Source organism: Pinus tabuliformis, chromosome X (assembly GCF_031772625.1).
Source record: "Pinus tabuliformis cultivar Carrire ecotype Pingquan chromosome X, CPIR1, whole genome shotgun sequence".
Lineage (NCBI taxonomy): Eukaryota > Viridiplantae > Streptophyta > Pinopsida > Pinales > Pinaceae > Pinus > Pinus tabuliformis.
Window position 1 is genome coordinate 1,514,114,109 of NC_142308.1, and position 144,179 is coordinate 1,514,258,287.

At 35.6% G+C, this 144,179-nt stretch overlaps 1 protein-coding gene across 1 annotated transcript; it reads right to left on the bottom strand.

Annotated features, from left to right (window-relative positions):
* Window positions 1–9,803: 9,803 nt before the first annotated feature.
* LOC149145807 ((-)-camphene synthase, chloroplastic-like) lies at window positions 9,804–118,236 on the bottom strand. Its single transcript, XM_089452563.1, has 8 exons — window positions 118,156–118,236; window positions 118,016–118,074; window positions 117,653–117,733; window positions 117,344–117,472; window positions 117,086–117,224; window positions 116,724–116,972; window positions 116,402–116,611; window positions 9,804–9,980 (listed from the first exon to the last, which is right to left on the bottom strand). Exons 1-8 carry the CDS (start codon window positions 118,234–118,236, stop codon window positions 9,804–9,806), a joined length of 1,125 nt encoding a protein of 374 aa, XP_089308689.1.
* Between the last annotated feature and the right edge of the window lie 25,943 nt (window positions 118,237–144,179).

The window sequence follows — 144,179 nt, forward strand, 5'->3', positions numbered from 1 at the left end:
GTACCAATATTAATTAATAACAATAATATTAATAATGATTATTATTATTTATAATGATTATAATAATCTTTAATTAACAAGAATTAACATATACGACTTAATAATAATAATAATAATAATAATAATAATAATAATATTATTATTATTATTATTATTATTATAGTTTTCTTAAATATTATTTTTATTATTATATATTTATCAATGGCTTGGTAAGAAATGAAATTTTTATGGTATATCAACTACATTAATGTTTTTAATGTGGTTGTGTTATTTCATGGATATTAACATTCCTCCTTTGTTCCATCATATTTATATACCATGACTTTTTAATTATTTTCACTGTCGTGTTTTTTCTTGGTTGGTTAGTTATTTTACTTCATATTTTTTATTAATCATATATTTTACTCTATTAAATAGTAAATTTTTAATTGACATGTAAATAAATAAATAAATAAAATATATGTTTTTTTATATATTAATTTTAAATTTAAATTGATTAATTATTTAGAAAATATAGATTAATTACTAAAATGAAAAATGTATATATATATATATATATCTATATCTATATCTATCTATCTATATATATATATATATATATATATATATATATATATATATATATATGGAGGATCGTTGAAGATGATGATTCATGGATAACTCTCAATGGCTGACCACCATCATGATTCTAACCTCTTAATCAATATGGCACTTGAATTTATGAAAAGTATATAGTTTGTATAATTTGAATGGATTTTAATTTAAATTCTTTTATTGATATTAAGATTGTATTATTTATAATGAAATAATTGTTCATTATTCTCAGCGGTACATAGTCATTTAAGATAGGGAGTGCTAAAATGATTTGACTATGGTACAAGAATTTTGGTTCTTTCATGGTGAGCCAAAAATTTACCAGAAGTGAGTATGATCATTGCATTTACTTAAAAAAAATGGAAAATGAAATATTCATAATTTTGGTGCTATGTGTTGATGCTATGCTTGTAGCAAGGAGAAGCATAGTTGAAATTAATAGATTAAAGGCTCAGTTGGCTAGGCTGTTTGATATGAAATATCTAGGAACAGGAAGACAAATTCTGGGCATATAGATACATAGAGACACGAAAAATGGCAAGCTGTGGTTATCACAAGAGAAGTATATGGAGAAAATACTTCAAAGATTTAGTGTGAACAATGTCAAACCAATTAACATCCCTTTAGCTTCTCATTTTAATCTTTCTTTAGGTTTGAGTCCTAGTAAGGATGAAGAAAAGGATTATATGTCTCGTGTACCATATGCTAATGCAATAGGATGTTTGATGTATGTGATGGTATGTACAAGACCAGATGTTTCACATGAAGTTGATGTTGTTAGTAGATATATGGCAAATCCAGGAAAAGAGCATTGGGTAGCAGTGAAATGAGTGCTTCGGTATATTAGAGGCACAAGTAATTATTGTATCATTTTTAATGGTTCTAGTGATGAAGTGTGTGGTTATGCTGATTCTAATTTTGCAGGTGATTTAGACAAAAGAAGATCCACTTCTGGATATATCTTTACTCTTGCGAGAGGTCCTATTAGTTGGATGTCGAAGCTTCAAAGTATTGTTGCTTTATCCACAACAGAGGCAGAGTATATATCTCTTTCACATGCTTGCAAAGAGGCAATATGGGTAAAAGGTTTTCTTGGTGAGTTGGGAAGATTTCATAAAAGTGTAAAAAAAAATTGTGATAGTCAAAGTGCTATTCTTTTGGTTAAAAATCCAGCTTATCACAGTAAGACAAAACACATTCCTCTAAATTATCATTTTATCAGACATATTGTTGATGAAGGTGGAGTGGTTCTTGAAAAATTTCACACTCAAAAGAATTATGGAGACATGCTCATGAAACTAGTGGTGTTAGAGAAACTACGTTGGAGTTTGGCTTCTCTTCGATTGAAGAAAAGATGATAGAATAAAACAAGGAGGAAGGTATCAGGTAAATTATTGTCAAGGTGGAGATTGTGGAAATGTGTGACAACAAACCCCTAAATTCAAGATTTAGTCATCTAAATTCAGATCCTATCTATCTCGATTCAGTTGTGTATGTGTCAATTCAGTTGGAGTATCGATAGGAGAGCATTTACTATTCAGTTTTGTAAACGAGTGAATAGAGGCCATATATACCTGGGCGAATTGATTTTTTTTTTTCTGAGAGGTGTGTCAAGAGGGTTGTAAGTCTGCAAGACTGTTGTAATCTCCATTTTTTTAAACAAAAGGAAGAACCGATACCATTGCTTAGTGGACGTAGCCCAAATTTGGGTGAACCACGTGAAATCTCTGTGTTGATATTATGTGTTTGCGATCTTACAGTGAGTCTATGTATTTATCTATAATTTCTCTATAATTTCTGTTGTATATTGGTTTATTTTGTGGCTAAAAGATTTAACAAAATGTTCAAAGAGTAATTTATTTTGTGGCTGAAAGATTTAACAAAATGTTCAAAGAGTAATTAATTAATAAAACATGTATGTATACCTGAAGACACTGGATATCCATGTAGCCTGAGAGTTCAAAGTCTCCCAAGGCTGTTGAGTTCAGATCAATCAAAGCATTTTCTCTGCCACGTCCAATTCCTTTTTCATGTCAATAGTTGCTGACAAAATAACTTTCTTGTTATAATCGTGCGTTTTCAATGTATAAAGCATAGATTAAACATTATGATAAGGATATGGGGACACACCTGTAAACATGATCTAATGCTGATTTGTTCTCATTTTGGAAATGCCTATTGATCCCCAACCATTTTGGAAATGCTTTCTCGTCCGCCACTTAGTAGGTCAAGAATGTGATGATGGTATTAGTAAGTCATGGAATTGGGCCATAGTATTTTAACAAAGGCTATTTGCAACTTAAGAATATCCATAATGAAGTGGAAGTGAATTTCAATCAATAAAAATCATATTAAACACACACATATATAATTAATAAAAATAATGATGTTATTTTTTTCCAAAGGAAAAAGCGAAGACTTTTTATTAAGATTTATAAAAAGTTTACATTGTAAATGCTGAGCATCACTGATCCGTCAGAGGGATTACCGAAACCTGTTTTACAAAGAAAAACTGCTGATTTGTACCTCAGCTGTTTCATAGTAAGCTGCTGATTCTGTACTGATACCTCTGAAAAGAGGTGCCATTCATATACTGCAAAAACACGGGACTGTTTGCACAAAAATTATAACAGAAAATATATCCACAGCAAGCCGGGCCTCCTCAGCTGGCCTGACACCTGGTTTGGAAGTTTTTTAAGCAATTCTACCAAAAGCTGTTTTGTTTATGTGGAAAAACAGAATTTTGGAGCAATGTAATAGAACAAGAAAAAACGCTCGAGAGTCAGGGAGGCTGATGGTATGGCGGCTGTATCGATCTTCTAATTTGACCTTGTTCTTCTTCTACGATCACCCAGCTACCCAAATCCTGTTGAAGACCATCTTTAGAAAGCTGGTCTGCTGATTCATTTCTTTCCCTGAAAATGTGGCGAAGGGTGAAGCTATTAAAATATGATTTTAATCTCTGAACTTCTCCCAAGATTTGTTTTAGAAGTTGGTTCCTGCACGTACTTTGTCCATTTACCCATCTGATCACTATTTGGGAGTCTCCAAAAATTTGAATTGTGAGGGTACGCCTTTGAATGAGCCAACAGATGAGGAATTTCAAGGCCATAAGTTCAGCATAGTTGTTAGAGCCAGATCCAAGGCCCACCGATGCTTTTAGAACAGATAAAGGGGATTCATTGATGACTAAACCTGCTCCGGCTTTATTGTTCTGAGAAGCGCCGTCGAAGAAAGCACAGGGGATTCCTTCTGTGATCTGCATTTCTGGGATGATTCTTTGGGCATGGGCTTCCTTAGGCTCGGGGATGCTGGAGTAGATGGCAGTACTCTGGCTTGCGGTGATTGAAATAGGAGTTTCCTTATCCTGAAAGATACTTCTGTTCCTACTTATCCAAATACCCCAACTGATGATGAGGGGGAGATTGCGCAAGTTCCCATTGGGATGGGAGTCCCACCATTTTTGCCAAGCTTCTTGCACAGTATGTCCGTCCCATTCTAACTTTTTGTTCATGAGGTTCCCTACCTCACCCCAAATTTTAATGGCTTCTGAGCATTTTAAAAAGAGATGGTTTATTGTCTCAGCTTCTGATTTACACAGTGTGCACCTCCCAGGCCCGTACATGAATCTTGTCTGCAAGTAGTCCCAAGTTGGAATTCTGCTTTTAAGTATACACCAGAACAGGATTTTTGACTTTGGGGGGCTCTTAAGTTTCCATAGATGTTTTGACCACCACTCAGGATTCTCCCATCCTTTTCTTGACATAAGGAAACTATACCCATTCTTTGGAGCATATTCCCCAGTGTCTGCATGGGTCCAAATTAACTCATCATGTCTATCATTCAACCAGACATTTGTTCTGGAGAGATCTTGAGTAAAAGTACTCCATTCGATCCACCATCTTTGCTCCAGATCCAACTCTTCACCGTTCTTCCACGCTTGACCCCAGATGGATGAAAGTCCCGGATTTGCCACTTGGCTAAGATAGAGAAGCCCTTTATCCTCTAACTGCTGAATCAGTTCAGGGTTAAGGGCAAACCTTTCTGAACAGCCAACCCAAGGGTCCTTTCCTATCTTAACCTTTTCTCCATTCCCGATTTTCCAAGCTAGGCCTTGTTCAATTACTTTAAAAGACTCCAGAGTTGCTTTCCAAATTACCGACACATTCTTATGGCTCTTGACTGGGTTCCTGATCCAGACTTCCAAAGGAGTTGGATCTATATATTTCCTTTTAACTGTTCTGGTCCAGAGATTTTCCATCTTGATGAGGCGCCACCCTGATTTTGCCGACAAAGAAAGTCTGAAATCGGGTAAATTTTTTATCCCCCAACCGCCCCAGTCTTTTGGTCTCGCCACTTTCTCCCATGCAACCCAGGGGAGAACCGAGGATTCTTTGGATCCTGCCCACAAGAATCTGCTACAGATCCTTCGAATTTTCTCCAGCACACCTTTTGGGACCCAAGTTAAAGCTGCCCAATATACTGGAATGGCTAGTAACACTGATTTGATCAGGGTCAATCTCCCTGCTCTGGAAAGCCATTTGAAGCTCCAGTGTCTGATTCTGGCTTCAATTTTTGCAATTAGCCAAGACCAGTCCTCCTTCCTATAATTGTTTGGCTTCAACCAGAAACCCAGGTACTTGAATGGGGATGCCATATTGCACATTTCATATGGAAAATACAAGCTGAAATGTTCCTTTTCCTGTCTACTTAGCCCTTCCATGATGATTTGTGATTTCCTGGGGTTTATCTGCATTCCGGTAGCTTTCAAAAAGAGGTCAAAGATATTTTTAAGCTCCTTTAAATCATTTGTGGATCCACTAGTAAAAACCAGAATATCGTCTACAAAGAGAAGATGGGATATGAATAGGTTTACAGCTACCTCAATACCTTTTATCTTGCCTTCCCTTCTGCTTTTATGAATCAGCTGGCTTAGACCTTCAGCTACCAAAAGGAACAGCAGGGGGGATAAGGGGCAGCCTTGCCTCAGTCCTTTTTGTCCTTTGAAGAAAGGGGTAGCAGCTCCATTTATGAGTAATGCATAACTGACATCCGTGATGCATCCCATAACCCATCTGATGAAATCCACTTTGAATCCTAGGTGCGTTAGGAGCAAGCGAATATATGTCCAGTTTATCCGGTCATAGGCCTTAGATAAATCAATTTTTATTACAGCTCCCTTCTTGTTTTTCATCTTTACACTATGAAGGACCTCCTACGCCACTCCTATTGCTTCATGAATTTGTCTCCCATTCAGAAACCCAAATTGTTCAGGAGATATATGCCTTGATAGAATTGGTTTAATCCTGAGAGCTATCACTTTTGCAATAATTTTATAAATACTGTTACAGAGGGAGATGGGTCTAAAGTCCTCAAAAGATTCCGGTGCTTCCTTTTTTGGAATGAGAGCAATAAAAGTTGTATTAAAAGGACTGTAAATTTCTCCCTTTTGTCTTGATTCCTCCACAACATCTGATATTTCGTCTCCTATCTGCTCAAAGAAATGTAAGAAAAGCTCTACCGTCCAACCGTCCGGCCCGGGGCTTTTCTCTTTTGCCATGGATTTTATAACACTTTCCACTTCTTCCTTCGTTACCGGCTCCATTAGAGAATCTGCATCTTCCTCCTCCACATAGCTGTGGAAACATTGCGCTGTTTGAATGACTTCCGCTATGGTGATCTCTCCATTGTCTTTGAATAAAGATTGGAAGTGGTTTACCCCGAGAGATGATAGCGCTTCAAAAGTCTTAGCCTCCCTTCCATCTTCCGACTTTAATTGCCAAATGGTGTTTGCACTCTTCCTTCCTTTTGCATAATTATGGAAAAAACTGGTGTTATCATCCCCTGCTTTGAGCCAGATTGCCCTGCTCTTGAGCCTCCATTCTTCCTCTCTTGCCAGCAGAATTTGATTCTTGTGCTTTTCCAGAGCAACAATTTTCTCCTTTGATTCCTGGGTCGCATATCCATCTGCCTCTATGCATTCTAGAGATTGGAGTTCCTCTGATATCTTGGATAGGTCTTCGTTCTGCTTAAGTTTCCTATCCTTAGCCCACGAAATAGTTGCCTTTTTCAGTCTTTTAAGATTTTCCATAAGAAGAAAACCTTTATTCTCTTGAGATCCTCTGGCTGTATGTGTCCATGTTTCTTGGAACAGTTTAGTGTAGGAATCTTCTTGAAGCCAAGTGGCGTTGAATTTGAAAGGAGCTGGAGGTTTTGAGGGGCCTTTGGATAGCTCAAGATAAATCGGAAAATGATCCGAAGGGCCCCCTTCTTCTACCCATTGCCTGAATAAAGGAATTGCATCTGATAAAGCCTCATTAATTATGAAACGATCTAATCTCTTCGCCACTCTGGCAGCTCCTACTCTTCTGTTCCTCCATGTTGGTTTCAACTTGATGAGATTAGCTTCAATAAGATTATTTGAGGCTAAAAGATCCATAAAAAATTCTGATTGCGGATCCTCTCTTGCAGCAGGGCCCCAAGCTTCCGCTCTTCCTAGAGAGAAATTTAGATCTCCTCCCATCACCAGGAAGTTATTCTTCATAAACGAGGTTCCCATCAAATTGTTCCAGAATGGAATCCTTCCTTGGCACGGCCCATAAATATTGATGATTGTTAAAGGAGATTCGAATTCTGTGGACTGGCATTCTATCCCCAACACCTGCTTCATTCCCCACCGGTTCCAGATCCTAATTTTACTTTCTCTGATTCCCACAGCCAAGCCTCCAGAGTGGCCGTCGGAATCCATTGCTATAAAGGACCATCCTGGAAGGAGAGCATTAAGCATTGATTCAATGTCCTCCCCTTTCCCCAAAGTCTCCTGAAGAAGGAGAACGTCAGCTTTGGAGTTCAACACTAGCTCCCTAAGGGCCAGTTTTTTGGGTTTACTGGCTAAACCCCTACAATTCCAGGATGTAATGATCATTTAGAAAACAGCTGTGGGGCTTTGCACTGCTCTAAGTGCCCCAGTTATGGAGAGTTGTTTCCCGTCTGCCACATCGAAGATAGCCTGGACTTTGGCTTCAGAGAGCTTAGATTTCCTACCCCTTTTTTTCCTTGGCAGACTCTGAGATGAGGCTGGGTCAATGCCCCCTACGGCAATCGAGGAAACAGGCTTGCTTACTAGGGAGCGGAGATTGTAGGGGCATAGAGGTTGCTGATCCAGGGCAGAAGAGGTAAGAGCGCACCCATCACAATTCGAATCCAGGGAGGGAATGGCTGCCGATAAGTTTCCAATTGAGTTTTCCAGATTCCCTTCTTCCAACATAACAGTTTTAGCATTTTGATCAGAGGGAGGAGTTTTAGATGATGGATCATCAGATAAACATTTAACCATACATTTGTCTTTATTTTCAACAAAAGGAAGAGGAGAATCTGGATTTATACCCTTTTGATCCTCTGCAGGCCTTGGGTCTGCGGATGGTGGTGCATCTTCAGTGACCTTCATAGCTTCCTCTGGTTCCGGATCGATGAGAAAACTTTCCTTTGGTGGTGCCTGTGTTCCAGCTTCCTGACCTTGGCTCCCCTGTAGAATGTCTGTATCCATATGTTCATCCTCCTGAACTGCTGGGAACTCCTTGTTTGGCTGGAAATGAGGGCGTCTGTAGGTCCTTTCCGCCCACTCCTTAGGTCTCTGAAACCTTCTCCTGCGTCTTCCTAGAGGGCATTCCTTAGCCAAGTGCCCATACTCATGGCATCTATGACAGCGAAACGACAAATATTCATAGTCCAAGATTTGTTCAAAAACATAGTCCTTGTACTGAAGGTTGATTTTCTCTGCCAATCCTCCACTGGGCTTAAGGTTAACCAGGATCCGAGCCATTGCCCTGTTGTGGGTTTCCAGGAAAGACATATCAGCCTCCAAATAAGTTCCTAGCCGGTTCCCGATCGCCTTGAACACTGATTCGACCCATAGGAACGATGGCAGCCCTGGTGCTCTTACCCATACCGGGAAGACATCAGCCTTTTCATGGTCTGCATCAAACATGGGGCTCCAGTTTTTGAAAAGCACCGGGATGTTTTCAATCGACCAATATCTCTTCATAACCCAATCTGCTGCCTCTTTATTATCGAACCTGACTGAGAACCATCCTTTAGCCAAGGTCAGAACCCTAAAGTTTCTAATTGAATCCGAATGCCATTTCAGCTTCCCCCAGGCTTGAATGAACTCGGAAGAGAATTTCTTCCCTCTGGCTCTGCCTACCAGGGTACATTCAGCGACCTCCAAAACTTCTTCAATCTGGACATCCATCCCAAGCACCAGGTTCCCTTCTACCCCTTGGGATTTGATCAATCTCTGCTTTTTCCTCTGCCCTTCTGAGGCTTTGGTTCCCCTAGATGTATTCCTTAGGACTTTGTCTGTCTGCAATCCTTTATGAAGATCTGAACCAGCGATCCGAGGAGAAATTTCGGCCTCCGGTCTGATCTCCTTCTCAAAGGCAATCGGAGAATTTAGGGGTTCTGTCAGAGGGGGATTAAAAACCTGAGACCCATGAGCAGATCGCCTTTCATCCTCCCTTGACCCTTGGATTCCTTCGAAGCTCTGAGCCGGTCTCTCAGTCTCTTTAGGGCTGTTCCTGCTAGATGCTAGTGAAACTCTTGAGATAGGTGCTGAGATTCCGACATCTCCAGTCGGCCTTTGCCCTAGCTTTGAGCCTAGGGTTTCGAAATCTTCCAGACCGCCGGAAAGAAACGGCCCTGAGAACCCCGGCTTCCCTTTATTTTCGAAATGAGGAATGGATGAGCTTGTCTGTTGTAAACCCTTGGACGATCTTGGCAAAAGATGCTGCAACTTTCCATCATGGGGCTCTACTGCCGTCGCAAGCTTTTCTTTGGACTCGATTGGGAAGTTTTGAGTGGTTCTATCAGAGTCCGAAACAAACGGAGAAAAAGCTGGTTTTTCCACCGTTCCAAAGTAACGGACGATGTTCTCAGATGAAGGGTCCTTTCCCCAGACGGAGAGAATATCTTCCAGAGCTGGGTTCAGGTCAATACCCTCCTCCGGATTAACCATGGTTCCTGTGCTAATCACGGTTTGTTGTCGACTTGTCGAGTGCTGAGAAGTCACTGACGGTAACATACTATTCCTTTTTACCCCAGAGGGATTAAACTTCTCCTTTCACTGTAACAGAGGTCGCCAGGGGTCCTTCCTCGTGAGCCGTTCCACCTGCCGAGAACTACCTCCCTTACGCCTGAACGGGTTCAGTCTGCTACTGTCTACGCCCCGTCCGATCGATGGTGGACCCTAACCTCGGCCCTGCGGGCCTAGGTCTGGCCCCTGTTGCCGACGAAAACTCCTGCTGCGCTCCTCCTCCATCGTCCTCCTCTTCCTTGAACCTCCATCTCGCTATCTTATTGCAGTATGCACTAAGATCTTTTATCATGGCCTTTATTACTCATTTAAGTCAGCGCATCACAAATGGGAGAAAAAAATAATGATGTTATAATTTAGTTAATGATTTATTTTATTTTTATTTTAACTTTGTAGTTCGAAATGTATATTGAAATAAATGTTTTTTATGTTTATAGATGTTTTTTTAGCCATTTGAATTATATAAACAAATCATTTGATAAATCTTATATTATAAATATGCTATAAATAATGTAGCATTGTTATAATAAAAAATGATATAACCAAACAATTAAAAAAAATAAGAAAATGGTTTTTGAAATCTCTCTCTCTCTCTCTCTCTCTCTCTCTCTTTCTATATATATATATATGGAAATTATTCTAATTATAAGCAAAATGGGTGAATAAATTCAAAATAAGAAATAGTTATAGACTTTCTTTTCAATTTTGTTATGTTTATAGGCATGCCTATTTTGGGCTTCACTTTAATGTAATTATCAGCTAGTGTAACGATAAAAAAATAAATTCTCTGCAAATTCCTAGAGACACCAATATATAATAAGCATAAAAAATCTTACTTAATTATATATCCATGTTGGTAAAATTAAAAAAAACATAAAAAATAATTAACTTTTATTATTATTATTATTGCTAGATCCATATTGATAATGCGATTCTTTTTCAAAATAATCATATTATTGAGATTTGGTTGAACCAGCTAATGTGGTTCATCCTCAAGACAAAGGTGAGTAGACCACTTTCATCTCAATTCCTTACTAGTGTGGGATTCCTTACATAGGTGAAACTGTTAGCTCCATTAACCAAAGAATCCAAGAACATGCAACACACATTAGGCACAATCCATTAACCAAAGAATCAAAGAGCATGCAACAAACATTACACACAATCGTTCTAGTTCCTGAGCTTTATTTGGACATGCCATGAAATCTAAGCACCATGTCTACATTGAGGATTTCCAAGTAATCATAAGGGTGTTGAAAATAGCAACAAGAAATGCTAAATATAGAAATGCTAAAAATAGCATTGCTATAAATAGCATTTCGGGATACATTCCAATTTTAGTTAGTCCCTGAACTAAAATTGAGAATTAAAATTCGAATTTGATATTAGCATCTGTTTGAAAAATAATTAATTAAATCATCTTGAGTTAATTATTTGGACAAAATCAAACATGAAGTCTATGTGAAGACATGTAACAATTATCCCTTTGATTGAGGAAGTTATCCCTTAATTAAGGAGATCAGGATGAGTTGTACTTTGAGTTGTAATTAGTTAGCTCAGTTAACTGAGTTAAGTCTAGTTAGATTAGTTCCAACAGTTTGTGGAACTGATTATGAGTTCAGTTAGTTAATGCATGCATGCATGTAACTAGTGTACTGCAAATAACTGAATATTCCCTCATAAATAACTCATGAATGTTAGTGGAACTGATTATGAGTTCAGTTAGTTAATGCATGCATGCATGTAACTAGTGTACTTCAAATAACTGAATATTCTCTCATAAATAACTCATGCATGTTAGTTCAGTGAGAGACCCAGTTGAGATCAGAGGAAGGGACAATGTACTATCAGTTACAGGAATATTCCCACGAGGATATCTCTTGCATGCAGAAGGAATTCATTCCTCAAGGATTACACAGTTTATTCTGAGGACAATGTTGTGTGTGAGAGGAGAATTCACACAGGTGGCAGCCAGAGGACCCAGGAGAACTTGCACAAGGAAATAGGAGGCTTGGAGTACTGAAGGAAGGCATATGTTGTGTCTATTCAGTCTATGAGCAACGTTGATGGATTGTACTGAGAGTTGGATAGCATGTGAGCTAAAGCTTTGTGTAATCTGGAGATATTTCCACTTGTATGATAATAAAAATAGTGGGGTTTTTAGCTGAGGCTTTCCCCAAAGTATTCTTCTGTGTTCATGTGTGATTGATTTCTCATTCTCTGTTATATGTGTTCTATTTTATCTTGCTCAAAATTGATTAAGCTTCCGCAAGTTTGTTTGTAGAAGTAGATCAAGTATTTTGCTTTAGTATATTGCATTATCAGGTGATCTACAGTGGGAATTTCTACATGGTATCAGAGCAAAAGTGATCAAAGCAAAGAATAGTATACAAAGAAGTTCAAAGTTTGAAGTTTGAGGTTATTGATTATAGATATCGAACTCTTATCACATCTCAAATTTCACCAATGGTGTTGAATGGTTTGAGACTCGAGTATGCCCTTGATGGCAGCTCGAATTATACAGCCTGGAAGGATCGCATGGAAGTGGTATTAGAGGACAATGGTATGAAGGACTTCATTGATCAAGAAGTCTCCAAGCGAGCAGCTGCTAATGCCCAAGAATTGGCGGAATGGAAGAAATGTGTGGCTAGAGCGAGGAGGGTTCTTTTGGAGGGAGTTTGAGACCACATTGTCTCAAGTCTCCATGGGAAGGAGACACCATTTTCAATGTGGAAAACATTGAAGGATCTATATCAGAACAATAGCGATTAGTGGAAGCTGGCGCTGTAAGACAAGCTTCGGAAAATCAAGGGTGAAAAGGGCGACACAATCTCTACATATCTGAAAAAACTCACCACCTGCAAGGATGAGCTTGGAAGTGTAGGAATCACAACAACCGATGATGACATGGTGAGTCTTGCTCTCGTCGATCTTCCTAAGAGCTAGCATAGGTACCAAGACTCAGTAAATGGAAGAGAGAAACTACCAAATTGGGAATGACTATGGTCGGATCTGATGCAGGAGGAGATAAGGAGAAGCACCAGAGATGGTTCTTCATCAAAACATGATGATGAAGAAAATCTAGCCTTAGTGAGTAAGGTGAGGAAAGGGAAAGGGAAGGCTTCCCATTCCAAATCGAGTTCTTCCCATGGTGGGAAGAATATTGACAAATCGAAAGTGTGATGCTTTCATTGTCATGAGGTGGGGCATTATGATATGAATTGTCCTTAGAAGAAATCCAAGAAGGGATCCTCGAAAGGATCAGATGGTGAGGCACTGGCCTCACAATTCGAATTGGATTTCCCCCTCATTGCATGCATGGTTTCATCGATGGTGGGTTGTGTTTGGTACCTGGACAGTGGAGCCTCATTCCACATGACTGGTGACAAGAGTTTATTCATTACCTTGGAGGAGAAGGACCTCCAGATGGGCATAGAGATGGGCGATGATGGAAAGTACTGTGTCTCAGGTGAAGGCACGGTTGTGTTTCAGAGGGAGCATGGAGCTCCTCTCACCTTGACTAATGTAAAGTATGTGCCTGGTCTAAGGAAGAACCTGGTATCTATCACTATGTTGGAAGACAAAGGCTATGATGTAGTCTTTAGTAAAGTAAAGGCATTCCTGAGACACATCGGCACTAGACAGACCAAGAGGATTGGGATTCGAGTAAAGAATCTCTACAAGCTAGAGTTGATGACTCTGTTGCATTGACTTCCAAAGCAGAGTTGGTGAAAAACCAAGAAATTGGAGAGCTATGGCATAGAATATTGGGCCACTTACACCATGGGGCCTTGAAGATCATGCAACAGATTTCTACTAGACTTCCCAAGGGTAAACTGGAGCGAGTGGATACATGCAAAGGTTGTACCTTGGGTAAGTATGAAAAATATTCCTTTCAGGATCGAGACAGTCGAGCTAGATCAATCGTGGGGCGAGTTCATACAGATGTGTATGGACCATTCTCGACAGCCTCCATCGCTAAACAAAGGTATTGTGTTCTTTTCATTGATGATTTTTCTCGTAGATGTTGGATCTAGTTCATGTAGAATAAGGATCAAAGCTTCTCAAGGTTTTGTGAGTTGAAATCCTTAGTTGAGAAAGAATCAGGAAAGAAGATAAGGGCCTTGCAAAGTGACAATGGTGGAGAGTATGTCTCTCAACAATTTAAGGACTTATGTGCAACAGAAGGAATTAAACGGGAGTTGAGGACACCGCATAAGCCATAGCAGAATGCGGTGTCTAAAAGGAAGAAAAAAACAATTTTGGGAGTAGCTTGGGCGATGCTACATGACCAAGGCCTACCACTTCATTTGTGGGCCGAGGCATGCAATATAGCAGTATACTTGCAGAATAGAATCCCGCATCATATACTGGGGATGAAGATACCAGAGGAGGCTTTCTACGGGAAGAGATCAGATGTGAGTCACTTTAGGATCTTTGGCTCATCGGTATTTTTCCATGTGACCAAAGATGCCCGGAAGAAGCTAGAGCCAAGAATTGAGCTGGGAATACTTGTGGGGTACATTGATACACCCCACAACTATCGGGTGTTCTTGTCTACCAGTCAGAGGACAATAGTACACAGAGATCTAAAGTTCAATGAGCAGAAAGGCATGCGAGTTTCCCTTGAGAGGGAGCTTAAGTTGCATGCAAAGGAGGAAATTTTGGTTCCTAAGGAGGAGGAGCCTCAGAGTGATGTAGAGAAACCGCAAGTAGAGGATCCAGAAGTGGAGACATCCACTCATGTAGAGTCTTCCAGAGATGGGAAGAAACGCTCAAGGGAAGCTGACAGATTGTTGATGGATGTGAGAGAGAATGTGGGACAATCATGTTCTCAACGCAGACAGAGGAGGTCACCTGAGCAGTACACTGGTTACATGGCCCTGGTTGGGGAGTGTGTAGAGATCGAACCATCTTCCTTCGATGAAGCAGTGTAGCAGCCAGTCTGGGTTGATGCTATGGTGAGAAGTATGACTCCATAGTTCAGAACAGTGTTTGGGATGTTGTTCCAAGACAGGGGGACAAGTCAGTGGTGAGTTCCCGATGGCTTTACAAGGTAAAGCAAGCAACTGATGGTAGTTTTGAGAAACATAAGGCAAGGTTTGTTGCCCGAGGTTTCTCACAGGTTGAGGGGATCGACTATGATGAGACTTTTGCTCCTGTAGCAAGGTACTCATGTATCAGATCGATGTTGGCAATATCAACACAAATGGGTTGGAAGATCCATCAGATGGATGTGAAGACTGCATTCCTCAATGGAAAGATTGAGGAAGAGGTGTACATAGAGCACCCTGACTGATTTGAGGCCTTCGATCATGAGTCGCATGTCTACCAACTCAAGAGAGCTTTCTATGGGCTGAAGCAAGCACCTCGTGCTTGGTACACCAAGATCGACAGCTATTTCACGAGGTTGGGCTTCACAAAGAGTGAATTGGATGTGAACCTATACCACATCATGGTACATGGTAAGCCATTGATCATTGTTCTTTATGTTGATGATCTAATATTGACAGGTGATGATCCGTTGATCAAGTCATGCAAGGAGGACCTTGCAAGAGAGTTCAAGATGAAAGACATGGGTCTCATGCACTACTTTCTAGGCATGGAAGTGTGGCAGAAGGATGGGGAAGTGTTTGTGTCTCAAGGCAAGTATGCCAATGAGAAACTCAGGAGATTCCACATGGAGAAGTGCAAGCCCATGGAGAATCCTCTAGCAGGTAACTAGAGGAAGCAGGATGCTACTTCGAGTGAGGTACTAGCTACTACTATTTATCGGTAGCTTGTGGGTTCATTGATGTATTTAGTGAACACATGACTAGATTTGTGCTTTGCGGTGAACCAGCTGAGTCAAGCTATGGTTCAGCCTACCAAGCTATTTTGGAAGGTAGAGAAGCATGTGCTGAGATACCTCACAGGCACATCTCAGTATGGATTATGGTACATATGGACAGAGGGAGTGAAGCTTCAAGGCTTCACAAATGCAGACTGGGCAGGGAGTCCATCAGATTGAAAGAGCACTTCAAGAGGAATTTTCAACCTTTGTTCAGCTGTAGTTTCTTGGTAGAATAGGAAACACAGGTTAGTTGCACTTAGCTCAGCAAAGGCTGAATACATGGTTTCCAATCAGGCAGCATGTGAGGCCATTTGGATGTAGAAAATTCTAGTTGGATTGTTTGATCAGAGGATGGATCCAATTGTGATCTATTGCGATAATCAGAGTTGTATCAAACTCTATGAGAATCCAGTATATCATGATAGGTCCAAGCACATCGATATCTGGTATCATCATCTTCGAGACTGTGTGGTGAAGAGGATCATATTGTTGCAGTATGTTTCTATCGAGGATCAGGATGCAGACATTTTGACTAAGGCATTGTGAAAATGCAAATTCGAGTTCCACAGAGATAGGATCGGGGTGATAGATAATCCCTTTCTTATTGAGATGTAATGTTGAAAATAGCAACAAGAAATGCTAAATATAGAAATGCTAAAAATAGCATTTGTATAAATAGCATTTCAGGATACATTCCAATTTTAGTTAGTCCCTAAACTAAAATTGAGAATTAAAATTCGAATTTGATCTTAGCAGCTATTTGAAAAATAATTAATTAATTTATCCTGAATTAATTAGTTGGAGAAAATCAAACATGAAGTCTATGTAAAGACATGCAATAGTTATCCCTTTGATTGAGGAAGTTATCCCCTAATTAAGGAGATTAGGATGAGTTGTACTTTGAGTTGTAATTAGTTAGCTTAGTTAACTGAGTTAACTCCAGTTAGATTAGTTCCAACAGTTTGTGGAACAGATTGTGAGTTCAGTTAGTTAATGCATGCATGCATGTAACTAGTGTACTTTAGATAACTGAATATTCTCTCATAAATAACTCATGCATGTTAGTTCAGTCAGAGACCTAGTTCAGATCAGAGGAAGGGACAATGTACAATTAGTTGTAGGAATAGTCCCATGAGGATATCTCTTGCATGCAGAAGAAATTCATTCCTTGAGGATTGCGCAGTTTAGTATGAGGACAGTGTTGTGTGTGAGAGGAGAATTCACACAGGTGGCAGCCAAAGGACCCAGGAGAAACTGCACAAGGAAATAGGAGGCTTGGAGGACTGAAGGAAGGCACATGCTGTGTCTATTCAGTGTATGAGAAGATTGAGGGATTGTACTAAGAGCTGGATAGCTTGTGAGCTAAAGCTTTGTGTAATCCAGAGATATTTCCACTTGTATGATAATACAGATAACGAGGTTTTTAGCTGAGGCTTTCTCCAGGGTATTCTTCTATGTTCATGTGTGATTGATTTCTCATTCTCTGTTACATGTGTTCTATTTGATCTTGCTCAAAATCGATTAAGCTTCCGCAAGTTTGTTTGTAGAAGTAGATCAAGTATTTTGCTTTAGTATATTGCATTATCAGGTGATCTACAGTGGGAATTTCTACAAACGGTTTATCACTTCCAACATAGGAAGGTAAGAGAAACCATTGAGATTGAGAAGCATGTGATCAATCTCAACACGGATGATGGTTGGAAATTAAGCAAGAGCTCGATTCATGCTCTCTCCTCTTGATTGTTTTTCATTTCTATTTTCTATTTTTTCTATTTTGATTTCTATGTCACTTATGTACAGAGGATGAATAGTTGGTTTGAAATGTCGACCAAATCTCAATAATGTGATTAATCCGAAAGATATTATTATTATTCTTATTATTAAAAGAATTAATATCAAAGCTAAAGATACGTACATTAAAAAAACACATGAAAAATTATTCTTAATTATGGATATTTACCTCCACATTCTCATTGAGATTTTTTATATGTAAATAGTCTTTTTTGCAATACCATGGCTTATCAATACCACATGCCCAAAAAATCATAACTCACTTCATATGGCACTTGTTCAAATGACATTTTTTAATTAATCAATTTAAGTAAAAACCAAAAAGAATGGATAACTACTTTGAAAATAAATATTAACCTTAATATTACAAGATATTCTATGGAATTTAAATCCCTACCATCCATGTGATAATTATTGATTGCTAAATTAAATGTATGGAACCCTATTTCAAAATAGATGGTAGGTATTTAATCTCTATAGAATATTATAGAATATTCTTAATAATATGCTCAAAGCAAAGGCTAAGATTATTTCTAAAGCAAATATATTTTTTCTCCTCTTCAATAAATTCATTAATTAGAAAAAATGTTATCTCAACAAGAATGACGTGAAATGAGTTATATCTTTTTTGGGATTATTATTGATTAGACATGATATTGTAACATATCCTATTTATAAATTAAAAATTTCCATGAGAAAGTAAGTAAATCTCTATGATTAATAATCTTGTTACATATTTTTTTAAATGTATATATATTTAACCTGTATGTTATTTTTTTATTATTAATAATATTTTTCTTTTTTCAATTTAGTCAATTTTTATGTTTTTTAAATTAACTTAAAATATATAATAAAATAAGTGTTTTGATACGTATTATAAATTAATATATATGAAAATTTACCCACCATTTCATAAATTAAAAAATATAAATATTTACCAATCATTTAATTTATATCACTAAAATAATATTTAATAAATAAAAAATCACACAACGTATTACTAGACAGTTTTACTTTTATTATTTCCGTTTCCTATCATTTGGATGGGCCATTTCTTCCACGTTTCCGGGCTCCCAACTTTCATTTTCATGTGAAATATTACGAGTGTATGATGTATCACACATGTAATACCTTTTTCAAAACATTTTATTTTAGCAAGTCCATGGTTTTTATTTTCAATGATACATTTAACACTTAAAGCAGTAGATTGTCTCATCCTTTCATCTGTGGATTTATTTGAGTTTTATATTTACACCTTTTGTTATGATCTCAATGGTTTTATCTGTTTATGATTAGAATGGGTTTATTTTAATTTCAAATTTACTCATGAGATTGTGGTTATAAGTTTATGAGATTGCGGGTATTTGCGCCATTCCTTTATTTTTTGGTCGTAGATTCCTTTCGTTGTAGACACATTCCTATCTTTTCTGGCCACTTTTCCATTACTTATTCATAAGCAAATATCCCTTTAGTTGCCGTTCTTGCCTTATGAGCTAATCCCGCATTTCACTTGCACAGATCCGTTTCGTTGTCGCTACGTTATTAAGTTTCCAGGTGTTTGTCGTGTACTTATCAGCGTAAATGCCCTTACTTGGTGCTTATCTCATATTTACTATCATAAATACCTTTACTTGTGGGTATGCTTTTGCCTAATTTAGGTCATAATCCTTTATTTATCAGCATAGCTCCCTTTTCCTTGTCGTTTTTTACGCGCTAATACTTCAATCATCCCATTTCTTGTCGCTATGTTCTTGCCTATCGACGATCTACAATCCAAACGCAGATTTCTCCATGCTTAAAACAACAGGTTTAAATGAAAACTTCTCACTACGACAATAAACGACATTGGTGATGCATGTGGTGACCGTTTACTAGGAATGATTACTACCTATCAAATCATTTAACCACGTTTTTTTGGCCTTCAATTTTCAATGATTGTACTCTCCTAATTAAATGAGGTAGAAAAATGATGTAGAAGGAGCCAATTATATTTATGAAATTCTGGCCTTCATTTTTCAATGATTGTACTTACCTGATTAAATGAGGTAGAGAAATGATGTAGCAAGAACCAATTATATTTGTCAAAGTTATGAGACCCAAATAATGTGTAAAGATATAAATATTTATATCCGATCATGAGTATTAGGTTTGTTATTCTTGATTTTGATAGCTATCACTTTTTAGGAGTGAGCACTAATGCCATGACCTATAAGCCAACTTGGTGACAACCACAAGTACATTAACTTGGCATTGATTATCTAACAATAAATGATTGTACTCTCCTAATTAAATGAGGTAGAAAAATGATGTAGAAGGAGCCAATTATATTTATGAAATTTCGGCCTTCATTTTTCAATGATTGTACTTACCTCATTAAATGAGGTAGAGAAATGATGTAGCAAGAACCAATTATATTTATCAAAGTTGTGAGACCCAAATAATGTGTAAAGATATAAATATTTATATCTGATAATGAGTATTAGGTTTGTTATTCTTGATTTTGATAGCTATCACTTTTTAGGAGTGAGCACTAATGCCATGACCTATAAGCCAACCTAGTGACAACCACAAGTACATTAACTTGGGCATTGATTATATAACAATAAATGATTGTACTCTCCTAATTAAATGAGGTAGAAAAATGATGTAGAAGGAGCCAATTATATTTATGGAATTTTGGCCTTCACTTTTCAATGATGGTACTCACCTAATTAAATGAGGTAGAGAAATGATGTAGAAAGAACCAATTATATTTATAGAGTTGTGAGACCCAAATAATGTGTAAAGATATAAATATTTATATCTGATAATGAGTATTAGGTTTGTTATTCTTGATTTTGATAGCTATCACTTTTTAGGAGTGAGCACTAATGCCATGACCTATAAGCCAACCTAGTGACAACCACAAGTACATTAACTTGGGCATTGATTATCTAACAATAAATGATTGTACTCTCCTAATTAAATGAGGTAGAAAAATGATGTAGAAGGAGCCAATTATATTTATGGAATTTTGGCCTTCACTTTTCAATGATGGTACTCACCTAATTAAATGAGGTAGAGAAATGATGTAGAAAGACCCAAATAATTTGTAAATATATAAATATTTATATCTGATCATGTGCCTTAGGTTTTCTACACTTGATTTTGATTGCTATCACCTTTTAGGAGTGAGCACTAATGCCATGACCTATAACTGAACGTGGTGACAATCACAAGTACATTAACTTGGGCATTGATTATCTAACAAAAAAGTTGAGGTCATGCCAAACTATAGCAATTTAACTAAGATGGATGTGTTATCCAATCATAAAAACAAATGGGATTTTAAACCAAAGAAGAGTCTCAATTAGTATGTGCTATGATTGGTATGGAAAAAGCTTTCTGATTAATGGCACAATGACTTTTCATTAAGATTTTAGATTTATGATATTTCTTTTTTACTAATTTCATAAGATTTATAGAATGAAAGTAAAAATTATGATCTAGTAATGTTGGTAATGAATATAAAGATTTCACAATTATTTTTCAAAATAGAGCAAGATTATTACTTCTTGTTTAAAAATTTGAGGAATAATTTTAGAAAAATCTTTAGATAAATGGTAAAAATTTCTAATAAAAGAAGAAAATGAACTTAAAGAATAGAATAAATTTACCATAAATAAATGATTATGTTGATGATGATTAACGTAATATGAAACCTTTGGAAGGTATGAGATTACTTAAAAATCTTTAGCATTTTATTTCTACACTCAAGAAGCCTTAAGAGAAGTGTTTCAAAATCACCATAGTTTTTCTCATTTAAAAGGTCAAGAAGGCCAGTAGTTTGAAAAATATTTTGAAAATTAGATTGAATGTGAGTATAAGATGGATAATCTAAGAAAAGAGTTTTTCATCTACAACCCTCTTGGTGTCTCAAAGGTGACAAACTCTTTCATCCCATGTTGTTCTGGGAGGTAACAATTTCCTAGTTTCACTATGAAGATCATGGTATTTTTTTCTTATTTTACAAATATTTCTTTTCTTCTTAGCATTAGTCAAGAAGGAGAGAATATTTTGATTTTCAAGATTAGGATTGATCACCTCCTTATAACATCTTAGTTTGATTTTTCCCTATAACTCTTTATCACCCTGCATTTTTATTTAAATTATAAAGTACAAATATTTTTAATATTATTCTTATTCATCAAAATCATATCCTCCCTTATCCCGCAATGTTCAAGAAAAGACTGGACATCCTTGTTCCATATTTGTTTTGAGCTGAAGATGGGTGGTTTGGCTAGGATTATAAGCAATTTTATGAAATCGTTTGGCTTCCATTTTGTTTAATTTATTCTTCTATTCATAACCATACTTTCAATGGGTGAAGCCTTTCTTAAATAAAGAGGATACGATAGTGATTATTTCCTTTAATCTTGAGACTACAGGTTATAAATTTCTTTTAGATATGTTCTATATTACTCCATGACTCTTTGGATATATTGCAATTCCAAGCCTCACATCCATATAAAATAATAGACGGGATGAGAGCCTGAAAGAGGAGTTTCTTTTCATCCCATATCCAAAGATTTTTTGACTTGCAATTTCCTTCATATTCATATTAATATTTCCATCCTCCATTTTTCTTTTCTCAATTCTATAACTCTCATTAAGGTTGTGATGGATATCGAGTACAAAATAATTTTATGAAGGAACTTCCTCCAAGTAGTTGTTTTCATATATGAAAATATCATAAGTGATCTTTTCAAATTTAATTATCCTCACTGTATTTTTTTCAATATTAATTGTCATAGTTATTGTGAATGGGAAAATTCTTAGAGGATTTTTAGTCTCTTTCCAAGATTGTAATGGCTCTTGGCTAAGAGAATAATATTTTCAATATAAAGAAGAATAGTTATGACTATGTTGGTGAGCATGGGGCCAACACAACCTACTTCATGCATGGGGCCATGTCATGAAGTGTTGAATCGAGGGAATCACATATCCATGAACCTTACCTATGGTCTTACGATGCAATCTTCCATTTTGAGTCATTGTGTTAAAGTCCCTCCCCTTCATGCAGGCTTTATGCAAGTAGTAAAATGAAACAAGCCCCCCTTACTTACCAACCTTCCTTTCTATTACTTGAATAGTTGTATCTGACCAAACCAACAAATGGTTCCTACCTTGAATTATAGATTTTAATAGAACAAAAATAAAATATTTATGTAACTCTGGTCCCCAACACCTGAACATCTTATGTCCCAGCACGAATGAAGGCATGTTAAGGATTTCGTCATTAGTCTTTGTAAATTTCATTTCAATTCATATTCATCATGGCTCCCTCTAACCACTCATGTACGGTCACTTGGCTTTGCAATGCAAATTGCTCCTTAATGCTTCCCATCACTCGACCACCTTTAATCATATTCATTTCAATAATTTCATTTTGATTAGCATTTGTAAAATTTGTATGTGGTTTTTGTCATCAACAACTACTATTTTTTCTTCAATTTATCCATCATATTCTTAAGTAGCAATGCCATGTTCATCATCATAACCTAATAGATAATAACATCCTTGAGTTAGACTCAACATGTTTATAACAACTTTTGCATCTTTATCACTAGGTATTTCAAAAACTTGGCTACAAGCCTCCTCATTGGAAAGAGCATAATAATTCACTAACCAAATTCTATTGCACCTACATTCCACATTAATATTAGAGGGTGTCAAGGTCCTTTCAATAGATATGCTAGAAATTTCAACTATTTCAAACCTTTTTACCTCTCTCTATGGTTTCTTTGCCATCCAATTTATTCTCTCAAACCTTACATAATTATTAAAAGGCCCAAACACACTTCTAGGGGTTGGAACTTATGAGTAATGTCTAAGGAGTGCCAACACTATGTATGCCTATCATGTTTGCCTTTGTGGTTTGTAAAACTTTGTTGTTGTGATGGCCATAAAAAATTGACAAGTATATGTTTGTAAGATAGATTCCTCCATGTAAAAAGTGACAAAATGGTATAGCCAAATCATAAACAATTATTTAGTCATCCACGCATTAGGATGTGCAACCATGGATATCCATTGCTCACAATTCTTGACATGTTTCTTCATATTTTTATTTCCCTAAAACAAATATGGCTTAGACATTGATAAATCAATTGTAATTGCACAAAAAAAATAGTTATCCACGTTGATGTTAGGAAACACTTTGGCACATTTTCACTCATTCTCTTGCCATTTATCCACATTCCACAAATCCTTCCAACTTGGAGAGGAAACTCGTCAAAATTCTATATATATTTTGTAAATTGTATGAATGATCTTTGTATGCCTTGGTAGAGTGTAATAGAATTTGGCCTGAATTTTAGGGTGTAAATCCATAGCTTTGTATCCATTTAGGATTTCAATTATTCATAATGCCAGCTCTTGATATATTTTCTTAACTCCTGCACACCTTGATTTCCCCAAAATCCATCTTTGAATGAACTCAAAGTGGAACAACGTTAGCCTTAAGTTGTATCAACTCTAGGGCATGGCCAATTTCATGTATCTCCTTACACCAATCAACTATTTCCTCCTTTTGTTCAATTAACATTGTAATAACGCCTTTCTTCTTCTTCCTTGCATGAGGTATTTAGAAAATAATGTATTTATGCCGGTGAGTTCCATTTTTTCTCATTGCAACTCTTATTAAGCATCCATTGAAGTCAACATTCTCAATTTCCTTCGACGTATCCTCTTTATTTTGGCCTCTATTAACACTAATATTCTTGGTTAAACTTACACCTTGCACTATAATTCATACAGAAGCACCACCTTCAACATCTACATCATATGCTCTACAGCTCTTATATCATTATGCTCTTCAAAACCTACTGGATTTAACTCCTCATTTGAGGAAGAGTTTTTTAGATGATCAACCCTTGTCACTTGCATTCTTACCCTCACAAGAGCAACATTGTTTCCTTGTGCATGATAGAAAAACATTAAACAAACAAATATTGTAGAATAATAGAGGTTGATGTAGTGCATATAAACAAGGAAACAAAAAACTTTTAGGTAAACATAGGTGACAAGAAACAAAAAATTAAAAGGAGAGAGTTTATGTGGTGATCCCTAAGTAAAGATTCATGGCGAGAGAAATGTTTGCAGTGACCTATAGAGCAATATTGTAAACTAAGTTGAAGAAATGGTGCTTCCATTAATGATGGTTTAGATTTATAATTCTCCATTGGAATCCTTGATTGATGAGTCCCAAGAATAAAGAGACATTGTATGAAATTATGACAGTGATCTAGAGAGCAGTATTGTAAACTAAGATTCTGCAATGGTGCTTCCATGAATTGTAGATTAAATGTATAACATTCCATTGGAAAGTTGAGTGGTGAATGGTTATCGACATGGATTGCATATGCAGAATGATGATATATGTCTCCAGGATTTATTTGATTATGATGTAGGGGCTCTTAGTTTCTCCAGTGGTTCTAAAATGTTTAATGGCCTTGGTAAATTGATTTGATTAATGGTGATTCTGAACAGATTTGAATAAGTTATTGCTTTGCATTATAGATTTCAAACTTAGAGGTGGGTCATGGAAAGCATTGAATGATAAGAATTACCTATTCATGTATGATCAAATGCACAAGGGGAAAGAAGCATTGGGCTCTATATGGACTTGAGGTTATACATATTGGAACATCATTTACTGCAGACATTCTCCAACAATCAACCTCTCTGTCAGATGTGATAGGTAATCTGTACATCAAAATTGAACCTTGTTGGACTAAACATTTGATGGTTCTTAATGTCTAAGGATTTGAAGTGTCTTTATGTTAGATACTTTAAAGATGTGTTTGGACATGATGTTTTGTATGGTAGTGAAATAAGTGTCACTTTCTAGACAATTCTATGCCTAGTGATTTTATGGACTATTTTTAAGCTTGTGAGCATTCTTTGTTATCTAATTACCACTTTTATAATGTGTTATCAGTATGCTGTGTTTTGATTTCTTATAGCTTTAGAGGTCAGTGTCTATCTCCACTATTGGTCCCCATTCCACTAGTAGCTTCCCTCCCCTAGTTTATCACCTATTCCAGAATCACAAATTGATGAGGCATTGATTACAATTGAATAGAACCAATGAGAACTTGACAGTAATATCAATGGACTTGCAACGATAGAAAAACATAATTAGGTCACTATACGAGGACAATACATTAGGTATGCAATAATGCTTGCGAGAACTATCTCCATTATAGCAGGAATGACTAGGGATCATGACATAGAATACAAAAAAGATTCAAAGCATTGACCAATAAGAGGTGCTCCTTAAGAATAATGTATTACCCCACAAACAAGACCTCCTATTTAATTTCAAATGTATTACAACGAGCAACAGAGGAACTTCCAACATAAAATCATAGGAATCAAATACATGCATAACCCAGTAGGGACTTCTGCGTTTTGGCAGTGGAGTAATGAAAAATAATCCATATTGAAAAAAATGTTATATTTTGATGAATGACATATCACAAAAACTATGTAGGAATTAAAATAAATAATGCACAATCACCACATTATCAGACATAAATTCCCCTTGAAAAATTAGAGTAGTTGATCAAAAGCAAAAAACCCTCAATTTTTCAGTTTGCACCAAAAAAAAGAAGCACAAGAATTTGAGATGAGGACTAGACACAGGAAAATCATGGCTTCTATGCAATAACCGAGTTGCCTAAATAATGTTACCTTATTCAACCAAGAATACTGAAAACATAAAAGTACATTTTACCATTTCTGAAAGAGTCGAGTTAGAATGTACATGCAGATGAAGGTTTGTCATTAAAACACCATTTCTATTTGATAAAACACCACAATTGTAGATGAATTTCAATCCTCATCTTTGAAAATTGACCTAATGAAAACTTGCACTAATTAAATCATAGTACTTTATGCCATCCATGACACAACAGCAAAAGTTTTATATTCTGCCATTTTTGAGAGAGCCCAGCTAGGATGTATATGCATATGAAAATTTTGCACTGAGAAAGAAATTATTCCTATTTAAAAACATGCCATGTTTTTACTTGTAACCTAGCACTCAATCGTGATGTTCAGAACCTGAGTTAATGAAAACATCCTAATACACTATGCCCACCATTCGCAAAATCTTTTACATCTTGCTAATTCAAGGAGAGATTAGTTGGAATACATGTATATACAAATGAAATTTCACCAAGGTATAGAAGCAGTTACTCATATGTTTCATAATCCCAATTTGGCAAAGTCCCATTATTCTTTGTAGTAGTTCCAACTGAAAATAATCTCTAGCAACGTGAGACTACACTCACTATAATTTGCGCTACCTTGAACATACAGTTGGTTGAGATGCCTTGCATTTGGTGGTCACACAAAAATTTGAGCATTCAAGAGTCAAATATTTTGAAACAAGGGTTAACACATGTTCATCATTTAGATAATAAGATTCCATTGAATAATACCCTCTCTTATTAAGACAATTAAGTCTAGAAGACTATTAAATCAAAATCTAAACAATGTTTTGAACACGGTCTTACCTGGTTAGTGAAAGAGGGGTGTTGTTATCATGCCCATTGGGGTTCAACTCCCCCAAGTGACATGTTCACCTCTCGTGGACTAGCATACCTCCACAAGGGGCTACTTATTTTGTATGGGACCAGTTACAAGTCCTATGCAATTTTGGAAAAATAGATACCACCCTGTAATGGTAAATTTTATAGTCCTCAGGTACATCACATCACGTCTCACAACCTTAATCCAATAATCCTTGCACTTTCTTCTTCACCCTATAAAGCTTGATAACAAATTATATATACACTTGTTTGGAATAAGTGAATCCAATAGTAATTGGATCAAATACTCCACTTATTTTTTTGTGTTTTTGGATCTCAAATTTGTCTCTATATACTTTGCATGCCTTTTTCTTATAGACTAAATGAGAGATTGATTCTACAGATTCAATAAAATCCAGATGTAGCTTCCTAATAGTGTAGGTCCCAATCGATCTAATATACTGACTAATACTAATATAATTCAAAACCGTAAGAGTAGTCAAATAGTCAAATGAAACATAGACATGGTGTGTAAAGTGGTAAATTTAGTAATCAAACCCTATGTATATACCTACTCAAGCTAGATCAATTCTATCTATAAACCATGGATAGGGTGGTAAATTCATTCTATAAATGGTGTGTACAATAAATGTAATAGTATCACTTCCTTTCTATTTATTTCCACCTAAGTCTTTATACCTACTATTCATATTACTTAGTCCTAACCAATAGAAGAGAGTCTAAATAATTGCTCAAGAAAATGAAGGATTGAAAGGATGTGCCATACAAATTATGTAGACTTTTTTTGCCAATAAATGAAATAGAAAAATAAACATCCATCACACCAAAATAGAATCTGTATACTTATACTCGGAAAGCATATAAATTCAATAAAAATACAAATCTCAACATGGTTCATTGCTATAATCTACAAATGGGACCAATTCTTGCCAGCCTATGTGAGATGATGAATGTAATAATAAAATCTCAGAATCCCAATTGATTGAAAATGTGTCATGTATACATGGAATATGTGCATGTGTAGAAGTATCTTAGTGAACACACTTCATGAAATTGTGTAATTGGCCCAATACCTAGGCCCTTGAGAAGTATGGAATATTGCTTTCCAGGCTATATAAAATATCCATAGTCACACCACATAAATAACTACTATAATAGCTTTGATACAAGTTACCAATATTTTTCAACACAAATTTATTATGATGAATGAAAAGAGAGTCATACATAATTGCAAATAAATAAAATGGCAAACTCAACATCCAACACATCATAATAGAGTTTGTTAATGGAAATGTTGGGAAAGCACATAAATTTAGACAAAATTTAGCTTAAAACATTATTCATCACTATAATATACACATGGAACCAAATAGTCCCAACCTAGTTATCATCATTGAAGCCCAACCTAAAAGTTAATAAAGGACACTTATAATCTTGTGAGGATGTCATATATCTAACTAATATTTTTCAGTGCCAACACGAGATAATGGAAATTGGCTAGCGAATGATTCAACCCGCTTTTTGAGATCAACAATGCTATTTCGTAGCTGGAAATTGACTGACTTCATAAATTCTATAAAATCTTTTAATTTTTAATTTTTCACAGATCTCTTAGCCTTACTGGCTATCTGTACCCCCTCGTGGATAAAATAGGAAACCTTAATAAAGTCATCCATGGGAAGCCCATGGGTGGTTAATGTAGGAGTCCCTATGCGTATACCACCAGGAACCATAACACTTTTATCACCTTAAAATGTAAGGTATTAAATTAAGCTATATCATCCCATGGAGAAGGGAAAATCAATGAATCCCTTACATCTAAATATAAAAAGAAAAAAATCATGTAACCTGGTACAAAATTCTTGTTCAGTGTGATAGAAGCAACATCATAAACATCCTCTATGTGTGCACCATCAATGCCCTGTCCAAGCCCATTAATATATACCACATTACACTCAACCAACTAAATTCAATAGAAACCAATATACAAGTAGGTTGTGTACTCCAGCATATGAACAGAGGATCCTTACCAAGGGCCTCAAATCAATTAGAACTAGGTTATTTTCACTACCACCAGACACCAAATTGTAGCCCAAATCCATTAGGTTCTTTGCAAGGGCTAAATCCATTTTAACTTTGATAAGAAACAAAATCCATTCAAAAAATAATTCACATGCATGAATTTTATAGAAGCTTAGACATGTGAGAGTGTTACGCTTGTAATTGATAAGCCTTAAACTTTGTAGTTACATCATGTTTTAAACAAACAACCAACCCTCCTATGGTATGGTTATGTGGTCCTCCCTAGAAAGCCACAAATTATTTCATGTATCTTTTAGAAATGAAATGATACAAAAAATCGATATATCCAATATTATGATATTAGTGAGTAGGAGAACAATATGGATGATGGAGGAAAGGAAGGAGAACTCAGATTGACCTGTAACCCTGGAAAAACTACATTTTTTATGGTTGTCTCTAGGTTGACCCCCAATACTGGTTCCTTCCTGAAGAATATCATGCCTCCCCAAGGACCTCATAAAGACTAAAAATCACAACCCTCCAATCCAAAAATATTTCAGAATGAAAAATATCAGAAAGATAAAAATGAAATAAAAAAAAGTGAAACAATTGACAAACAATTGGAGGAACATAATGAGTTTCATCGAAGCTTTGATCTAGTAGCGATAAGAAATAGAAAGAACATAAAAAAACTAAAAACAAGAAACTGAATCAAAGAACATGTAAGAGAATCAAAAGGAAAATATACACCTCTTAACTCTAGAATCCCTCCTCCTATGATGGGAATGGCATATATGTTTTGGTTCTTCACTATTTCTTGAAGATTAATGGGATTTTTTTTCTTCTACAAGGGGGGAATGGCCCAAATTTATAGCATTAAGATAGATTCAAAAAAAGGTCCATCTAATATACTCATCTTTTTCATCGAAAGGGTGAAGTGCAGAGAAAATTAATAGAATCAACTCACCTTGTGTATTGTAGTTGTTACTACATCACAAAAATCAAATGTACTGACCATTATAGAAGAAACAATGAGACGATTTATGTGTGCCATGTCCATCGTTAAGTATGCCCCAACTGTATTGGAAATATTCCCAAACGACAAACATTTTAGTACTAAAAATCATAAAAAAATGCAACATTACATACTATAAGAAAATATTAATAAAATATGCTAGAATAAACATTGTTGGAAAGATAAATTTTTGAAAGGACTGCCATTATAAGATCTAGAAATACCGAGATTCAATACCTGCCTCATGCAAGGGTAATCAATATCGTGGGGATATGCACTAGCACCAGCAATAATAAGCTTGATCCTAAAAAGGGTGCCATTCTTCTCAAGAATCTCATAGTCAATGAATGCTATAACCCAAGAAAACACATCTGACCATTAACACTTTGAACACTTCCCCAAAAGATTGGTTCAATATTTGTCAATGATGGAACTATTTCCCTCCTAATTATTATTATACTTGAAATGCGAGCTCACCTGTGGTCTCATCTAAATAATATGGCATTGATTCAAAGTAAATTGATGTAGCACATATTCAGTTTCTTGCTCTTATGAATCCATGAGAGAGATGCCCTCCATGTGGTAAGTCCAACCCTAAACGTTGCAAAGAAAATTTTCACATGTTACATGCCCAAATAGGAATGATAATATTATCAAGGGAGGTTTGTAGTTCAGAACCATACACACCATAATGCGATGATGTGGTTGGAGGAGAGTTGTATAAACAACAAGATTAGTTGGGGATCGAGATAATGGTTGAAAATTAACACCCCATGTACTGTTGTCAAGATGGAATGCTTCTAGGGCCCTCTGCTAGCAAAGCCTCTCACTTTGGTCAACGGATTCATTTCTAGCATATTATATGCATGGCATAAATCCTAACCCAACACTGTGGTGAATAAATATAGAAAATTTTCCAAAAATTGTATCCATTATTGTGATAACAGATACTCATGTAACAACTACAGGTCTCTACACTACAACGCTGAACCCATAAACCATTACACACATGTCAAACATTCAAACTAAAAAGTACAGGTCCAAAAGCTAAGAGAAACTAAGTTTAACAAGAAAAAAATACCAAGGGGCAAGAAGAAACTACCCAAGTAGCTTAGACACAATCACAATCATGATGGTGCTATTCTTCACATTCCAAGTTATATCTTCAGACACTTACCTCTTTTAAGGGAGTCCTTCTGAATACTTATTTGCTAGACATGATCCAACATCTTCTATAACTGCCTAAAATGTAAAATTTTGAGAAGAAATAAGTTCCAAGCCATTGAATTGTGACTGCTTTTATTTTTCAATTATCACATTCATTTCAAGATCGATCTCACTCAGAGGAGGATGTACAAAGCTCTGCTTTCGCTTTCCCTATGCACGAAGTAATTTACAAACTAGATAAAGAAATCACAATAAATTTAGTACCCTCGATAACAAAGGCATGGTTTAACAGGAGCATTAATTGTATTATTGAGTTCTACTATTTTTGTTTGCTGGCATCCGAGGGGAATCTGGATCATGAAAAAACTCTTTATCAATCCGTTCACTAACCATTAACTAAACAAAACTATAAATAAAACTGAGGTATTTGACGTAGTTCATTAAATGAATATAAGAAGCTTATTTTTAGCAATTCAATTCACAAATGAATCTTATAAACACATCCAAGTTAAACTATATTAAACTATGATCTGTGCTTTCTTCACTTGGTCTTAAAATGGCAAGATTATCAAGGATGTCACATAGGCTATCTATACATGTAGCAATTTCAACCAAAAATAAATAAATCATAGCGTGAATTATAAACAACATGCACACCTGGGAAGTTGCAGGGTTGCACGAAATGATTTCCCATTGTCAATCTTTTTGTGATACAAAAAGGTTTATATGATGGGCATGGCCTCAAAGTTTCAAACCTCCTAATTTTCTACTTTTTTGTTGCCAGGGAACCCCCAAAAGTAGTTGTGAAGTTTTGGGCATCAAATTTTCAGTTGGGTTCAAATTATATTGACCCAACAAGCCCATCCCTACTGCTCCATTGCCCATTATGACCTGCAATGAATATGTTTGCACCTGAAACAAGAGCTATCCTCTGTGCCCACTTCAAAATGTGAAAAATAATCAAATATCGGGAGACATGTGAATCCAAAACTTGATGTATTATGGATAATTCTTTGGCAGAGGTAGACATGAAAGACACCAAAAGCAGTACTAGTTCGAATTTGCCTCTTGCACGTCTCTGACTTGGGTTCGAATCACAAATAGTATACAGAACAATAATGACACACATGCAGTAGCAGCTGACTTGGGTTCAAATCACAGATAATATATAGAACAAGAATATCACACATATTTGCAAAAAATATATATAACAGTAATATCACCTTGGCAAGCACCAATAAAGAAAGGCTATGGATAAGTTTTATCAACCTCCAGATTGCAACCCACCTTGGAACTTTAACCTTTTGAGTCATGTGTATGCCTTCATATAGGTATTTTATTTGATGATGTACATGAAAAGGAGGGATCTCCTTGTCTACAAAATTGTTATTCCTTCTTTCCTGTCCAAATGGTTCTAGAGGCAATCAGGGGCAATGATCTATGTTATTTGAGTGCTCTATCATCAAATAGTCCAACAAGAAAGCCTCGTGTCAAGTACCCTATCCTCAAGTAAGTGGAGAATAACACCCCATACCTCCTGAGCAAAAATAAAAATGAACACCAGCACGTGGTCTATTGTTTCCCCTTCACATTTGCATAGAGTACAAATTCCAAGACCCTACCTTGCCATATTTTGTAGAACCTCTCACGTCAAAACATTATTCATTAGGGCCAACCACATAAAAATCATTGATTTCATTAATGATTTAAATTTCCAAAACTTCCCCACCACCAAGCTACTACTGCTGCTTCATCATCAATGATAGTCTTGTACTTCAAACTAGCTGTCAATAGTCATATGGCAGGATCGTTGGACCATACAACTTTCTTGCATGAATAAGACATGGAGACAACTCTTCGCTCCTAAATTCAACCAATGTTGAGTTTAAAAAAAAAAAAACTTGATTTTGTGCTGAGCAACAATAAAATATATAGAATTTCCTTGTGATAGAGTTGCTAAGATGGAATTTTCATCTACAATCATTTACCTATCAGGATGAGAAAATGCAAATCAAATTTCTTTCTTATTACATATACTCCAACTGTGAGATAAAAAAAAAGACATCAAGTTTGTTTACCCCAACATGCCAATAAGTAACAAGCCCCAACTATATAATATAAGAAAGTAGTAGGTATCCGAAAGGCCTAAAGGGGATCTAATGGAAAGAAGTGACCATTGTCAGAAGCCTTCCAATCAATATATAAATATATAAATGTAGATTTATTATGATCTTAATTGGAAATATTCAATTAATTAATTACATCTCCCCAATCTAAATTGCTTATTAGCATAATTCACTACCTTCATACGTCTTGCATTTTTTAACAAACAACGTTGTAACATGTTGATTAATTTCCTTTTTGGTGCACAATCTCCACCTTTTAGGACAATATGGTGCAGTGGCCCAACCCCTACAGATCATTACGACAAACTAAGAATGACAGAGAAGATGAAAGATTGTACAAACCAACATATTTTTCAAACAAATAATCCAACATCAGTACCTTAACTTTTTCACGAAGATATCATATTGAGAATGTTTGAAAAATGATGGGAAATTCGGGCAACGACTATCTCTCTTTTGCGAGGGTGATGCGGAAAGAGTGATAAGATTTCACTCTTTTGATTTTTTTTTTGGTTAAATTAGAAAAACCAATATTAATAGAGATATTGGTATTTTTTACTATATTTTGTGAAGTGACTAAATGTAGCTTTAACTATTCACCTTAAGATGTTTTATACAATATAATTTCCTAAGTCTATTTAATATCTTCATTATCATAAAAACCAACCTATATCCATCTTAACTCCACATCTACCACTCTTAGAGGGTTCAAATCTATTTATCCCTATTTAGACCCGAAATTAAGATGGATCTAAGCTAATAGAATCTCCTCTTTAAATAGTCTACACTCACATGAATACCATGGTATTACCATGGGTTATCATAAACTTGGAGCTTAAAAACTACTATTAGGAATTTATAAAAATTAATAAAATTAATAATTGATTTCTATTTTTATTTTTTATTTTAACCAAGTTAAAATGTTTAAGTGACATTAAATTACAAGATCCATTTTTACTCTTGATCTATCAAGCCCCGAGAGGGATCAAATATTTTTTCACTCTAAGCTAGTTTTCATATCAACCATCTTTATTTTTATTAATACTAATATTAGGGTTAATAATGTTTTTTTGCATGGTATTAATAATAATTTGGCCATTGGTATTTCGCCCATAGGCTTCACCTAAATATAACACATTTTTTGAGTGTTCGTAAATATAAGGTGACTTATGGAGTATATATATATATATATATATATATATATATATATATATATATATATATATATATATATATACCATACCTCTCGTTTATTTATATTTTTATTTATTTACCATACCTCTTTTATAAATATGGTATTTGGCACATAGCATTCGCTTAAATAAAACCTCTTTTTGAGCCTTCTTAAATAGAAAGAGGGTTATGGACTAAATATAAAAAGAGGTTTTATTTATTTATGATATCTTTAGTTTATTTATATTTTTATTTATTTACCATACCTTTGAAGTAAGTATAAAAAGAGATTTTATTTATTTACCATACCTCCACTTAATTTATATTTTTATTTATTTACACCATTGGGTGTTCATATATATAAGTTGACTAATGGAGTAAATATAAAAAAAATGTTTTATTTATTTACCACAGTACTCGTTTATTTATATTTTTATTAATTTAACATGCCTCTTTTATAAATATGGTATTTGGCCCATATCATTCACTTAAATAAAACATCTTTTTTGAGCCTTCTTAGATAGAAAGAGGGTTATGGACTAAATATAAAAAGAGATTTTATTTATTTACCAAACCTCTAGTTTATTTATATTTTTATTTATTTACGATACCTTTGGAGTAAGTATAAAAAGTTTTGTTTACTTACCATACCTCCACTTTATTTATATTTTTATTTATTAACACCCTTGCGTGTCCGTAAATATAAGGTGACTTATGGAGTAAATATAAAAAAATATTTTATTTATTTACCATACCTCTCATTTATTTATATTTTTATTAATTTACCATACCTCTTTTATAAATATGGTATTTGGCCCATAGGATTCACTTAAATAAAACCTTTTTTTTGAGCCTTCTTAAATAGAAAGAGGCTTATGGACTAAATATAAAAAGAGGTTTTATTTATTTAGCATATGTCTAGTTTATTTATATTTTTATTTATTTACCATACATTTGGAGTAAGTATAAAAAGAGGTTTTATTTATTTACCATACCTCCACTTTATTTATAATTTTATTTATTTACAACCTTGCTATCAATGAAAACCAAATTTGAAAAAATGGAGCCGTTCACAGGAGGAATTAGGGCAACTCAGACCAAATAGAACCTCCCAAACCACCTCCCAAACTAGAAAATGGGTGACTGCAAACAAATTTAACATTGCAAAGCAAAAAACGGGTGATTGTAATGGAATATAACCTCCCAAACCAGGCGAATTGGGTCAAATGAGTATTTTCATAGTTTATCCGCCCCTTTTGTTTTGGGCTAAAATGAAAAAATAATTATTTTTTAAATAAAAGTTGGGCTAAATATATGAAATGGGTGTTTTATAAAAATTTCACCGCTCTAAAATGAAAAACCCCTTAAATTTCACCCTTGGGCTAAAATTCGCCCCTAAAATTTACCATGCATGGTATTAGGGGATTGATAAAGGCTTTTAAGGTAATTATAGCTCTTCGAGGGAATTATATTATTTTGTTTAGTTTTATGAATTAGAATTTTACTTCGAAACATCTTAGGATTAAATTTACATAGGTGCCCCAAATTCTCTTGCTTTTTATTTATATAGTACATTTTCTTACTTTTAATAAGAGATTTGTACATATCTATCTCGTCATACTTTAAATATTAATTAGGAGTATCCCTAATACCTTTTATAGAAAATTTACAACCCTTATCATACATTAAGGGTTGGTAGTTATATTATTCCTTCTATATGACATGTTGATAGAGAACATACTAATGATAGGGGAGATGGTTGTAGTAAGATTATGATAGTGGTTTTTGATGTGATCCTTATAAGTCAAGAGGTGTAAATCCATATTTGAATTCTTTAGGAAGATATCCATTTTACTTTTGTCGAAAAAAATCTCCTTTGATTCTCACATTTCTCTTGCATATGGATTTTGTGTGTGAAAAAGTTTATAATTAAGCTAAAATGATTGTGATCAAAGTTAGACTTATGGTCATTTAATAGGTCAAATTTTACAATTTGGTTGGAAACAAGGATATCAAATATTACCTAATCCATGGAATTTCTACTAATCCCATGAGTACAAGTAATGTGGTTATAATTTGGCCACTTGATTATGCCATTGCAAATTATGAGGTTTTGAGAACTATAGATCTTGGCTAAGTCAGTTCCAAATAATTATTAATTAGGTATTTAGAGTTTCTTTTGTATTTAATAACTAAAACAAGGTCCTCATCTAGTTGTTAGGGAATTTAATTGTGAGTTAAATTACTTAGCATTAAATTATCAATCTAGGTTTGTATACTTGTGAAGTACACTTGCACAATATATGTTAGGAAATCAACATTCACTTTTAATTCTAAAAGAAAATTTATAATAGCAAGAAATAAATGGTAAACCTATGAAAATGAATCAAAAGAATGCGATGAAGTTAAAATGAAATCTCAACCTGAAAAGAAATTGAATTTTAAAGACTGCAAGTGCAAGGAAAATCTATGAGATGAAATCTAGTCAAAGGACACACACGAATTGATTGAAGCAATGAGATGACTATCCTTGAAGGTAGTAAAAGAAAAGGAAATATTCTAATCCAGAAAAATCAAAGACAATTTATTCGAGGAAGGCAAAGAACTTTTAATCTAATGGAAGTATTTGAACTTAATCTAGGAAAGTATTGGAAAATTATCCTATGAAAGTAGGTAAATCTAATATATAAAATCATGTAAACTTAATCTATGAAAGAAATTGAAATTTAGTCTATGAAAGTATAGAAATATTTAATGTAGGAAGGTGAGTAAATGTAGTCTTTGAAAGCCTGTAAATTTAATATATGAAGGAATTCAAGACTGTAAAGCAATTCAAGAATTCAGTGTTTGTTCAAAGCTTAGATTTCATTGATAAATTAAAACCATGATTTTCCTATGAATGCTTGTGCAAGAAAACTATGTTATGAAGTATTATATGCAAATGAAATAAATGTGCTTGACATAAAAAAGAACATAAATAAAAAGAGAATAAAAACATCTAATCAGAGGACTTGAAATAAATATTACATAAAATGAGCCTAAAAGAAACTAATCTATACTGCAAAAAATGAAACATTAAAATACACCCCATACTCATCAGGTGGCTATCCTAGAGTGCATGAGAGGTGGAAATTTCAGGAAGCTATTTGATCAAACACCATATCTCATCATAACAAAATAACCATATCAAAGGATTGTATTAACATCAATAGTATTCATAACATCAAGTCTAAGCATAGTTTTAACATTCCCAAACTTAAAACACCTTTAAATAGATAAGGCACTCTTATTTATATAAAAACTAAGATAACTAATTAACAAATGTAGATCCATAAATCTCTCCTAGATCCACATAGCTCTTGTAGATTGACAAATATCTCATATGGTTACAACTATGTGTTAACATCTTGCAACTCATATGTCTTTATATCCTCTCAAACATCTCTCATAGCTTTGATAGGAGACACTTATGAAAAATTCGATGATTCTTCTCCATGAAATGTGCTTCATCAATGATCTCACATCTTCATGAAATCTTCAAGAGTTTGAAGAGGAAATTCGAATTTGAGACTTAGAGACTAAATATGATTGTGCTGAAATCTTCAAATATGCCTACACACATCACAAAACTTATACAACTTTCATATATAAGTTAATGCATGTTTATTTTATGATATTTAACCATAAATTTACTCAAAATACCAAAATAAATGTATTGGAAAATAATATGTCTAAACCTATATTTAACCATTAATATGGCCTAGTGCATATTTATGGAGTTGTGGAATATGGTAAATACTAAAGGAAAATGAAAGAAAAGAGGGTGAAATGGATGACATTTTGGAGGCCCAACATCCCCCCCCCCCACACCCCAACTGAAGATGTTGCATTTTCTCAAGCAACTTTGCATTGATTGTCATGGATTGAAGTCATATTATTTTCTGTAGCCTTGATGTGTGCAAGATCTATCAACAATTCATTTTTGTGACTTTGAGATACCTCCAATACTTGCAAAGTCTTCTTCAATTGTTTATTTTTCTCAATATCTTGATGTTGTAGAAAGTCTTCTTTTTTTGAAAGAGATCTAAATGGAAGCTCTTGTGGTTGGTTCTTGTGTGGAAACCATAAGTATTTCAAGTGTTGGTTCTTGTGTGGTAACACTTTTTTTATTCTTATTCTTATTGCAATAAAGAATACTTGAAAAATGTATTCAAAATGAAGACCTATATATATATATATATATATATATATATATATATATATATATATATATATATATATATATATATATATATATATATATATATAGACACACACACACACACATCAAGTGATCCTTGCTCATAATCTAAATCTTTTCAAAACATATCTATCTTTGAAAAAACCTAGCAACAACATTTAGTTAGGAGAAGTATGTTGGTCAATAATGCATGAGGTTATGAAATATGGGAATGAAAAATGGTAATGAATATCCCCTTCCTTCGAAGGTGTTTTTGTCTTTTGAAAATGGGGAAAACAATGTCACATGGGAAATTTTCGAAGTACATATCTTTTAGCAATCAAGGAATTAATGATTAAAGATTAGAAAACAACATACCTTCACCTACTTGAAAAGTCAATACATTATGCATATGTCAGATCTTGGTTGTGCCTGCATGGAATGTGAAGTGAAGGAATATGATCTGCTTCTTTGTTTTATGAATAGTGGATGAGGTCTGAAATTGGAATCTTTGTGACTTTTTATTGTTGAAGCTACTGTTGCTAAACTTAGAAAGTAAATGTGATTTATTGGAATATTGTTGTAAGCTGCTAATATCTTATAGTCTTCATTCATATTCACATCATGGCATAATTCTTTTCTATGTGAATATATTTTGTTGATGTCGAGCATAGAAATAAATTGTTGGATTATCATTCATTAACGAATGTCGTTAAACAACATGAGACTACTAACCATTAATTTCAATGAGAGTCAAATACCCAAGTACATATTACTAGGTACGAATAAATGAGTTGTAGTCAAGCCACCTATAAGATCCAATGAACAGGGGGAATTGATGTATTCCCACTATCATTTGGAAAGAGAACTTGCCATTAGGACATTCAAGACGCAAGGTACTAAAATGATCTATAATCTCAAACCCACATAACGTGTTGAAGTCAATGGGTGAAAAATTGTTATAACGGAGGCCTTAATGATTCCGCCATCATCTAACACAAGCATAAAGTAATACTATAGAGGACCATAAATGAAAGATTTTCACTTATCAAGTAGGATTTATTTGGCAAAAAGGAAGAGGAAAATGGGGTAACTCAACGATGTAAATTAGCTTAATGACTTTATTCATGGGTTATGGATGAAAACTAAGTGAGGTAGGAAGGTATCAATATTTGCAAATGGAAAATGGTTTTGAAGTCATGCTCTAATAATAGGAAAATGGGAATTTGGACTTCAACATGGATAGATTGTAAGATTAGAGAAAGGGAAAAATGAATGAGTAGAAATGGAATCATGTATTTGATTTGACATGGAATTGAATTATTCATGGCCTCATTGAGACATACTCTACATAAATAATTTGGTCTTTGAGAGCCACTTGTGCATAAGTTTATCTTCTTTGATTGAACTAATCTATAATAAAATGTAAGATTTTTGAGGGAGCGAGTGATGAATCTCTCTTCATCCAATATATATGCAAAATATTCACAAATAGTGCTAATAAAACAAATGCAAAGAAGAAAAGTTAAAATGAAATGCACTTTTACTTATCAACAAGAAATGCACTTTGGAATACCCGTGAGTGTTTTGTTGATAATCTCTTTGTTTGATATTTGATTTGGGTTATTAAAAAATTAGGTTACAAAAGATTCATATTAGAAACATGGTCTTAATGATTCGATGATTTTTCAAAATCCAATTACTACAAAATTAAAAAAAAAACCACTATTTTTTTATTGTCTCAAATGATAATGAAAATAAATCCGTGATGTAGAGATCATCGAGAAATTTCCAATTATGCGCGAATCACCTCAAACTGACATCATATGAGAAATTTATGCTCATCTGAGTTTTTTGGAAATAAGAAAAATTGTTGTGCAAGGGTGCCATCGGGTAGCACCAAGGTGTGCCATGTGGAAGCATCAAAATGTACCACATTGTAGTAGCAGGGTGTGCCTCATGGTAGTAAAAATGTTGACGTGGTGAAACTCTCATTGGACTGCTAACACGATGACTGGTGTGGATGCTAACATGGCAGTGATTGTGCAATGACATGGCAGATGAATTGCCAAGGTGACATGGCATGCTCAGGTTGCAAGGTTGACTGGATGTGATGTGAGGTCACACCATATGGACCAATGATGGGTTTCCACTTGGGCCAATCGAGGCTTCCAAATGTGAGCCTCATTTTGTCTAAAATTTACTAAGTATCAAGCAACCCACAACAATTGAACTCATGACCTTGAATTTACAATTCCAATGTCCAACCATTACATCAAGGATATATTACATGTGTTATGAAATGGAATTTTTTTTATTTAAATTGTAAAATACTTAAAATGCAACAAAAAGACCATCAATTCGACAAAATAAAGAATGACTAGTAGATTGCGTCCAAGATCTCCACTTGGGAAATTAGACCTCAAACTGACACAATACACATATCAAACCATAAACCATCCACTGAGACATTTTATTTCAACTTGAACTGCTCCACCACCTGAAACACATAATTGTTTTCCCAATCAAATAATCGACTTACAAGTGTACAAATCAAAGTGTTAGAGCTTTGAGCGTAGATAGAATTTGTGATATATGTTTCTATTTATTGTAGGTTTTATACGAAGAAGATTCAAGGCCGAAGACCAAAACGAAAATCTGAGGTCAATTCATGCGATTTTCCTCTAAGCGTTGTCACAATAGTCGTTTGTTATATGCAATGTTAATTGGTTTTCATGCCCTCAAGCCTTTGTGGGTTTATTTATGGGCTCTTTTTATTTTTTAAAGTTTTCATTTTTGTATTTGGTTTTCTTTGTTTTATGTTTTATTGTTATTGAATTTAGTTTTTATTTTATTTTATTGTTTTTTTATGATTTTTTATGTTTTGTTTTTTTATTTATTCTATATTTAATGTTTTCTATAGTTTATTTTGTTTTTTAATGTTTTATGTTATTATCCCATTGTCTAGTAGTACAACACAATAGGTATTGCGCTCACCCTTAATTAGTGATCAGAAAATGATACTACATGAATTTTCACTCAAAAATGAAAGTCAAAGGATGCTTCTGAAAATAGTCCCATTGCATAGATCTTTTCAATATGAATCTAATGCAATTTGAATGGGCTAAAATGGACTTTGGATGAAGAAGTTATCACAGAAAGAAAATTGCCATTATCCTTTGAAAAGGAGAAAAATTCTTATAAAAATGGCCTAAAAAGCTTATTGAAGAAATCACATCGCAAATGTGCCAAAGGGAAGGAATTAAGGCAAAGGCAGAGGGAACCCCAATTGCAACCTCCGACTTATCACATCGGGGGTAGGCCTTCGCCCGATATCGAGACCCCAAGCATAGCGACATGCAATTATGCGATACATGAGGTGCGAGATCGGTGATCGGTGGATCGGCGGATCAACAGATCGGCGATCGTCATCACCAAAGGGAAGACCCCCGGGGCTATTGCGAAAATGCTATTGTGATATGCGTTAAAGCGATGGGTCGATGTGTGATCGCACGCGAACCGTCAGATCGATGAGAGAGATCAATAGTCAGAATCTGATTAGGTGATTAGCTATCGGGTGATCAGCAAATCGATGATACAAAGGGCCATTACATACGATTGCGACGTGAAATTGCGATATGCTGATAAGGGGCAGACCCGATGGAATTATAAGCCCGATTTCATAAGTTTTGAAATCTGGGAATACAAGACTTTCAATGTATTCCCGTGTATTGAGGTTATTTTTACCTCCCGCCTATGCGATGTGATATGCCGATTAAAGGTGGACCCGATAGGGATTATGAGCGTGATTTCATAGATTTTGAAATTCGAGTTTTTGCACCCGATAGTGTATTTCTGGTATATCTTGTTGTATTGGAATTTTGTTCCGGTTTCAGGTTTTCGCCTGAAGAAAGGCCCTGATTCCTTTGTAACTGTCCCTAATCATTGTACCACACTGCAAGTGAGTGTTTTGTAACAATGATGCGTTTGTAACGTGTAGAGCCATGGAGCCACAGAGCCAGATGGCCAAGCACAAAGGCACAGAGCTAGGGATCCAGAGGGCCAAACGCAGAGCCATAGGGAGTAGAGGAAACACAGAGCTAGAGGAATGATTACACATAGAGGAATGGATGGAAGCCACAACGTCGGGAGATTCCTCAGGAAAGCTAGATAGTGTGATTGACAATGGATTCACGCAGAGGCCAAGAGATAACACAGAGAGATGAAGCTTGGAATCACTTGGAGGTCAAGCGAAACCAAAAGCTTGTAAAAGACAAGTGCCAGAGTAAGAGCTAGAGCCAGAAGTAGAGCCGAGAGCCGAGAGCCAGAGCCAGAGCCAGAATCGAGAGAACAACAAAGAGATCAAATGATCTAGCTATTACTGGTGTGGAGAGCATGTTGAATATAGAAGAAGGAGTTCCAGAGACAGTGAAAGAACTCTCAGGGAGTTGGTGCAAGGTAGAGCAAGATAGCTCAGAGCGCTGATTGAAGGAGTCTTGTCCAAAGAATCCTAGATCTGTTTGCAGCTAAAGGACAGCCAGTGGGATAAAATGGTATTCTAAACCCATAGGTTCAATTGTAAACCAATGGAGTTGGGTGTCGAACTTGTAAGAAAAATATTACCATAATCCCAAAGAGCCTAGTCGAGTTGATTAGAGCTCAAGGAGACGTAGCCTAAGATATCAGGGTGAACTCCATATTATATTGTTGTTATGTGTTTGCTTATTTGTTGCATTACATTTAATGTTGTGTGTGTTTAAATATCAGCAAAGAAAATAAACTTAAAGCACTTAAGCATTTAAGGACAAACAAAAGCATACACCTATTTCAAGTCTTTTAATTCTGCATTTATCAAGCATAAGCATAGTCTTGGGAATATTTAGGCTTTGGAGTGGGAGAGGTTCTTGTAAGCTTCACAAGAATCCCTTCGTGCCCCATTTCCAGATCAGGTGGTACCGGAGTAGGTGGTCATGATGCAAGTGGTATCAAATCAGAATACTTGTTTGACTTGAAAGGTGTTTAAACAGTCAATGATTGATTGTTTGATTGTTTGTAAAACTGACTGTTGTTTGAGTTTGAAAAGGTTCAGGAAAGCTGCTATTAGCTAAGTCCAGGAGAGGACGAGAAGGAAGAAGGGCTGAAGGCATTCTTCTTATCCCAAAGGACCTCAAAGAAATCCTTAAAGCATAAGAGGTTTGTTGCAAAAGGTTGCTTGAATAAGATCTTTGTTAATCTTGTTGAAGTTCTTTTGTTCATTTTGATAATGACTACTTCTACAAGTGAGTCCTCAAATTCTTCTTTCTTCACAAGAGTCTTTGATGAAAACATGAAGCAAGACTTGTCCCCCATGATGGATATGGTGAGAGAAATGTATGAGGATGGAAGGAAGAGCAACATACTTAGAGAGCAGTTGAATTCCGTGGAGGAAGAGAAGTAGTTGCTTTCTGACAAATTGCAGGAAATGGAGAGGCAACTTCATATTGCAAATATGAACCTGAAAAGGATGCATGAGTTGGAGACACAACTCTTTGTTGCCAAAGAAGCCTTAGTCAAGTATCAGCTTGAAGAAGAGGTAAACAATTCCTGTTTGTCTTCAAATTCTTCTAAGAATGCTTATATTGGTTCTTTTGAAAAACATACCAGAGGCATAGGGTCCAAGTTAATGTCCAAGATGGGCTATGAAGGAAAAGGCTTGGGTAAACATGCACAGGGTATTGTTGAGCCAATAATGATTGAGGAAAGGCCTAAGTATTTGGGTCTTAGCTATGGACAAGCTTATGGAGAAAGTTACAAAGATGCCATGAAGGCCATTGAAACAGTTCTAAGAAGGAGTTTCATTTCAAGTCTTCCACCTCAAGAGTGTGAAGATTGTATTCTTGGGGAATGCAATAGTGTGAAGCATACTTTGCAGAGAGAAGGGGTATATCAGCATGCATTTGAACCAGAGAGTTGTGGAAACTCTGAAACCATTGAAGAGATTGATGGTGTTCCAAAGGGAGTGACTTCTTCATTTGATTCACCTCCTCAAGAAGTCAATAAAGGTGAAAAAGAAAGGTATAAATCTGGTTCTAACCATATTCCTTTTTTATTATGTTAAGCATGATAAATTTCCATATAAGCATTGGAAAATAATTGCATGTTCCTTTTTTGGTTTGGATAACCATAATGTTTCTAGATGTTGGAAGAGAATGGACACATATAGGAAACTTTTGGAGGAAAGGAAGCAAGAAGCCAAAGGTCCATTGGACAAGGCAAATAATGTTGTCAAGAGGATGCACATGTGTTGCACTTACTGCCATAAGCAAGGACATATAGTTGCAAAATGTTGGACTCTGAATCTAACGATGCTTCAATGAAACATGAAGAAGGTGGAAAGAGAAAATGGCAGAAATGGAAAGAAAGATTCCATGAATGATGTGTTTCAAGATGATTCACATGTTGATGCTGATGTGTAGACAAAGGTCCTACCTTTGAAATGGATTTTCTAAGAAATGGTTAGAGTTCTTATCTAATTAAATATTGCATGTCCTCTTGAAGATGCATTATATCAAGTTGCATCTATTTTCATTTCTTTGTTAGTGGAATGCAAGTTGCAGGATTTTACCAAGAAGGTGAATGGAAAAGCTGAGTAGGAGACTCACTTTATTGCTGCAACATTATGTTCATTTCAGCTTCGAAAGTACAATGTGCTTAAGAAAAAGTTGAAGGATGAAATGAATGCATAAGCATGATATGCATGAACAAAGGGATGTTGATGATTTCCTTGTATTTGAATATGTATGTGTAATTAACTTGAAGGGTTGATTGCTTTGTTTTAAAGCATGCATGTAATGTTAATATTAACTTGGAAAAAGCTGTTTTGGTCTCCAAGATGGAGATAATGATGAAGTATTTCATATTTTTAAAAGAATCCTTGAGATCTTTTCTACATGCTTGACTTGAAGGGTCATTTGTTTTAAAGGCATGTTTTGTGGGCTTTTTATCTAGTCCATCATTTGTATGCAGATGTAAAGACATGGAGGTGTTGACAAGATGTGAAATCTATTTCTTTTGTTGAAGCAGGAGTTTAGGCCATCCAATTGTTATCAGTAATTCTATTGTTGTTAATAGTTGTTATTGACAGCATGCCAAACAGGTACAAATGTAAATTTTTGTGAAGCAGATCATGTAACTTCACATTTTTTTGAGCCACCTTGGATCAATGATTAAGGAAAGAAGTTCAAACTACCTTCTGTGACCATCTCAACAGGAGTTCTGCATGAAGTCAGGGAGGAAAATAGTTCTTCCCAGGAGGACCAGCACATCCAGGAAGGAAAGTGGTCAAAGGCTTTGGTTCAGAGCCATGATGCAAGGCAAGTGTATGGAGGCTAAAAGAAGATGGTGTTGTTACTCTCATTTACTATTCAAATCAGTATATCAATCTTTCAGAGACCAAAACATTTTTAGTGGGAAGGTGTGATAAAAAAATGATCCTCAATGACTTTTCACTAAAAAATGAAAGTCAAATGATGCTTCTGAAAATATCCCATTGCATATATCTTTTCAAATCTATTGCAATTTGAATGGGATAAAATGGACTTTGGATGAAGAATATATCACAGAAAGAAGATTGCCATTGTCCTTTGAAAAGGAGGCAAATTCTTATGAAAATGGCCTAAAAGGCTCATTGAAGAAATCACATCGCAAATGTGCCAAAGGGAAGGACTTAAGGCAAAGGTGGAAGGAACCCCGATTGCAACCTCTGACTTATCACATCATAGGTAGGCCTTCGCCCAATATCAGGAACCTAGGCATAACGACATGCGATTATGCGATACACGAGGTACGATATTGATGATTAGCGGATCGATGGATTGGCAGTCGGCATAACCAAAGTAAAGACCCCCAGGGAAGTTGCGACATCGATATTTCGATATCCAATAAAGCGATGGGCGAAGTGTGATCGCACACCAACCGTCGGATCGATGAGCCGGATCAATGGTCAGGATCTGATTAGGGTGATCGACGATCAGGTGATTGGTGAATCCCCGATACAAAGGGCCATTACATGTGATTGCAACATGCGATTGTAATATGCCAATAAGGGGCTGACCCGATGGAATTATAGACCCAATTTCATATGTTTTGAAATTGGGGAAATTGGGATTTTCAATGTATTCCTGTGTATTGAGGTTTTTTTGACTTCCTGCCTATGCAATGCGATATGTTGATTAAAGGTGGCCTAGATAGGGATTATGAGCATGATTTCATAGATTTTGAAATCCAGGTTTTTTTCATCTGATAGTGTATTTCTAGTATATCTCTTTGTATTGGAATTTTGTTCCGTTTTCGGGTTTTCACCTCAAGAAAGGCCCTGATTCCTTTGTAGCTATCCCTGATCATTGTGCCACACTACAAGCGGATGTTTTGTAACAATGATGCATTTGTAATGCACAGCGCCACAGAGCCATAGAGCCAGATGGCCAAGCGCAGAGCCACAAAGCCAAAGAGCCAAAGGGCCAGACGCAAAGCCACCAGGAGCAGAGGAAAAGAAGAGGCAGAGGAATGATTTGCACAGAGAGGAATGGATGGAAGCCACAACGTCGAGGGATTCCTCAAAAAATCTAGAGAGTGCGATTGACAAGGGATTTGCACAGAGGCCGAGAGATAACACAGAGAGCTAAAGCTTGGAATCACTTGGAGGTCAAGCAAAACCAGAAGCTCATAAGAGCCAAGTGCCAGAGCAAGAGCCAGAGCTGAGAGCTAGAGCCAGAGCCAGAGCCGAGAGAACAACAAAGAGATCAAATGATCCAGCTATTGTTGGTGTCCAGAGCAGGTTTAAGAGAGAAGAAGGAGCTCTAGAGATAGTGAAAGAACTCTGAGGGACTTGGTGCAAGGTAGAGCAAGATAGCTCAGAGTGGTGATTGAAGGAGTCTAGTCTAGAGAAGCCTAGATCTATTTGTAGCTAAAGGACAGCCAGCGGGATAAGATGGTATTCTAAACCCATAGGTTTAGTTGTAAACCAATGGAGTTGTGTGTGGAACTTGTAAAAGAAGGATTATGATAATCCCAAATATCTTAGTCAAGTTGATTAGAGCTCAAGGAGACGTAGCCCAAGATATCAGGGTGAACTCCATATTATATTGTTGTTCTGTGTTTTCTTATTTGCTGCATTGCATTTACTCTTGTGTGTGTTTAAATATCAGCAAAGAAAATAAACTTAAAGCAGTTAAGGAAAAACTGAAGCATACACCTATTTCAAGTCTTTTAATTCCGCATTTATCAAGCATAAGCATAGTCTTGGGAATATTTAAGCTTTGGAGTGGGAGAGGTTCTTGTAAGCTTGACAAGAAGCCTTTAGTGCCCCATTTTCAAATCAATTAGTTAGGTTAAACATATGAAATTTGTTTTTATTTAAGAAATTTTAAATATATATATATATTCTACAAAACATTTATTCGTATTTATTTTTCCTACTATTGGCTGAGAATATGAACATATTATTGCACAATACATCATAAATTATGATTTTGCAATCATTATCTTTTATTAATACAATGTACTCATCTTGTCATATCAATACTTTTATAAAATAATCACCATATTTAAAAAAAAAAATTATTGAATATTTTAGTTCAAATTTTAAGAAATAAAATATATAATTCTTTACTTGCAGCGACAACCTCGATTTACATGACTAATATAGTTCAAATGTAAATGCAAGTACAACATATTATAGTTTTTTAAAGCTATGTTTGTATATGAATTGAAACGAGGGCCTTGCTCTTTAATTGCAGAGATTAATACTTTACCAATCAATAAAACTCAAATTGTTGGAATTCTAAACCTTAACACTAATTTAAATTCACTATTTTTACTATAATTTATCTATATTTAAACTAAGCGGCATGACTAGCTACTATGTAGCGTTTGTTTTATGATGTTTTATTTGTTTTATGTTTTTTTTCAATATTTATTTTTATGTTTTATTTTGTTTTTATATATTTTATTGTTTTGATTTGTTTTTTATTTGTTTGTGTTTTGTTGTTTTATTGAATTTTCTTTTTCAATTAAAAATAGAGAACCTATGTTGAAAAAAAAATGAACAATTTAACTAATTTTTTTTAAATAAAGAAAAATAAATTATTTTCGCAAATTTTGAGATAGATCTAATTGAAAGTTGGACATCAAAATTTAAGAAAGTTTTTAGAATGAATAATAAAATTATATCTCCTAGTTGTTTCTTTTCTATCTATGAATTTTATTGCAAAATTTCAAAGCTAATTTATATAATTTTCCTTTTTTTATCTTCTAGGTCATAACAAGGGGCACGAAGAGTGCATACTCAGGTTTATCACAATTCTTTATGCATTTGAAATCTGAAATTTGAAAAGAAAAGTAAGAAGAATTGATCTCATACCTCAAATTATTAGCTCTCAAGAAGTCTACTTGTCTCCCTCCATAAATGTCCCTTTTCTTATATATTTTCCTACCAATGGTTAGTAAATGAGGTGCCTTTTATTGCACCACCAAATGAGAATTCCCAAGAAATAAATCAAAACTCAAAAATAAAAACCAAAAAACATTTCCAACCTTGGTTTTATTTTTTCTATTCTATCCTACTCTATTTTGAATTTTTTTTCAAGTGTAAGAGAATTTCCAGTGAAGTCATTTACAGATCAAGATGTCTAGTATGTTCACATTCAACTTTGAGAAATATACCTCAATGTTCACCGAGATATGACAGATCAATTGTAAATTTGGATTTGGTGCTAGAATTTATTAAGGAATGGAAGAATGTTGTGGCCTAGTCACTTTTTGAAATCAATCTTCAATGTAGTTCCTGCTCTTGAAGAAATGCTTGATCATAATTTTAGATCACCTATCGAGAAATGGATTAGTATCGAAGCTCCTATAGTACCAAAATTAATTGAAATTCATGGAACCTAAATGATTTTTGACGTGATTTTTTAACTATGAACCTGAAAGTGAATGCAACTAAAATGAGATGGAACTACAACAACTATGGTTACGAAGAACCCTACAATTATGATGCACAAATGTTGTGAAGTCTCATCTTACTAATCCTCCTAAAAAAAGTTGTATAAATAAAAAACATTCTAAATTGAAAGCTAACACCTATGTATACTTCCATGAAAACGATGCCAAAAATGTTAGGTAATTTAATTGTGAGTTAAATTACCTAGTATCAAATTATCAATCATTAGGGAAATTTTGAGCCCTAAAATGGGCCTACTAAGGAAATTATAAAATAATAGTGGAAATAATAAAATAAGATTAGATTACATCATCAAGTTTTAGAGGGAAAAAATAAAAAACTATTTTTTCAACTCATATATTTAACTTATTTCCCTATGAGTTTACTCAAATTTTGACCAAAAATACTCGTTGGATGTAGAATTTGATTCATAATCCAAGGAGTACCCATGTTGCATATGTTTGATGGACATTGCTACACAAAAAATAAGAAATACATCAAAAACAGGATTGCAATAACGTTTTTTCATGTATTTCTCATTTTACATGTAGCAAGGTTCATTGAAAGTATGCAACATGGGTACTCCTTGGATGGGGAATTAAAATTTTCATCCAATGAGTACTCCCACTCAAAATTTAAGTAAAAATTTAGGGAGATAAGTTGAAAATACGAGTTGAAAAGGTAGTTTATTATTTTGTTATTTTTTTATATTTTTATTTTTTAGCTCCAAAAATGGTGAATCATCCCCCATGGTTGACATCATTATCTTGAATCCTATAGGTTCTTATAAAGTTTATTTTGGTTGTAAATCTTTATTAGTGGATCCATTTTAGACCTGAAAATCCCCTAATACTAGGTTTGTATACTTGTGAAGTGCACTTACACAAGATATGCTGGGAAATTTGTTTTCAATTTTAATTCTGAAAGAAGAATTAAAATAGCAAGAAATAAGTGGTAAACCTATGAAAATGAATGAAAATAATGCAATGAAGTGAAAACGAAATCTTAACCTACAAACAAATTGAATTTTAAATATTGTAAGTGCAAGGAAAATCTATGAGATGACATCCAGTCAAAGGACACACACATAATTGATTGAAGCAATGAAATGATTATTGTTGAAGCCAGTAAAAGCAAAGGAAATATTATAATATAACGAAATAAAAGATAATTTATTTTAGGAAAACAAAGAACTTTTAATCTAATGAAAGAATTTGAACTTAATCTAGGAAAGCATTGGATAATTAATTTACGAAAGAAAGTAAATATAATATATAAAAGGACGTAAACTTAGTCTTTGAAATTAATTGAAATTGACTATGAAAGCATGAAAATATTTAATCTACAAAGTCGAGTAAATCTAGTCTATAAAATATTGTAAATTTAACCTATGAAGGCATTGAAGACTGTAAATAAATTCAAGAATTCAACATGTGTTCAAATCTTAGATTTCATTCATAAATGAAAACCATGATTCGTCGATGAATTCTTGTTCAAGAAAGCTATGCTATGAAATACTATATGAAAATGAAGCGAATGTGCCTAACTTGCAAAAGAACATAAAGGGAATGAGCAACAAAGCATCTAATCAAAGGAATTGAAAATAAATATTTCATAAAATGAGCATAAAAGAAACTAATATATCTTGAAAAAATGGAACAGTAAGATAGACCCCATAGTCATCAGGTGTCCATCCTAGAGTGCATGAGAGGTGGAGAGTTCAGGAAGCTATTTGATCAAACACCATATCTCATCATAATAGGATAGCCATATCAAAGGATTGTATTAACATCAATAGTATTCATAACACCAAGTAAAAGAATAAATTTAGCATTCCCAAACTTAACATACATTTGAATGGAGAAGGAACTCATATTTATAAAAAAAACTAAGATAACTAATTAATAAATATAGATCCATCAATCTATCCTAGATCCACAAATATCTCATGTGGTGACAACCATGTGTTAACATCAAACAACTACTACCTCTTCATATCCTCTCATAAATATCTCATATCATTGATAGGAGACACTTATGAAAACTTCCATGATTCTTCTCCATGAAATATGCTTGATCAATGATCTCCAACCTTCAAGAGTTTTGAAGAGAAAATAGGATTAGGGTTGGCATTATTTCTTCGAATAATAGCTAGGATAATTGTGGCTCTAGAATTAAATTCTCCCAACAAGAGGATATTACGTTGAGTCCTCAAACTGTGAATATCTTGCTACAAGATATTATCATGGAAATGTTGATCCAACTTTTTTTCTCATAAAAGATAGAATTAATAGGTGAGAAATAAGAAATTTTAGTTTAGATTTTCTTAGCATTAATGTCAAATATTTCGATCCAAATGTGTCAATTTAGAGTATCTATCTTATTAATCCAAGTGAGAGGAGAAGCATTATTTTTTATATAACAAGCTATTTCTCCAATTTCTCTATGTGAGGATTTATTGTTCAACATTAACTAGAAAATATATCCATCTATGTGAGGGACCTTAGACTTATTACTTTCCCAAGTTTCAACTAAAAGAAACATTAATTTCACTTGGTATCTAGCTTAATATAGGAGATTTACATCATTGAAATACACATCAATTCTAGAAGAGGATCCAATATGCTCCAAATTCCTATTTATTACTCTCGTTTTGGTCTCTATCCCTAATAGTATCTTTCGTATTTCTAATGATTTCACATTTTCGTTTCTTACTGTCTTCCTTTACTTTTCGAACCTCCTTCCCTAACTTAGCTTGGTTTGTTTGAATGATGTCCTCATTTATAAAGGTTCATGTCCCATTTAAGTATGAATATTTACTAAGTAGACTAAATTTATGGTCACTACAACTTAGGTTTAGATGGACCACTCTATATTTATACTCAAGTATCTCTCCAAACCTTCTTTATTTGATGGGATAAGTTGATTCCATTTGTAATTTATTTTTAATTTCTTCCTTTACTATTGATAACATGTCTTCATCATGCGTCTCTTGTATATCAATAATTATAAGATTCATTTTTTTTGGTGCTCGTGATCCATGTGAAATAACTTTTTAATTTCCTCTTTGATGGGCTTGATTTCTAATTTATTTCCAGAACACTTAGGGCCAAGTTATTATTTAGTTTTTATTATAACCCTTCAATATAATCTCTAAAGATGCAAATTTTTTCAACCAAGATTGTGCTGAATTTTCTATTGCTGGTAGCCTATATTCCATTTCTTGCAAATAAATTTCAAACCTTAATATCTTATTTAGTAACAATTTGAATTTGTTATCAAGCATTTTGGCTAATTTGAATTTGTTATCGATCAATATGACCATAAAGACTTTTTAGAGCGACTTTTCACAACCTCCCCTTGCTAGGTTGAGGTATATATATATATATATATATATATATATATATATATATATATAAGGAACTTATGCACTTGGATTATAAGTGGTTGAGAGTATTTTCAATGAGTACATTTCCATAGATTTTCTGCAAATATATTGTTGCAGAGTTTTGGTTTGTGTAATGTTGTAGAGAGTTTTGGTTTGTGTAATGTTGTAGACAGCAAAGTATATACTGACTAGATAAATGTTTGCATTACCTTAAGAATCCACCATAGATAAAAATAATTCACATAGACATTCCCTATAGGATGTATGTATCAATGAAAATAATTAATTCACGTAGATATGTCATGGGATGCATGCCTAAATAAATCTCCACAAACATTAATCCACTACATGATATAAGTTTAGAAATTTATCTAGAAAAAATGATTTTATATATTTATCTATATATATATATATATTCACTACGCAATGTATTCCCAAAAAAATATTTAGAAACATTTAGTGATATAAAATTAATTCACCCAAAATTGTATGCCCAACAAAATCTTTACAAGTATCCATTATGACGAAATGAAAGAAAAAGAAATAAGAATAATCAAGATTTCCGCCCAAAAGAAAATCCATGCCATTAGTTTAATTTCATAATAACCTCGAACACACCATAATTACCTATAACAAACCACGTACATTAATTAAAATGTTCAGTAGTAATAAAATATTTGGCCAATGATTGGCTTTTGAATTCCCCCACATATCTATAAAAAAATACTATGCACTAGGAAGCTAGTATTTCTTCTCAAATCCTATTATAAAGGCAATTCTGAAATTGGTTAAAATAACCAAATTACCTTTAACCGTATAAGTTAAGTGTTTTCTCCGTAACTAATCCTTCATCCATAGTTACGAAATTGAACAAAAACAATTTTCCATATATCATTTTCCAAGTTACTTAAATGGAATCTTCAAACATGGAAATTACTTGTTACACATTTTAATACGATTCTTAAATTAAGAAAAGTACATTTGAGTTTTGTGATTTTTTTGCCTTTCCTACAGAGGAAATCTTTTACATGCCCTTTTCAACATTTCATGCTCCTTGAATTTGAAACTTATATTGGGTTAATATCTCTTCAAACTTCTACAGTCGTTAGTTTATTAGATGAAAGTTTGTTGGTGAACTAAGGGAACACATTTAAAAGTAAGTAGTGGAATGTTTTTTTAGGTTTTCAAAATGAAAAATGTATTAACAAAAATAATTTTAAATAACAAATATAATTTAAAATGATGATGTGATCGTTAGAGGTAAATATTTTTGAAGAGAAAATATGAAAAATATTTTTTAAAATCGTATTTTCACCTCATTTGTTTATTGTTTATTCAAATTTCAAGTGTGGGCATTTATTGAATGTAAAATTATATTTCAAATGGAATGAATACCTATTCTACATATTTTTGAGTAGTCCCACACCCAAAAAATTTGAAAATGCGTGATTTAATTTCTTAGGTGTGGGTCAACTCAAAAGTATGCAGAATTATGTATGAAATTGAATACGATCTAAGTTATTAGAATATGGTGTCCTATGAGGCTCAAAGAAAAGTAGAAGATTATAAGTTGACATTCATTAAGATCTAGGACATTATTATTAGGGAGAGTTTTGTGGTCTAAAATGGGCATCCTAAGGAAAATCATAACAAGAATAATAAAATAACAAATTAATTTTTAAAGACAAGGAAAGAAAACTACTTTATTTTGTTGTATTTTCAAGTTATCTCATAATTTTACTTAAATTCCAATAGGTAGTAATCCAACCACTACCCACTCTTGGCATTTAAGTAAAACTATAAGGATAACTTGAAAATGCAATTAAACAAAGTAGGCCATAACCCTTACTATTATTTTATTTTCTTCCTTAGGAGACCCATTTTAGACCTCAAAATTGTTAATATCTGAAAGTTCTATGCAGAAATATAAAAATTCTCTATAGAAACTTGAAAGTTCTATGTAGAAAATTGAATGTGCTTTACTGAAAACTTAATGGGAACGAATGTACTATGCAAAAATTTGAATGTACTTTGCGGAAAAATGAATGTAGTTTGCAAAATGTTGAATGTACTTTGCAAAAAATTGAATCTATTTTGCAAAAGTTGAATGTACGTTACAGAAAACTAATTGTACTTTACATAAAACTGAATATACTATGATGTTACAATTACTTAGAATGCAGATTTCTTCTTCACAAATTTTCAGAACAACAATTGTATATAGAACATAAACTTAAGGATCATAAGGAGACAACCAAGAAAAAATATGAGACACTAAGAGTTAGGTCCAATGACCAGGGAATAACCCACAAGGGGAAAACCCAAATGATTATTCTTCTATTAGATTTCTTCAGTTGCTCAGTAGAGTACTCTGAGAGAGAGAGAGAGAGAGAGAATGGGAATGAATAATGTCACCAATGCTTGATCAACTTGCAGCTGAAGTGCTCTTTCTCTTTGCTAGAAAATATCCTCCTTATCTTGATTAGATCTTTTCCTATACACTTGCACCAGCTCTCCCCTTGATCTTACTCCTCACTTGTTCTCACACTTCTCCTGCACACACTCAACTCTAGCTCTCCCTCTTCAAAAAGAACATGTTACTCCCAACTATCAGTTCCTCTTGCTTAAATAGATGAGAAAGGAGAGTTACAAAATGAATTCATTCCTTCAGCCAATAATAGGAGAATTGAATTCCATGGGAGAGTAGTTATTTGAGGAGAAGTGTAACTCATCCCAAGAATAGAGAGAGAGGTACACTTGTCTTGAGGAGTTACAATTCTAATTAGGGAGAGAGAGAGAGTATTTGGTGAGAGTTACAAATTGAATTGAGTGAGGGAGTTACAAGTGCATTTAATGAGGAGGAGTTACACTTTTGTCATACATTGAATTAGTGAGGGAGAGTTACATTCTTTTAAGTGTGGATTTACTATTTTATTCCAAAAGAGAGGTTCAATTTTCCAAGTAAGAGATTCTCAATTTATTTACTTATTTCATGAGATAATTTGTTTTTATTAAGCCATTAAAGGTGAATGACTTTAGAATATTTATAGATAATATTATAATAGTAATAATAATAATAATACTAGTAAGGATAAAAATATTAATTCTTGACTTGTCTAATCATGATTGATTTGATTTTAAAGTGGATTCCATATTTCGAGATCATCCTTGATCATTTAGACATGACTTTCTACTTTTTAAAAGTCACTTCCAAATTGAGATTGGACTTACTATTTTTGGAAAGTTGTATTAGAATTGTCAGAAATGAACTTTAATTATAGGTGTTTCAAAAGGAACTAAATGATATGCTTTCTTCTAGGAGAAATTTATCCCTGAGTTGTCAAATTCTAACATTACCTCTTAGCTAGGGAGGAATTTGTTTTTGCATCAAAGATCTATTCTTCCTCTAATCCTTTTCATTCATCCAAGTTCAACTCTGCTCGGTAACATCTGTAACAACGAAGTCAAAATTTAAAGAAGAATCATCCACTTCACACAAATGTTTACAGGAACGAACCATCACATGTCACATAAACAAGGACTATACTCAACCAATTTTCATCTCAAAAATATAGGTGACAAAACACAGACATCAGATAAAAAATACTCAAACAGGTCACACAGACAAGAATAAAACACAACCAAGTGTCAAGTGGTGTAATGTTGCATCTTAGACAAGTCACACAGATAAGTCTCACTACACCTAGTCTTCCCATGTCCCATATTGTGCGTTGGATGCATACTGAGGCCTTCTCTTATGGAACACACTACACAAGAGGTCCCTAATCTTGAGGATATTTCCAACATCATTCATTAATCTTCTGAGCTCTAATAGGGGGGAAAGACAACTTAGTGTTCTTCTAACTTAACCACAGACTTTGCTATAACATTCTTGGCTGTTTCTTCCTTAAGTCGGTTGTCATTCTGATCTTCGTCAATTATCTGGTCATCATAAGAGCCTTCTGATGTCAAAAATCTTATCATATCTGGATCATTATTAAAGACTCTCCAATTGGTGATATTGTTGAGAATAGAATGCCTAAATATCAATTCAATAGAAAAGTGATCAGGACTATAATCGCCTGGTGGAATAAGCTTGGAAGCCACATTATCTAAGAGATTGGCACTTGCATTTTGGAGTCTTGGAATAGGGGAAATATTAAACGCTGTAAAGTGCGAAGTTAGGTCTTGGACTAACGACTCATAATGTTTCAAATGTATAAACAAACAATGTATAATATTTCTTATGTGTTTTATCACAATTTTTTAATCTCCAAACACTTGGAGGTGTTTGATATTAAGGCCAATGGATTTATACAAACCTTGAAGTAATGCTTCATATTCAACAGTGTTGTTTTTGCAATGAAATTCAAGTATGCATGCTAACGTAGTCTTTTCCACTTCTGGGCTAACTAATATGCATCTTGCTCCTGCTCCATCATTAGATTTAGATCCATCAAAAAATAATTTCCAAAATAAAGAGCTAACTACAAGTTTATCTACAAAATTTACACACTTAGAAGTATCTGTTCAATAAAAGTTTTCAACTTGAGATACAACAGAGTTTTCCAAGAAAGGTGAAGTATAAGCATTAAAATTTCCTAGAAATGATTCTACTGAGTAGTTTCTGATGATATTGTTGCTATGTGCAACTGGTTCATTTTCTCCTTCTATCTTTATGACTATGTACTTTTGATGTTTTACGTGATCAACCCTTATTTTATTTGGCTTGCCGTTATAGGGAAGCCACATGTGAGGCTAGTCAGTCGCGAAATAACCATGAAGCTTTTCTGGCTAGTCTCTACTAAGGATTAAGTCGTAGAATTCGAGAATATCAGCTACAAGAATGTCAATGACTTAAAAAACTTTCAGGTTTGACGAGAGTCTAATAGTAACTTCATTAATTTCCCCAACAACTTCAAATTGGGATTGATCTAACTGTACAATTCGTAGTATAGATTTTTGAGGCTGAACATTCAGCTTTGCACAAACTGTTCTAGGTAAAATGTTAGATGAAGCTCTTGAATCAGCTAAATAGTTGTGTATGTTTCTATTAAAAGTTTCAAAAGCAAGGAGAAATGGAGGAGTATGAGATTTAGATCTTCCTTTAATCAGAGCAATCTTAGTCGGATCAATTTTGTTTAAAGAGGTGCTAGGGGGTCTTCCCATTTCTTGGGAAGCTTGTGAGATTACAACAATAAGAAGAGGTGAAGTAGGTACTGCTTTGAGTTCCTTAAGGAGTAGCTTCTGCTGATGTTTCAACTTGCTAAGCTCATGAAAGGTGATTTTTTCCCTAGTCTTTTTCATATCGTCAACAATATTACATTCCATTTCATCAGATATTATGAGGGTTTTAGTTGAAGGTGAAGAATTCAATTGAGAAGGAGAAATTTGAGTGGATTTTGGTGAAGTTTTCTTACCTGTTGTTTTGTCCCTCGGAGGTGGCGTTGAAGCCTTCTACTTTGGATTTGTTTGTGGAAAATAAATAGTGTTTTTGCTTCGGGTGACAACAGCCAGTGCTTCTTGCGTTTCTTTGTTGGGAAGTATAAAATCCCACATTCCTTGTAACTCTGCCACTTCTTCATCCTCTGTTTGTTCTTCATTTGTTGAAACTTCATCTTCCTCTCTATGTGATTCAGAATTTGATATAGCATTTGGAGGTTTAGGATCAACAGGGGAATTCCCCTTTAAATGGTCTAAAATATTTCTTAGAGGAAGTCTCTACTACCTATTTTTAATATCAACCATTTCATTAGACAAGGTTTTGATGACTTTTTGCAAACCTTCAAGATCAAAAGGATCTTTTGGTGGTTTCTGCTTGGACTCATCCCTAAAAGTAACTTTCTTGGATTTTCATTCCTCTAATTTGTTTTTCTTATCTACAACTAGAATGCATTTTTCTACAACTATTGTGTCTTTCATATTTTTTGCCAAAGTTGGTTTGGTAGCTCTATCGACGAAAATAGTTGTGTTTGGAGGGAGAGCAGAAATATATCACTCATTTTGGACCTCAATGCTTTACTTAGATGCCACTGGTATCTTATTCAATAATTTATTGAAGCGAGATTTGAAGTCGTTTATTGGTTCTTTAGGTTCGACTTTCAAATTGGATAGATCATTGACTAGGGTAGCCGTGGATCTATCATCTCGAAATTTAGTTAAGAATTTCTCTTGAAAAGCATCCCGAATGTTGATAGAACCTGATGGTAATGAGAAGTACCATGATCCTATTTCTCCTTGTAAAGTATATGGAAGTAATCTTACAACTGCATCTTCTTCTACTACTTCATTCAAGTTAATGGACAACATAAAATTGTTTATGTGTTCCTCAACAAGTAGGCCATTATCAGGATTGAACTTTGGTAACCATTTCTCTGGATGGGCTGGCAACGGATGTAAAGGTTCAGCCATCCTAAAAGCTACTAGATTTTTCCATGGCCTTTGAGGATTTTTATCCATTGTTGGCATCTGAGAAGAGGAAGATGCTACAGTGGTTGAAGGTGCTTGGGTAGAGGAAGATGGAGTTCCAGTACCTGTGTGAATCATGATCTAGAGTTGTGAGGTGGATGATTGGTTTTGTGATGATATGGATGGAATGAATGAAGATGATGGTTGTGTTGATGAAAGAACCTCATTGTTAGATTCAGACAGTGTCTTTGTAGCTTTCTTATGAGTTAGTAGAGGGAATTTGAATGACTTGATTCCAAACTTTTCACTTTGTGCTCTAGTTAACCGTTGAGATGGGGTAAACTGAGAGGTAACACTATCTTGGGATAACTCAAATTCCTCTTGAGATATCAAAATCCCCTGTAATTTATGAATCAAAGATTGGACTTCAGGGGCTTTAGTAGAAGAAGAATGATCTAGTTTCTTTGGGATTTCATCAGTGGGATCTGTTGTTGTCTTTATAACTTTTCGCTTAGGATTAGGAGATTTGGAATGCGATCGAGAAGTTGGAGGTGATGGTGAGGGAGTTTTACTCTTAGAATGGTTTGTTAATTTGAATTTAATTTCCGTTCACCGTCAGACCCTCCTTTTAGCGCCAAAATGTTGAAGCCTAAAAAATCGTTGCTTACAACATTGTTTCTGGGAAAACTAGTGTCTTTTCAATCTGCTAGTGCCACTAGGATTGACAGCTATCCTAGAAACAAACAATAAAAGAAATTTTCGATTTCCTTTATGTATGATAGATAAGAGAGAAGAAAAGGGACCAACCTGGATCTTCTGCTTGACTCCTTGCTTGATTTCTCTCTCCCTTGATAAAGCTTACAACTCCTCTCCTACTTGTCCTGCTTAGAGAATATCTATAGACACAAAGTAACAAAACAACATCAAAGCATCTCGATCTATTATATCATAAACAATGTAGAATCAGAAATACATTGACCATACAATGGCATTCACAAATAACAACATTCACAAATACACGATTGTATGGAGGAAAACTCAAAGAACTTTATTAATAATAGAAGAGAGGATTACAACCTAGCTGTATGATCCAACATCATCCTCCTAGCATCAAAGCCCTCTTCACCTCATGAAAAGCAAGATCACCCAAAAATACAAATGCTCCTTCTCAAACACAAACTATTAGCACTTCCTTACAAGTTACAAAATTCCAGCCTCTAGATCTCTCAGATGAGGGATCCATTTATAGATGTCTAAAAGGGTGTGAGTCATCTCTGGGTTTTTGATTAGTGTCATTCCTCTTGTAGTTCTTGGTTCCACTTGGAGATTTCATTGATCTCTTACTCATACCTAGGTGAATTCAGAGAGGCAAGTGTCATAGGAGAAGTTTCTAGAAGATTCCATGAGCATCCACTTAGTAAACTATCTCAGACATTTGTCCATCCTCACTCATTGGACCCTACATAAGGCCTCTTCAGTATGCATCACATCTGGCTAGTGTAGCAGTCAGTATGCATTGCACCTGGCTAGTGTAGCAGTCAGTATGGTCCAGTTTTGGCCACTTCTGAGTGTTTTTTTAGGTTGAACTTCTGGGGAATGATGTAATCGGTTGTATATGATCCTTTAGAGTATGAAACAACAATTTTAAGGGTCAAAGAGCCCTTGGCTTATCAACATATAAGATTTGGGTTGCAATGCCCAAATATGTCTATAACAGTTTCCTCCTAAAGCATGAAGTCGTAAATCTTTTGATTTCGGGTGAAATGCTTTATCATGAGGATCCGAGGTATTTGAACTGGAAGGTGACCTATATAAGATACAATACAATACATCATCATTATATTATTTTCATGATCTATTTGAGGCGGGCATTCCTGTGCTCAGCTTTATAAATTCATTTTCATGTAAATAGGACAAACAATCGTCTGCAGTTGCAGACTGGTGATTCTTTATGTTTAGAGTCATCATCCCTTAAATTGGATGATCATCTGTGCAGCCTCTATGTACATTTGATGTCTTTATTTTCCTGAATATATCGCAGCCCGAATGGATGAAACTAGATCCGAGGTCTTCAAACTCGTTCAATCTTCGCCCGAGGTACAAGTCGATCCATGTGAAAAGATGTCCTGAAGTCAAACATGGAAAGACATTGCCTAATCACCAGCCAATAATGTAAGCTGTTAACAGACACGAGAGGAATCACTGATAATGATAATGACCCTCAAGGTACTACAGTACAATTCACGTGGTGTGAATATATGATCTGATGTCGAACACCACGCAAAATCTTTCAATTGAAGGCCATTGATGTAAACTTGTCGCCGGTAGCGAGAAACTTTCCATTGAGGCATGCAAGCTTCAAAGTACTAAAAGGGTTGTTTCTAAGTTAGCTTCTTGGATAATGAGGTAATGTCGACAAGAAGTGACACGTCGTAGGCGGGCCTTAATGTATCCCACATCTACGACACGAAATGAAGCAAATTATTTTAAGGAGGTGAAAATGATCTGATGATACAAGGTTCAGGAATGGCGGTCATGAAAAATGGAGGGTGAAGGTATTGTACTGGATGAGGCATTTAACTGGATGGTGAATTCTCTGAATGACTTCTCTTGAACATATTGGCGACACTGAGATGGATTGGTAGCATTAACCCCAAAATATGGATGGTATGGAGGACCAATGGCGATATGACCGGTGAGTGGAATAACCCAACCCAACTCAATCATGGTGACAGAGTGAAAGTGTCATGTTCAAGAGCGACCTGCTACTAATAAAATTCTTAAAGTTCTATTCCCTTTTTCCCCAGTCATTGCTGACCAATACCTCTTTATTTTTGTCAAGCTTGAGGAGGATAACATATGCTTGTTATATAATTTGCCCTTCGGGAAAAACGCTATGTTTTACCGAGCCTAGCAACAGTGAAACTTGTTCTTCACTTGGTGGACAAGTTTGTCGCTATTGTTTTAATGAGTTTAATGACAAAGATAACTCGGTATTTTTTATGTTTAAAGAGTTTGAAAAAGGATGAAAAGGAAACTCTGTCTCGTCTTAGGTAGACGAGTTTGTCACTATTGTTTTAACAAGTTTAACGACAAGGATAAATTGGTCCTTTTCATGTTTGGAGAGTTTGAAAAGAGATGAAAAGGAAACTCCAGTGGTTCTTTTTCGTAGCATAATCCCTTAAGTCCAAAAAAGATTAAAATAATATGAAAGGGATGACTTTTTGATCGCTTTAGTGAGCTGAAAAAGACAAGCACTCGATCTTTTTTGTGGGATGATCCCTCAGGTCCAAAAAGATTAAAATGTACAGGAGGGATGGCACTTCCCCTTACTTTAACGAGCTGGAAATGCCAATAGCTCGACAATATTTTCATATTTAACGAGTTTGAAAAGAGTTTAAAGGGGACTCATTTTTTGAGGAACGAGTGGCGTTCAGGGTAGCGACTCATTCTGGGTAATCTTAGAACTTCTCAATACATGGTGATGTGAAGAGGGTGGCTAACACGACCATTCATCATAGTTGTTCCTCGAAAAGGTAAACAATCAAGTGGAAGCATATGATCAGCCAAAACAATGGAGGTGATTGAAGGAACACAACCAAGGCTCAAAAGGCTGATATAATGGTAATCTCAAAGGTTATTTACTGAAGGTGGGTTCATTTTTTAACGAGCTTGAACTCTGGGGGAACATATGCTCATTGGCAGGTTTATTTTTTAACGAGCTTGAACCTTGCAGAAACATTGCTCATAGCAGTAGTAAAAAATGTCTCTCATTGGTAGGTTCATTTTTAGTGAGCTTGAACTCTACGATAACATATGCTCATTGCTTTTTTATGTAGGCTAGAAATGACCAGACTACAAAGCTAAAATCACTAAAAAGCTAAGGAACTACTGAGGTTAGGTAGGATGGTTTTATCTTTTGTCTAGACAAAACATTTCTTTTGGTCCGTCTACAGTGCAGACATTGCCAGACCAATCATCTAACCTAAGAAGTTGGAACTAAAAAGCTAAAAACGTTAAAAAGTTGAAAAATGAAATTGGTCATTTTTCGTTTGCATAAAAAGGTTTGCATGCCCCCAGGCGTCGAGAAAAGGAGAGTTTCCATGTAACCATATGGAAGTCATTGTGGTTAAGCACGATTGTTTTGTCAGTGGTTAGACAAGAACACTTCCTTGGCTTTGTTCGAAGCGCAGAAAAAAGTGAATAGTGTTTCAGACCAATCACATAACCTATAGGGAAACCTATTTTTTCACCGGACTACTCACCGCAATCAGGGAAAACTTATCTTCTCAGCTAGGTTTGTCTCAAAATAGACAAGGGTGCATGCCCCTAAGCTTCGTTACATTCACCGGACTACTCACCGCAATCAGGTGGATGGAATGAAGGTTGAAGAGACACTCTTAATGCAAAGAGACCATTTAGGGATGATGTTTGAATTGAAGCTGTGTTTGAACCGGGAAATGAAAGTTGGTCGACAAGCTGGACAATTTTGCCTTCATGCAGGAAACACATCACTTGAAAGAGTGTGGAAACAATAGCTTCCATGCTATAAACATAGTCACGTCCAAGGAGTAGATTGTAATCTAATGGTCCTTAGACTACCATCACGTTCAAGTGAATGGTTTTCCTTTTCAAAGTTATCAGTAACTTTGGAAGGATCACTAACAGTCGACTGGTTCCTTTGTTAAAGCCTGACAAATTTTGTGTAACAGGCATAAGCGTTGGCTAACCAAGCGCTTTCTAAGCAGTTGAGGAAAGGATACTCACTAAAGCCCCTTCATCTATGATAGTGCCAGACATGATCATTTTGTAAACTTGTACTATGATATGGAATGGTACATTAGATGGAAGGCGGGGTCTTGCTAGTTGATTCCTATCAAAGGATACAACTAGACTGCCTGGAGGGGTTATCCGATAAACGGTTGAATGAACCCCTTGAACTAGGGAATTTTCCTCATGTTGTAAGGGAATGGGCAGATCTCCCCCAAGTTCATTAGACTCTATATTAACAAAAAGAATTTGAATGGTATTGTTCCCATTCTCTTTGGAAATTGTACCATCTGAGGGTGGACCTTCTGAAGGCAAGACTGAGTCGACTGCCATTTCGACCTGCTAACTTTGGTCTGGTATGGACTCAAAAGGTTCACTCTCAACGATAGGTTTTTCGACCGAAGATTAAGTTATGTCAGTCGGATTTTGAACTAGCGAAGGACTCGGTGAGAGTTTCTTATATCCACGTGGAAGTCGCTGTGGTGAAGTAGGACTGTTACACAAGACTCTTTTGGCCTGATCCAAGAGAGGACAACGAGGAAGGCGATGGTCTCCTTCGCATAATTGACATGGAATTTTGACCTTTCCTTTCTGTCAAAGAACTTCATTTTCACTAGTTGATGGTGTGCTATCAACATGATCACCAGAGGTTGATGACACCGAATGGTGCGAACAGGGAGACCATTCTCTCAAGATCCATGGAATGCAAGGACAATCTCGATGAAAATGGTTTCCTTTGGAAATTAGAAAAGGATATTTAGGATATTTAATGTGTGGATTTTCACCAGATGATTCGTGGTTGCCTCCCTGCTTAACTAACTTCTTCTTCTTCTCCTTCCCTTTCTTGTTCTTCTCAGTCACCCAGTTACTAGCATCGCTACTCTCACCAAGTGAAGAGGAAGAAGGGGAAGGAGAAACAAACGAAGTAGAAGGTGAAGGGTCAACTTTAGTATCAACCGGTTACTGATTTGATTATTGAGGAATTACGGTATTTTGAATGATAGAGGTTGAGAAAAGCCACCGGTAGACCAATTGTGATTCCTAGAAAGGACAATGTGGCCATATATGGAGCACCAATAGTTCCCCAAGAAGAGAATGGACTAGGATTCCCTTCAAGAGGGATTCCATGATTGGTGGACTCCATTATATCAACTTAAGATCAATGAAGGAACAGGGATGTTATTCCGAATTAAATAAATTTTAATGACGCTTTAACACAGCTTTGCTTTTCAAATTTTTAAGAGTCAAGAAAAAGCTAAAGATGACTCTTGTCCCCTTCAATTTTTAATGAGCCTAAAGTGACAAGTGCTCAGATGGACCTTTTCTTTTAAGGAGTCAAAAAGGAAAGAAAGTGACTATGGAAATCTAGACAGAGGGATTACCAAACCAATCATAAAACTGCAATATACACCTTGGTGGTAAATTAAAGATAAATTATCAAGGACTTATGTACGACAATCAATCTTCTCGAATGCTATGTTTAGTGCATTGCAATTGATAGGGCGACAGACACGACTTCCTATGGATAAAGGATATAAGCCTATTGTGGTCTCCCAATATATACTTGACGGTACGGGGAGCACAAGTCTGTGCTAGCACTTGTCGTATCAAAGAGGAGGAATCACCCAACCTTCAATGAAAACGATAGTTACTAGATTTTAGAACGCTGGAACATGTCTCTAGCCTAGACTTCTAGATGTGTTGCGTTAGGTTCCAAAGAGTTGTTAAGTTCATTGAAATTTATTTTAGAGTTGATCTTACTTAGAATTTTTCCTTTCAAGGTTCACCGCATGATGTAGATGTAAAATTCCTAAATATGCAATCTAAAATGATAAACAATCCTTGTTTATTTTTAGAAATGAAAATCCTAGCTACTAAGGAAAGAAGATTACCATTCTTTCAAATAAAGAGAAAAGAGCACACACTAAATGCACTTTTCCTAAATCATTTTTTGCACACAGTCTAAATGCAAATGAAAATGCATGTATTTGTTTTTTGTTCTCCTTAATGTGAGAAATGCAAAAAGGAAAACTAAATATAGCTCTAAAATATTTTCTTCAAAGAGACATTTCAACAATTTCTTTTTCAAAATGAAAGGAACACTTAAACGACACTTTTCAATTTCAAATAGAAGATGCTTTCGACACTTCAAATATCAATAAATCAAATCAAATACACAACAAAAAGTTCAATCGACTATCTAGAGGAGGAAGACTTTATGACACTCTTCTTTTTGACACAAAACGAAAGTTACGACACTTTTTTGCATCAAAACGACAATTCAATCTAAGCTACTTTTTGACAAAGGATCGTAAATGATGGAAAAATACATAAAACCATTTACTAATCCTAATCAATGGAGGCTAAACTATGTAAAGCTAGGAGGCTTCAGTAATGAGATACTGATCATAAGCAGCAAAACAACTAAATAGAGCTCAGAACAAGGACAAAAAACCCAAATTTCAAAGAGAGAAATAGGATTACTCAGTCATCGCACCTGTGCTTCATAGAAACAGGGATGCATCTCACCTGCTACACTTGGGAGGTGTGATGCATACTAGCTTCCAGTTACAAATAGTGTGATGGGCCAGGGAGCGCAACTGAGGTGGATTTTGGCTCAAATTTACAGCTAAATTCAGTGAGTTAAGATGAGCTATTATGGACAATAAAGAAAAATGTATAGGGGCATAATCTTAGGAGGTTATTGAGCTACCAACAGGGCATCTAGAATGTTTGTAAGTCAAATGTTCAAATCATAAACTAAACTAGAGTTTGACTGAAGCAACATTCATCTACTTTACAATTGCAGAGCAAGAGCAATTCAAAGGCTATCTAGCTAACTTCAAGCTCTGTCTATAGTTTATAAAGTAAAAAATCAACAACAAACAAACAAACTATTAGCTCCCCAGTGGAGTCGCCATTTTGTTTCTGGGAAAACTAGTGTCTTTTCGATCTACTAGTCCCACTAGGATTGACAACTATCCTAGAAACAAGCAATCAAAGCAATTTGCGATTTGCTTTATGTATGATAGATAAGAGAGAAGAAAAGGGACCAACCTGGATCTTCTGCTTGACTCCTTGCTTGATTTCTCTCTCCCTTGATAATGCTTGCAACTCCTCTCCTACTTGTCCCGCTTAGAGAATATCTATAGAAAAAAATTAACAAAATACCATCAAAGCATCTCAATCTATTATATCATAAACAATGCATAATCGAAAATACATTGACCATACAATGGCATTCACAAATAACAACATTCACAAACACACGATTGTATGGAGGAAAACTCAAAGAACTTTATTAATAATAGAAGAGAGGATTACAACCCAGTTGTCTGATCCAGCATCATCCTCCCAGCATCAAAGCCCTCTTCACCTCATGAAAATGAAGATCACCTAACAATACAATGTTCCTTCTCAAAGACAAACTATGAGCACTTGCTTACAAGTTACAAAATTCCAACCTCTAGATCTCTCAGATGAGGGACCCATTTATAGATGTCTACAAGGGTGTGAGTCATCTCTGGGTTTTTGATTAGTGTCATTCCGCTTGTAGTTATTGGTTCCACTTGGAGATTTCATTGATCTCTTACTCATCCCTGGGCGAATTCAGAGAGGCAAGTGTCATAGGAGAAGTTTCTAGAACATTCCATGAGCATCCACTTAGAAACTATCTCAGAAATTTGTCCATCCTCACTTATCGCACCCTACAGAAGGGCTCTTCAGTATGCATCACACCTGGCTAGTGTAGTAGTCAGTATGCATTGCACCTTGACAGTGGAGCAGTCAGCATGGTCTAGTTTTGGCCAGTTCTGAGTGGCTTTTCAGGTGGAACTTTTGGGGAATGATGTAATCAATTGACTATAATCCTTTAGAGTATGAAAAAAAACTTTTAGGGGTCAAACAGCCCTTGGTTTATTGACATATAAGATTGGGGTTGTAGTGCCCAAATATGTCTATAACAAACATGGGGGGAAACCACCCGGTCTAGACCTTGGTTAGCAGTTCCTTTTCCATTTGGTGTAGTGGATCTGACTTGGGATAATGGGACCCGTTTCCCAATATAATTTGTGATAATGCTGATGGGGTGGTATATTATAGTTCGGGGGAATGTTTAAGCTAAAACTAATCTAATCTAAACTAATAATCACATGCATATATCCTAATTTAAACACTCTCTAACTATGACTATACCGGGGAATAAAATTGAAAAATGTGATTTGCAATAATGGCCTAGAGCAATTGGTAATAAAGATCATTAAACTGCAATAAGAAGTGAAATCGTTTTAACAATAATCATTTCAGATAAATAGTAAGATGAAACGATTATGAAAGATATATTGCATAAGAAATTATTCATATATTCAACATAAAATTTAGGCCATCGCCATACAAAAGTGCAATAATGCTAACCAAGATTTAAACTTTCATACATAAAAAATTTGAAGAAAAAATTATTTCTTAATACATAAATAAAACAAAATCAGAAGATAAAAGTATCATTTGTAATAAGTTCTACTCATGTTTCAGCAATATCGACCTACTTCCAATCAATCCAATACCATCTAGGAGTACAAAAGTGCATGTTTTGAAGATTGTTTCTGGTAAAATTTCTGGACCCCTCTCTAAATGCATGAGAGGGGTTTAAAAGCTGAATTATAAATCGTAATAATAGATTATTACAAAGATAGTTGAGGAGGTTTAAACGACCTTCCTCAAATTATGCGAAACAAAACTAAAATAGAAATAAAACATGGTGACTAACTCCTTTGCAGTCGATCTTTGAGATCGCAGATGTCCATCATTAGTTTGAGCTTTGTTGGCTGGCCGATTGTAGATTTCAACTGCCCAGTGGCCATGACATCGGTCAGTTCTGGCACCATTTTCTGCGTGGAAGTGTTTAGGCATCATAGGGTCATCCATTGGCTGTAAGGTTTAACTAAATATTACTAGTATACCTCCCAGTTTAACCTGATCATTTGCCTAATTTCTCCCTCTCTTTCTTCTGTTACCTACCTCCACTGTTGTTCAAGCTGTTTGACATTTGGAAGAAAACCTGGTACAGAATCTGCCACTAGGTTGGCACTGTGTAAATTCTCATTGATGTTTTCAATAACAATGTTTGCTGTTACTGGTGCGACCATTGTTTCCTTTTCTTCTTGTCTAAGCCGAGAATCCTAGTCTGCAAAATCCTTGTCTAAGCTCATGAGTTTATGTGACTCCTCGAGTTTAAGAAAATTGACCTTCCTCCCATCCTTTGAATTCTATCAGGTGATGAAGTTGGAAACTATTTTCAAGACCTAATCATATTCAAGTCTCATGTCAATGACTTGACTCGTTAACTTGTCACTAGTCTCGCAATAAGGACTCAACTGCGAGACCTTCTGGCATAAAATTTCTTTTTGGTGCATTAGCTGGGAGTTAAGGCTGAGTGCTTCAATTATAAACTAATCAATTTTCGGATTGTCCTTATACTTATCTGTTATTTCTTGTATTTTCTCTTCCTTTTCTACTAAGCTGGCTTGATGTTTTATTTACATCTGCTCAAATTCTTGTTGGAGCTCAACTATTTCTAATTCTTCTTGTTGGTTAGATTTTTCTTGCTCCAACTGTTGTTCCAACAACATAATTTTATTTTCCTTTTCTATGAGGAACATTTGTACCTCTGTTTCTTTATCAATAGTCGTTGTATCATAGGCTCCTACAAACTACGATAGTTTAGTAAGGTTCTCAGATGGGTCGATGGATGAATCTTTCCACACAATATCCTTTGATTCATTATCGAGAGTAGCAGCAACTCTAGCATCCAAATTCCTCTTCTTTATTTGCCTTTTGACACCAGCTTTGCGGGCTAGGATATCGAACACATCTAAAGGAGTAATCTCCTTAATTCTCAAAACAATTTCAGAGGTAGGAGTGGCACGAATGCACTCTACCTCTTGAGTACTTATAGTTTTCTCTACTGTAATTTCTAGAGTTTCTTTGTGTTGTGGAGTCTGTAGCTTAGGTGCTTGTCCCTCTATATGGATATTTTTACTAAAATTCTTCCATTCTTTCTCTAACTCAATCATCGGGGATTTTGTTGACTCAGTGGAGGTGGAGTGAATTTCAGCTTGTTTTTCAGCTGAGTTTTGCTGAGCTACTTTTTATGTAGATTCGGCTGTATCCTTTTATGATTCCTTACCTTTACTTCCCCCATTCAGTGACTATTGCTCTGAGTTCTTTGACTCCCTAGTAGACTTCTCTTGGGACTCTACTTCGAAATCATCTTTATAATTTTCTATGGAGCTCTCTTCTAGGCTTACGCTGGGAGTTGGCTCTCTTATTGGCTCAATCTGTAATTGGTCCAATGGGACATTTAAAAATCTCCTTTCTCTGTATTGATGAAAGGCTTTAAGATCTTCTAGGTCAAAACGTAGTGATGCCATGTGCTTCACATCTGTGAATGTTTATTTCTATAGGAAGACGTCATCAAATGCATCTTCCTCATGAGTGAATGCCATCACTTTCACCAGGGTAGTGAAGTCTTTGGCAGTGCCATTTTGGTCATACTGCCTTCCTAGGAATTTAGGTAATTTTAGATATTTCATAATATTTACTTCTTTGAATGCATGCCCAAAATCATGAAGTTCAAATGCTCCACACTGCAACAGAAATGTAGGCAAAATGGCCTTTTTCTGGTCCTTCAATCCTTTTCTCAGCCAACCCTCACTCGTTGTCTGGTAGGGTATCTCTCTAACCATCAATTTGTTGGGGACATAGTATGGGAGGACATGTGATGAGGCAATGCTCCCAAATACTCTGATATACGTGAATGTTTCCTCCACAAACCATCTAGCCACTGGGAGGATATCTACTTCGACTTCCATAGAAAACCTAGGGGCATTTTGGTTGTAAACCTATTTATGGATAGGCAACATGACTCCATGACAAATTTTGTAAAAATGGGGGTGAAACTGAGACTCCCACATGTCCTTATGATATATCAATGGGAAGTGGATCCTTCACAGTCCACTCCCATCCCGAGACAGGAAATTTTGAACCAAAGCAGATTGCATCCATCACATAGGAACTCATAAAAAATTGAGGGTAAACCCTCGAAGAGATACTCCTTTTCCTCCTATAATCCATTATCGCCTTTACTAAATTATTAGAAAAAGTTTGGGCCCAATTCATTATGGTTGCATTTACGACTACATCAATTAATGGTAGCCATTATAGGGAAATTTTTTTTCTATTGGGCTTGTCGAACATCCTACATAGCATGGCTGCTACAAAAGTATGAGGAGGAGAAATAAATGTAGTAGAGTACATACCTGTTTTGTCCTTTTTGATCTTGCCCTCATTTTTCGACCAGGTCCATGTGACATCTGTTGGGTTCTCGTTCTCCTTGGAAAACTTCTCAAGAAACTATTTGTTGTAGAGCATTTGTGGCTCTGGTAGGTTGTACATAAGCCATAGGTTGTCTGGCAAAAAATATCCCATAAACTCTTGGCTGCTATTCTTAAATTCTCTGCCTGAGATATCGACATGATCAATTATCCACTTGACCATATATGTATAAGGGATTATCTTTGGTCGCGTAGCTATGCAATGCAGAAATGAGCATGACGTCTAGAAAATGGAGGCATTTGAGGAAACATGATCGTTAGTTCTGACCTTTGTTTCTAGAGGTCTTGGTTCCTCTTCTTCTAATAAATCATACACGGTTTCCCACGTAAAGGTTCCTCCTTTTCTGTTGCACGTAGTACCTATGAATAAAGGAGTCATTTCTGATTTCTCAGACATAACTACCTTGCCTTTATTTGCCATTTCTCCTGAAGACTCCTGTGGATTTTTCCTGAAAATGGAGAAAAGAAATAGCTATCGGATATACAAAGATAATAATGAACATAAGATGGAACAATATAGATAACTCGAAAAGGTGATAAGAAAGGAGTTTTATTTGAACACAAGTTAGAAGATATCGTATCACATTGAATGACTTTTCATACATAAATTCCATTTACCTTTATTAAATGCCCATTAATGGTTCGTTATCTCTTAGCTTTATTAATCATTAACGTTCGCATCGTAAGTCAGGAAGAAAGGTTCTAGGGTGGTGAGCCTTTAAATTGCGAAAATGCAGATTTTGCGATTGTGATGCAATATCGCAAATCACATTATTGCATTATGTTTGTACACTTTTCTTATCATCTCTTTTGTTTCCGTGAGATGCGAAAAACAGGCCACTTACTATCATTTCCAAAATGTAACTTATTTGTCAAGTTTTCTTGTCTAAATCCTTTTTTATTAAGTAGCGAACCTAAATACTCATTTTTAGCATATCTCAAGAGTGGGTCTAGGTCTCAATTGCATTTTGCAATCTCAATGGATGGTAAGTTTGTGGTGTTCTTGTTAATGTCAAAAATTTGATTCGGTAAGGGAGATGATGTCATTTCAATTTCACATCTTGTACGTTTTAAGGTAACTCATTAAGTTGTGCATTCTAAAAATAGCGATATGCGATGTGGGCCTTAGTTTTAATGAGAAACGCCTTAGGACTTAGTTTATATAAGAAACGTAAAATGTTTCAAAGTGTTTAGTGCAGAGTCCTCTTTTGATCATTTTTCACTAGTTTTGGTGGATTAGCAAGGCTTTCAATCACGCTTGATCGTGCGATATGCGGGAAAGGCAAAAATTTATTAGTTTCTTGAAAAGGTTTTTGATTGATATCTTGTTTTATTCTAGAATTTAATAAGGAAGATACCTAAATGCTAAACCTATTTTTTGAAGTATTTTTTTAAAGGGTCCCCATTTATTAATGTAATATTAACTACTACTATTAACAAATGGGGGGTTGTTGAATAGCACAACAGGGCCTCATCCTCAACTCCTAGTATGTAACAAAAATAGGTCAATGACCATGATATTGTTATGTAATTGTGAAAGACATGAAATATATTGAAATCAATTAGAGTTTATTTTAATATCCCCCCCATTAGTTGATGGCCAATGACCCAATGACCCAATGGCCAATGGCTTGATAATCTAGTGACCTCTATAATAGAAGTGTTAGATGGAAAGAGGTAGATACCATTAGTTGATGGTCCATAAATAATGTGAGGCTCAATTAAAATAGAGTTTTGTTATGCATCCCTATTGAAAAATGAGTAGATGGCCAAGTAATCTAATAGTGAAAGAAATAATTGAAACCATTAGTTTCTGGAAGTTGGAGCATTGTTAAGAAATCTATATTTATTGGTTTGTTGGCCTATCTCCAAGATTTAGAGCGTAGATATTATAATTTTCCATTCATATCACTAAATGAAGATAGTGAACCTAACATAGCACGGTGAAGATGTTGTGCTAATGTAGAGTTGAATGGCACATCCACATTGTAGATGACATGTCACCTTGATCTAGCACAAGGCATAGTCCTTTGTGACATAGCATGTTGACATGGAATGATGAAGAATTCGAGGTCAAAAAGTCACATGTAACAACGATGTGGATCAAAGTTTGTAGTTTCCTTTGGTAATAGGTGACGTTTATTTTAGATTTTAAGAACTTTTTGGTATTCCATTTGGATTTTGTGATGATTGGGACATCCACATCACAATTTTTATTACATTAACGGGATCCAAAACCATGTTAGCTACCATATATGTCTTTCTTATCTACTACCATCATATATTAAGACATTGGAGGTCAACTATGGATAGGTCAGCATAGGTGCTATTGGGGTTCCCTCGTAATACATAATTAGCCTGATAAAACAAATAATATCAATGTGGAAGAATGACATGGCTCAGGTTGGTAGATGTGGGGTTGTAAGATACGGGTATGTGGGGATATGGATTGATAAGGTGGTCCTTAAGTGGATAAAATATTCAAATGGGCATAGATGTTTCTGAGAGCTTAATTTTAGATGAAATTTATATTGTTGGAAATAGCTTAATGAGAGAAATATGAGGTGGAAAGAGAGGATGAGAGATAAGGGAGAGTGAAGAGGGAGGGAAGGAGATATAGGGACAGAGAAAGGGAGACATATGGAAAGAGAGAAAGAGAGAGAGTTAAAGAGAGAAAGGAAAGGGGAGAGGTAGGTGGGGAGAGAGAGATATATATTACGGAGAATGAAGATTAAGGGAGAAGGAGAGAGGTAGGAGAAGGAAGAGAGAGAAAAATAAGGAGATAAAGAGAAACAAGGAAATACGGGAAGGGGGAGAGATATTTAAAGAGGGAGATATACATATATATAGAGAGAGAGAAAGAGGAGGGATAGTGATATGGGGAGAGAGGGAGAGAGAATAGGAGATGTACGGGGGGTGAAGTGGAGAGACATATAAGGGTGTAGAAAGAACAAGAGAGGGATATGAGAAGGAGACATATAGGGGTGGGGAGAGAGAGAGAGGTATATGGGAGAGGCATGGAGGGAGAGATAGGTGTAGGGATAGGGAGACGAGAGAAAAAAAGAGGTTGTTAGAGATAGACTATGTGTTAGTGAGAGACATATCTAAAGAGGTGGCGGCGGGGAGAGAGAGAAACAGGGAGGGGTGGGGGACAGAGAGGGATGTAGGAGCAATACATTGATGGGGGAGAGAGATTGATATTGTAGGGATACATATATGCAGGGGAGAGAGAGAAAGAAATAGGGAGAGGTTGAGAGAGAGAGATGGATAAAAGAAACACCTAGGTAGAGAGGGAGAGAGAGACAAAGAGATATAAATGGAGTGAGATAGAGATTGATAATGGGAGAGAGAGAGAGAGATATATATACAATGATGTATGAGGGATACATACAATGGGAGAGTCAATGAGAGAGAAAGCTAGGGATTTAAGAGGGAGAGTCAGTGAGAGAGAGAGGGAGAGAGACGTGGGGAGTTGGGGGGAGAGAGAGATATGAGGAAATAGGGAATGGGGAAGAGAGATATAAAGAGGGAGTCATAATCTCATGATAGCAGAAGGAAAAATGAGGGAAAGGGGTAGAGAGAGGAGGGAAACATGTGGATAATAAGAGAGAGAAAGGGATAGAGAGAGAGAGAGAGAGAGAGAGAGAGAGAGAGAGAGAGAGAGAGAGAGAGAGAGAGAGAGAGAGAGAGAGAGAATGGGATAGTTAGGGAGAGTGAGGTGGGGTTAGAAAAGGAGAGAGAGAGAGAGGCATATATGATGGAGACATAAGCACAGAGAGAAATAGATAGGGGTAGAGGGGGACGAGATGGAGGAAGAGAAGGGGAGGGCAAGGAAGAGAGAGGATGAGCGTAAGAGAGATAGGAAGAGAGAGACATAAGAAGAGAGAGATAAAGAAAATGATAGGGAAAGGTGGGATATGGGATAGAAGAAAAGGGAGGAGGGAAATAACGGGAGTGTAAGAGGTAGAAATGGATAGGGAAAGAAAGAGAGAGAGAGAGGGAGTATGGATGCTATTGAGACAGGGGGGGCTTCATGAGGGAGAGAGAGAGAGTCCCATATATGAGGGATACATAAGGACAAATAGAGAGACAAATAAGTAGAGATAAAAGGATGAAGAGGGAGGGATAGTGACAAGGGGGAACAAGGGAGAGATAGAGAGAGAAACAAAGATAGAGGACGATGAAAAAGGAATGCATGCACATTATACAAATCATGAATATTGTATAACGTGTATGTGTTACTATAACATGTGCTCATTAGTAATATGCACACATTTTATTAATGTGCATGCATTACTAATTTCAAATTATTTTTTGGGAAAAACACATTTTTCAAGTATGTAGTGGACGGGTTTGCCATTTTGTTTTTAGGTTTGGATTGACAAAACTTTTGGTTTGGTATGAATTTAAAAAATAAAGGCACATCCATTTTTCAACTTCCCATTTTTCTACCATGATTCTTTGTATGCAAGATCTATGTATATATTATTTTTGAAAAATAATTATTTCCTTTTCTTTGATTTTTTCAACCTATAACAAGCTTATAAAAAAACTAAGTATTTTATTTCAGTGATAACTTTTGATAGGTTGACTTATTTTTACTTTCAAAAAAATCACACTAGAATAGATGAAGGTCTGCATAGTTTAAAAAAATTATGAATATGTTAAGACCTTCATGGCAGGGCCTAATTGTGGAGTAACAAGGCTTTGAAGTTGTGAAGAAGTCTTGAGTGTTTTTAGAAAGTACTAGGATATAATGAATTTATCTCATTTCAAGGTTGTGACCATGTATCCCATCATGCTTCCAAAAGAGAGTGCATAAATTGGTTCAAACTTTATATGAATTGGTGAATGCATCAACATGAAAAGAAAATTCTAGAGAAATTGGTAAGCACATGAAATTTAACTCTTTATCCCTATATCTAAAACATTTTGAACTTTGAACTATAGAATTTAGCTCAATCTCAGTTACCATGACTATTTGATAAAAGTGTTTACTTCTAAGTTAAAGTAGAATTGTTGAATTCAATTTCAAATAGTTATATGGCATGATTATTGCACAATATGGAAAATCCATTCTTTCCAATAGATGCAATTTTAAATATTTACAAAAATATTGTTTATGCTCCTTCTTAACTCTGGTGGACTTTGATACATTGTTAAATTGTAGTTGAACCCAAACATAGTGGATATAGTTAGAACACTGTAAAAATAACTTGTAAGTAGGAAATAAAAAAGAAAAATTAAGAAAATGAATAAATAAATTATATTGATAAAAACAGTTAAGGGAATATAAATTACATATGATATACTCTACATAGATAAACTAAAGCATCATAATAGTGATTTAAGAGAGATAAAAACATACACTAAAGAAAACTTGCACCTAGTCTTAGTGAAGTAGCCATGCAATCTATCTCATGCACGTGGAGATAAGTATAATTCATTCATGCATAAATAAAACTCATGCATAAACTTGATAATAATAACTAAATTACCACACATGACTCCACTCCACTAGACCAATCCATCTACAACTATGTATACCTTATATAACCAATACTTTTATATGCAAAGAAAAAATAAACTTTCTATGAGACACTAACAAAGGCACTCAAAAAACAAATTAACTAATCTACATTGAGTAAAATACATCGTCAACTCACAAATAATTTTTCTTGTCTATATGCTTTAATGTTGTACACGCAACTTGTTGAACATATCTGACTATGTCGCGTTAGTTAACCTTCTCTGCATTTCAATACATTCAAACTATTTCAATTATGGTGTTGTAAATTTCTATTTACATTCCTTTCGGATATTACAGATGGTAGAATTTGTTGTAACATGATTAGTTTTGATAATTTAAATTTGTTGATATAATAGGTTTTAGTAGTTTAAAAATAATAAATGGGTCTGCAAGAGTAAATGCACCCTCAAAATGTCAATTTAAGTCTCATTAGCTGTTTGAATAAGTTAATCATGCATTTACACATGATTAAATGATGTAATAAAGTAAATTCAAACATGGTTTACAAACAGCTGAGAACGAATTTTCAAAAATGGAAATATTTTTTTTGTTGAAAACATCCTCATGTACGAAAACCTCTCTCAGTTTTCTAACAGTTGTTACGGTTTGGGAGATGCTAATGATTCTTTGAAAGGCATATTTTCCAGAAATTTCCTGTTTCAGTCGCCTTTTTACAAAGAATATTATGGATAGCCAGAAATGAATTGTGGTAACCTGGAGGAGGTTTTTGTTCTTTAGATTCTAGTATTCAAAAACCTCTCCCAGTTTGTAACAGAGGTTATGGTTTTGGAGATTCAGATGAATCTTTACAGGCATGTTTTACCACATTTTCCTATTTTGAGTGAGTGTTTTCATATGTGGCTTCTGAGCAGGTGGTAATGAATTTTCAAAAACGGAAAGCGGTTTGTGTTTCCAGCATCGTATTTTACAAAAACCTCTCTCAGTTTTTTAAAAACTATTATGGTTTGGTATAAACAAAGCTATTACAGGACCCTATGTTTCAGAATTTCGGGAGGAAAAAGCTCAAAGACAGTGAGTGACTTGGAGGCCACCTCATCAAATATTAGTTGCAATAAAATTCGATTTGATCTTCTTTGTCTAAAGAAATACTTAAGGATATTACTATAACTCTTTAAAAAATTTTAGTTACCTTTGTTTGTGTTCTGTTTTTATAATACAATTTTCAGATATTTGTAATATCTCTTGATATTTTTATCAAGATATTTTGTGAGAAAATTGTATAAATACTTCATCAATTGAAGTAATATGTGTGGGCTTTTGATGCTAAGGCACTTAATTTTGTAATAGCTTCTATTATAGTATTTCTAAAGAAAGCCTTACGGCTCCAGTTTGACAGAATTCTGTGTTTTCTAGTATGTCTTTCTAGTGTTTCATATCTTATTTCCACACATGATAAAAGCATTTAATCTCTCTGAAATCCCCTATAAAATTATACCTATTAAAAGATATTAGCTTATTGGACTATCTGTCTAAAAAATCTCCTCTTAGAATTGGTTTCAGTTTGGTCTTCCTGAATACTATGCAATGTGTTTTGTTAGGTTGTAGAAATCTTCTACATGCATCCAAACTTCCCTTGTTGTTATGAAGTTTATCTGACTGCTTAATTATTAGAAGTCTCATTGCATTCTTCTATCATAATCCTTGAAAAGCTAAGTCATTCTTTCATGCTGGAAGCTGACACGTTTTGAAGGGACCCTATGAGAGAGGTCTTTAATCATGGATAGGGATTGTCATTGATCACCAACCATCCCCAATTAATACCATAAATCTAGCCATTGTGCTTCAAAGGCTATTTTTCAGTGACAGGTGAACACCATTAAACAAAGCCTCGTAACACCTGAGGGAGCCCCCTCTGGTTCAACAACCAGCTTGAACCTAAAGGCTGGTTGAGTTGGTTTCCTGGGTTAGTTTTTGCAGCCGAGGATTGCCTACAAAAACAGGTACAACATATGGCACCACTTTGAGGGATTGAAGTAACGAATACATATTTCTCTAGTGAACGATAAAGATTAGATCCATTCCTTACTGGTGAACAAAAAGTAGGCATTTAGTATTGGTTGCATTGCTTTCACCTAGGGACTCCACTTTGTCATATGGTGATTCCATTGGGTAACCGATCCTATTGTTTCAAAATTTTAGCTGCCTTTGATGTGATTCAAGGTTCATTGATACTTGAAATCAGTAGTATATGTCTCTCCCTCTCAGTCATGGTCAGAAATCTAAAATGTCTACAAGGGATGCAACTTTTAAGTACACCTGCAAGTATAATTTTCCCATGGGATTTCATGTTCATATTGTATATATTCTTCAGATTTTCAACTTCTTACAATGTGGTTGATCAATAAATCCACTCCGCACTTGGTTACATTGGAAGGAAGATTATACCTAACAGTATAAAGTTTTTCAATTTAGTTAGATAGAGGTGTGGGTATTGAATAGATATTTTGAGTTTCAATATGTAGTAGATCAGCGTGTTCATGGTTTATGAGTGGTCTGATTTGAAGAGTATATGATAGATCATCTTATATTTTCAGTCTCTAGAAATTTTCAGTTTTCATATTTTAGTATGAAAGAGCATCCGAATTAGTGCATGCATATGGTTGCATTTTATAGTTGTGAGTTGCAGTGTGCAGTAGCAGAGTATTAAAATGAAAACACTGATCCAATGGGATTGGTAATATTTGTACATAATATGGAAAACTAGTGGTTGATGGTTTTATGGATGACTCCATGCCCAACACTAAAGGCAGCTGGTCTATTAGTTCTCTACATCCCACAAGTGAAAGTAGTCCCCATTGGAGCCGATCACAACAAGAAAAGAGGACATTGGTGAGGGGCGAAAAATGTCACCATAAGCTCATTAGTGACAGTCAAAATAGCATTCGTCACCAAAAACTGAATTTCACCAAAGGTGGCATCACCAAAAGTATAGGTGTTGTAGTGACATACAAAATCTGTCACCAATAATGATTTATAATGACGGATAATGACCGTCATCATTTCATATGCGCAATGGTGATGGACCATAGCCTCCGTCACCAAAAATTGAATGTCACCAAAGGTGGCATCGCCAAAAGTATAGGTGTCGTAGTGACATTCAAAGTTCGTCACCAATAATGATTTATAATGACGCATAACGACCATCACCATTTCATATGAGCAATGGTGACGGACCATAGCCTCGGTCACCAAAAATTGAATCTCACCAAAGGTGGCATCGCAAAAAGTATAGGTGTTATGGTGACATTCAAGGTCCATCACGAATATTGATTATAATGACAAATAATGACCATCACCATTTCATATGAACAATAATGATTTATTGTGATGGATCTTTACTGTCCGTCACTATTGGTGCATATATATGGTGACGTTCATTGACCGTCACCAAAAGTCGCATTGCTAGAAGTGTACGTGTTGTGGTGACATTCAATGTCCATCATGAATAATGACTATAATGACAGACAATGATTGTCACCATTTCTTATCAACAAGAACGATTTATGTTTACAAAACTTTGAGGGTCGTCACTATAATGACAGACAATGATTGTCACCATTTCATATCAACAACAACGATTTATGGTTACAGACCTTTGAGGGTCGTCACTATTGATGTGTATATATGGTGGCATTCATTGACCGTCACCATTTCATACTTTTGGTGAGGGTCGAAAAATGTCACTGAAGCTCATTGGTGATGGTGAAAAGAGCCTCCGTCACCAAAAATTGATCGTCTCCATTCCATATGGATGTCAGGGCACGATGGAATCGAACCACCAACCTCTTGCTTCTAAAGCAGGTGCTCTTCCATTGAGCTAGCACCCTTTAAAGAATTATATTTTTTAAAATTAGACCTTGAAACTCCATAAATTGTAAATTCTACAACTTTCAATAAATTAAAGTCTCAACAATATTTTACTAAACAAGCAAAGCAAAATCAAAGATGTAGGTCCCTAGCTAATGGTTATTGAAGTTATGAAAATTGGGTGGAGAGAAAAATAGTTATGTATAAGAGAATCAATATGTTGAGTTGAATACTCAATTAGAAGTGAAACTTTGAAGACATTTATAACCTATAAATGACCTATAACTATCAAATGCACCAAATATTGCAAAGGAAATTCCATAAGTGGATATCATGTGGAAGAAGAGGAGGCATGGACTTGGAACCCTTGTACATCTTGGCATGCCTTACCACTTGGCACATCTTAGCTTGGTTGACATGTCTTCATACTATCTGACACATTTGAGCATGCCCTAGTATTCCCTAACACACCTCGGTAGTCATGACCTCACAACTAGCATTTAATTTTTCCATGACTTGGGAACCTTACATTCACTAGAACACCTTGGCACTCCCTAGTTTTCATGCCCTCTGTTATCCTCCATAATGTCCCAGGATGATGAAAACATTGATGGAGGTAACCACAGACCAAGCTTTTAGTTTGGTAGCTAGCCCTACCAAGCTAGAGAGGGATCTTTCTATGAAATCACAGTCAAGATATGACTGGAATGTAAAGGATTTTAGGCTAGATATCTAGGGTCAGGTGGGTTTTTGGAAAATTTAGGGACTTGGAACTCTATCCACTAGTGTCTTGTCTGGCAGGGACTTTTTCAACGAGGCGAGTACTTGGAACTCTGTCTAGGGTAAAGCACCTAACATGCATGACAAAATCTCCCTATAATAGAGTACCTCCTACCTAGAAGAGTGTCCCCTGCTCAAAATATAGAACCCTTCTCTACTGTGCACTTTTCTTAAAGATAAATCTATGCATAGAATAGTACTAAGAAAAACACCTAAATTAAAAAAAGTGAGCATCTAAGTCAAACTATAAAAGTATATTAAAGATGGCTCTATATAAGTTTGGGAAACACTATACAATCATGCTTTCATACAAAAACAATAAAATGTCTAAAATCGATGTGATTCTTTCATCGTTGCTATACCCTCACAGTAAAACTGGAACCTATAGCATGTACCCCAAGGCTGTATGCATTTGATGAAGGTGTAGATTAAAAGGATCTACTGAGATGAAGTACTATTGAAGGAGAAACACCAATATATAAAGTCTATTGTGAATTCAACCCATTTGCACACAAACCAAGGTTGTTACTAGGTACACCTCCGCTAAATGGAAACTACAATGTATTGTAGTGTTGTTGAAGGAAAGACACCTTTAGTACAACACGGTTAAAACTCTAACACATATTGTCACTATGGCCTTGGTTGTCAATCATCTCATCAATATAGGTAACAACTTCAATAATTGAAAAACCAAAAGGTGAGATGCATAGATAATTTGAAATGACATATTTGGCATACTTTATTATTGTTTAGAAGTGCTAGTATAGAAAATGTAAGGTAACCTGTTGCATCTTTATGTCATAGACCAAGGATGCGAAAAAATACATAAATATTAAATAGCATGGTATAAGTCGATTGCAGGTTATGTTGAAATGGGAATTGAATTCTCCTTGTGCGGGTTCTATTCTAGTAGTTATAACTTTAAATAAGAAACTAATAGTTATGGGGTAGAAATTGTCTCACAATTCATGAAATGTCCCAAATTTGTTCACTAGAAAGAAGTAGAGTGAGTCGTCAAATTTATGGAAGGGAACACCCTATTCGCAGGAAGATAACTTGAAATTAGTCTGGCATATTATTTCTTGTATTCTTTTACGTGTGTGCTTTGAAAAGATAACCACATCCAAAGACTCAATAAAAACTCTGGTAAAGTTTTTAGATGTTACACTGCTGAGAAAACCCATCGCTTAGTGACAACTAAGCGAGGAATATGTCGCATGATTCAATCTTGCACTCAGTCATAGAAAGGAAGTTGGGGTATCTAGAATCTTGCCAAGAAACCGACACCAACCATAATTTGAAAGGCAAGTTAACTACGAAACCTCTTTCCCACTTTTTAGTATTGTTCCCTCTTGAATTCCAACAGGGATCTGGCTGCTTAGATCCACAAACCTCGTGACAGGTAAACTCTGCATGATACAATTGTGACATGCAAGCTTGACACACACCCTAGTTTCCCTCTAAAGGAGGGTAAGTCGAAATATTATGATAATATTAACTGTAATTTGATCATACAATATTGAGGTATTTCATGGAATAAATAATATACTATCAATGCACTAATGAAGAACTCAAAATAAACGAATTTCTTATTCCTACAATAGCACCTCTTGGGATTCTCGGATAAGGCACCTAACCTGCATGGCAAAGGCTTCCTAGAATAGAGTACCTCCTACCTAGAAGTGTGTCCCCTGCTCAAAATATAAAACCCTTCTCTACTGTGCACTTTTATTAAAGTTAAATCTGTGCATAAAATAAAACTAAGAAAAACACCTAAATTAAGAAAAGTGAGCATCTAAATCAAACTATAAAAGCATACTAAATATGGTTGTATAAAATACTATAAAATCATACTAAATATGCCTAAAATCGTTGCACTTCTTTCATCGTTGCTACAACCTCATAGGAAAACTATAATCTACAACATGTATCCCAAGGCTGCATGCATCTACTAAAGGTGCAGACCGAAAGTATCTACTAAGATGAAGTATTGTTGAAGGAGAAACACCTTCAAGACAATAGATAGAGTCTAATGTGCATTCAACGCATCTACACACAGGCCAATGCTGCTATTGGGTACACTTCTCCCCTAAATGGAAACTACAGTATATTTCTACTCTACTGAAGGAGAAACACCTTTAGAGAAACATGGATAAAACTATAACATATATTGTCACTATGGTATCGGTTGTAGAAGTTCTTATCAATATAGGTAACAACTTCGATAATTGAAAAACCAAAAGGTGAGCTAAATAGATAATTTGAAATGATAGATTTGGGCATTCTTTATTATTTTTTAGGAGTGTTAGTATAGAAAATGCAAGGTATCATGTTGCATCTTTATGTCACAGACCAAGGATGTGAATAAATACAGAAAATATTAAATAGCATGGTACAAGTCGATTGCAGGTTCTTTCGAAACAAGAATGGAGTTCTCCTTGTGCGAATTCTAATCTATTGGGTATAGATTTAAATAGGAAATTTATGGTTATGGGGTTGGAATTGTCTCACGATTCATGGAAAGTCCCAAAGTTGTTGACTAGAAAGAAGTAGAGCGAGTTGTCAGGTTTATGAATGGGAACACCCTATTCACAGGTAGATAACTTCAACATAGTCAGGCATATTATTTCTCCTCTTCTTGTACGTGTGTGCTTTGAAAAGCTAACCACCTCTGAAAACTCAAGAACAACTCTAGTAAAGTTTATAGGTGTGCAACACTTCTCAGAAAACCCATCACTTAATGACAATTGAGCAAGGAATATGTTGAATGATTTAATCTTGCACTCAATCAGAGAAAGGAAGGTGGGGTATCCAACATCTTGCCAACAAACTGACTCCAACCATAATGTGAAATCCAGGTTAACTATGAAACCTCTTTCCGAATTTGTAGTATTGTTACCTCTTGAATTCCAACACGTATCTTGCTGCTTAGATCCACAAAACTTGTCCCAGGTAAACTTTGCATGATACAATTGTGATGTGCAAGCTTGACATGCACTCTAGTTTCCCTCTAAAAGAGGGTAAGCCAAAATATTATGAAAGGCTTAACTATAATTTGATCATACACTGTTGAGGTATTGTATGTTGAGGTATTGTATGAAATAAACAATATACTATCAATGCACTAATGAAGAACTCAAAATAAGTGAATTTCTTGTTCCTACAATAGCACCACTCTTGGGATTCTCCAAGAATCGACTAATTTATACACATTTGGAATCTTTACTTGGTCTATAGAAAGATTAAGCAATGGTAGTGATCACTCTTTGCCCTCCCATGGAAGGTCTATACAAAGTCGGCAATAAATTGATTTAAAAGTGAGGTATATGCCTGAAAATTAGGAGTCCAAATCTTCAACTCTAATTTACTGGTAAGGAAATATTCAACTGTAAATGCTTGATCTTCTACAATGTAAATTTCTAGATAAATGGTTAGCGTAAATATGTCCATTGTCAACATATCCGAAAAAACCATGTATGTCTGGACTCTGGTTGTGTGTAAGAGAGGGGAGATCACGTAAATAATCCATTATCAAAAGAAAAATTTAAAGCACAACATTCTATGGAGATTTTTTTTTAAATTTTATTACATATCTTAGAAAGTTTGAAAGGACATAACTGAAGCTTCCCTCTCCTTCCACACTTAATTAAATATGCCCCTTTTCCAATGTAGATGTGGCTTGCAAAATCACAATCAGCAAATAGGATATGAAAAGTAAGTTTAATGAATTAAAGTAGCTTTATTATACCTCAAGCAAATGGACTATGAGAAAATGGATTCATTCTCTACAAAAGATGAGATAGCAAGATCTAATTACATTTTAAACTAAAACAAAGGTAAATTGGATTCATGCTCTGCAATAGATGATATAATGAGATCTAATGACATTTTCAACTCAAACAAAGGTAAGTTGAGTAAGCTCAAGCTCCAAAATGATGGCATCCAACTTCTGAGTGGCAGTTATTGTATATATCTAGCTAGAGGCTATAACATAAATATATTTGTTATATGTGAAGATAAAAAAATGAAAGGAATGTGAAATTTTGACCATCAACTATAAGTTCCTTTCAAGGACTAGATCAAACCATAACATTGTTATCAAGATAATCAACTCACCCATTCTAGTACACTTCTAGTAGTTTCATGATAAAACTCAAACTCAATAAACTTCAAACAACATAAATTAACCAACAATATGTCTAAGGTTGGTTACCTAAGGATTATATCATACTAAATTACCTTTTGCATCTAACATTGAAAATGACTGTGAAATAAATGAAGGCAAATCAGTGATTATGATGGATGCATGTGATGAAATAAAATAAAAAAAAATACCCTTCTTCTTGCTACTGATGAACATTCTAGGGGATTCTTGGATGAAGTTGATCCTGATCTGCTTTCTGAAATCAAAGAGATTACTTTCTAGCTACTCTGATTTGACAGACAACAACCCTAATTCTTATGAAAATGAATATGGAAAGCAATAAGCATCCATGAGCCTAGTCTTGAAGAAGATGTCTCAAAGTCTAATATGGATATTATTTTAAATTTCTACAGCTAACAGAGGGCTTTCCCAGTTGGGTTCCCTAGAAAATTTTGTTTTTTTTGCTATAGTGTGACTGTGTTTTATTTCTGTTCTATTCCACTACAAATTGGTAGAGATATTTTTTTTCTTCATGCAACAATTAGTTTCAGATTTATTCATTGAAGCAGTGGCTGAATTTCAAGGAAAAATTCTACACAACGGACAATTAATCTATATTTTCACTTATATCTTTTGCAAGTAAAATTCACAACTAAATTTTCATCCAAAGTGTTTAGGTTACTAGCAAGTGGTATCACAACATATCTCAACATTGCAAGGCATAAATCATACTATTGAATAAGGTTGAGACTTGAGATACAAAAATCTTCCCAAGTTATGCAAACAATAAAACTGTTCATTTTTAGTTCTAAATCTATCCAACCAAAACAAAATTATGCCATTTTCAACACCCTCTAGTCAAAGTTATTCCCGACTTCATTCAACTCAATTAAGAATATGTCAATCTTGCTGAGATTTCTTCTTCATTTCATGCTTCTAAGTTATATGTTTATGCAACCTAATATATCATTCATGTTAAGTGATTATTCATTAAAAACTATTTAGTCCCTCCAGTGCATCTACCTAATTTTCTAATTAATTTCTAGGAAGACTCTATCAGGCATTTGCAACAAAAAATAGAAGAGTGTTTTAGTACTTTGTGTTATAAAACTCTAATTTGGAAAAAGTATTTTGGGTTGTTTCCCTAAAAATATTTACAAAATTTTCAATCCCAAAGCCATTTTAGGGAGAATTTTAGTCAGGGAGAAATTTAGTATTAGTTTTGGAAAATTTTAATGCAACTAAAAGAAATTCTGCCCGTTTGCTCAAAATATTACAGCACCAAATATGAGTGAATTCACAAAACTTAAGATTTGTAAATAATCAAATTTCACTTCACTTTTCTAGGACCATATATGAGTGAATTCACCAAAACCTGAGATTCGGATTCTGGAAACACTTAAATTTCACCTCATTTATTAGGATTGGAAGTTCCCTGAGATACAAACATGTAGCATTAAGGATCTACTTTGCTTGTTTAAGGATAATGTTCAGTTTATAAATAGTGATACGAGAATCCTTGTATACGTGCCTGACACAGTTCTTTGGTCACAACTAATGAAACTGAACTCCATCAATACATAACAAACAAGGTAGAATGTAAGGGAGCATCTACTTTTCAACATATACTCTGACAAAAATAAACATCTATACAGTCATATAAATTTGTCACCACACCAAAGAAGGAATTAAAAGCCAAAATAAAAATAGGAACAAGCTTGGATTGTTATGGTTACTCTAACAAAATGTTAAATAGGATCAATATGTTAATATGGAAAATAGTCTAGTTTATTATGATTTATTGAGCCCAAGGAGTTAGCCCAACCTAATGTCGTTAATGTTACTAGATATTTGGCTAGTTGTGCTGGCCGGTGCCCTGTTTGAAATCCCTTAGGTGAGGTGCACTAGTCAATGCCATTGGATTTACCAGGGATACCATCCATGAATGTGGGGAAACATCCATTGGGATTCCCCAGAGAGTTTTTATTGGAAAGAATAAAAATAGGATTTCCTAAAGAGAAATTTTGAGATGCATACAATGTACACCCAGTAAAATCAACTCTATAGAGACAAATGATAAAAGAAGGAAAAATACATATGCTTTTACCTATGTTCCCTCGTTTTCCCTCCCACACAGTGAAAAGTGAAAATATGCTACTCTTAAACATAAAAGAAAGGATGAAAAAAATAGTGAATTTTGAACGAGTCCTCCTTGTGTGGAAGAAGACTAAAAGTGGGGTGGAAATGTAGCGAGGTTAGAAATGAAACATACATGGGCACCATTAATGGATTGAAGAGGTAAAACCTTAACTCACAACTCTCTTCAATCTCGTTTTCCCTCCCGCACTGTGAAAAGTGAAAATATGCTACTTGTAAAATTAAAAGCAAGGATGAAAAAAATAATGAATTTTGAACTAGAGATCTGAGGTGTGTGTACTCCTCCCTGTGTGGAAGAAGACTAAAAGTGGGGTGTAAATGCAGTGAGGTTAGAAATGAAACATACATGAGTGCCATTAATGGATTGAAGATCCAATGGTGGGGGATTTGAGGTGCGTGTACTCCTCCCTAGGTGGAAGAAGACTAAAAGTGGGGTGGAAATGCAGCGAGGTTAGAAATGAAACATACCTAGGCACCATTAATGGATTGAAGATCAAATGGTGGGGTTCGATGTCAGTCTGCTACTGGTAAAACCTTAATTCACAACACTCTTCAATCTCATTTTCCCTCCCGCCCTGTGAAAAGTGAAAATATGCTACTCTTAAACTTAAAAGAAAGGATGAACGAAATAGTGAATTTTGAACCAATCCTCCTTGTGTGGAAGAAGACTAAAAGTGGGGTGGAAATGCAATGAGATTAGAAATGAAACATACCTGCGCACCATTAATGGATTGAAGATCTAATGGTGGAGTTTGATATTAGTCTGCTACTGGTAAAACCTCAATTCAAAACTCCCTTCAATCTCATTTTCCCTCTCGCCCTATGAAAAGTGAAAATATGCTACTCATAAACTTAAAAGAAAGGATGAAAAAAATAGTGAATTTTGAACCAGAGATCTGAGGTGTGTGTACTCCTCCCCATGTGGAAGAAGACTAAAAGTGGGGTGTAAATGCAGCGAGGTTAGAAATGAAACATACATGGGCACCGTTAATGGATTGAAGATCTAATGGTGGGGTTCGATATCAATCTGCTACTGGTAAAACCTTAATTCACAACGCTCTTCAACCTCATTTTCCCTCCCGCCCTGTGAAAAGTGAAAATATGCTACTATTTTTCCCTCCCTCCGCCTTATGAAAAGTGAAAATTTAATTCACAACTCTCTTCAATCTCGTTTTCTCTCCCGTGAAAGGTGAAAATATCTACTAGTTTTCCCTCCGCCCTATGAAAAGTGAAAATATACTACTTGTTTCAGAAAGTAAATGAAGGTTCGAATTAGGAGGGCTTTGTTACTTCAAAATTAAGGCTGAATTTTTTCAAAAATGTTAAAATTTCCCTCCCTAAAAAACAATAAATACAATATTTAGAGAGTATAGAGTAGATGTGTAGGTGTAATGTAAGTATGTAAACAATTCTAAGTATTGGCTTAGTTAAATAATAATAGTAATAATAATAATAAAAGTCAACAGTATGGGTATGAGTGAAAAAATCTAAATGTTGGCTCAATTAATAATAGAAATAATAAAATTCAATTTGTTATATTTTGATTTTGTTATTAACTTGTGAAAAGGTTTTGTTACAATACCATGGCTTATCAATACCTCAAGCCCAAAAACCATAACTTATTTCACAACCAAAATATTTTATAACAATATGATAGGATTCTAAACCATGGATATTCACCCCCCACTTTACAGTGGATATTATAAACTTGTAAAAAAATGGTTTTGTTATAATACCATGGGCCAATACTATGGCTTATCAATACCACATGCTCTAAAAACATAACTTATTTCAAAATCAAAATATTTTATAACAATATGAAATATTCTTAACCATGGATATTCATTCTCACTTCACCATGGATATTATTAACTTGGAAATAGACTTTCTTACAATACCATGGGCCAATACCATGGCTTATCAATATCACATGCCCAAAAAACATAACTTATTTCAAAATCAAAATATTTTATAAGAATATGATAGGATTCTTAATCATGGATATTCACCCCCGCTTTGTCATTGATATTATGAACTTGTGAATTGGCTTTGTTACGATAGCATGGGTTCATACCATGGCTTATCAATACCACATGCCAAAAAATCATATCTTATTTCACAATCTAAATATTTTATAACAATATGAAAAGATTCTAAACCATCGATATTCACGCCCACTTTAACATGGATATTATTAATTTTTAAATAGGCTTTGTTACAATACCATGGGCCAATATCATGCCTTATCAATACCACATGCCCAAAAACCATAACTTATGTCACAATAAAAATATTTTAATTTAATTTAATTTTTAAATTTTTGTATTTGAAGCTAATAGGAAAAGGGTTGTAATTAGTTTTGAGATATATATAAACCCTTTATCGTCACGAATACTAAAATTATTCCCATATAAATTAAATTAAGGTTTTAATAAAATTAAAAATGAGAATACTTTTGTATTTAAAGATGTGAAATTTATATAATACAAATATTAGTAAGAACCAACATAGATCTATCTTAAATAAGGATCCAAGTGATGATAGCAAGAAAAGTGAAGGGAAGAGAGTGGGAGGAAGATAGTGACAAAGATGGAGGGTGAGAGAGAGAGAGAGAGAGAGAGAGAGAGAGAGAGAGAGAGAGAGAGAGAGAGTGATGGGGGGATACAAAGAGGAGGTAGGAAGAGAGACAGGGGAGAGAGAGAGAAGAAGAGAGTGGGGGAGAGAGATATGGAGTTGGAGGGGGAGAGAGAGAGGGAGGAAAGAACTAAGGCATAGGGAGATAGAGGTGGAGACAGAGGGAGGAAAGATAGGGAGATAGAGGTGGAGAGAGAGAGGGAGTGACAAGGGATAGATGCATAGAGAGAGAGGTTGAGAAGAGAGGAGGGGAGAGAGAGAATAGGTGGGGATAAAGATAGGGAGAGAAGGGAAAGAGATAGAGAGGGAGTAACAAATACGGAGGGGGGGGAGAGAGAGAGTGATGGGGGGGATAGAGGGAGGTGAGAGAGAAAGGGAGAGAGATGACTAAGAGAGAGGAGAGAGAGAGAGGGAAGGAAGAAGAAAGACACAGAGGGAGAAAGGTAGAGAGAGAGATGTAGTGACAAGGGAGTGATGGAGAGAGGAGAGATAGAGGGAAGAGAGAGAGGTGGAGAGGAAGAGGGAGGGAGAGAGAGATAGATATGGATAGAGAGTGTGTATGTTTGGGAGGTGAGATAGAGAGAGGGAATAAGAAAGAGGCACATAGATATAAATATAGATATTATATAGTATTATATAACCAGCCTAGATCCATCTTAACCTATATCTATCAAGCGCCAAAAAAGATATTTTCACATTGAGAGATTGGATCCCTCTCGGTGATTGATAGATCCGAGTTAAGATGGATCTAGGCTGGCTTAATAAGTTTGTAGTTGTATTTGATAAAGTAACAATTTTTTTAATGGTTCTGTTCGAAAACAATTTTTCCATATTTGGTGTATTTATCATAATAATAATAATCTAATTTTAATTTAATTTTAAGCTTAGCTTTTTTACGCAATGATTTTGTTGTTAGTTTATAGAGATAGACATGTTATACTTTTGGAATTTGAAAAGGAAACACGTTCTCTTAACTTGGTTGTATTGAAAACATTTAAGTGTAAGAAAGAAACATGCCCTCTTAGCTTGGTTGTATTAAAAACATAAGTGTCCTTGTATACTAGGTGGGTGCAAACAAGAGAGAGTATATGGTAAGTGGATTAAAAGTTAAAAACAAATGTTAGTTAAGGAGAGAGTTACAAAATCTAACAAATAGGCTAGGGTTAGGATATTACTGTTTTGGGACATCTAAAGTTGAAGGTACATTTTATGGAGGTGTAGTCTAAGCCCTTTGGTGTAGGACACATATTATGGGTATCTTGGACCTTTGGTGTGTGTTAGTGCTCTCAACTAGTGGTGGAGTGTCCAACCAATGAGTAGGCAAAGTTTTTCATTTACAAGGTTGGCATCAATCAAGTATTCTCCCTCTCTACCCAACTCTAAGATGAGGAGTGTGCATAATGGACTTATTATTGTAACAAATTGCAAATATTTGATTATATTTAAGTTCAAGGGCTTGGAGTGGCTGCCTCAACCTACAAATCTTTAAAGGAACTATGTGTTTTTCAATTAAAGCCTTGTGGTCAAGAAGCTTCAAAAGAGGAAGGCCTTACGGTTATTTTTAAGGGGTTGTAATGACCCTTGTCTTGTGGTAAATATTTAGATATGATGCTAATGGTCTTGATCTTAGTACATTCATGTATATAATGTAAATATTTTCCTATCACCTTGCATTGTGTAAATATGATAAATATTTTGTGGTTACCCTGATGTACATGTTGAAGTTCCACTTGCATGATTATGGGAAACACTTCTCAGTTATCCTTGTGTGCATGGGGAAGATCATAATTACTCTGTGTGATAAAAACACCTAGTAATATTTTGATACTGAACACTATACAATAAACTTAACCCTAATATATTAGTGAAGAACAAGTAACTAGCTAGACTCTGGAAGGGTTTTTGGATTGACTGTTAGTGAAACTCATTATAGTTAGGTGTGTCAATGTGTGGTAAGTGTTAGTGAGTGCTAGGGAAACACAAGGGAGAACTAGGTCAAAATGCATGGAAATGAATGAATAAGAGTGTGTGACAGGGAGTGTCAATGAGTTCCAGGTGTGGTAACAGGGGAGTGACATGGTATGCTAAGTAGCGCTAAGTCATTCTAGTGTGCTAGAGTAACATGCAGCCAATATGTGCTAGGTGCCAAGGTGTACCAAATAGTGCTAGGGAGTGTTAGGGAGTGTTAGGGAAGCACAAGGGAGCGTTAGGTGAAAATAATGCATGCAAATGAATGATTAAGATTTTGTGACAAGAAGTGTTAGTGATTTCAGGGTGTGCTAAGGAGGATTGACAAGGTATGCTAGGTAGTGCTAAGGCATTCTGGAGGTTAAGGAAACATGACAAGATGTGCTAGGTGCTAAGGTGTTCCAAGGCATGCCAGGGAGATTTATGGAGTGTCAGGGAAAAACAAGGGAGCATTAGTTTCAAATGCGTGGAAATGAATGAATAAGAGTGCGTGACAAGGATTGTTAGTGAATTCTAGGTGTGCTAAGAAGGGAGTGACAAGGTATGCTAGGTAGTTCCAAGGAATGTTAGAGTGCCAAGGCGACATGCCAAGATGTGCCAAGTCTTAGGGTGTGCCAATGTGTGTGAGGGAGTGCCATGAGAACGCAAGGGAGAACTAGTTCAAATTGCATGGAAATGAATAGATAAGAGTCTGTGATAGGGAGTGATAGCAAATTCCAATTGTGTTAAGGATGGAGTGACAAGGGTATATGCTAGGCAGTGCCAAGGCATGCTAGAGTGTCAGGGCATGTTAGGGAGTGGTAGGGTCTATTAGGGAGTGGAAAATCATGCCAAGGAATGAAGGGGATGATAATGTGTGCCATGTAGTGCCAATGGATTGTTATGTGTGCCAAATGTTATGGCATGTGAAGATGTAAACTAAGTTGCTTAGTTGTTTTATGGGAACTGTTTGATTTGAGCCTTGACTTGGCAACTTTTTAAGTGGGATGAATTAATATTGGACATGAGAAGCCTAAGATGATTTATAGTCCATTAGGGGAACAATGCATAGTCTAGTTGTAGTAAATGTAACTTGGTAAATTTGTTGTAGTCGAGGCAAGACATGGTTGGGTTCCTAAGTCTAAAAGAAAATAAGGGTAGTTATGAGGGAATGATAATTAAGGTGTGTCATGGCATGCCAAGGAATGAAAGGGCATGCTGAGATATGCCATATAGTGTCAACGAATGTGAAGGAATGTTTGGGAGTGTCAGGGAATCATAAGGGAGAACTAGGTCAAAGTGCATGGAAATGAATGCATAAGAGATTATGCCAGGGAGTGTCAGTGAATTCTAGGTGTCCCATGGATGAAGTTTGTTAGGGTAATTTCATATTAGGACTTGTAGGAGGAAAGCCTACGATTGTGATAAGAGGATGGAAAAGGTAGTTTGAGGTAAAGGGAGACTTTGGTCTGGGCACAACACTATTTTTTCAATGACTTGGTTGGTTTCCCAAGTCACAAAAAAAGTAAGGTTACCTACGAGGGCATGAAAACTAGGGAGTGCCAAGGTGTGCAGGGAATTTCTGGAAGTGCTAACACATGTTATAAAGTTCCAAGGAATGTTAGGCATGTCAAGACATGCAAACTAGTGCTAAGGCATGCCAATGTGTGGTAGGTTCTAGGATGTGGCACCAACACATGCTAGGGATTTCTAAGGAAACACAAGAGAGGACTCATTTCAATTAAATGTAAATGAATGAATGTGTGTGTGTGATAGGGAGTGTTAACAAGTTATAGGTGTGCTAAGGAGGGAGTGACAATGTATGATAAGCAGTGCCAATAGATGATAGAGTGCTAGGAAATCCTACTAAGATGTGACAAGTGCCATGGTGTGCCAATGTGTGCCAAGGAGTGTTAGGGAAACACAAGGGAGCACTAGGTCATAATGCATGGAAATGAAGGAATAAGAATGTGTGACATGGAGTGTTAGTGAGTTCCAAGTGTGTTAAGGAGGAGTTACAAGGCACACTTGGCAATGCTAAGGAATGCTAGAGTTCTAGGGTGACATGCATCCAAGATGTGCCAACGCGTGTAAGGAAGTGTTAGTTGGTAGTGCTAGGGAAACACAAGGGAGAACTATGTCAAAATGAATGGAAATGAACAAATAAGAGTTTGTGATTAGAAGTTTCAATGAGTTATAGGTGTGTTAAGGACAAATTGACAACGTATGCTAGGTAGTGTTAAGGCATGCTAGAGGCTAGGGCGATATGCCAAGATGTCATAGGTGCTAGGGTGTAAACACACTTGCCAAGGAGTGATAAGGAGTGCTAGGGAAACATAAGGGAGAATTAGGTAAAAATGCATGGAAATGAATGAATAAGAGTTTGTGACCAACAGTGTCAGTGATGTCTAGGTGTGCTATGGAGAGAGTGACAAGCTATACAATGTAGTTCCAAGGAATGCTAGAGTGTTAAGGCGGTAGGCCAAGATGTGTCAGGTGCTAAGGTGAGCTACGGAGTGCTAGGGGGTGTCAAGGAAACATAAGGAAGCACTAGTTCAAAATGCATGGAAATTAATGAATAAGAGTGTGTGAGAGGGAGTTTCAATGAGTTCTAGGTGTGTTAAGGAGGGAGTGACAAGGTTATATGCTAGGTAATGCCAAGGTATGCTAAACTACCAAGGCATGTTAGGAAGTGCCACGATGTGCTAGGGAGTGTCAAAGCATGCCAAAGAATGCAGGGGATGTTAACACATGCCACATAGTGCCAAGGAATTCTAAGACATGTCAGGTGTTATTGCATGTCAAGATGTAAATTGTGTTGCTTAATTGTTTTAGACCAAGGTTGGATGTGATGAGCCTTGTCATGGTAACTTGTTAAGTGGGATGAGCGAGATTGTACCTGAGTACCCTAAGATGAGTTACAAGTAGTTCTTAGGTGAACAAGGCATATGTTGAATTTCCATGAAAAATGAGAATCCAGGTTTGGCCTTAGAATTTTTTATATGAACACACTCAAGTGCCACAACACATCTACTATGTAGAACGAAATCTACCATGAAAGAAAAAGTAATGGATTGAATGCACATAGTTTACGGTCTACACATCTTCATATGTTAATGCTTATTATTGTAAAAGGTGTATTGTCAGAGGTTGCTCCATAAAAAATAGCAACCAAAAGGGACCTTACTGTGCACACAGATGAAGAATTAAGAATATTGTTATCTATGACTGCTGATTTGGAGGTATAGGACAAAATTACATAGGCAACGAACCTTTTTGTTCAATCAATCAAGATCTAAAAAGAAAAATGTGTGATTATATATACATGTGTGATAGTATTTGGAGAAATGCCATCCTAACCCACAAATTTGTTGACATTTTGCTGGAGCTAACCTATAATTGTTCCTAAATTTAAAAAACATGTAAAATAGGACTGACTTTTCAATACAAAATATAAATTGATAGGAACATGGCCAAATCATGAAAGTGTAAAAATTGGTATGGTTTAAAGGGACTGGTCCCTTTGAAAAGTCTTAAATGTGGTAATGAAGGTTGATATTCGTTCTAGAACCCCTTTCGGTATCCATCTTAGGATTTGGTGTAGGATGCAACACTTCAGAATAATTTTTGTAGCAGTGACGTCAACACTTGTATAGTGACATGGGGTTAGAGTTGGCCTGTCAAAGCTCATTGGTCTACTTTGGAACTTCTCTAGGGTGATGCCTTAGATGATTTGGAGTACGAGGGCATGATTTGATATTTAGTTTGCATTGAAGAAGCTTTGGAGGCTAGATACTACAGAAAAACCCCTTGTTCTGAATAGGGAAGCACATGCTATTGAAGAAAGTAATAGCACGTACACAGATTTGAAACTCAAATCACGTCATTATTTATTACTCTTTGAAACAAGAAATAACTAAAAATTTCAAACACTACTATTGACTTGTCCTTTAGTCTAGAATGTACAATGAATATGGAAACATGTACAACAATGTCTCAACTTTCTTAACTCCTAATCCTAATGCACCTTCCTTGCATGGATAGAAAAGACAATTAAGGTTTGGCACTAGTGAATATGATATGAGATATGCAAGCATGATTCCTTAGCTAAGGTTGAGAATTAATAGCTATGGAAGTGCTCCTTTTAACAGTGCATGCAAAAACTAAATAAATCAAAGAGTTTCACTATTCTAGGTGCTAGAAATGAATCCATTGCCTAAGGTAAGTGCTTTGCCCATAACAAGATATTAAGGACTCATAAACTTTGTTGCTTCCTTCAAGAGAGGTGTATGCCAAATAGAACTAAGCTATCATGCACTATCCTCGAAATTCATTCACCTTTAAGAGAAATCTTGTGCCCAAAAAAAGACAAGAGACCAATATCCAACAAAATTTGTTGACTAGCCAGAGACCCTTGTGCTCAAACAATGAGATAATAAGGGAATGTCAACTAGGGTGGAATATTTCACCACCGAAATTGACAAGAGATAGAAGGGGTCAAAAACTATCAGACCTAATGCTCAAGAACAAATGAATTAATCCACACTTAGTGATCCAAAATGAATTCAATCCTTATTTATTTATAGATTTTCCGGAGGGGTTTCATATTCTTAAGTGATTGAGTAAACCTTACTCCAAACACCAAATTTGGGTTTTCTAAGCCTAGTTTCCCCAAAAATTGCCCAACAATGGGTATTTTGGGGTTTTTTCCCCTTTATGGAGGACTATAGTCTACAGGTATGGATAGGATATTACATCCCATTCGTCCTCAATTTGTAGAGGACATTACATGGCACCTAATAAAAGAAGTAGTGCTTTAGTTTAGGAGGTAATAACTAAATGCTTATTTCTTTCCACATATGACATACATCTTGCAAAAATGATCATGGGGTACAAATACTACAAAAAGCCTAAATCTTACTAGCATTGTTATAGTCCAAGAATAAAAACCCTTTCAGGTGAAACAAGGTTAGTACCACACATTACAAGAAAAAATGACAAATTCAAAGACAATATACTTATTCAATGAAAGAATGACAAATCATATTAGCGCACTTTAAATTTAATATCTCTTGAATTACAGTGTCAATCAAAATTTCTCAGGTTGGATCATAATTAAGTACTCAATGTTGTTTTGGGACCAATTTGGGGAAAAGGAGGAGCTCTTGGTGACAATGGGATGATCAAGCTTTTCAGAAGGGAGCTCTACTATACTTTTCAACATACAAGCCATTCATTCTAGTGGAGGAGATATAGAGAAGCCTTTAATAATGACCTTTCCAAGATCAATTTGGAGGAAAATCCATTTTCAAAGCTTAAACATAGTTCTAGATTCAAACAAGAGTAGTCATTTTTCAAAAAAATTATTAATCCCCAAGAAATTGGAGCCAAGCAGACATGTTGACCATTTATTCTTTTACTAGGCAAGGAAGCATTCATGAAAAGTCCTTGGCCCTTTGATCTAGTATTTGATGTAAATCTCTTGATTATGAATGTAATAAGAGATGTTGTTTATATTAAGGAAAACGGAAAAGTGGAGGGCCAATTAATAATTATCTCTAAAAATCTCTCAATAGAATCCTAACATATTTGAAATGGAAAAGGATAACTCCATGGTTATTTTTTTCTTTAGAAACTTTGCTAATTTCCATGGTTGAAGCATGCATTCATGCCTTGAAAGAAGCACACAAATGCTTTTGATATTGGTTGAAGCAAAGAAAATGTGCAAAGTTACACTCACATAGAGGTATGGAAAAAAAGTTACACTCATGTAGATGTAGGTGTTAACTCCACACTCTACAACAAAGGCTTTGCGGCGCAAGTGACACAAAGGTTTGCATGTAGAACTTTGGATTAAAAGGAGTGGAGCTTGATGCTACATGTCCACTATTACCCCACTTTCTGTATGAGTTACAGGAGATAAAAATAATGAGATACAGGAGATACAGAGTAGATATTATTGTTATCCAAATTTAATAAAAAAATATTGCTATGTCTTCCTCGCATAAAAGAAACATATTCCATAAAATATTTTCTCCATGAACCTGATTTAAAATGAATCTCTTCCATTGACGCACCCAGCCGCAAATAGAAACGATGCCAATGGGCGAATTTCAGTTTCGAAATTCACAATTAGTTTCAATTGTAAGATCTCATATTTTTAGTTCGGATTTCAGTTACAAGCAGTGAAACAGGACTCGTCGACCAATCGTGATTAATCACGAGTCGAAATCTTCTCACTCTCCAAACAATCTGATCTAAACATTTTCGAGTCAAACTCACATTGACCAAGTTTAACTCATGGTCAATGCAAGTTTGACTTGAGACTTGCTGATTAAAGAAGATTCCTGCGATTGATTCCAATTTATTCGATTTTCAGCATTGACTCGACGAGCATGAGTTTTTCAAGTTTAGGTATGTTGCATTGCTAAAAGTTAAACTTCAGTTATTCTAAAATTTATTTCTCATTTCTTAGGCCCAAAAATCATATGTCGAGACCTTCAGTAATCAATCACTACTTACTATTACATAGTCCAGACTCAATATCGGGGAATCACCAAGGTGAGCCTAAGTCCAGACTCCATATTGGGCAGTTGCTAATTTGTGCTCTATCCATACTCCATATTGACCCCCGGGCAGTCGCGCGTCACCTTTAGTGTGTGTTACCTTTAGGCTTAGCCACTTCACTATTCAACGATCGAGGTACATTGGCACTTGGCTTAAATAATAGGTATATTACTATATTGAAGTTTCAATGTTGTTTTCAATGGAAAGTGTCAAGTTTCACTGTTCAGCAATCGAATGTTTGGCATATTCCTTTGGTTATGACTTCTCAACCCTATAAATGGGGCTTAAATAGATTTTAAAAATGCACTAAGAAATGGTTTCATACTAACCATTGACCAAGTCATCAATCATTCCTTCCTTGGTCGATTTCTTGCCAACTTCAAAGGATTTAACCATGCAATCACAAATTTGGGTATTTTTGTTCTTCCAGAATCTGTTATTGATGTATTGGTTTAGCTGTCTTATGCTAAACGAACTTGCAAATTCAAGATTACAATGCAATAAATGTTGATAATATTTCCTTTAAGTATCATTTCCTCATATATATCTAATTGTGTTTCAAGGTCATAATGATATATTAGGTCGAAATGTGCTTGTGTTGCTAGACAAACTCCTCTTTAATCCTTAACAAAACGTCATATCCTTTAAAACCAACCCTCTTTTTTGCAAAGTTATATATGCCATTTTTAATTTTAATTCTTTATTGTATTTTATAGGAGCCAAATTAAATAGAAAGCACAACTCCAAATCTAAACAGATGCCACAATTTAAACACAAGTCCAAAACAACAACAATGCCAAGGGAGAAGGACTTTGCTTGGGCTTATTGTGATAAGATTATTGGAGACCCTAAGCTCCTTTGTAAAATTTTCAAAGTGAAATGTAGTGGAGGCATTTATATATTCAAGTACCACCTTGCACAAATACTCAACCATGATATACATCTCTGCAAAAACGTTGATGAAAATGTCAAATACCAAGCAACCTTGGCCATTGATATGTTGAGTGAGCATAATGAAAAGAAAGAAAAGAAAAAAAAAGAAATAGGAACTCCTGGAGTTGACAATTTTTCTTCCACTACCACATTGTCATCTCCCTCTGTTGAATCCTCAATACAGTTCCCAAGTTTCCCACACATGCCTCCAAGTCCAAGTCAAACTCAAGGCCAAATGAATCCTCCTACATTCAACATTGGAGGTGGAAACATAAACACCGTTTTTTCTCGCCGCACAAAACCTGGTTCCCAACCTACCTTGGATACCACTAGTTGGAAAAAAAATATCCATAGTTAGGCAAGGAAGGCCATTGCTAAATTTTGGTACTATTCTGACATACCTTTCCATTGTGCTATAAGTCCTTATTAGCAAGCTATGACTGATGCAGTTGTTGTTGGAGGTCCACAGTTCAAAGCTCCTTCATTAGAGAGCATTAGGATAAATTTTCTATTAGAAAGTGTTGAAGATGCCATGATTGTGCTATCTGAGTTTCGTTCATCAGGGGTAGAAACAGGGTGCACGATCATGAGTAGTGGATGGACAAATTAGTGGAATAGAAATTTAATAAATCTCCTTGTATCTTGTCCAGTAGGTACAATGTTTCTCAAATCAGTGGATGCCTAGAACAAGATTAAGACTCCATAACTTATTCGTTAAATGATGGAGGAAGTCGTTCAAGAAGTGGGAGAAGAACATGTTGTACAAATTGTCACCAACAATGCAGCTAATTATATGGCTGGTGGTAGACTTTTTGAGATTAGGCACCCCACTATTTTTTGGACCTATTGCATTTCCCACTGTATAGATTTAATGTTTGAGGACATTGGTAAGCTTCATTAGATACATGAGGTTGTGGAAAAGGAGAAATCCATAACCAAATACCTATACAACCACATTATTGTCCTAAACACCATGAGAAAATACATTGAAGGTAAAGAAATTGTTCGACTTGTAGTGACTAGATTTGCAACAAATTTCATATCTTTGCAACTTGTGGTTGAGCAAAAGATAAATCTAAATAGGATGTCCTTGGGACCTGAGTGGATGGCATCTAAACATTCCAAGACCCTTGAAGGCATTGAAGTTGTTTCACTTGTGTTTAATGACGGTTTTTGGAAAGATGCCAAAGAGATTATTGTTGTGATGGAGTCCCTTGTTAGAGTTCTCAGGTACTTCAAGTCTTTTAACCTTTTCATGTTTTAAATTTCATTTCAAGCTTCCTTTTATTTTCAATGTTTCATATTAATTTAAATTTGAAATCTTTAACTTTCAGGATGGTTGATGGTGACAAACCCGCTATGGGTTACATTTATGAGGTGATGGATCTCACAAAGGAGGCCATCAAAAGAAGATACGGGGATGAGGAGGCAATATATATGCCTCTTTGGGACATTATTGATGCACATTGGGATAGGAAATTGCATTCCCCCTTACAAGCTGCTAGGTACTTCTTAAACCCATAGTATTTTTATGATAAGAGTAAATTTAATGAGGATGGGGAGGTTCACAGAGGACTTATGACATGCATGGAAAGGTGCTTCTTTGATCCATAATTTCAAAGTCGTGTCTTTTCCCAACTATAGCATTATAGAGAACCACCTAAATTATTTTCCTATACCAGTGTTATACGAGAAAGGTCTAGGGTGTTGCCAGGTACCCTTTGATGCTTGAAGGCTTTATCAGTTCATTAAATTTGTTTAAAATTTATTTTGTATGTCAAATGTTTTATTAAATTTTGTTGTCTTTTTAAGTTTTTATTGTTTAGTATTTAGTACGTCTACTCACGAACCCTTGCCACTTGATAGGTCTTTGGTGGCAAAACTCTTGTAGTGATACGCCAGATTTGAAGAGATTTTCCATTTGAATCTTAAACCAAGCATGCAGTGCTTCAGGTTGTGAGTGCAACTGGAGCATGTTTGAGAAAATACATTCTAAGAAGCACAACTGATTGACACAAAAGCACTTAAATGACCTTGTATTTTTCCATTACAATCTACAACTTCGCAACAAGAAAATACTAGGTGAGAGCTTGAATTTGAAGGTTTCATAATCTGATTTGGAATTTAAAGTTTAAACTTTAAAGTTCAAAGTCAAACTTAAATTCACATTTCAATGTCTCATGATAATGATAGGTTTGGATCATTCACCAATAGACCTTGAAGAGATAGATTTGCAAACTACAAATGCAACAGATTGGGTCCAATTAGAGGAGGCTCCTCTTTTAAGCCTACATGACTTGAAGAACTTTGAGAGTCAAGCAAGTGGAGGAGTGGGAGGAATCGCTTCTAGTTCTCACTCTTAAGAGTCTTAGACTCTTAGTTACTGATTTTTTTTAATTAGTATGCAGTTGTTTGTAAACTTTTAGAAGCAGTTGCTTCTAGTTCTATGTAGTCACTAGTTAGGATTCATGACTCAGTACTTTGGATCATGTTTGGACACATAAAATATATGAGATGCTTATTCATTCATGATATTTTGGACATCTATTGATATTATGAATTTTTTGGACATGGCTTTACTGAATATCAATGAAAAATGTTTCTTTTTAATTCAATATATGTGTATATTTTTCTTTATTGAATTCATTGATTTTTTTTCCCGATTTTTTTCTGATTTTTCCCCAATCTGATTAAAACTCTTATCTCTTTTGCCTCGCCGATTTGTTGTCTATTATGATTCTCGTAACATTGGTTACGAGTTTCATTCATCACTTATGAGTGCTAAGGTGTGCTAGAGAGTGCCAATGCATGCTGAGGAGTGCTAGGGAGTACTAGGACAACACAAGGGAGCACTAGGTCAAAATGCATGGAAGTGAATGAATATGAGGGTGTGTTGGGGAGTGTCAACTAGTTCTAGTTGTCATTCCAAGGAGGGAGTGACAAGGTATGCTAAGAATGGGTAAGGCATGCTAGGGAATATCAGGGAATGTCAAGAAGTGCTAGAGTGTGCTAGGTAGTTCCGGGGTGTGCTAACATGTGCCAAATAGTGCCAAGGAATTCCAGGTGCTAAGACATGCTAGGATGTGCAGGGTGCCAGAGTATGCCAATATGCTTCAAGGAGTTTCAAGGCAACAAAAGGAATAACCGAGATAATGTTGGGTCTTTATCTTTTTCAAATGGGGCATGCTAGGCAAACTAATAATATGTTCCAATACATGCCAAGTGCCAATGTGTGCCAAGTGCTAATTTTTGTCAATGTAATATTATGTGAATGAGTTCCAAGGCATGCTAGGGATTACATGGAATGCTAACACATGATAGGGGAGTGCTATGCTATGCTATGGCATGCCAACATGTGCTTTGGTGTCCTACTCATGGCAAGATGTGTTATAGACATTTTTGTGCCTGGCATCACTGAGCATGAAATGTCAATAATCAAGGGATCCAAAGTCCCTAAACATGTTGTTCCTACCCCTAGAGGAACAAGGCCAAGTAACCACATCAATTCACAAAAGTTCTCCACCTGAAAACACTCAAAAAACAAGGCAATTCTGGATCATGTCAACTGCTCCACTGAGCATCTGCGCTGAATGTCAACTGCTCCACTATCTACCTGCATTGAATGTCAACTGCAAAGAAGGCTACCTGCGCTGAGCGAGTTTGGACAAGCGGCAGAGTCATTCCTCAAGGTGTCAATGCCCAGGAAGCTTCCAAAATGACACTTGGATCAGGGAATTCGACTGGTGATGAGTAAGAGGTTCCAAATCTCCAAGTGGAAGCAAGAACCTCCAAGTGGACTCAAGAACTGAAGTGGGAGAGGACACTAGTCAGTCTCAGACCAGTCTCAAGCTGACTCATCCTCTCTCCAATATCCCTATATATAGATCTCTCTCCATGAGGTCAGGGAGGCTGGAATTTGGTATTTGCAAAGAATTGTTGTTGGTTTGTGGATAGAAACATTGGGTGTGTTATGCTTTGAAAGGAGCTGAAGAAGGAATTCCATTCTGCTGGGAAGGAGATGCTGGGTTGGAGCCCTATGGGTTGTATCTCTTCCTGAACCCTGTTACTTTCAATAAAGCTATCTTGATTCTTTCCTATATGCTGGTGTATTTTGTATGATTGCATTAGTATATTTGATTTACTTCTAATCCTGAATCGTTTATGAATATGTATATTTGTCTTTGTATTGTGTTCTTCTCTTGTCGCAAGTAGCTGTTCTCTTGTCACAGGTAGCTGTTCTCTTGTGATCTCGTGGGATTCAAGTAGTTGTTCTCTTGATCAAGCGAGGAGGCAAGTAGCTGTGGATACACAAAGAGAAGAGGATCTAGTTCGAGGGACAACCGCAAGACAATGGTAAGTCTGCCGATCTCCTCTCTTTCATATTTCATAAAGGAAGAAATCATGATAGCTGTATTCGTTTGTTGCTAAGGCGCTGTCACACCTTAGGTGGATAGGATCGTCCTAAATAGGCATTTTTCCCCACAACAAATTGGCAACTCCGCTGGGGAAGAGCTTGTTTATTCATTTCATTTGTGTTTCCATCATTTGTTTACTTCATAGACTTGACAGCAATTCTTGAACTGCTTCTTTCCCGGATGCAAAGTAAAAGTTGCTGCTTTGATCCAGTATGTTGGACTTGTCTATGATTTAAACTAGATCCACAAATGATTTGATTGATCCTTGTGATAGTCTTTAGTACCCTATCAAAGCATCCCTCTGTTTATACCTTGCTTGTGTTTCTGATTTGGCCTGAAACAGTTGATTTTTGAGCTTTTTGTGACCCAGAAACCAAGAGAAACGAGAGTTTCTCTCTTCAGCGCAGGCACTGTGAAGGCAGTCTGCATTTCAACGCAGGTCCCGAAGGGGCTACCTGCGTTGAATGTCAAACTGACAGTGTTGGACCTGCGCTGAACCAGTGTGGCCTTGTGCAGTTGGGGTTCTTTGTCCTCTTTTGCCCTATTTTGATCTCTGTTTTTGCAGCCTTTAACCAGTATAGGTGCTAGTCTAATAAACCTTTTCTTTGCCTGAATTCCGCCCCAATTTTTTTACAAAAAGATTGTGAATGTTTTTATGTGTTTGTGGTGTCATTTACAGTCTTCCTTTGCATGAGTAAAGTAGTCTTTCTGTAGCCTTTGATTCAGATCTGATTGAGAGTGATCTTAGAAGAGAGTTCATTGGCTATTTGTTCAGATTGATTATAGTTTTACTTTTGCTTATTGGTTTGAATTTGTCTCTTTCAAAGTATCAAAACAAGTCTTTATTTCGAAAATCGCAAAGTGATTGTAATCTCTTCTACCCTTGTTGATTTCGAAGAAAGTGAACTTGTTTATTTTGATCATTGTAAAAGCAAATTAAAAGTTGTGCAAAAAGCTTTCTTTGTAGGCATTTATACTAAGAAAGTGAAAACAAACACCTGCATTGTGCATTTTGCATTTGATAGTTTGCATGTTGGATTTAGGGAAAGTGCATTAGAGTGTGCTGATTGCTCTTTGAGAAAAGATAGTCGCTCTCTTTTCCCTTAGTAGCTAGGATTTTCAAAGTTGAAAGATTGTAAAGCTTGTTTATCATCTTAGACTACATTTAGGAATTTGTATCATACATCTCGTGGTGAACCTTGAAAGGCAAACTTTAAAAAAGATCAACCTAAAATAAACTGAATGAACCTAACAACGCTTTGTAACATAACGCACAACATAGAGGTCTAGGCTAGAGACGTGTTCTGGCGTCGTTAAGCCTAGTGACTGTCGATCTCTAAGAAGGTGGGTGATTCCTCCTGAGAGACGGTAGCGCTAGTACGGATTTGTGCTCCCACGTACCGTCGCATATATATTGGGAGACCCCTATAGGCATATATCTTTTATCCTTAGGAAGCCGTGTCGGCCGCCCTACTGATCGCAATGCAGTGAACACAGCATTCACGAAGATCGACCACCCGTACCGTAAAAAGTATTTTGTGGTTTTGCGAAAAGTTTGGCACACCCTCTGCCTAGATCTCCAGAGTAGTTTCTTTTGGCTTTTTTCAGACTCTATAACAGAAAAAGTCCATCCGAGCATTTGTCACTTCGGGCTCGTTAAAACATCGAAGGAGACTAGAGTCATCTTTAGCTTTTTCTCGACTCTTTAAAACTGAAAAAGCAAGTTGTGTCTAAAAAGCATCGTTAACAATTTATTTTAAACAGAACAATCACCCTTTAATCCTGCGTTGATCTTTAGGTTGAAAAGATGGAGCACACCAACCAAGGAGTTCCCTTGGGTGGAAATCCTAGTCCCTTCTCCTCTTGGGGAGATGTTGGTGCGCCCCACATGGCCACATTGTCGCTTCCAGGACTGACAATTGGCCTACCAGTTTGGCTCTTTTCGACCAATGTCATTCAGAATACCACCACTCCTGAGCAGTCGAGTCAATAGTTAGATCAGACAAGAGTTTCCTCCCAGCCTTCCACTTCATCTTCCTCCCCTCCTTCCTCTTCGCTTGACGGAACTGGTCGATCAAAAAATCGGGTTCCTAAGGAGAAGAAGGAGAAGAAGAAGAAATAAAAGAAGAAGAAGGAGCCTAAGGCGACTGGGGGCAAACAAGTGTCATCTGACAAAAATCCACACACCGCACTTGTAAGGCCTAAATCGCCATGCGTCATATGCAGGGGAGACCATTTCCATAGAGATTGTCCCTGTATCCCACGGATACTAAGAGACTGGTCCCCCCATTTGCACAATTCAAGAGCATCGACCTCTAATAGCCATGTCGACTGCTCACCGTCAACTAGTGGGAGTGAAGCTCCTGGACAGAATGGGAGAGTTAAATTTCCCTGCAGACTGTGTGAAGGCGATCACGCCATCCACCGTTGTCCCTTCTTAGACGAGGCAAAAAGAGTTTTGGAAGATCGCCCAATTTTACGAGCGAATCTTCCTCCTAGATATAAAAGACTCCTGCCAAGTCCCTCACTAGTTGAGAATCCGGTTGAGCCACTTAGATGGTCAGCCGAAGCACCTGTCATTGAAGAAGAACCGTCTGGATCCATGCCTGATGAAAGTCAAAAGGTTGATATGGCAGTTGACCCGGTTTTGCCTTCAGAGGCTCCATCTTCGAATGACACCATCACAGAGGAGAATACACACGACACCGTCCAGGTTCTCTTCATCAGCACTGACTCTGATGATCAAGGGGGCAATGCCACCATTCCTTTGTCGCAGGAAGGAAGTTCATCAGAGCGCTATCCGGCCGTATATTCGGTCCCACCACCAAGCAACCTGGTTGTATCCTTTGATTGGAACCAACTAGGCAGACCCCGGTTGCCAGCCAGTGTACCATTCAGAATTATTTGTCAAATATACAGAATGGTAATGGCTGGCACTATCATTGATGAGGGGGCATCTGTGAGTATCCTTTCCTCTATTGCTTGGAAAGCGCTTGGTTCGCCGGCGCTTTTACCTGAGATGAGAAGTCTATCAGGTTTTGATAAAGGAACCAGTCGACCTTTAGGGATCCTCCCCAATGTGCCCATAACATTGAAAGGGAAGACCGTTCGTATGAACGTGATGGTCGTTCAAGGACCCTTGGATTATAACCTACTCCTTGGACGAGACTATATATATTGCATGGGAGTTGTAGTCTCCTCACTCTTTAGAGTAATGTGTTTTCCGCATGAAGGAAGAATGGTCAAGCTCGTGGACCAACTTTCGTTTCCCGGATCACACATCGCAAATAGTCATGTACCATCCCTAAATGGTCTATTCATGCAAGAAGTGTCTCAACCCACGATCCATCCTCCTGATGAGCGCGAGTAATCCGGGAGGATATGACTGGAACCCAGGGGGCATGCATCCTGGCCTGCTTCGGCAAGGAAACTTTGGGTATAAAGTAGGTTTCCGCGGGAGAATATGACTAGTCCGTACCCCGTCCGTGGATGGAAGAGGGGTTGTTCTAGAATAGGATTCTTTTGTCAAAGTTACGTGTTTGGCGCCAGAGTCATTCACCCTTGTCTATTTCGGTAGACATTACCGAGGAAGTGTTTTGTTTGAAAGAGTAACGAGACAATCTTTGGGTAACCTGAAAGAGGTAAGCCTCTCTCGATTAAAACAAATGTTTTGGCGGAGGGTAAGTAGAGGTAACCTTGAAACTCTGCTTTATACCCTGGGGCATGCAAACCTTTTGGAGTGCAAGCAAACAGCGGTTATTTATTTGTTTTTTTGGGTTAGTCATTTCCTAACTTGCATAAAGAAAGGAGAGTGAGCATAGCTTTGGTAAGGCGCAAGCTCTATAAAAAATGGGATCTTTCATGAGACACTCTTATCTTATGACTGGGTTATCGAGCAGTTTTAGCATAAAGTTCATGCTCGTTAAAAAATAAACGCAAGATCCGAGCAGTTTTAACGCGGTCTTCATGCTCGTTAAAAAATAAATATAAGCAGTGAGCAATGTTTCCTCCAGAGTTTAAGCTCATTTTTATCTAAAAAATGAACCTATCCCGGTAAATAACCACTGTGATCGTAAATTTATCAGCCATAAAAACCTTGGTCGTGTTTGCACCTGCCACCTCCATCTTTCATTTGGCCGATCGTTCACCCCCATATGATTGTTTACCCATTTTGAGGAACAGCTGCAAAGAGTGATTTCACCTAGCCATCCTTGTGACACTGCCGTGATTGGAAAATTCCAACTTGTACCTGGAATCAATGGCTATCCCTATTTATCACCCGTTCCTCAAAAGACGAGTCTTCTTTAAGCTCTTTTCAACTGACTCGTAAAATATGAAAAGATTGCCGAGTTTTGGCCTTCCAGCTCGTTAAAGGACCGGAAGAGCTATCCCTCCTCTAGATTTTAATATTTTTGGACCTGAGGGATTATTGCACAAAAAGATCGAGCGCTTGTTTTGTTCGGCTCGTTAAAGATATCGAAAACTCATCCATTTTGTATTGTTTTATACTTTTTTGGACTTAAGGGATTAGATGACGAAAAAGGAATTTTGGAGTTAACTTTATGTACCTTTTCAGACTCTCTAAAAATGAAAAGGACCGAGTTATCTTTGTCGTTAGACTCGTTAAAATGATAAATAGCGACAAACTTGTCTTTAGACGAGAACGAGTTTCACTATCGCTAAGCTCGTTAAAACATAGCGATGGGCTTGCCCGAAGGGCAGGTTATAGAACAAGCATATGTTATCCTCCTCAAGCTTGACAAAAATAAAGATGTACTGGTTAGCAATGACTGGGGAAAATTTGGGAAAGATTCAAGAAAACTTTGATGGTAGCGGGTCGCTCTTGAACATGACACTTTTCCTCCGTACCACAATCGGGTTGGGTTGTTTCATTCACCGGTCACATCACCATGGTCTTGCCGTACCATCCATATTTGGAGTAATGCTACCAATCCATCGCATCAGTGTCGCCATATGTTCAAGAGAAGTCGTTCAGAAAGAGTCAACCGGGTCCCATCCACTGCCATACATTATCCTTCATCCATTCATGACCGCCACCCTGAATCATATGTCACAGATTGTTTTCACCTCCATTAAAATCATTAGCTCTGTTCCGTGTCACTGATGTGGGATTCATTAAGGCCCTCCTTTGACGGATCGCTCCTTGTCGACATCAGCTCATTATCCAAGGAGTTGATCTAGGAACAACCCCTTCAGTACTTTGAAGCTTGCATGCCTCAATGGCAAGTTTCTCACTTCCGGCGACAGGTATACATCAATGACCTTCGACCAGAAGATTTTGCGTGGTGTTCGACGCCAAGTCCGTTATTCACACCACGTGAATTGTACTGCAGTACCTTGAGGGTCATTATCATTATCGGTGATTCCTCTCGCGCTTGTTAACGGTTTACATCATTGACCGGTAATCAAGCGATGTCTTTCCATGTTCAACTTCAGCGCAATTCTCACATGGATCGACTTGTACTTAGAGTGAAGATCGAACGAGTTTGAAGACCCCGGATCTAGTTTCATCCATCCGGGCTGCGATATATATTCAGGAAAAATAAAGACATTTGATGTGTACATCATTGCAGCAGATGATCATCCTATTCAAAGGATGATAATTTTCACCAAAATTATCAGTCTAACATCAGACGATCGTCTGTTCTATGTACAAAAATGAATTTATAAAGCCGAGCATGGGAATGCCCGCCTCAGCTAGATCATGAAAGCAGTATGAATCATAATGTATTGTATTGTATTTTATTACAGGTCTCCTCCCAGCAGATGGATGAACTTCGGACCCTCCTGGATAAAGCATTTCACCCGATAAACGGCCTCATACTTTAGGGGGCAACTGTTATAGACATTTTTGTGCCTGGCATCACTGAGCATGAAATGTCAATAATCAAGGGATCCAAAGTCCCTAAACATGTTGTTCCTACCCCTAGAGGAACAAGGCCAAGTAACCACAGCAATTAACAAAAGTTCTCCACCTGAAAACACTCAAAAAACAAGGCAATTCTGGATCATGTCAACTGCTCCACTGAGCATCTGCGTTGAATGTCAACTGCTCCACTGTCTACCTGCGTTGAATGTCAACTGCAAAGAAGGCTACCTGCGCTGAGCGAGTTTGGACAAGTGGCAGAGTCATTCCTCAAGGTGTCAATGCCCAGGAAGCTTCCAAAATGACACTTGGATCAGGGAATTCGACTGGTGATGAGTAAGAGGTTCCAAATCTCCAAGTGGAAGCAAGAACCTCCAAGTGGACTCAAGAACTGAAGTGGGAGAGGACACTAGTCAGTCTCAGACCAGTCTCAAGCTGACTCATCCTCTCTCCAATATCCCTATATATAGATCTCTCTCCATGAGGTCAGGGAGGCTGGAATTTGGTATTTGCAAAGAATTGTTGTTGGTTTGTGGCTAGAAACATTGGGTGTGTTATGCTTTGAAAGGAGCTGAAGAAGGAATTCCATTCTGCTGGGAAGGGGATGCTGTGTTGGAGCCCTATGGGTTGTATCTCTTCCTGAACCCTGTTACTTTCAATAAAGCTATCTTGATTCTTTCCTATATGCTGGTGTATTTTGTATGATTGCATTAGTATATTTGATTTACTTCTAATCCTGAATCGTTTATGAATTGTATATTTGTCTTTGTATTGTGTTCTTCTCTTGTCGCAAGTAGCTGTTCTCTTGTCACAGGTAGTTGTTCTCTTGTGATCTCGTGGGATTCAAGTAGTTGTTCTCTTGATCAAGCGAGGAGGCAAGTAGCTGTGGATACACAAAGAGAAGAGAATCTAGTTCGAGGGACAACCGTAAGACAACGGTAAGTCTGCCGATCTCGTCTATTTCATATTTCATAAAGGAAGAAATCATGATAGCTGTATTCGTTTGTTGCTAAGGCGTTGTCACACCTTAGGTGGATAGGATCGTCCTAAATAGGCATTTTTCCCCACAACAAGATGTTCTAGCTACAAAGATGTTCCAGGTACAAAGATGTTCCAAGACATGCGAGGTTCCAAGGAATGTTAGTGTATTGTTCCAAAGCATGTTAAGGTGTGCCATCAGTGTTTAGGAGTGCTAGGCATCTCTCATTAATAGAATTGATAGAAATTGATTATGCATTAAATAATATAGTTCCTACACACACTAGTGGAACTTTATTCGAAGGAAATTTGCTAGATAATAAACCTAATAGAGATGAGTCATGTGTTGACTCATAGGAAGACTATATTCTTATGACTTGAGGGAAATGATACACACTAATTACTTCTTAACAAATTGACTGGCTATTATAACCACTATGACCTTAGACACATAATGAAAAAGACTCCACAACAATGGTCTTAAATCATTATATTTTGACAAAAAATATAGTAACAGGTACATAGCGTCATCAAAAACTCATTGGAATGATCAATGATGATGAACATTTTTTGACCGTCACCAAAAGTAACCAAAAAGAGCATTGGTGAGGGTCAATAAAATATCGTCACTCGAAGTGTCACCAAAGAGAGAATTAGTGATGGGATTTTAACGACCCTCACCAAAGGTGTCACAAAAGACAAAATTAGTGATCGGAAATTAACGACCCTCACCAAAAGTGTCATTGAAAATGGCTTTGGTGACAAACTTTAAAGGACTGTCACTATATACACTTACAACAACGATTTTTTAAAGACCGTCACCATATGCAACATTGGTGATGGACCTTAAAGGTTCGTCACAGGCATGAAGCGTCATCAAAAACAAATTGGAATGATAAATGATGAAGACAATTTATCGACCATCACCAAAAGTAACCAAAAAAATCATTGGTGACGGTCAATGAAAGATCATCACTAGAAATGTCACCAAAGAGAGAATTAGTGATGGACCTTTAACGACCTTCACCAAAAGTGTCACCAAAGAGAGAATTAGTGACGTGCCTTTAACGACCCTCACCAAAAGTGTCATTGAAAATGGCTTTGGTGACAAACCGTAAAGGACCATCACTATATACACTTACAACAACGCTTTTTTAAAGACCGTCACCATATGCGACATTGGTGACGGACCTTAAAGGTCCGTCACAAGCATGACCCTCACCAATGACCTTTTTTCTTGTAGTGGATGTTGTAACATGATTAGTTTTGATAATTTAAATTTGCTGATATAATAGGTTTTAGTAGTTTATAAATAATAAATGGGTTTGAAATAGTAAATAAGCCCTCAAAATGTAAATTTAAGTCTCATTAGCTGGTTGATTTAGTTAATCATGCATTTAAACATGATTAAATTATGTAATAAAGTAAATTCAAACATGATTTACAAATAGCCGAGAATGAATTTTAAAAACTGGAAAGAGGTATTTATTGATAACATCCTCATGTACAAAAACTATCTCAATTTTCTAACATCTAATACGCTTTGGGAGATGCTAATGATTTTTTAAAGGAATATTTTCTAGAAATTTCCTGTTTCTATAAAATTTTTGTAGAGAATATTGTGGATAAGAAGAAATGAATTGTGGTAAAATGGAGGAGGTTGGTGTTCTTAATATTGTACCTTACACAAACCTCTCTTCATTTTGTAACAGAGGTTATGGTTTGGGAGATTCGCATGCATCTTTGTAGGCATGTTTTCCAGGCTTTTTCTGTTTTGAGTCAATTTTTTCAAATGCGGTTTGCGAGCAGTTTCAAATGCATTTCAAGAAATAAAAGAGGTTTTTGTTTCCAACATCATACAACATCATACTTTATAGACACCTCTCTCCATTTTCTAATATATATTGTGGTTTTGGAGAAATAAAGTTATTACAGGACCCTATTTTTTAGAATTTCAGGAGGAAAATGCTCAAAGAGAGTTAGTGGCTTGGAAGCCACCTCATCAAATATGAGTTGCAATCAAATTCAAATTGCTCTTCTTTATCAACAAAAATCCTGAAGGATAGTACTTTAACTCCTTAAAAAGTTTTAGTTACCTTTATTTGTGTTCTACTTTTGTAATACAATTTTAAGATATTTGTAATAGCTCTTGATATTTTTATCAAGATATTTTGTGAGGAAATTGTATAAATACTTCATCAATTGAAGTAATTTGTGTGGGATTTTGATGCCAAGGCTCTTAACTTTGTAATAGTTTCTATTATAGTAGTTCTAACGAAATCCTTCCAGCTCTAGTTTGACAGAATTTTGTGTTTTCTAGTATGTCTTTCTAGTGTTTCATATCTTATTTCTACACATGTTCAAAGCATTTATATGAAGGTGTGGGTAAGTGTAGATTAAGTCTTAATATTTGTAAAATCCCCTATAAAATCATAGCCATTAAAAGATATTAGCTTATTGGACTATCTGTCCGAAATAACTCCTCCTAGAATTGGTCTCAGTTTGGCTTTCTTGAATACTCAGCAATGTGTTTTGTTGGGCTGTAGAAATATTCGACACACATCCAAATTTCCCTTGTTGTTAAGAAGTTTGTCTAACTACCTAATTATTAGGAATCTCCTTACATTTTTCTATCATAATCCTTGAAAGGCTAATTCATTCTATCAGACTCGAAGCTGACACGTTCTGCAGGGACCCTGTGAGAGAGGCCTTTAATCATGGATAGGGATTGTCATTGATCGCCAACCACCCCCAATTAAAACCATAAATCTGGCCATTGTGCTTCAAAGGTTATTGTTTAGTGATAGGTGAATAGCATTAAACAAAGCCTCGTAACACATGAGGGAGCCCCCTCTCATTCAAGGGCTAGCTTGAACCTAAAGGCTGGTTGAGTTGGTTTCCTGGTGTAGTTTTTGCATCCAAGGACTGCCTACGGGAAATAGGCGCAACAGAATCAATACACATGTAGATTGTATCCATGTCGATATCCCTTTCACAAACCCCCCACCCTAGTAGAAACCCTGCCAAAAAAAGGAAAAAAGGGTTTAATGAAATTATATTTACAAAACATCTCTATATATTGTGTTGAAAAACAATTCCAATTAATTTTTTTTCTTTCCATGATAAGAAAAGGAAAGAAATTTTAGTGCTATACAATTTTGTTGATAGCACTTTAATGGTAGGCATGTAATCCTAGTGATGACATCTCATGGGTGATTATTCTTCCATCCAAAATATAGGTTGTGATTATCTAATTATTATTCTACTATCTTTAAACTAATTATTTATCTTAGCCAATTATTTATTGCAAATAACAAATAAAACAAAATTTTGAATTTTACCAATTAAATAAACTGCAAAAACCTTGACAGGAAACCTAAGAAATGTAAACATAATATTTTTGAGAAAAACCTTTCTTGAAAAACCCCAAAGGGAAAACCAATTCTTCAAATCTAAGAGTTTTATTATTATCTTAAACAAATTAAGTCATTGATAAATGTTAAAACTACTTGCCAAACTACGACAAAGCTACAATAAAATATTTCTTCATCTTGAGATGACCTCTCGTGCAATTCACAACGCCATTCTTGTAATCTATTATCAATTCCTGTAATCGCATTGATTGGCTACAATTCACTTTGCAACTGAAAATATGGATCTGTTAAACTTGGCAACTCATACGACCTCCTCCTAGAAATATCGGAAAACCTCTCCCGACAATCTCGCACTTTTTGCCTGCAGAATAACTCTCGGAGAATTCCTCGACTAGATCTCGAAAACTAGAAGAATACTAATGAAATAAAAATCCAGAAATATTTGTTGCTTCAACTACTCTTGAAACCCTCAATACCCCTTACAAAGGCGTAGGAATAGTCTAGTTGCTAGTCAATGGGGGAAGGTGGGATTATGGATCACCGGGTACAAAGGGACGTAGGGCAGTAAGAAGGAGGGATTTGGGGGTGGGTAGTGAACTATTTCCCTTGAAGCCGGTATGGGTGGGTAGTGAACTTGTGCTTCGAGTGCCTGGTTAATTATGCTATTCTTGGTTAGAATGGAGGTGTCGAAAACCTCACTAGTGTCAAACCCTACACTGTCATTGCACCCCTTTCACTACAATGAATTGATCTCCAAGATTACCTATCTCTCGTTGAGAAATCAATGATGAAGATCTAGATCTGAAATGATATAATTTATGGCTAAGAACACTTAAATTTTAGTAGAAGTGTCTAGAAGAAAACTGAACATGTCTCAATTATTACTAATGAATTAATTTATTTCCCTAAATTAAAAATTAAGAAAATAATTAAACCAACATAAATTAACCTTGGGTTAAGCTAAACTTAATAACAAATTAACCCAAATTTTAAAAAAATAATAAAAATAAAAAATCCTCAAAAGAGTTGTACAACCTAGACAAAATATTAGTTACTAAATAATTTATATTTAAAAATAATATAAATATGCATATCAAAAATTAAAAAACATAAAAAAACAGAAATGAAATTTAAGTTTGTATTTTTAAATTAAATTTATAGACAAAATATTAATTATTAAATAATTTATATTAAAAAATAATATAAATATGCATATCAAAAATTAAAAAACTGAAAATAAATTTAAGTTTGTATTTTTAAATTAAATTTATAATCAAAAGCCAGAATGTTAAATCTTTGTGATTGGTTCTGAAATGTATACACTTTTTAGAGTTATCCTTTTCTCTATGTTGATTACTATGGAAGTGATATGGAATTCAATCACTGAAATAGAATAACATGACCCAACATATACTGTGGTATATCTCTGATCCTAATCCACTACAACACCCCGTTCAGATATGGCTTGGACATGTCAACCAACCAAGATGAGCTCCGTAAACGACCTCGAGATTTATTTAGTAAAATAAGTATCCTGAAGTAAGGAGGAATTTCTTGAAGATTTGAGGTGTGGTTAGAGAGGCACAGGTTCAAGGACGGTTGTCGTCACCAAATTTTTTGTATAAATGGTGGCATAACCATAACCATCTCTGTCTTTCTAACCGTGATCGAAAACTTTGCAAATGTCAAATGCAACTTTTTGCAAGAAACGGGAACATTGCTGTCGGGTTTGAGTAACTCCCAATTTAGTTCTTTGAGTAATTTGTTGGCCATAGCATTGATATGATTGATAGCATCTTCCTCTGTTAATCTAGGATAGTCTTTCATATAACACGATACGGACGAAGCTTCCTCTCCACGCGCCCTGTCAGCCTGCATTCACCATGCCAATGTCACTATCATCTGTGTTCCAATTCTAAATTAGTATAGACAATCAACAAATGCGGAACTTATTCCATTTGATATACAAGTTTGTCAAGAGTACCTTGTAGCATTGAGTGTCACCTTTCAGTCGAAGAATGACAGATATCAAGTCATTGAACTTCGATGGAAAGTCAATTTCCTGCAGGATCTCATGAGGAAGGGGATCACCCAAAGTGAGGATAGGTTGCAATGTGGCTATGCGAGAACCGAAACTAATTTTCCCGTTATCCAGGTACTCCTGGAACGTTGGCAGATAACCACTGGAAATCCACTTCGCTTCTTTCATATAAGAATCAAAATAAGGCTCCCACTGAACAGGACAAGCAAAATAAATTAACTAATCATCTCTCAGTGAAATATTTGGCTTTGTTAACTTTCTCAGAAATAAATATTTGTACATATTTCCTTTATAATGGTACATACAGCCTGTCGAACATAGTTGACTGTGTCTCGGCCTTGAACTTTCTCTGCCTCTTTCGCCATTTCATTTACCGTGTCGTACACCGCCATGTACACTCCTTTCATATATTCTGGAAGAGAATCTATCGACGACGGGTCCCATCTGATCATTATACACATTAACTTTTATTCATGTCTGTTAGTGTAGGGAAAGGCCATATCGTGGTCACAAGCCTTAATATGTGAAAACAAAACATATTACTACTCACTGTAAATTGTCACCTCTTAATTGCTGCGGTGAAGAGTTCGAGCTCCTCCATTATTCCGTAGGTGTCGTAGATAACGTCGAGCACCATTACAAAATGAGACATTTTGGCGAAGCCAAGTCGGAATGCAGAATGTTTAGGATCGCTTGCAATGCAAGATGCAAAATTGTAGTACTCCGCGTGAATATGTCGCGTGAATGCCAGTTGAGCGAACCCATAATGTTTCCACCATGTAAACAAACAAACTTCATTTATTTAGTCTCTTGATTTTTTCGACACTCAAATCCCATTAATTTTTAGACAATATCCAATGAGAGATCATTACCTGGAGAGAGATTGTAACTCCCTCTTTTGTAACGAGTGAAAGGTGTTGAACTCCACTTTTGCAAGTTCTACGAGTTTCTGCCTGTTCATGTTCATATAGCATGTCATTAATGGATTAGTATTACATTGGAACTAAATTATTAAAAGACACATTTCTTTGATACAGGGTAGTATTTCTCTCAACATATATGGATCTATTGGAGGATCATTTGTGCATTCAACTAAACATATTAAAGAAAAACTAGTCTTTAAGTTATGGAAGTAAAATTGGATGTTACATTATGAAATAATGAACCTACTCATATATATTGTCTGGTGCAAATACTACTCATATATATTGTCTGGTGCAAATACTTCTATGTACATCCTTGCTTCCAGTCTCGGCAGATTCGTGTGCCAACAATACTCCAGAACATACTCTATCTGCCATCGACAAAATTGAAACTATAAAACACAGATGCCAACCAATAATTAGCTGATGTGATATTAGTATTACTGGCTCACCTCTTGTGAAAGACTAGAGGCCGCAATCTTTTGTAGGGCATCTTTTAAGTACATTGTAGAGAAGATTTCGGCCTCTTCCATGACTTTGTCGCCGAGAAAGGCAATGAGGGATGCCCGAAATAAATTGAGTACGCCTCTTATCTCTCTCTATGTTTAAATGGCGGAGCAGGTAAACTGCGACAACTGATATTAATGTATGATGGATTCAGTCGATGCGTCCTCGTAAATGGCAGTTGTCACTTATAATGAAAACGTGTTGAAACATGTGACAACAAACCCGTAAATTCGAGCTTTAGCCATCTAAATTTAGATCCTATCTATTTGGATTCAGTTGTGTATGTGTCAATTCAGTTGGAGTATCGATATGAGGGCATTTCCTATTCAGTTTTGTAAACGAGTTAATAGAGGCCATATATACCTGTGCGAATTGATTTTTTTTTGAGAGGTGTGTCAAGAGGGTTGTAAGTCTGCAAGACTGTTGTAATCTCCAATTTTCTGAACAAAAAGAACTGATACCATTTCTTGGTGGATGTAGCCCAAATTTGGGTGAACCATGTGAAATCTATGTGTTGATATTATGTGTTTGCCATATTACAGTTAGTGTGTGTATTTATCTATAATTTATGTTGTATATTGGTTTATTTTGTTGTTGAAAAATTTAACAAGTGGTATCAGAGTGAGGTTTAGAAGCCATAAAGAAAAACATTGTGAAAGTGGATTCAAATTCTAAAGGTATTTTGTATCTGCACGGGTGGCCACATACTAAAGGAAAATGGCGAAAACACAGAGTGCGAAATTTGAAATTGAGAACTTCAATGGGAGTAATAATTTTGAGTTATGGAAGGTCAGATGGAGGATATGCTCATCCAACAAGGTCTTGCAAAAGCTTTGAATGGCATGACAAAAAACCTTGGGGATATGTCAAAAGAAGATTTGGAGGAAATGGATGTGAATCCATCTATGCCTGGCAAATGATATTATGTTCAATATTGTGTCAGAAACTACAACAGCGGGACTTTGGACGAAACTAGAAAGTCTGTACATGACAAAGTCCCTCACAAACTGAATTTGGCTAAAGTGACAACTAGATACCCTATGTATGAAGGAAGGTATGAAAATTTCATAACATCTGAATATATTCAATTCTCTAATTTGCAAATTGACTAGCTTGGGTGATAAACTCAAAGAAGAAGATAAGGCAATTACATTGTTATGTACTTTGCCTTAGTCTTGGGACCATTTCGTAACCTCTATCAGTTTTAGTTCTTTTGAAGCTATTTCTTTTGATGATGTCGCGGGAGCCTTGATTTCTGAGGAAACTTGAAAGAAGCCTAGTATTGATACCTCGACATCAGAAGTTATGGTGGCCAAAGGAAGAACCACTGAAAGAGGAGATTTCTCAAGGGGCAAATCCAGGTCAAAATCGAAAGGCAATAAGAGTAAATTGAAGTGTTGGTACTGCAATAAATTAGGGCATCTCAAGAAAGAATGTTGGAAGCGAAAACAAGAGTCTAAGGAGAACGACTCTATGAAGGAGGCAAATATTGTTGAGAAAGATTCAGGTACAATTGATGAGATATTGACTACATCTACTCGTACACAATACCCCTATGATTGGTTAATTGATTCTGGAGCATCTCATCACATGTGTATCCATAGGAGTTGGTTCTCCTCATGCCAACCTATAGATGACAGGGTAGTTTATATGGGAAATGATATTTCATGTAAAACTGTTGGGATAGGGAGTATCATAATTAAAATGTTTGATGGGTCTGTTAGGAAACTGACAGAAGTAAGACATATACCTAATCTTAGAAGAAATTTGATACCTTTGGGAGTTCTGGATTCTTTAGGATATAAATATATAGTTCAAGGTGTAATTTTGAAGATATCGAAAGGCATCTTAATCATTATGAAAGCAGATAGAATTGGGAACCTATATAGACTTCAAGGGAGAATAGAGATTGATCATGCGACAATAGTGAAAAAGGATGCAGGGGATTCCTCTCATTTATGGCATCAGTGATTGGGTCATATAAGTGAAAAAGGAATAAAGGTACTTGTTGATCAAGAGTTACTTCCTAGGTTGAAATCTATAGATTTGAAGTTCTATGAACATAGTATTTTTGGGAAACATTCTAGGCAGAAATTCAAAAATGGTAAACATATCAGTAAAGGTATCCTGGACTATATTCATTCTGATCTTTGGGGACCATCCCCTAAACCCTCTTATGGAGGATCATCATATTTCGTTTGTTTTATAGATGATTACTCTAGAAAAGTTTGGATCTACTTACTAAAGAGAAAAGCCTATGTTTTCAATGTATTTAAGCATTTTAGAGCTCTGGTTGAAAATAATATTGGAAGGTCCATTAAATGTCATAGAACAGATAATGGAATAGAATTTACTTCAAACGAGTTTGATGATTATTGTAAGAATAATGCAATTGAGAGACATTGGAAAAATGTCTATACTCTGTAGCAGAACATTGTTGTTGAATGCATGAAGAAGACTCTCCTTGAGAGAACAAGAATCATGCTAATTAATGCAAAGTTACCGCAAGAGTTTTGGGGGGAATCATTGCTGACAACATGTTACTTGCTTAATTGATCACCATCAACTATGATAGATTGCAAAATTCTAGAAGAAGTATGGACTGATCAACCATGTGATTATTCTAATCTTAAAATATTTGGTTGTGATGCTTATGTCTTAATTCCGAAAAAACAACGTTCTAAGTAAGATCCTATGTCAAGAAAACTTATCTTTGTTGGATATGGTGATGGAATCAAGGGCTATAGATTGTGGAACCAAGTTGTTTTCAGGAAGCGTTGGAATCAATCAAAAGTGACAAATGGAAACAAGCCATGAAGGAAGAAGTGGATTCTTTGAAAAAAGAACAAAACACGAGATCTGGTGGAACTTCCTGAGAATAGAAAGGTAGTTGGCAGCAAATGGATATACAAACTGAAGAAAGGAGTTGATGACATAGTTGTGAAGTACAAGGCAAGACTGGTTGCAAAAGGATTTTCTCATAAAGCAGGTATTGACTTTCATGAGATATTTTCTCCAGTTGTAAAACTTGTTTCACTTAGAATTGTATTAGCACTAGTTGCCTTACATAATCTGGAGTTAGAATAGCTAGATGTTAAAACAACATTTTACATGGAGATTTAGATGAATATATTTTCATGGAACAATGAGAAGGATTTGTTCAAAATTGCAACAAGAAATTTTTTTGCAAGCTCAAGAAATCATTGTATGGCTTGAAGCAGAGTCCTAGGTAGTGGTACAAGAATTTTGATTCTTTCATGGTGAGCCAAAAATTTACTAGAAGTGAGTATGATCGTTGCATTTACTTTAAAAAATTGGAAAATGACATATTCATAATTTTGGTGCTATAGGTTGATGATATGCTTGTAGCAAGCAGAAGCATAGTTTAAATTAATAGATTAAATGCTCAGTTGGCTAGGATGTTTGATATGAAAGATCTAAGAGTAGCAAGAAAAATTTTGGGCATAGAGATACACAAAGACAGGAAAAGTGGTAGGCTGTGGTTGTCATGATGCAGGAGCATCGAAGCACTCTTAATCAAATTCATTATCCAAAGATATGGAGGAGGAGACGTGGACAATCATGTAAACTCGGAGCAAATTTCGTTTAAAACAGAGCTAAATTGATGGAATTGATAAGTCTTTAGAAGACTTAACCAAATGTAATTATCTGCCATGTATGCATATAGAGAGATTTAAGAGTTTGTTTGAACGACTTTAGGAGAATATCACGGATCTAGAATGATACATGTTTTTGTGGTTATTTCTATAAACTTTGTAACTACGTGTTGTAATAGGGGGAGAGATTTGATACAATGTAGTCAAAGGAGAACTTGTGCCTAAGGCTGAAATGCCTTAGATTGTAATCTAGTTTTGTATATATATAATGGAAATATTATGTGAAATTCGTGTGTCTATGTTTACAGATATATCGTTTACTGTGAGTGAAATTCCATGTTACGAGTTTGTTGATCGACCATCGATCACCATAAGGATCGATGGCAATCCAATGTTATACGATATCATAAAACGTGTTATCTGTTGTATGGAGTATGTGAGTGATTTAATGAGTATGGTAGAGATAGACTGTGTTTAAAGCGAATTCCATCAATACGCAATAGATCAACAACGTAGGTAGAAAAGAATGGGAATCATCGGATCATACAGATCAACAGACAGTAATGGCGGAAGGTGAGGAATCGCCAAAAGTTAATATGGATCGTCATATCAACAGATCCTATAGTGTTATAGACATTTTTGTGCCCTACAACCCCAAGCATGAAATGTCCATAAACCAAGGGCTCCTAAGTCCCTAAAAGTGTTGTTCTAACCCCTAAAGGAACAAGGTCAACAGATTACAACTTCTCCCAGAAGTTCTCCATGAGAAACTACTCAGAATTGGTAAAAACAGGATCATTACAGCTGCTCCACTAGCTAGGTGCATTGCATCTCACCCAAATACACTGTGAGGGTGCGTTGCATTTCAAAATTCCCTTCTGTGGGGTGCGATGGGCGAGAAATGACAAATGGCAGTGTCATTCCGCGAGGTGGAGAGGCAATGGAAGCTTCCAGAATCTTCTCCTGTGACACTTGCCTCACTGAATTCGACCAAGGATGAGTAAGAGGCTCTCAGTCTCCAAGTGGAAGCAAGAACTATCAGAGAGAAGACACTAATCAAATCACAAGTTGACTCATCCCCCTTACAGATATCTATATATGGATCCCTCATCGCAGAGATCCAGAGGCTGGAATTTTGCATATTGTAAGGAATTACTGTTGGTTTCTAGAGATAAACATCAGATTGTTGGGTGATCTAAGCTTTGTTTGAGGTGAAGAGGGGCTTCTTTGCTGGGATGTTGATGCTGGGTCGGAACAACTGGTTGTAACTCCTCCTGGATCTTTTCTTGTTTATCAATAAAAGCTATTTGAGTTTTCCTCCATGCTTTTGTATCATTGATGCTTGTTACATTTGTATGGTCAATTTACATCTGATCCTAGATTGTTTATGATTATAAATCCATGTCTCTGTATAGTGCTATGATTCTGTGATCTTACAGGTACTTTGTGAAGCTGGGCTTGCTGGGAGCAGGTAGCTGGGGACTATCAAAGAAGAGAGGGATCGAATCGAAAGATTAGCGCAAGACAGAGGTTGGTCTTTCTGTTCCTCTCTATCTATAATTCATAAAGGAAAAACATAAGTAGTTTTTCTCTGTTTGTTTCTAAGGCAGCTGTCACACCTTAGTGGGATAGAGCAGTTCTATATAGACACTTTTCCCTGTAACAAAATGGCGACTCCACTGGGGAGATAATTAGTTAGTTTGTTTATCATTCTTTGTTGTTTGTTTCATAAACTTATAAGTAGCATTCGAACTGCATTTGCCATAACAAATGCAAAGTAGATAACTGCTGCTTCAATCCATCCACTGGATCTGTTTATGATTTAAACAACTGATTCACAAACTATCTGATTGCCCTTGTGATAGCTCTTAGATCCTCCTTAGATCTACCCGTGATTGTTGCATTACTGATTGCTTTTTACTCGGCCAAAAACCAAGAATTGAACTGCAAACTGTGACCCGGAACCCGAACAAAGTCTCATTTCTGGCCTAGCGCAGGTACTGTTCAGAGATTCTGAATTTTAGCGCACTTCCCGAGTGGACAACCTACGCTGCATTTCAGATTCTCTGTGTTACAGGTGCGCTGATCAGACTAGCTCTGTGCAGTTGTGGCTTCTGTGATTCATTCTTTCCAGTTCTATTCCTGAATTTTGCTGCATGTGATCAGTATATGTTTGTTTGAAACCCCTTTTCTTTGCTGTTATTCCGCCTCCTTTGTACAAAAGAACTGTATATGTTTTTGTGTGTTTGTTGAGTCGTTTATAGTTCTCCTTTGCAAAAGTAGCATAATCGTACTGTCACTCTTTGATTTGAAACTATCGCAAGTGTTGATTTCAATCGTAGGAAAGAGTTTGATTGCTGTTGATGGTCGATTATCCTATTACTATTGCTTTTGGTCTAAATTTGTAATTTTCTAGTGTCAAAAACAATTATTCATTTCAAAATCGTAGGGTGTCGTAATCGTCTCCATTTGTGGATTTCGAAAAGAAGCTTGTTTATATTTGTAAATTCAGATTTGTACATCAACTTTATTTTTAGCATCTATATACTAAGAAAGTCGAAAAACAAACACATGCATGTGCATTTGCATATTGACAGTCTGATTGGCTTGATTTAGGAAAGTGCATTTAGAGTGTGCTCTTTGCTCTTTGTGAAAAGATTATGTCTTTCTTTTCCCTAGTAGCTAGGATTTTCATTGCATAAAGAAGATAAAAAATTTGTTTATCATCTTAGATTGCATTTTAAGAATTACATCTACATCTCGTGGTGAACCCGAAAGGCAAACTTCATAAACAAGATCGACTTAAAATAAATTCAATGAATCTAACAACGCTTTGGAACTTAACGCACAACATTTAGAAGTCTAGGCTAGAGACGTATTTCGGCGTCGTAAAGCCTGGTAACTGTTGTTCTCACTGATGGTTGGGTGATTCCTCCACTTTGAGACGATAAGTGCCAGTACGGACTTGTGCTCCCACGTACCGTCGAGTATATTTTGGGAGACCCGTATAGGCTTAAATCCTTTATCCATAGGAAGTCATGTCTGTCGCCCTATCGATCGCAATGCACTGAACACAACATTCAGGAAGATTGACTGCCGTACCGTAAAAAGTATTCTGCAGCTTTGCGATTGGTTTGGTACTCCCTCTACCTAGACTTCTAGAGTAGTCCCTTTCGTTCCTTTTCAGACTCCTTAATGGAAAAGGTCCATCTGAGCACTTGTCACTTCAGGCTCATTAAAAATCGAAGGCGACTAGAGTCATCTTTTGTTTTTTCTCGACTCTTAAAAACTGAAAAAACAAGTTGTGTCAAAGCGTCTAAAATTTATTTTAAATGGAATATTCATTACCCCTTTCCTACGTTGATCTTGGGTTGAGAAAATGGAATCCACCAACCAAGGAATTCCCCTTGGAGGAAATCCTAGTCCCTTCTCCTCTTGGGGAGATGTTGGTGCACCCCATATGGCCACATTGTTGCTTCCAGGACTGAAAATTGGTTTGCCTGTATGTCTCTTCTCAACCTCTGTCGTTCAGAACACCACAATTCCTGAACAATCGAATCAGCAATTAGACGAGTCCAGATTTACCCACCAACCTTCTACTTCCTCTAATTCTTCCTCTCCTCCTTCCTCTTCGCTTGATGGGGCTGGTAAAGCCAAAAGTCAAGTACCTAAGGAGAAGAAGGAAAAGAAGAAGAAAGAGAAGAAGAAGAAGGAGCCAAAAGCGAATGGGGGCAAACGAGTGTCGTCTAGCGAAAATCCACACACTGCACCGACCAGGCCTAAATCGCCATGTGTCATTTGCAAAGGAGACCATTATCATAGAGATTGTCCTTGCATCCCTCGGATCTTAAGGGACTGGTCTCCTCGTATGCACAACCCGGTGTCGTCAACCTCTGATGATCATGTTGAAAACGCACTGTCAACTAGTGAAAGTGAAGCCCCAGGACAAAAAGGAAAATATAGATTTCCTTGTAAACTGTGCGAAGGCGATCATGCCGTCCACCGTTGTCCCTTCTTAGATGAAGCTAAAAGAGTTTTGGATGATCGTCCGGTTTCACCGTTACGACTTCCTCCTGGATATAAAAAACTCTTGCCGATTCCGTCACTAGTTGAAAATCTGGCTAGCCCGCTCAGGTGGTCGGCCGAAGCATCTGTCATTGAAGATAAACCATCTGAATCCATACCAGATGAAAGTCAAAAGGTCGAGGTGGCAGTTGACCCGGTCTTGCCTTCAGAGTTTCCATCTTCAGATGATATAGTCACTGAAGAGAACAAGGATGACACCGTCCAAATTCTTTTCATAAGCACAGACTGCAACGAACATGGGGGCAATTTACCCGTTCCTTTACCGCAGGAAGGAAGTTCGTCAGAGTCGTACCCGGTCGTCTATTCGGTCCCACCTCCAAGCAACCTAGTTGTCTCCTTCGACTGGAATCAACTAGGCAGACCCCGTTTACCAGCTAGTGTACCATTCCGAATCATTGTTCAAATATATAGAATGGTTATGGCTGGTACCATCATAGATGAGGGGGATTCTGTGAGTATCCTTTCCTCAACTGCTTGGAAAGCGCTTGGTTCGCCATCGCTTTTGCCTGAGATGAGAAATCTAACAGGTTTTGATAAAGGAACCAGTCGACCGTTAGGGATCCTTCCCAATGTGCCCATAACATTGAGAGGGAAAACTGTTCACATGAACGTAATGGTAGTTCAAGGACCCCTGGATTACAATCTACTCCTTGGAAGAGACTATATTTATTGCATGGGAGCAATTGTCTCCTCACTCTTTAGAGTAATGTGTTTTCCGCACGAAGGAAGAGTGGTCAAGCTCGTGGACCAGCTTTCATTTCCCGGATCATACAGAGCAAGTAGTCATATACCATCCTTGAATGGTCTTTTCACGCAAGAAATGTCTCAATCTCCAGTCCGTCCTCCCGATGAGCGCGAGTGATTCGGGGGGACATGACTGAAACCCAGGGGGCATGCACCCTGGTCTGCTTTGGCAGGAAAACTTCAGGTATAGGGTAGGTTTCCGTGAGAGAATATGACTAGTCTGTACCCCCGTCCGTGATTGGAAGAGGGGGTTATTCTAGAACAATATTCTCTTGTCAAAGTTATGTGAGTTGGCGGGCATCACCGCTCACCTTTGTTTATTTCATTAGACATCGCCAGAGAAGTGTTTTGTTTACGCCGTAAATAGAACTATCTTTGGTAACCTGTAAGAGGTAGGCCTCTCTCGGTAAAACAAATGTCTTAACGGACTAAAGAAGGGGTAACCTTGAAACTCTGTTTTATACCTGGGGGCATGCAAACCTTTTGGAGTGCAAGCAAAGAGCGATCATTTATATATTTTTTGGATTGGTCATTTCCTAACTTGCATAAAGAAAGGATGTGGGGCAAAACTCTAAAAGTTGTCGTTTTATATGAGACATTCTTATCACACGACTAGATTAATCGAGTAGTTTTAGCACATAGTTCAAGCTCGTTTAAAAAATAAACATAAGACATGAGCAAATGTTTCTCCCCGCGTTTAAGCTTGTTAAAAAATGAACTATTCCCTGGTAAATAATCATCGTGAATGTAATACTTCAGCCGTTAAAGCCTTAGTCGTGTTTGCACCATCACGTCCACTTTTTCATTGGCCGATCATTCACCTCCATTTGATTGTTTACCCATTTTGAGGAACAGCTGCGAAGAGTGATTTCACTAGCCATCCTTGTGACACTGCCGTGATTGGAAAATTCCAAACCTTACCTGGAATCAGCTGCTACCCGTTTTATCACTCGTTCCTCAAAATATGAGTCTCCTTTAAGCTCTTTTCAACTGACTCGTAAAATATGAAAAGATTTCCGAGCCATTAGCCTCTACAGCTCATTAAAGGGACAGGAAGTGCTATCCCTCCTCTAGATTTTAATCTTTTTGGACCTGAGGGGTTATTACACAAAAATATCGAGCGCTTGTTTTGTTCAGATCGTTAAAAGTATCGAAAATTCATCCCTTCTGTATTGTTTTATACTTTTTCGAACTTAAGGGATTAGATGACGAAAAAGGAATTTTGGAGTTACCTTTACGTTCCTTTTCAGACTCTCTAAAAGTGAAAAGGACCGAGTTATCTTTGTCGTTAAACTCGTTAAAAAGAATAATAGCGACAAACTTGTCTATAGACGAGAACGAGTTTCACTATCGCTAGGCTCGTTAAAACATAGCGATGGGTTTGCCCGAAGGGAAAATTATAGAACAAGCATATGTTATCCTCCTCAAGCTTGACAAAAATAAAGAGGTACTGGTCAGCAATGACTGGGGAAAAATTGGGAAGAAAACTCAAAGAAACTTTGTTGGTAGCAAGTCGCTCTTGAACATGACACTTCCGCTCCGTGTCCGAGTTGGGTTGGGTTGTTTCATTCACCGGTCACATCACCATGGTCATGCCATACCATCCACATTTGGGGTTAATGCTACCAATCCATCACATTAGTGTCGCCGATATGTTCAAGAGAAGTCATTCAGAGAATTCACCTGTGTCTCACCCACTACCATACATTATACTCCATTCTTTCATGACCGCCACCCTGAACCTTATATCACCAGATCGTTTTCACCTCCATTAAAATCATTTGCTCCGTTCCGTGTCATTGATGTGGGATTCATTAAGGCCCTCCTGTGACGGATCACTTCTTGTCGACATCAGCTCATTATACAAGAAGTTGATCTAGGAACACCCCATTCAGTACTTTGAATCTTGCATGCCTCAATGGCAGGTTTCTCACTTCCGGCGACAGGTTTACATCAATGGCCTTCGACCGAAATATTTTGCGCGGTGTTCGATGCCAAGTCCTTTATTCACACCACGTGAATTGTACTGCAGTACCTTGAGGGTCATTATCATTACCGGTGATTCCTCTCGCGCTTGTTAAGATTTTACATCATTGACTGGTAATCAAGCGATGTCTTTCCATATTCGACTTCAGAACATTTCTCACATGGATCGACTTGTACTTCGAGTGAAGATCGGACGAGATTGAAGACCCCGGATCTAGTTTCATCCATCTGGGCTGCGATATATATTCAGGGAAATAAAGACATTAAATGTACATCATTGCCGCATAGATAATCATCCACTCAAAAGGATGATGGCTCTATCAGAATCATCACTCTACACTCAGACGGTTGTCTGTCCTATGTACATGAAAATGAATTTATAAAGCTGAGCATGGGAATGCCCACCTGAGCTAGATCATGAAAATATTATGAAGATAATGTATTGTATTGTATCTTATTACAGGTCTCCTCTCAGCATTGAAAGAACTTCGGATCCTCATAATAAAGCATTTCACCCAACACCAAAAGGTTAACGGCCTCATACTTTAGGGGACAACTGTTATAGACATTTTTGTGCCCTACAACCCCAAGCTTGAATGTCCATAAACCAAGGGCTCCTAAGTCCCTAAATGTGTTGTTCTAACCCCTAAAGGAACAAGGTCAAGAGATTACAGCTTCTCCCAGAAGTTCTCCATGAGAAACTACTCAGAATTGGTCAAAACAGGATCATTGCAGCTGCTCCACTCGCTAGGTGCGTTGCATCTCACCCATATACACTGTGAGGGTGCGTTGGATTTCAAAATTCCCTTCTCTGGGGTGTGATGGGCGAGAAATGACAAATGGCAGTGTCGTTCCGCGAGGTGGAGAGGCAATGGAAGCTTCCAGAATCTTCTCCTGTGACACTTGCCTCACTGAATTCGACCAAGGATGAGTAAGAGGCTCTCAGTCTCCAAGTGGAAGCAAGAACTGTCAGAGAGAAGACACTAATCAAATCACAAGCTGACTCATCCCCCTTACAGATATCTATATATAGATCCCTCATCCCAGAGATCCAGAGGCTGGAATTTTGCGTATTGTAAGGAATTGTTGTTGGTTTCTAGAGACAAACATCAGATTGTTGGGTGATCTAAGCTTTGTTTGAGGTGAAGAGGGGCTTCTTTGCTGGGAGGTTGATGCTGGGTCGGAACAACTGGTTGTAACTCCTCATGGATATTTTCTTGTTTATCAATAAAAGCTATTTGAGTTTTCCTCCATGCTTTTGTATCATTGATGCTTGTTACATTTGTATAGTCAATTTACATCTGATCCTAGATTGTTTATGATTATAGATCCATGTCTTTGTATAGTGCTATGCTTCTGTGATCTTACAGGTACTTTGTGAAGCTGGGCTTGCTGGGAGCAGGTAGCTGGGGACTATCAAAGAAGAGAGGGATCGAATCGAAAGATTAGCGCAAGACAAAGGTTGGTCTTTCTATTCCTCTCTATCTATAATTCATAAAGGAAAAACATAAATAGTTTTTCTCTATTTGTTTCTAAGGCAGTTGTCACTCCTTAGTGGGATAGAGCAGTTCTATATAGACACTTTTCCCTGTAACATATAGATCAACGGTTATCGCGTGGGTAAAATGTGTGAGTGTTAATGCATGAGAAAAGTAGTTTCATAACATGAAATGGTTTATCGCACGGGCTCTAAGTGGTAATTGGTAATTCGGGGTGGTCACGCGATTCCATTTATCAGTTGACATGTAGCATGCCGTAGGAGAGAGAAAATCGCTTTATCGCGTGGGTAATCCTTGTGTAAGTGGCTCATCCGATATCGTTGTTAACCATTGGATCAATTGGGTTTTGATTAACGGTGGAGAATCACTGAATCATTTTGTTGATCGGGGGCGCCAACAACTATTGGATTGAATGGTAAGGTCAACAATGGAGACTGAAGCCGATAAGGCTTGCGAAAGAGTGGACCCAACAAATTATGATCGGGAGTGTGATTTCTTTTGAATTCCAGTCTTCAGCGTCCAGAGTGGGACCGACGTTCATTGTCAGGTTTCCATGCATTTCCGTTGTTTGTTAATTTCCGAGTTTTAGGGGAAGTACACCATTCAAATACTTCTGATTTGTTCAAGTGGGCCATAACCCACACGTTCACGTAAGGATATTATGAAATGAAAGGGAAATTGCCTCACCGCAGTTTTCCTTTTCATCATATCACAAGATAAGTATATGGAGAAAATACTTCAAAGATTTAGTATGAACAATGTGAAACCAGTTAACATCCCTTTAGCTTCTCATTTTAAGCTTTCTTCAGGTTTGAGTCCTAGTAAAGATGAAGAAAAGGATTATATGTCTCGTGTAACATATGCTAATGTAGTAGGATGTTTGATGTATGTGATGGTATGTACAAGGCCATATATTTCACATGTAGTTGATGTTGTCAATAGATACATGGCAAATCCCGGAAACGAGCATTATGTAGCAGTGAAATGGGTGCTTCGGTATATTAGAGGCACAAGTAATTATTGTATCATTTTTAATGGTTTCAGTGATGAAGTGTGTCGTTATGTTGATTTTGATTTTTCACATGATTTAGAGAAAAGAAGATCCACTTCTGGATATATCTTTACTCTTGCGGGAGGTCCTATTAGTTGGATGTCGAACCTTCAAAGTATTGTTGCTTTAACCACAACAGAAGCAGAGTATATATCTCTTTCACATGTTTGAAAAGAGGCAATATGGGTAAAATGTTTGCTTGGTGAGTTGCGAAGATTTCAAAAAAATGTAAAAAAAAATTGTGATAGTCAAAGTGCTATTCATTTGGCTAATAATCGAGCTTATCACAATACGACAAAACATATTTCTGTAAAATATAATTTTATCAGACATGTTGTTGATGAAGGTGGAGTGGTTCCTGAAAAAGTTCACACTCACCGATGTTAGAGAAGCTACGTTGGAGTTTGGCTTCTCTTCGCTTGAAGAAAAGACGATAGAATAAAACAAAGACCAAGGTATCAGGTAAATTGTTGTCAAGGTGGAGATTGTTGAAACATGTGACAACAAACCCCTAAATTCGAGATTTAGTCATCTAAATTCAGATCCTACCTATCTTGATTCAGTTGTGTATGTGTCAATTCAATTGGAGTATTGATAGGAGAGCATTTGCTATTCAGTTTTGTAAACTAGTGAATAGAGGCCATATATACCTAGGTGAATTAATTTTTTTTCCCAAGGGTGTGTCAAGAAGGTTGTAAGTCTGCAAGACTGTTTTAGTCTCCAATTTTCTGAAAAAAAAGAAGATCCAATACCATTGCTTGGTTGATGTAGCCCAAATTTGGGTGAACCACGTGAAATCTGTATATTGATATTATCTCTTTGCCATCTTACAATTAATCTGTGTAATTTCTGCTCTCTATTAGCTTATTTTGTGGGTGAAAGATTTAACAAAACGTTCAAATAGTAATTAATTAATAAAACATGTATATATACCTGAAGACAGTGGATATAATTTCTGCTGTACATTGGTTTATTTTGTGGTTGAAAAGATTTAACAAAACGTTCAAAGAGTAATTAATGTAATTAATTAATAAAACATGTATGTATACCTAAAGACTTTGGATATCCATGTAGTCCGAGAGTTCGAAGTCCCAAGGCCGTTGAGTTGAGATCAATCAGAGCGTTTTCTCTGCCACGTCCAATGCCTTTTCTGTCCCAATAGCTGATGACCAAATAACTTTCTTGTTATAATCGTGTGTTTTCGACGTATAAAGCATAGATTAAACATGATGATAAGGATATGGGGACAGACCTGTAAACATGATCCAATGCTGATTTGATCTCATTTTGGAAATGCCTATCGATCCCCAACGATTTTGCAAATGCTTTCTGGTCATGTACGTATGGAGTGGTTTAATTATTCTATTTATGGGGCTTATCCGTTTATCATGTAGGTACATGTAACATCCTTTTGCTTTGATATACAATAGTCTAACCAGGTGACTTTATGGGGTTCTCCTTTTTTATATGGAATTTGTATAACAAAGGGTGGAAGTGTAATGTTAAATAATTGAGTTTGAAAGAATTATTTTAATACATGCATTAGGTAGGAACTTTTTGGAATAGAGTTTTTAAGATTTTAGATTAATTATTAAAAATCATTTTGTATAAGATAGAGATTTAATTTACATAATGATAATTTTAATCAGTATTTTTATATAATAAGTATGTTTTTTTTAATTAAATTGATTAATTTGAAGAATGTGATGATGTTATTAGTAAGTCATTGCATTGGGCCATAGTATTTTAACAAAGGTTATTTGCAAGTTAAGAATATTCATAATGAAATGGAAGTGAATTTCTATCATTAAAAATCATATTAAACACACCCATATATAATTAATAAAAATAATGATGTTATAATTTAGTTAATGATTTTTTTATTTTTTATTTTAACTTTGTAATTTGAAATGTATATTGAACTAAATGTTTTTTATGTTTATAGATGTTTTGTTAGCCATTTAAATTATATAAATAAATCATTTGATAACTCTTATATTATAAATATGTTATAAATTATGTAGCATTGTTATAATAAAAAATGATATAACCAAATGATTAAAAAAACTAAGAAAATGGTTTTTGAAATCAATATTATATATATCTATCTATCTATCTATATATATATATGTGTGTGTGTGTGTGTGTATGGGGAAATTATTCTAATTATAATCAAAATGGGTGAATACAATCAAAATAAGAAATAGTTATAGACTTTCTTTTCAATTTTGTTATGTTTATAGGCATGTCTATTTTGGGCTTCACTTTAATGTAATTATCAACTAATGTAACTATAAAAAACTAAAACCAATGTATAATAAGCATAAAAAATCAATCTTAATGATATATACATGTTGGTAAAATTAAAAAAACATAAAAAAATAATTAAATTTTATTATTATTATTATTATTATTATTATTGCTAGATCCATTTTGATAATGAGATTTTTTTCCAAAATAATCACATTATTGAGATTTGGTGGAACCAACTAATGTGGTTCATCCTCAAGACAAAGGTGAATATGCCCTTTTCATCTCAATTCCTTGCTAGTGTGGGATTCTTTACATAGGTGAAAATGTTAGCTCCATTAACCAAAGAATCCAAGATACTGCAACACACATTATGCACAATCGTTCCAATTTCTGAGCTTTATTTGAACATGCCATGAAATCTAAGCTCCATGTCTGCATTGAGGATTTACAAGTAATCGCAAGGGTTGATCACTTCCAACATAGTAAGGTAAGAGAAACCATTGAGATTGAGAAGCATGCGATCAATCTCAATATGGATAATGGTTGTAAATTATTGAATTGAGACTTCTGTGATCCATAATAGTTATAAGAAGAGCTTCGGCGTAATTCACATAATGAAAGACTTTTGTCGACGCGTTTCGAGCCAGCAAGTGTGGCTCATCGTCAGGACAAGTTGAAGAAACAGATCCAACTTTGCGTGTTAAATAGTATGAGCAGGCCTCCAACAGCTATCTAGAATAACGGCTAGTTTTGACTTAGGGACAGTCAAAAAGTCAAATTGATTATTTCAAGGAAGATAGCAATGACCATACCTATATATAAATATATAATAATATAAATGAAATAATTTAAGAAGGGGTTTACTTTAATAATTAGTTAAAATGTATAATTTAATAATTAATTTTTTTTTAATTAAATGGGAATTAGTTAAATTGAAGACCTAAATTATTTATAAACAAGGTAAATGTAATTAAATAAAATAATAATACAAATCAGCAAATAAATAAATAATAATAATATATATTCGCTAGATAAATAAATAAATAGATAAAAATCTATATAAAAATAAAAATAATAATAATATATATAAATTAGTTATGAAAAAAAATAAAAAATAATAAAGTAAATACTAATAAAGATATATATATCCGTTAATAAATAGATAAATTACCAATACTAACAATATATAAAAATTAGTGACAAAAATAATAAAATAATAATAATAAAATAATAATAATAAATAAATAAATAATAATAATATTATATATATATATATATATATATATATATATATATATATATATATATATATATATATATATAATAATAATAATAATAATAATAATAATAATAATAAAATAATAATAATAATAAGTAAATAAATACTAGCTATAATAATAGATACCAATATCAATCCGGGAAAAGGAGCGACACAAAATAAATAGGAGAAGGCCTGGAAAGAGTCCAGGGCCAAAAAGGATAAATCAAAGGAGAAAGGAAGGCTCCAGGGAACGACAAAAGCAAAAAAAGATGAAAGACGGGGGGGAGACTAAGAAGAAAGGGCAGGGATCCAACATCTACTGATGTCGTCATCTCTATTGAGATTGTTAGGCCTTCTTTCGATTATAAGCAGGAGATCGATTCCTACTCTCTCTTCTTGATTGTTTTTTATTTCTATTTTCTATTTTTTTTATTTTCATTTTTATGTCACTTATGTACAGAGGATGAATAGTTGGTTTGAAATGTGGACCAAATCTCAATAATGTGATTATTCTGAAAGATATTATTATTATTATTATTAAAAGAATTAATATCAAAGCTAAAAAAAAAGAAAAAGAAAAAAAAACACATGAAAAATTATTCTTGTTATGGATATTTACCTCCACTTTCTCACTAATATTTTTTATATGTAAATAGTCTTTTTTGCAATACCATGGCTTATCAATACACTTGTTCAAATGACATTTTTTGCTTAATCAATTTAAGTAAAAATAAAAAAATGAATAACTACTTTGAAAATAAATATTAACCTTAATATTACAAGATATTCTATGGAATTTAAATCCCTACCATCCATGTGATAATTATTGATAGTTAAATTAAACTTATGGAACCCTATTTCAAAATAGATGGTAGGTATTTAATCTCTATAGAATATTCTAGAATATTCTTAATAACATGCTCAAAGCAAAGGCTAAGATTTATTTCTAAAGCAGTTATGTTTTTTTATCCTCTTCAATAAATTCATTAATTAGAAAAAATGTTATATCAACAAGTATGATGTGAAATGAGTTATAGTTTTTTTGGCATTATTATTGATTAGCCATGGTATTGTAACATATCTTATTTATAAATTAAAAATTTCCATGAGAAAGTGAGTAAATCTCTATGATTAATAATCTTGTTACATGTTTTTTTTAAATATATATATATTTAATCTCTATATTAATTTTTTATTATCAATAATAATTAAAAAAATTATAATTTAATCAATTTTTATGTTTTTTAAATTAACTGATAAAATAAATATTATTATAAATTAATATAGATGAAAATTTACTCACTATTTAATAAGTCAAAAAATATAAATATTTACCAATCATTTAATTTATATCACTAAAATAATATTTAATAATATCGCTACTTTACCATCCTTTTGCAACGTATTACTAAACAGTTTTACTTTTATTATTTCCGTTTCCTATCAATTGGATGGCCCATTTCTTCCACGTTTCTGGCTCCCAACTTTCATTTTCATGTGAAATATTATAAGTGTATCATGTATTCCACACGTAATACCTTTTCTCAAAACTTTTTATTTTCGCAAGTCCATGGTTATTAATGTTCATTTTCAATGATACATTTAACACTGAAAGCAGGAGATTGTCTCATCCTTTCATCTGTGAAAGCAGGAGATTGTCTCATCCTTTCAACTGTCGATTTATTTGAGATTTATATTTACACCTTTTGTTATGATTTCAATGGTTTTATCTGTTTATGATTAGAATGGGTTTATTTTAGTTTCATATTTACTCATAAGATTGTGGTTATAGATTTATGAATTTTTGTTCATTGATTCAATCATATTTTGAATGATTATGATGACAATGATTTTAGGAAAAAAATTATTCACAAGAATTGATTTTAATTATAAAATAAAAACTTTACACCCCATAGATTTTTCCGGGCTTCCTCTTCCCAACGTTTGTTCTTCGGTACATTCCTTCACTTTTCAATGATTCCTTTCGTTGTAGACACATTCCCATCTTTTCTGGCCACTTTTCCATTACTTATTCATAAGCAAATATCCCTTTAGTTGCCGTTCTTGCCTTATGACCTAATCCCGCATTTCACTGCACAGATCCGTTTCGTTGTCGCGACGTTATTAAGTTTCCAGGTGTTTGTCGTGTACTTATCAGCGTAAATGCCTTTACTTGGTGCTTATCCCGTATTTACTATCATAAATACCTTTACTTGTGGGTATGCTTTTGCCTAATTTAGGTCATAATCCTTTATTTATCAGCATAGCTCCCTTTACCTTGTCGTTTTTTAGGCGCTAATACTTCAATTATCCCATTTCTTGTCGCTATGTTCTTGCATATCGACGATCTACAATCCAAACACAGATTTCTCCATGCTTAAAACAACAGGTTAAAATGAAAACCTGTCACTACGACAATAAACGACATTGGTGTGCATGTGGTGACCGTTTATTAGGAATGACTACTACCTATAAAATCATTTGCCCACGTTTTTTTGGCCTTCAATTTTCAATGATTGTACTCTCCTAATTAAATGAGGTAGAAAAATGATGTAGAAGGAGCCAATTATATTTATCAAATTCTGGTCTTCATTTTTCAATGATTGTACTTACCTAATTAAATGAGGTAGAGAAACGTTGTAGCAAGAACCAATTATATTTATCAAAGTTGTGAAACCCAAATAATGTGTAAAGATATAAATATTTATATCCGATCATGAGTATTAGGTTTGTTATTCTTGATTTTGATAGCTATCACTTTTTAGGAGTGAGCACTAATGCCATGACTTATACGCCAACCCTGTGACAACCACAAGTACATTAACTTGGGCATTGATTATCTAACAATAAATGATTGTACTCTCCTAATTAAATGAGGTAGAAAAATGATGTAGAAGGAGCCAATTATATTTATGAAATTTTGGCCTTCACTTTTCAATGATGGTACTCACGTAATTAAATGAGGTAGAGAAATGATGTAGAAAGAACCAATTATATTTATCAAAGTTGTGAGACCCCAATAGTGTGTAAAGATATATATATTTATATCCAATTATGAGCCTTAGGTTTTCTACACTTGATTTTGATAGTTATCACCTTTTAGGAGTGAGAACTAATGCCATGACCTATAACCCAACATGGTGACAACCACAAGTACATTAACTTGGGCATTGATTATCTAACAAAAAATGATTGTACTCTCCTAATTAAATGAGGTAGAAAAATGATGTAGAAGGAGCCAATTATATTTATGGAATTGTGGCCTTCACTTGTCAATGATGGTACTCACCTAATTAAATGAGGTAGAGAAATGATGTAGAAAGAACCAATTATATTTATCAAAGTTGTGAGACCCAAATAATGTGTAAATATATAAATATTTATATCCGATCATGTGCCTTAGGTTTTCTACACTTGATTTTGATTGCTATCACCTTTTAGGAGCGAGCACTAATGCCATGACCTATAACCAAACGTGGTGACAACCACAAGTACATTAACTTGGGCATTAATTATCTAACAAAAAAGTCGAGGTCATGCCAAACTATAGCAATTTAGCTAAGATGGATGTGTTATCCAGCCATAAAAACAAATAAGATTTTAAACCAAAGAAGAGTCTCAATTAGTGTGTGCTATGATTGGTATGGAAAAATCTTTTTGATTAATGGCACAATGACTTTTCATTAAGATTTTAGATTTATGATATTTCTTTTTTACTAATTTACGAAAGTAAAAAATTATGATCTAGTAATGTTGGCAATGAATATAAATATTTCACAATTATTTTTCAAAATAGAGCAAGATTATTACTTCTCGTTTAAAATTTTGAGGAATAATTTTAGAAAAATCTTTAGATAAATGGTAAAAATTTCTAATAAAAGAAGAAAACGAACTTAAAAAATAGAATAAATTTACCATAAATAAATGATTATGTTGATGATGATTAACGTAATATGAAACCTTTGGAAGGTATGAGATTACTTAAAAATCTTTAGCATTTTATTTCTACTCTCAAGAAGCCTTAAGATAAGTGTTTCAAAATCACCATAGTTTTTCTCATTTAAAAGGTCAAGAAGGCTAGTAGTTTGAAAAATATTTTGAAAATTAGATTGAATGCGAGTATAAGATGGATAATCTAAGAAAAGGGTTTTTCATCTACAACCCTCTTGGTGTCTCAAAGGTGACAAACTCTTTCATCCCATGTTGTTCTTGGAGGTAACCATTTCCTAGTTTCACTATGAAGATCATGGTATTTTTTTCTTATTTTAGAAATATTCCTTTTCTTCTTAACATTAGTCAAGAAGGAGAGAAGATTTTGATTTTCAAGATTAGGATTGATCACCTCCTTGTAACATCTTAGTTTGATTTTTCCCTATAACTCTTTATCACCCTACATTTTTATTTAAATTATAAAGTAGAAATATTTTTAATATTATTCTTATTCATCAAAATCATATCCTCCCTTATCCCGCAATGTTCAAGAAAAGACTAGACATCCTTGTTCCATATTTGTTTTGAGCTGAAGACGGGTGTTTTGGCTAGGATTATAAGCAATTTTATGAGATCGTTTGGCTTCCATTTTGTTTAATTTATTCTTTTATTCATGACCATACTTTCAATGAGTGAAGCCTTTCTTAAATAAAGAGGATACGATAGTTATTATTTCCTTTAATCTTGAGACTACACGTTATAAATTTCTTTTAGATATGTTCCATATTACTCCACGACTCTTTTGATATATTGCAATTCCAAGCCTCACATCCATATAAAATAATAGACGGGATGAGAGCCTAAAAGAGGAGTTTCTTTTTATCCCATATCCAAAGATTTTTTGACTTGCAATTTCTTTCATACTCATATTAATATTTCCATCCTCCATTTTTCTTTTCTCAATTCTATAACTCTCATTGAGGTTGTGATGTATATCGAGTAGAAAATAATTTTATGAAGGAACTTCCTCCAAGTAGTTGTTTTCATATATGAAAGTATCATAAGTGATCTTTTCAAATTTAATTATCATGACTGTATTTTTTTCAATATTAATTGTCATAGTTATCATGAAGGGAAAATTCTTAGAGGATTCTTAGTCTCTTGCCAAGATTGTAATGGCTCCTTGCTAAGAGAATAATATTTTCAATATAAAGGAGAATAGTTATGACTATGTTGGTGAGCATGGGGCCAACACAACCTGCTTCTTCAAAATTCTCTTCTAACATATAATTGTATATGCCTAAAAGGGTAGGGGATAAGGGACACACTTGCTTGACTCCAATATTGCATTTAATTTCTTCTAACCAATCATCAAATCTAGAGGAACCATTATCTCTTCTAACCTCTTCCACATATTTTTGTTAGGAATGGTGTCAAAATATTTTATAAAGTCAATAAAACAATAGTAGAGATATGTTTCATTATTGTGACATTATTCTACAATGATACTAAGAGTAACAAGGTCATTCATAGTTGAATGATATCTCCTAAACACATCTTGGCATTTATCTCTTTTACCATGGATTTATATCCATAGGCTGATCTTCATTTCCAAAATCATTCCATATAGCTTCGCTAAAGCATGGCTAATCATAATGGTCGTATAATTACAAGGAATGATTTTATCCCCACCTTTAAAGATAGGAATAATGAGGTTTTGTGTGTAAGCCTTAAGGAAACCTTATTTCAATACTCAATTTAAGAGATTGTGTATGTGGGGATGAGGATAGACCATCTCATTTCAAAAATTTCAACTTGGTAGATGTCAATATCCTTACCCTTCACATTAGTTAGCCTCTTAACCTCAAACTCAACATCTTCCAAAGAAAATATATCAACATCTATAAGGAAATTCAAAATGGTGACCATGGTATGAGGGAAAATTTTAAGAACCACGCTTAATTTATATGTATAATAAATGGGTGAATCCCCATGATACATAGGAAAAATGGGAGGCGATTTTATCAATAATATAATATATATATATATATATATATATATATATATATATATATATATATATATATATATATATATATATATATATATATATATATATATATATATATAATTTTTTTGGCAAATATCTCACTAGATTATATTATCTTGTAAAGTCATGGCGAATCTTTCACTAAATAATAAAACATTGTGAAGTCTTGGAAAATGTTTTGTTAAAGTATGAAACTATATATGATAATAGGAAAACATATTCATTAAACTGCAATATACTAACATAAATGTTTGGAAAAAAGAAACATAATTTTATCTTCCTACAAACAATGTTGCAAGTTTCAGTGACCGTGTTTGTCAAAATTTTATCTTCCTACAAACAATGTTGCAAGTTTCAGTGACCGTGTTTGTCAAAATTTTATCTTCCTACAAACAATGTTGCAAGTTTCAGTGACCGTGTTTGTCAAGGTTCTTACTGTACACTCTTTCATATCCTTCTATTTGTTCTGATAATATTCCACAACAAAGTTCTTGTAGGTGTTGATCTTGACCACCAATTCTATGAAGGTAGGAGAGATTAATCTTTTCTCTACCAATTTTGTCAAGCTATGAGAGATTAATGTTTGTACAAATTTTGTTTTACTTTTCTCCCAACTTTTATTTGCTTGAGTGTTTCCATCACTACCTTGTTGATTCCATATCAAACCAATTTCTCAATTGCTAGCCTAACCATGAAAAAGGACTTTCTTGCTTCTACAAATTTGTAGCCTCATTGTAAGGAGAAGTTGTTATATTTGTAGGGGTGATTTATAAACACTATCATTTTCTCTCTCGGTAGTTTTCAAGCCATCGACCTTCAGGTAGTTCATCCTTCCATATGATATCTAGTCATTACACTTTGTTCTTCAAGAAATATATAAGTTATGAAATTCATTCTACCATGTCATGAAGTGTTGAATCAAGGAATCCCATATCCATGAACCTTACCTATGGTCTTACAATGAAATCTTCTGTTTTGAGTCATTCTATTAAATTCCCCCCCTTCATGTAGGCTTTATGCAAGTAGCAAAATGAAACAAGCCCCCCTACTTACCGACCTTCCTTTCTCTTACTTGAATAGTTGTATCTGACCAAACCAACAAATGGTTCCTACCTTGAATTATAGATTTTAATAGACCAACAATAAAATATTTATGTAACTCTGGTCCCCACCACCTAAACACCTTATTTCCCAGCACGAATGAAGGCACGTTAAGGATTTCCTCATTAGTCTTTGTAAAGATCATTTCAATTCATATTCATCATGGCTTCCTCTAACCACTCATGTAGGGTCACTTGGCTTGGCAATGTAAAATACTCCTTAATGCTTCCCATCACTTGACCACCTTCAATCATATTCATTTCAATAATTTCATTTTGATTAGCATTTGTAAAATTTGTATGTGGTTTTTGTCATCAACAACTACTATTTTTTTTTGAATTTCTCCATCATATTCTTAAGTAGCATTGCCATGTTCATCATCATAACCTAATAGATGATAACATCCTTGAGTTAGACTCAACATGTTTATAACAAATCTTGCATCTTTATCACCAGGTATTTCAAAAACATGGCTACAAGCCTCCTCATTGGTAAGAGCATAATAATTCACTAGCCGAAGTCTAGTGCACCTACATTCCACATTAATATTAGAGGGTGTCAAGGTCCTTTCAATAGATATGCTAGAAATTTCAACTGTTTCAAACCTTTTTACCTCTCTCCATGGTTTCTTTGCCATCCAATTTATTCTCTCAAACCTTAAATAATTATTAAAAGGCCCAAACACACTTCTAGCGGTTGCAACTTATGAGTAATGTCTAAGTAATGCCAACACTATGTATGCCTATCATGTTTGCCTCTGTGGTTTGTAAAACTATGTTGTTGTGATAGCCATAAAAAATTGACAAGTATATGTTTGTAAGATAGATTCCTCCATGTAAAAAGTGACAAAATGGTATAGCCAAATCATGAACAATTATTTAGTCATCCACCCATTAGGATGTGAAACCATGGATATTCGTTGCTCACAATTCTTGACATGGTTCTTCATATTTTTATTTCCCTAAAACAAATATGGATTAGACATTGATAAACCAATTGTAATTGCACAACAAAATATAGTTATCCACGCTATTGTTAGGAAACAATTTGGCACATTTTCACTCATTCTCTTGCCATTTATCCACATTCCACAAATCTTTCCAACTTAGAGAGGAAACTTGTCACAATTGTATATATATTTTGTAAATTGTATGAATGCTCTTTGTATGCCTTAGTAGAGTGTAATAGAACTTGGTCAAAATTTTAGGGTGTAAATCCATAGCTTTGTCTCTATTTAGGATTTCAATTGTTCATAATGCCAGCTCTTGATATATTTTCTCGACTCCTGCACACCTTGATTTCCCCAAAATCCATCTTTGAATGGACTCAAACTGGAACAACGTTAGCCTTAAGTTGTATCAACTCTAGGTCATGGCCAATTTCATGTATCTCCTTACACTAATCAACTATTTCCTCCTTTTGTTCAATTAACATTGTAATAACTCCTTTCTTCTTCTTCCTTGCATGAGGTATTTATAAAATAATGTATTTATGCCGGTGAGTTCCACATTTCCTCACTGCAACTCTTATTAAGCATCCATTGAAGTCAACATTCTCAATTTCCTTTGACATATCCTCTTTATTTTGGCCTCTGTTAACACTAATATTCTTGGTTAAACTTGCACCTTGCACTATAATTCATACAGAAGCACCACCTTCAACATCTACATCATATTCTCTACAGCTCTTATATCATTATGCTCTTCAAAACCTACCGGATTTAACTCCTCATTTGAGGAAGAGTTTTTTAGATGATCAACCCTTGTCACTTGCATTCTTACCCTCACAAGAGCAACACTATTTCCTCATGCATGACAGAAAAACATTAAAAAAACAAATATTGTAGAATAATAGAGGTTGATGTAGTGCATAGAAACAAGGAAACATAAAACTTTTAGGTGAACATAGGTGACAAGAAACAAAAATTTAAAAGGAGAGAGTTTATGAAATAGTGTTGATCCCTAAGTAAAGATTCATGGCAAGAGAAATGTTTGTAGTGACCTATAGAGCGATATTGTAAACTAATTTTAAGAAATGGTGCTTCCATTAATGATGGTTTAGTTTTATAATTCTCCATTGGAATCCTTGATTGATGGGTCCCAAGAATAAAGAGATATTGTATGAAATTATGACAGTGATCTAGAGAGCAGTATTGTAAACTAAGTTTCCGCAATGGTGCTTCCATCAATTGTAGATTAAATGTATAACATTCCATTGGAAAGTTGAGTGGTGAATGGTCATCGACATGGATTGCATATGTAGAATGATGATATTTGTGTCTAGGATTTATTTGATTATGATGTAGGGGCTCTTAGTTTCTCATGTGGTTATAAAATGTTTAATGGCCTTAGCAGATTGATTTGATTAATGGTGATTCTGAACAGATTTGAA

Bases quoted from the DNA above. Each gene is read 5' to 3' on its own strand.
- LOC149145807 (XM_089452563.1), bottom strand. From the start codon at position 118,236: ATGGAAGAGGCCGAAATCTTCTCTACAATGTACTTAAAAGATGCCCTA. The intron at 117,734-118,015 runs GTACATAGAAGT...GAACATGAACAG, and splicing joins CCGAGACTGGAAGCAAGGAT to GCAGAAACTCGTAGAACTTG. The intron at 9,981-116,401 runs GTTAGAAAGACA...TGAGTAATAAAG, and splicing joins TTGCAAAGTTTTCGATCACG to GCCATGATAAAAGATCTTAG.